Source organism: Phacochoerus africanus, chromosome 8 (assembly GCF_016906955.1).
Source record: "Phacochoerus africanus isolate WHEZ1 chromosome 8, ROS_Pafr_v1, whole genome shotgun sequence".
Lineage (NCBI taxonomy): Eukaryota > Metazoa > Chordata > Mammalia > Artiodactyla > Suidae > Phacochoerus > Phacochoerus africanus.
In genome coordinates, this window is record NC_062551.1 from 58,560,443 (window position 1) to 58,671,185 (window position 110,743).

A 110,743-nucleotide genomic window follows, 5' to 3' on the forward strand; every position below is an offset into this window, starting at 1 on the left:
TGTTCTCTTTTTTTTATTATGTGTGCACGTCCTTTGTCAGATATATTCATAGTGAAAATTATTTTTAGCTGTGGTTCACTCTCTTCTTACTGAAATATAGCTGATGCCCAATATCATGTTAGTTTCGGGTATGCCATATAACAAAAAAAAATCGTTTTTTTTTTCTTTTTATGATTGCACCTATGGCATATGGAAATTCCGGGCTAGGAGTCGAATCAGAGGTGCATCTGCAAACTACACTTTTATCTACAACACATCAATAAAAGTTGGCTGTCTTCAGGTTAATACCCAGCATTGAAGTTGCTGGATCATGAGGCATTTCTACTTGTAGTGTTTTGAGGACCTCCATACTGTTTTCCATGGTGGCTGCACCAATTTACATCCCCAGCAACAGGGCATGAGGGTTCTGTTCTCTTTACAACAACATTTGTTATTTGTTTTTAGATACTAGACATTCTTACAGGTCTGGGGTGAGATTGCGGTTTTGATTCGCATTTCCCTAACAATTCGTGATGCTGAGCTTCTTTTCATGTGTCTGGTGGCAACTGGTGTGTCGTCTTTGGGAATGTGTCTGTTTAGATCCTCTACCCATTTTTTAAATCAGACTGTTGGGTTTTTTTCATGTTGAGGGGTATGAATTCTTTGTCTACTTTGGATAGTCCTCCTTTATCTGATATGATATGCAAATATCTTCTCCGGTTCAGGATGTTGCCTTTCCATTGTGTTGGTGGTTCCTTTCACTGTGCAAAAGCTTTTTCATTTGATGTAGTCCCATTCGTCTTCTTCTGCCTCTATATTCCTCGCCTGAGGAGATGGATCTAGAAAGATATTCCTTGGAGTTCCCATCGTGGCACAGTGGTTAACGAATCCGACTGGGAACCATGAGGTTGCAGGTTCGATCCCTGCCCTTGCTCCGTGGGTTAACGATCTGGCGTTGCCATGAGCTGTGGTGTGGGTCGCAGACACTGCTCGGATCCCGCGTTGCTGTGCCTGTGGTGTAGGCTGGCAGCTACAGCTCCGATTCGACCCCTAGCCTGGGAAACTCCACATGCCGCGGGAGTGGCCCAAGAAATGGCAAAAAGACAAAAAGACAAAAAAAAAGTAGAAAGAGATTCTTAAGACAGACGTCCAAGGGCATTTACTGCCTGTGTTTTCTTCCATGAGTTTTATGAACTCAAGCTTTATATTTAAGCTTTTCATCCACTTTGAGTTTACTTTTGTATGTGATGCGAGAAAATAGTCCAGTTTGACTCTTTCACATGGAGCTGTCCAGTTTTCCCAAGTGCCATGTATGGAATAGTCTGTCATTTTCCAATTGTATAGTCTTGCCTCCTTTGTCGTAGATTAAATGACCATGTCAGCATGACCATGTAAGAGATTTCTGAAATCTCTATTCTGTTCCATTGATCTATGTGTCTCTTTTTGTGCCCCACCATACTGATTTGATTACCGGAGCTTTGTAGTATAATTTGAAATCAGGGTGTATAATTCCCACACTTTATTCGTCTATTTCAGTATTTTTTGGCCATTTGAGGTCTTTTATATTTCCATTAGAATGTTAGAATTCATTAATGCCATTGGCATTTTGATAGGGATTGCATTGAATCTGTAGATTGCCTTGTGTAGTATGATAATTTCAACAATATTAATTTTCCAATCCATAAGTATAGTATTTATTTTTATTTGTGTTGAAAGACATTACTTTCATCAGTGACTTACAATTTTCCAAGTATGTGTCTTATTTAAATTTATTCCTAGATGTTAGTTTCCTTTTAATGTAGTTGTAAATGGGTTTTTTTCCCTCTTTTTTCCATTTCTTTTTGCTCTTTTTTTTCCTGCTTTTTGGGGCCGTACATGCAGCATATGGAAGTTCCCAGGCTAGGGGTCAAATTGGAGCTGCAGCTGCCAGCCTGCACCACAGCCACAGCCACGCAGGATCTGAGCTGCATCTGTGACCTGCACTACAGCTCAGGGCCACACCAGATCCTTCACCCACTGAGGGAGGCCAGGGATCGAACCTGCATCCTCATGGATGGTAGTCAGGTTTGTTTCTGATGAGCCACAACGGGAACTCCTAGATTGTTTTTTCATTTTCTCTTTCTGAGAGTTCATTGTTAACTTCTCAACCTCCATAACCTGTGAGCCTGTTCATATAATAACATCTCCTCTTGCTCTTACATGTATCTACATAACCTGTTTACCAGGACCTGTCAGTTCCATTTATCTGGAGAACCCTGAATAATATAGAGGGAGGTGTGGGAGAGAGAGACACAGACAGAAATCAGCACACATTGTCACCTAGGAAAACTAAGATTAAGACCATTGAGTTAGCAGATGCAAATCTCTAGAGGAAACGAACTTGAGTACACATAGGAAGTGAGAGATCAGTACTAATTAAAACTGAGCTGGAAGGCAGGGGCACCCACCTGCTCTGAGCCAGGACGGAAACCTCCCAGCTGGTGAGATGCAGCAGGTCCTGAGGTGGGAGCAGCGGATCTGGTGCCCGCCCACGCGGGTCTGCGGCCCCCATCACTTCGAGCTGGCCGACCCTGGGCACATTAATCTCAGTCCCTTGTTTCTTCAAGAAAAATGGGGACACTCTGTGGAGGGTTCCATACAAGGATTCAACGTGCTAATGCTTACATAGAACTGAAATCTTAATCGCACCCTTGTAAGAGCTGCCTGGATCTGGGCTGAACTTTTAAGATATTCTTAAGATATATAATAACATTTTAAATACCAGACCTGTAACAGGCATGCAGGTTTCTTACGTTTCTATTTTTAAAGAACAATAAAAGATGGAAAAAATGAGAGCCGGACACTGGCGCCTCCTCGTGGACTTTCAGGGGAACTTTCCCTTTGTAATCAGAATGGAAACTGACTCCACAAGCTGGGAGGTGACCCCAAGAAGCAGGCTCGGGGCTCTCCTGGTGAGGGGGGTTCCCGCGACTCCATATGCTGGGAGGCACAGCTGGTCCCGCTCTAGGGAAATGGTCCTGCAGATCCCAAGAGTTTCTTTGTTGAGCCAGCATGGGGTGGCCTGTTTAGAAGCCCTGTATCATCAGCAACAATGCTAAATAATCAAGTGGGTAACTGTGAACTCACTTAACTCTGTGTGAACAGACTTTAGGAAATGACATAGGAACCTGGGAAGGGGAGGAGGGATATTTCGTATAACACAGCCACGGGGCCCGCCCACATGTCGGTGATCAGCGGTCAGGAGAGAGGCTTGATATCTTGCAGGCGTTGGATTCAGAGCGCGCTGGGTGGACTGACCTGAGGCACGTGGAAGATGGAGAGCAGACTCGGGCAGATTTGGGGCTCCGCTCTGCACACCCAAGTCAGGGGCACCGCGGCCACAGCCACTAAGGCAGCCACACCCCTCACCCGAGTCAAGGCTGTCCCGGTGTCGGAATGTGTTTCATCTGTGTAACAATTACAGCCAATAGACCCCAATGTGTAAAGACTCAGGTGACAGGAATTAGTTCCTCTCCCAGGTAAATGGCTGATTCCAGCTCAGCAGGGAGGTGATTTAAAATACCGTATATAATGAGAAAAAGAATGTGTATATATGTATGACTGGATCGCTATGCTGTACAGCTGACATTGACACAACACTGTAAATCAGCTATACTCTAATAAAAAGAATAAAATACCATGTATTAATTTTAAAATGGGAAGGAAAGTGAAGGAGCGGATGAGCCAATGGCTGTCAATGAAAAGATACATTGCTCCTCACAGTTCCCAGGAGGAAGGGGCATGCATGCCACCAACCAGGGCCTCATGGGGAAGCACTAGAGGCTGAAAGAAAGAGATGGAGTGAAGGGGAAAAGTGGGAAAGAAATTTTACTGTATCTTCCGTGAGAAATAACGGGTAGGGAAGGGTAAGCAGACTTGGGATTGGCTGGTTTAATGATTTCAGCACTTTCTGGGGCGGAGGGGGGTGTCCCTAGTTGGCCTGTCCCTGGCCCTGGGGTGACAGTGGGTAGGGGCCCAGACTATGGAGTCCCATAAAGCAGGTGCTGGGGGGTGAGGATTGGCTGGGTTTGGGGGGGGCTTACTGTTTTTGAAAAGTACACCCCAGGAAGAGGCCAGAGGCCAATGTAAGTGACTCAGGTATATTATCGGGTTATCTAGGAAAAGGCATGTCTGGTGCCAAACTTAAAATTAGCTATGTAGTTATTTTACCAGCAAGATGAGTTTATTTAGGAATGGCAGAGGAGTCAATGGCCATACCCCACTGAACCTGTGGAATCTCCTCTATCTCAGAGGCTAAGCAGGGTCTGGCCTGGCACTTGGAAGGGAGGAATGGCAGAGAAATTGCAATTCAGGAATTCAAGCTATGGCAAACTACAGGCAAGTCCAGAGAGCAAAGGATAGGAACAGTTTATAGAGAAAAAGGAGGAAGCTAGAAGGAGACAACATTGAATGAAAGTCCCTTGGAGGCAATCAAGAGTTTATAACACTGAATGATTTTCATTGACTCAGCTGTGGCTGATTCTCATTAGTGGAGCTGTTGTTGTTTTCTCATAGGCTGGGCTGTGGCTGTTTTTCATTGGCTGGGATGTGGCCATTTCTCATTGGCTGAGCTGTAGCTCTTTTTCATTGGCTGGGCTGTGGCTGTTTCTTATTGGGTGGGCTGTGGCTATTTCTTAGGGCTGTCGATGTTTTTCATTGGGTGGCCTGTGGTTGTTTCTTATTGGCTGGGCTGTGGCTGTGTACCATTGGCTGGGCTATTGCGGGGTGGGGAGAAAAACATCCTTTTTCTACTGGCTAAAAAAGTAAACTTCCTGCTCAGACCATAAACTAAGCTGGGATTGAGTGCGAGGGTGAGAGCTTTCCTCTTCAGGGCTTAGCAACTCCACTTAAAATGATTTATTTATTTATTAATTTTTACACCAGCATATGCATACAGGGCATATGTTAAGGCATCAACTTTACAGAAGCTTTAAACATGACTAAGACAAGGGGTACAGCAGGCTCCACACCATAGTCATCCCAGGACACAGGGGCCACATTCGGTGTTGCTCCAAGGTCATTCAGGGTATCCGTATCCATCAGCAGAAGGAAGAGCAATGAGGATCTTATGTGGGAAGTTTATGGGCCAGGCCTGGAAGCAGCTCCATCCATCCTGGTCACACAGTGCTGGCTAGACTTTGTCCCAGGACACACCTAACTTCGAAGCTGGAGAGACTTTTTCATCTCGCTGGGAGTACAGGAAGGGATGACACGGTGCAGGTGAGTAGCGATAGTCCTGTCAGACAGGAACCACCTGTCACTTTGGGCACCTGGGGTTCACAGAGGGCTGGGGCTGTTTCCCAGTCTCCATTGCTTCCTACATAACCTCCTCTTTGTAGAGGCACTGGGGGTGCAGAAATTTGACTCTCAAACATTCAGCATTTCACATACTAGTGGGAGAAGGAAACACTCCTACAAGGAGATACTTGGAATTCAGGGTAGCATTCAAGCACCAAGGAAGCCCATGAATAGAAGCAGTGCTGAGGACTGACACCCACTCAGACGGAATAACACCCACAAAGAGGTCCATGTCCTAAGCCCTTGAACCAGTGGGTGTGCTTCTTAGGTGACGAAAGGGTCTTCGCAGGTGTGATTGGTTAAGGCTCTCAAGCAGGGGAGGGGAGCCTGGTTATTCCAGGTGGACCCAATGTAATCACAAGGATCCCTGCAAACAGGAAGCAGGAGGGTCAGAGAGAGGGAAGGAGCGGAGACCACGCAAGCAGGAGTCCTGGTCAGAGGGAGTTTGGAGAAGCTCCAGGGCTTCTTGAAGATGGAGGAAGGGGACACAAGCAGAGGAATGCAGATGGCCTTTGGCGCTGCAAAAGGTAATGGAATGGATCCTGCCCTGGAGCCCCCAGAAGGAACACAGCCCTTGGTTTTAGCCCAGGTTAGCTGATTGCAGACTCCTGACACCCTGACGTGTAGAATATTAAGGTGTGTTGTTTGGTGCCCTTAGTGAGGAGGCATTTGTTCCAGCAGCAATTGCAAGCTTTTGGGAAAAAGCCTCCAATCCCAAGCCTGAAGGGCGTTAGCCAGATGAAGGAGTGAAGCTCAGATCAAGGACACTGTCCTTCAGCTTATGGGACCTCTGGTGTTTGGCGAGTGCATGGCGTCCAGTAGGAATGGAAAACGGAGAACTTTAGTTCCTCTGAGTGGAACCTAAAGCTTGTGCCCTGGGGTCTCATCACCGCCTTTGCCAGGCCACACGTGTCCGTGTGCGGGTGTGTGCATGTGTGCGTTCCTACAGTGTGTGTGTGTGTAGGGGTGTGTGTCTGGGCAAACGTGCGTGCCTTCGTGGGCATGTGCCTCACTCTGTGCCTCGACCCAGACCCAAGTCCCCTCAGACGTCTCCTCCCTTGTCCCAGAGTCACACACTCAGATCAGAAAACACTGACGCCCGATTCTCTGGTTCCCCTCACTAGGGACGGAGGGACTGTGGGTGGAGAGACTGGGACCCAGGACCTGTGAAGCCCAGCTCCACACACACAGGGCTGAGGCAGTTGGGCCTGTGGGAACATTTATTACTGAGGAACAAGGTGAAGCATGTTCCAGAAGACGTGGTCTGTGCTATTGGCTGCATAAGTACACCCCAGGGTCAAGGTCAACAGCTGAAGCCTGGGAATTTCATCAAGTCAGCTGAGAGGACAGTTAAAATGGATCTCCGGGGACAGGGGGGGATTCATAGGATACGTCTGGAATCAGCTGGGTGACTGTAGGACCACCGCTGGGTCTCCGGAAACAGCCAAGGGACCCCAGCTGGGTCTCTAGAAGCAGGTGCTACACATTCTCTCCAAGGAGCTAGTTGACTGTGGGAGGGACCACATGGCTGCTGAATCTTCTAGATGATGATCAGGGCTGTGGGGACTCCAGCTCTTGCCTCCAGGAGACCTGACAGGATGACTGTCCAGAAAGGGCAAAACCCTCCAAATATCCACCTCAGGCTTTTGTAAGAGTGACTCGCGGTGTCTTTGCTACAGAGGCCAGGGGGGCTTGGGGTCAGTGTCTGGAGATGGCTGCGTATGTGCTAGACTCGGCTGCGGGCTCTGTGGACGGCGGGGTCACAGCTCTGGCCTCCCTCTGTGTGAGGGTCCGGTGGTCCAGCTGGGCATATGTCACCTCCTGCGGGTCAGCAGGGGTCTGGGGAGAGAGACCGGGGTGAGTAGCAGTGGCCAAGGTTAGGGAGGGGCGCTGGGAAGGGAAGGCTGTGGTGGCCAGCCTCCAAGTCTCCCCCCCCCCCACCCAAGAGGCTGCCTTCTGAATCACCACTGTGTGGTCCCCTCCCCCGGAGAAGCAGGCTTGGTCTGTGTGGCCAGCAGAATATGGCAGTGAGGCCATGTCACCTCCACGGTGAGGCCACAGAAGACATTATGGCTTCTGCCCTTCCCTCCCCAGGGCCCCTCCCTCTGGGGGAGCCTGGCTGCCATGCAGTCACCCGTGTGCTGCAGCCCAGGGAGTGAGCCACCTTGGAAGCAGACCCTCCAGCCTGAGTCCAGCCTTGAGCCAAATGGAGCCCTGCTTGGCATCTTGACAGCAGCCTCATGACAGAGCATCAGCCAGCACCACCCACCCATCTGCTTCCACATCCCTGGCCCAGGAAACTGAGCTAATGCCGCCAAGCTGTTAGCTGTTCGGTGTTTTGGTCACAGCAACAGGCGACTAACACAAGAACTTACCGAAGCTTCCATCTCTCTGTCCTTCTCAGGAAGTCTGTGGACAGTGGCTGGGTCTGGAGAGGACAGGACAGGGGAGCTGTTCTCTGGGGCAAACTCACCTGAAACCTCACAGCTTCCTATTTGGTCTTGCCCCACCCCCACCCCCATCTAGAACAGAATGCCCCCAAACTTGCTCCCTGCACATGGCTTTCTGGATGGCAGTGAATGCCCCCTTCCCCTCCCAGACCTGTCCCACCCTTGTCTGTACCTGGTGTCCCATCTAGGACGTCAACAGCTGGGCTGAGCCTGCGGAGAAAGAACAGTGAGCCCTGAGAGCTGCCTGGAGGCGGAGGGCTAGGGGTCATTCCCAGAGTCCTCACCTCTCCTGGAGCTCTGGCTCCTTGCCTTTGCTTCTGGGGGGCCCTGAGGAGAGTCATGTGTGAGTTGAGATGAGATGGCTTCTTCCCAGAACCCCAAACAGCCTGCCCAGGTCACCCCACCCGGTCCCTGAGACCTACCCTCTTTCCTCTGATGCCAGCGCTGGAGGAGGAGGAGGACCAAGAGGAGGAGACAAAGGAGAAAGGCTGCAGAGACCCCGATGAGAATGTAAACATGCTCTGTCCATGGGCCTAGGGGAGCAGGGAAGACGGAACCGGATAAGCAGCAGCGTGCATTTATCCAGTACCTGCTGCATACCACCACACACTGGCTGCTTGTCATGTTCACACTTACCCACAAATCTCTCAGGTGCCCAACAGTCCCAAGGCCCAGGAGTCATTTCCCCACTTACAAAACTGGGGTTTGGGGGCTGAAGTCCTCTGTCCACAGGGCGTGGGCAGAGCTGGAATATGACCCATACCCAAGCCATTCCCCCTTTGCCCAGAAGGCACAGGCCAGGTCCTGCTTCTCTGTGCCCATCACTCACCGGGATTGTTTCCATCCTGTGAATGCGTCCGTGTGTCTCCTAGGAATGAGGCATCAGGAGGACATGGGTCAGAGGCCTGAGCTGGACAGCAGGCTCCTGAGTCCCCCCTCTCCCCACGGGTCTCCCTGGTCCCCGGACCCGGACCTGCTCCCTCTAGAACAGCCCCGTGGCACAGTCTGTGCGGTTGACATGCTCTACTTCTGGGCTGTCCGCTCTGGTAACCACACGTGACTGCTGCCCTTGAAATTTAAGTGAAAGAAACTGAAACGTCAGGTCGCCAGGGGCAGGAGCAGCGAGTCGCGGGGCAGCTCGGTGGTGCCACCAGGCTAATGCCACCCTCACTGGGTGATGAGCACCTGCAGCGTCCCCTTCCCGCGGGAGGTGGTGGGGGCAGCGCCGCTCTCCCCCGTCTTCCCCCCTCGCAGAGACGGACACCCGGTAGGAGGGCCCAGGCACAGGCATCCTCAGCTCTGCCTCCCGTTTTCACAGCTCCCCTTGATGCGGTGGAGCTGCTCTCCTGGGATTGAAGACGCCAAGACCCAATGTCCCGGAGCTGCCCGCCGAAGCCACGAGGTGAGCAGGTGAGACAGTTGCCCGCCAGCCCGGGGCTGGACTCCGCGCATGTGCTGTAGGGCCTGCTCCTTTACCGTACACCTTCTAAGGGCGCGGCACCACCCATTTCACAGGTGAGCCAGCAGAGGTCTTGGGGGCTCGTCCACCCACTCGGTCTGAGCCCCGCCTCCCCTCCCTCCTGCTGCTTCAGAGGCTAAGTTCTCAATATCCTACTTAAGGCAGAAAACTTCATTTCTTAGAGCATCCTGCCCTCAACACCGTGTCGCTGGCCCACCGTCCACGGGTCCACCCTGTGTTTTTACAACATCTCTGCCCTGCTTTCCCTTATGATATTGATCACAATTTAAAATAACGTATATTATATGCATACAAAAAAATATATGGTGGAATTCCCTTGTGCAATTGACTAGAGATCCCACATTGTCACTTCCACGGCTCAGGTCACTGCTGTGGCATAGATTTGATCCCTGGCTTGGGAGCTTCCATATGCCTGTGGGTGAAGTAAATTTAAAAAAAAGAAAAAACCCTAATAATTATAATAACATAAATCTAGGTATATATAACTTAAAATTGCTTATGTTTTAAAGTATATATTTCAGTGACACATTTTAGTATATCGTGTATTACTCATTTATATTAGCACTTATGTATATAAATATAGTAATACATAATACATTATAATACAGTATATAACATAACACTGTATATAATAAATGTAATAATATACTGTATTTTATTACTTCTATATTTAATATATAGTGTAAATATATTCTAATATACTTAAATTATAGATCTGAAATTTTGCATTGTGAGTACATTTACACTGTAAGTTATAGGTTTATGTGTATACACACCCATACACATTTGTATGCATTTCTAGTGTTCATTCTTTATATATAAGTATAGATACACACATGCATATACACTTGTTCTTTTTCAGATTCTTTTCCATTATAAGTTATTACAAAATATTCAGTATAGTTCCCTGTGCTATACCATAGGCCCTGGTTGTTTATCTATGTTATATGTAAAATATATGAAATCTGTGTATCTGTTAATCTCAAATTCCTAATTTATCTCCCCCATCCCCTTTGGTAACTCTAAGTTTGTTTTCTATGTGTGAGTCTATTTCTGTTCTATATAGAAGTTCATTTGTATCATTTATTAAGATTCCACACAAAAGTGATATATGGTATTTGCTTTTCTCTTTCTGACTTCACTTGGCATGATGCTCTCTCTCTGTCCATCTGTGTTGCTCTAAATGGCATTGTTTCATTTTTATGGCTGAGTAATATTCCATCTTGTATATGCACCACATCTTCTTTATCCATTTCTCTGTGGTTGGATAATAGACACTTAGGTTGCTTCCATATCTTGGCTACTGTAACAGTGCTGCTGTGAACATAAGGGTGTATGTATCTTTTCAAATTAAAATGTTCCAGTAAATAAAAATTTTTTCCAACAAACAAAAACTTAAAGAATACTGCAACACAAAACCCAGGTTAAAGGAAATATTGAAAGGACTTCTCTAAACCAAAAAGAAAGGAAGGAAAGGGAAGAAAAAATAAAAGAAAAAAAAAGAAGAGGAAGAACTAGGACTGAGGAAACCGCAATCAGAGAGCAGTCACTCAAATAAGCCAGCATACAGATTTAATCATGAACAGGCCTCAAACAAAATAAAATTAAAAAGAAAAAAATAAAAAAGTCATCAAAACCATAAAATGTGGGCAAGGGCTGTCAGGAAGTAAATAACCCTTTTTGTTTGTTTGTATGTTTCTCTTCTTAATTTTAATATAGTAATGAAGTGTTTGAATTTACAGGACCATCAGGCTAAAACACACAATTATGGGAAGGGGTTAGCATACTTAAAAAACAGGGCAACCACAAGCCAAAACCAAACACTGCATTTGCAAAAAATGAAAAAAAAATACACTCAAGCAGATAATAACAGGAGACCATCCAACAAAAAAAAAAAAAAAAAGGAAGAATGGAGAACCATAGAATCAACTGGAACACGAGGTTCAAATGGCAATAAATAATCATCTATCAATTATCACCTTAAATGTCAATGGACTGAACGCCCCAATCAAAAGACACAGAGTGGCTGAGTGGATAAAAAGGCAAAAACCTTCAATATGCTGCCTACAAGAAACTCACCTTAGGACAAAAGATACATATAGATTGAAAGTGAAAGGGTGGGGAAAAATATTTCACGCCAATAGACATGACAGAAAAGCAGGAGTCGCAACACTCATATCAGACAAAATAGACTTTAAAACAAAAGACATAAAGAAAGACAAAGAAGGACACTACTTAATGATTAAGTGATCCATCCAAGGAGAGGACGTTACTATTGTCAACATATATGCCCCAAATACAGGAGCACCCAGATACACACAACAAATATTAACAGATATAAAGGGAGATATTGATGAGAATACAATCATAGTAGGAGACCTTAATACCCCCCTCACATCAATGGACAAATCCTCTAGACAGAAAACCAATAAAGCAACAGAGATCCTAAAGGAAACAATAGAAAAGTTAGACTTAATTGATATCTTCAGGACACTACATCCAAAAAAATCAGAATACACATTCTTCTCAAACGCTCATGGAACATTCTCAAGAATCGACCACATATTGGGACACAAAGCTAATCTCAATAAATTTAGGAGCATAGAAATTATCTCAAGTATCTTCTCTGACCACAATGCCATGAAATTAGAAATCAACCATGGGAAAAGGAAAGAGAAAAAACCTACTGCATGGAGACTAAACAACATGCTACTAAAAAAACCAATGGGTCAATGAGGAAATCAAGAAGGAAATTAAAAACTACCTTGAGACAAATGATAATGAAGACACAACCGCTCAAAATCTATGGGATGCTGCGAAAGCAGTGCTCAGAGGGAAATTTATAGCGATACAGGCCTTTCTCAAAAAAGAAGAAAGATCCCAAATTGACAACTTAACCCTCCACCTAAATGAATTAGAAAAAGAAGAACAAAAAAGGCCTAAAGTCAGCAGAAGGAAGGAAATTATAAAGATCAAAGAAGAAATCAATAAAATAGAGACTCAAAAAACAATAGAGAAAATTAATAAAACCAAGAGCTGGTTCTTTGAAAAGGTGAACAAAATTGACAAACCCCTGGTCAGACTCACTAAAAAGAGGAGAGAAAGAACCCAAATGACCAAAATTATAAAGGAAAAAGAGAAATCACAACGGATACAGCAGAAATACAAAAAACCATAAGAGAATACTATGAACAACTATATGGCAACAAGTTTGACAATCTGGAAGAAATGGACAATTTTCTAGAATCTTACAGCCTGCCAAAACTGAATCAAGTAGAAACAGACCAACTGAACAGACCGATCACTAGAAATGAAATTGAAGAGGTCATAAAATCACTCCCTACAAATAAAAGTCCAGGACCAGATGGCTTCACAGGTGAGTTTTATCAAACATATAAAGAGGAATTGGTGCCCATCCTCCTTAAACTCTTTCAAAAGGTTGAAGAAGAAGGAATACTCCCAAAGACATTCTATGATGCCACCATCACCCTCATTCCAAAACCAGAAAGAGATACCACCAAAAAAGAAAACTATCGCCCAATATCATTGATGAATATAGATGCAAAAATTCTCAACAAAATCTTAGCCAACCGAATCCAACAACATATCAAAAAAATTATACACCACGACCAGGTTGGGTTCATCCCAGGTTCACAAGGATGGTTCAACATACGCAAAATCAATCAGCATCATAAGCCACATTAACAAACAAAAAGTCAAAAATCATATGATCATCTCAATAGATGCAGAAAAAGCACTTGACAAAGTCCAATATCCATTCATGATCAAGACCCTCGCCAAAGTGGGTATAGAGGGGACATTCCTGAATATAATCAAAGCCATTTATGCTAAACCCACAGCAAATATAATACTCAATGGGGAAAAACTGAAAGCCTTCTCACTCAAATCTGGAACAAGACAGGGATGCCCACTCTCACCACTGCTCTTCAACATCGTTTTGGAAGTCCTAGCCACAGCAATTAGACAAACAAAAGAAATAAAAGGCATCCATATAGGAAGAGAAGAGATCAAACTGTCACTGTATGCAGATGACATGATACTATACATAGAAAACCCTAAGGACTCAACCCCAAAACTACTTGAACTGATTCATAAATTCAGCAAAGTAGCAGGATATAAGATTAACATTCAGAAGTCAGTTGCATTTCTGTATACCAGCAATGAAACATTAGAGAAGGAATACAAAAATACGATACCTTTTAAAATTGCACCTCACAAAATCAAATACCTCGGAATACACCTGACCAAGGAGGTAAAGGACCTATATGCCGAGAACTATAAAACTTTAATCAAAGAAATCGAAGAAGATGTAAAGAAATGGAAAGATAGTCCATGTTCCTGGATTGGGAAAATCAATATTGTAAAAATGGCCATACTACCCAAAGCAATCTACAGATTCAATGCAATCCCTATCAAATTACCCAGGACATTTTTCACAGAACTAGAACAAACAATCCAAACATTTATATGGAACCACAAAAGACCCAGAATCGCCAAAGCAATCCTGAGAAACAAAAACCAAGCAGGAGGCATAACTCTCCCAGACTTCAAGAAATACTACAAAGCCACAGTCATCAAAACAGTGTGGTACTGGTATCAAAACAGACAGACAGACCAATGGAACAGAATAGAGAACCTGGAAATAAACCCTGACACCTATGGTCAATTAATCTTTGACCAGGGAGGCAAGAACATAAAATGGGAAAAAGAAAGTCTATTCAGCAAGCATTGCTGGGAAACCTGGACAGCTGCATGCAAAGCAATGAAACTAGAACACACCCTCACACCATGCACAAAAATAAACTCAAAATGGCTGAAAGACTTAAATATAAGACAAGACACCATCAAACTCCTAGAAGAAAACATAGGCAAAACACTCTCTGACATCAACATCATGAATATTTTCTCAGGTCAGTCTCCCAAAGCAATAGAAATTAGAGCAAAAATAAACCCATGGGACCTCATCAAACTGAAAAGCTTTTGCACAGCAAAGGAAACCCAAAAGAAAACAAAAAGACAACTTACAGAATGGGAGAAAATAGTTTCAAATGATGCAACCGACAAGGGCTTAATCTCTAGAATATATAAGCAACTTATACAACCCAACAGCAAAAAAGCCAATCAATCAATGGAAAAATGGGCAAAAGACCTGAATAGACATTTCTCCAAAGAAGATATACAGATGGCCAACAAACACATGAAAAAATGCTCAACATCGCTGGTTATAAGAGAAATGCAAATCAAAACTACCATGAGATATCACCTCACACCAGTCAGAATGGCCATCATTAATAAATCCACAAATAACAAGTGCTGGAGGGGCTGTGGAGAAAAGGGAACCCTCCTACACTGTTGGTGGGAATGTAAACTGGTACAGCCACTATGGAGAACAGTTTGGAGATACCTTAGAAATCTATACATAGAACTTCCGTATGACCCCACAATCCCACTCTTGGGCATCTATCCGGACAAAACTCTACTAAAAGAGACACGTGCACCCGCATGTTCATTGCAGCACTATTCACAATAGCCAAGACATGGAAACAACCCAAATGTCCATCGACAGATTCGAAAGATGGATTGGATTCGGAAGATGTGGTCTATATACACAATGGAATACTACTCAGCCATAAAAAAGAATGACATAATGCCATTTGCAGCAACATGGATGGAGCTAGAGACTCTCATCCTGAGTGAAATGAGCCAGAAAGACAAAGACAAATACCATATGATATCACTTATAACTGGAATCTAATATCCAGCACAAATGAACATCTCCTTAGAAAAGAAAATCATGGACTTGGAGAAGGGACTTGTGGCTGCCTGGTGGGAGAGGGAGGGAGTGGGAGGGATCGGGAGCTTGGGCTTATCAGACACAACTTAGAATAGATTTACAAGGAGATCCTGCTGAATAGCATTGAGAACTTTGTCTAGATACTCATGTTGCAACAGAAGAAAGGTTGGGGGAAAAATGTAATTGTAATGTATACATGTAAGGATAACCTGACCCCCTTGCTGTACAGTGGGAAAAAAATAATAATAAATAATTTAAAAAAATGTTCCAGTAGATGCCAGGAGGGGGAAGGCTGGATCATGTGGTACTGCTTCTCTTAATTTTTAAAGAAATCTCCATACTATTCTCTCATAGTGATTACACCAATTTACATTCCCTTTTCTCCACACCCTCTCCACCTTTTGATGATAGCCATTCTGACTGGTGTGAGGTGATATCTTGTTGTAGGTTTGATTGGCTTTTTTTTTTTGTCTTTTTGCTATTTCTAGGGCCACTCCCGTGTGGCATATGGAGGTTCCCAGGCTAGGGGTCCAATCGGAGCTGTAGCCGCCGGCCTACGCCAGAGCCACAGCAACGTGGCATCCGAGCCGCGTCTGCAACCTACACCACAGCTCACGGCAACGCCGGATCCTTAACCCAGGGAGCAAGGCCAGGGACCGAACCCGCAACCTCATGGTTCCTAGTCAAATTCGTTAACCACTGCGCCACGACGGGAACTCCGGCATTTCTTTTTTTAATGATTTTTTTTTCTGTTATAGCTGATTTACAGTGTTCTGTCAGTTTTCTACTGTACAGCAAGGTGACCCAGTCACACATACACGTACACATTCATTTTTATCACATTATCATGCTCCATCATAAGTGACTAGACATAGTTCCCAGTGCTACACAGCAGGATCTCATTGCTTATCTATTCCAAAGGCAATAGTTTGCATCTATTAACCCCAGATTCCCAGTCCATCACACTCCCTCCCCCTCCCCCTTGGCAACCACAAGTCTGTTCTCCATGGCCATGATTTTCTTTTCTGTGGAAAGGTTCATTTGTGCCATATATTAGATTCCAGATATAAGTGATATCATACGGTATTTGTCTTTCTCTTTCTGACTTACTTCACTTAGTATGAGAGTCTCTAGTTCCATCCATGTTGCTGCAAATGGCATTATTTTGTTCTTTTTATGGCTGAGTAGTATTCCATTGTGTATATATACCACATCTTCTTAATCCATTCATCTATCAATGGACATTTAGGTTGTTTCCGTGTCTTGGCTATTTTGAATAGAGTTGCACTGAACATACAGGTGTATGTGTCTTTTTCAAGAGAAGTTTTGTCCAGATATATGCCAAAGAGTGGGGTTGCTGGGTCATATATTAGTCTTAGGTATATTTTTCTAGGATTCCTCCATACTGTTGTCCACAGTGGTTGTACCAATTTACATTCCCACCAACAGAGAAGGAGGGTTCCCTTTTCTTCACACCCTCTCCACCATTTGTTATTTGTGGACTTATTCATGATGGCCATTCTGACTGGTATGACGTAGTCCTTTATAATAGTTTTGATTTGCATTTCTCTAATAATCAGCGATGTTGAGCATTTTTGTCATGTCTTTGTTGGCCATATGTACATCTTCTTTGGAGAAATGTCTGTTCAGGTCCTTTGCCCATTTTTCAATTGGGTGGTTGGCTTTTTTGCTGTTGAGTTGTATAAGTTGTTTGTATATTTTAGAGATAAATCCCTTGTCAGTTGCATCACTTGAAACTATTTTCTCCCATTCTGTAAGTTGTCCTTTTTTTATGGTTTCCTTTACTGTGCAAAAGCTTGTCAGTTTGATTGGGTCCCATTGGTTTATTTTTGCTTTTATTTCCGTTGCTTTGGGAGACTGACCTGAGAAAGTATCTGTAAGGTTGATATCAGAGAATGTTTTGCTTATGTTCTCTTCTAGGAGTTTGATGGTGTCTGGTTTTACATTTAAGTCTTTCAGCCATTTTGAATTTATTTTTGTGCATGGTGTGAGTGTGTGTTCAGTTTCATTGATTTACATGCAGCTGTCCAGGTTTCCCAGCGATGCTTGCTGAACAGACTGTCTTTTTCCCATTGTATATTCTTGTCTCCTTTGTCAAAGATGAATTGACGGTAGGTGTCTGGGTTTATTTCTGGGTTCTCTATTCTGTTTCCTTGGTCGGTCTGTCTGTTTTGGTACCAGCACCACACTGTCTTGATCACTGAGGCTTTGTAGCATTGCTTGAAGTCTGGGAGAGTTATGCCTCCTGCTTGGTTTTTGTTCTTCGGAATTGCTTGGCAATTCTGGGTCTTTTGTGGTTCCATATATGACTCTGGATTGATCTAGTTCTGTGAAAAATGTCCTGGGTCATTTGATAGGTATTGCATTGAATCTGTAGATTGCTTTGGATAGTATGGCCATTTTTATGATACTAATTTTTCCAATTCAGGAGCATGGAATATCTTTCCATTTCTTTGAATCCTCTTTAATTTCCTTGATTAATGTTTTATACTTCTCGGCATATAAATCTTTTACCTCCTTGGTCAGGTTTATTCCCAGGTATTTGATATTTTGGGGTGCAATTTTAAAAGGGATTGTATTTTTGTAGTCCTTTTCTAATATTTCATTGTTAGTATACAGAAATGTGACTGATTTCTGAATGTTAATCTAACATCCTGATCCTTTGCTGAATTTGTTGATCAATTCAAATAGTTTGGGTTGAGTCCTTAGGGTTTTCTATACATAGTATCATGTCATCTGCACAGAGTGACAATGTTACCTTTCTCTTCCAATTTGTATACCTTTTTTTTCCTTTTGTTAGTCTGACTTCTGTGGCTAGGACTCCCAATACTATGTTGAATAACAGTGGTGAGAGTGGGCATCCTTGTCTTCTTCCAGATTTGAGTGCGAAGGCTTTCAGCTTTTCTCCATTAAGAATTATATTTGCTCTGGGTTTGCCGTAAATGGCTTTGATTATGTTAAGATATGTTCCCTCTCTACCTACTTTGGTAAGAGTTTTGATCATGAATGCCTATTGGACTTTGTCAAATGCTTTTTCTGCATCTATTGAGATGATCATGTGATTTTTGACTTTTCATTTAATGTGGTGTATGACGTTGATTGATTTGCATATGTTGAACCATCCTTGTGAACCTGGGATGAATCCCACTTGGTCATGGTGTATGATCTTTTTTATATGTTGTTGGACTCGGCTGAAATTTTGTTGACAATTTTTGTGTCTATATAGTTTTCTTTTTTGGTGGTATCTTTGTCTGGTTTTGGTATTAGCATGATGGTGGCATCATAGAATGTCTTTGGAAGCATGTTTCTTTAATAATTAGCAATGTTGAGCATCTTTTCATGTGCTTGTTGGCCATCTGTGTGTCTTCTTTTGGAGAAATGTCTCTTTAGGTCTTCTGCCCATTTTTTGATTGAGTTGTTTGGGCTTTTTTGATAGTAAGTTGCATAAGCTGTTTGTATATTATGCAAATTAATTCCTTGTCAGTAGCATCGTTTGCAAATATTTTATCCTCATCCATGGGTTGTCAGTTCACTTGCTTCTGCTCTGAACTTAAGTTTTCACAGCGAGAAGGGAAGAAAGGGAGAGAGCTAGCCCCCCTTCCCATAGCAGGTTCAGGATCCTCCGGTGGGGGGTGTCTGTCTTCTTCTAGGTTGCTCAGGCAGAACCGTCAAGAAGCCTCTTCTCTCTCCTAGTGGAAGATGAGCTATCAATCCCTCTGTCCTCTCAGTGCAGAGGAGCCAGCAGTGGAACTTGCCCACTAGGGGGCGAGGTGGACCTGCGGTCAAACCCCAGGGCCTCCCTGGGCTGGGTTCGCCCCTTGTGCCTTTGCCCAAGACACTTTAACCTCCTTTCTGCCTCTTAAAAGGGGCGGTGGCTCTTAGAAAGCCTGGGACGTCCCTCCATGGTGGGCTCGGTGGCATTACTGCTGCCAGGTGCCCGGTGTGGGGTTATCTCTATTCTGTGAGCGTTGTTAAGAGCGTCCTTGTGAATATCAGGGACTAGGCAGTGCCCTGGGCAAGCCATGCCCTTCCCAGGGCCTCACCTGTCCCTGATCTAAGCCCAGGGTGGAGTGCTGGGCTCTGATACCCAGCACAGAGCCCCCCAGAAACCCCTCCAGGCTGAGGTCAGCTACTCACCAGCTGAGGAGGAGGGCTGGGTGTGGGGGGAGCTGAAATCCCAAGCAGGTCTTATGATCAAGGGCAGGAGAAGGACTGATGCCATGTAGGGGTTGCAGAGGATCTGTCCCACTAGGCCTGGCCCCTCTGCACCCTGAATGAGCATCTGTCCACAGGTCACATCTCCCAGACTCAATCCCCTAGATTCCTGAGAAAATGATGCAGGGACCAGACAAGGGAGAGACCCCTGCTCCATTCTGCTGGACAGATTCTTGCTGTCCTGAATTTACATGGAGCAGCTCTTCTGAGGTCCCAGGAGTGTACAGACAGGGGTTGGAGTGTCTCTTAGGGAACCATGACTCTAGGCATCCGGGGGACTGACCACACACAGGGGCAGGGACAGTCTCACTCCCAAAGGTCCCCCAAAGCACTGTCCAGCCATGGTCAGGGGCAGCCTGGCCAAGAGGGAGTGAACCATACTTCAGGGGACACATAGCCTGGAGGCCCCACAGACTCTGCCCAGTGAAGGCAGTTTACCACCATCCTGAGGGAAAAGGCACAGGGTCCCTTAAAGAGCTCTGTCCTTCCCTGTCTCTGGAAGCCCACTCCCCACAGCCCAGGGGTCCGGCTCAGTGTCCAGGAGTTCATGGAGCCTGTATGAGACCAGGGTCCAGGGACTGAGCCAGATGTGAAGGCAGAGCAGTGCGGAGGGCACCAGGGGGCTTGCGGGCCTGTGGGCAGAGGACACAACTGGGGACAGGGGCCTGGGACCAACCTGAGGGCAGACCAGAGACATCCTCACCTGTCAACACCAGCTTCAGGGTCTCACTGGGCTCAGACCGCCTGTCACTTTGATGATAGAGGCACTGATAACGCTGGGCAGTGTCTTCACTCACGGCAGTGATGGGGAACCTGGCCTCTGTCTGGTGTGGACCAATTTGAGACACAGTACTCTTACCCATGAAGTCTCTTCTTCTTCATTTTTGTTTTTATGGCTGCACCCACAGCATATGGAAGTTCCCAGGCTAGGAGTCAAATCAGAGCCATAGCCGCCAGCTTACTCTACAGTCACAGCAATGCAGGATCCAAGCCACATCTGTGACCTACACCACAGTTCATATCAACGCCAGGTCCTAACCCACTGAATGAGGCCAGGAATCCAGCCCGCATCCTCATGGATACTAGTCAGATTCATATCTGCTGCCCCACAATGGGCACTCCCCATGAACTCACTTCTATCCTCCTTCTCCGTCGGATTTTCTCCGCCCCAGCAGGGGACTGGCACACAATGGTCACAAGCCACCCCTGGGGATCACAGAGCCTGGTTCAGCTGAGGTGAAGGATCTGGGCAGGGCCCCTAAGAGGGGTGAGAGCAGAATCTCAGGGTCCATTAGGAAGAATTCACCACACAACACAAGTCACTCCTTTTACTGGCTCAGTTCATTTTTGTTTGTTTGTTTGTTTGTTTGTTTAGGAAACTTGCCAAGTTGTGCAGCCTTCACTGCAATCCAATTTCAGAGCATTTCCACCATCCTACCCAAAACCCCCACGCCCATTCTACCACTGTGCCAGTTCCTATCACTGCAGAGTTAATTTCCCCACTGGACTTAAGGACCCAAGGCTTGGTCCCAGCTTGCTCCATGTGACACAGGGGGACAGAGCAGCTGGGGCCCCCAGGGCATGTCTGCTTCAGGGGCAGCTCCTCCACTGCCCAGGCCACCCTGGGGGGACAGCAGGGGCTGGGAATGACTGGGTCACTCTGGGGAGAGCAGGAGAGCAGGGGCGTGTGAGGGCAGGACTGCTCCAGGCTGGTCTAAAGGCAGCTGCGAGACCCGCTGGGGTTGTGTGGGGTGAGGGGCACTCCTGCAGAGCTGCAGTAGAGGTGAGGGCTGAGGGGGAGCTGGGGCACAGAGCCCAGCGGGGGAGGGTCCCCGTGTCCAGGGCCAGTCCTGTGTGAAGCAGTCGTCCCTGGGTTTCTGTGTATTTCCACCTTCATCTCTGCTCATTTCCATTTCCTGGGGACGGAGGCTCTGGAAACCCGGTCTGTCTCATCTAGGCTGGGGGCAGGGGAGAGGGCTTGCTGCCCTGAAAGGGGAAGTTGGCCTCCCCTTCAGCAAGACGCCCCCTAGAAGCAAGGTGCTGTCAGGGCTCACTTGTTTGTTGTCATTTTCTTTATCTGGAGGTTAAATATGGTTTGAGGAGATGCATAGAGCCATCAAGCTGACAAGGTGGACTTGTGGTTAATTCTATGTGTCACCTTGGCTGGGCCATGGTCAGATATGTGGTCAAACATTCTGGATGTTGGTGCTAGGGTGTTTTTGAGTGATACTAACATTAAATTAGTGGATTTAAAAAGTTTTTTTCTTAATATATAGTTGATTTACAATGTCCTGCCAATATCTGCTGTATAGCAAAGTGACCCAGTTTTTATGTATATACACAGATATGTATGTGTGTATATATATATACATATATATGTATATTCTTTTTCTTATATTATCTTATGTTCCAAAAATCACTGGATTTTGAGTAAAGAAAAATGCCCTCTGTGATGTGGGTGGGCCTTATCCAATCAGCTGATGGCCTGAATTGAATGAAAGAATGACCTCTCCTGATCAAGAAGAGATTCTGCCAGTCAACTCCCTTGGATTTGAACTGCAGCATCAGCTCACCTCGTCAGCAGCCTGCAGCCCACCCTTCAGATTTTGGACTTGCAAGCCTCCATAAGTGTGTGAGGCCAATTCCATAAAAGAAATTTCTTTCCACATATGTATACACGTGCTGTTGGTTCTGTTTCTGTGACAAATCCTGAGCAACACAATGGGTACAGTGCTTCCTTTGGGGGTGATGAAAATATCTTGGGACTAGTTGATGGTGATGGCTGCACAGATCGTGAAGGCACCCATTCCTGCTGAATTATACACTTTCCAATGGCTAATGGTCAGTTTTATGTGAATTTTACTGCAATAGGAAAAAGAAGTAACATCTGTAAAGTGGGCAACATAGACCTGACATTTCATGAGTACCTAAAATATACCTATCTATAAAAGACAATATTCTGATCAAGCCAAGTCTAGGGTGTTTCCACTTTTTAAAAAAAGTTATTGAAGTACCTTTTTTTCCCCCTAACTACAGCAGTTTATTTAACTTTGTTTTTCAACCCTAAGATTTTCCTTTTTTCTTTCTTTTTTAATTTTTAAAAATTTTTATATATAATTTTTTTCCATTATGGCTGGTTTACAGTGTTCTGTCAGTTTTCTACTGTACAGCACATAATTGATCAACAATGCTGTGTTAATTTCTGCTGTATAGCAACGTGATTCATTTACACACACACACACACAAACACACACACATACTTTTCATATTCTTTTCCACATAGCTTATTACAGAATATGGAATATAGTTCCTGTGCTATACAGTTGAACCTTGCTGTTTATCCATTCTATGGATAATAGTTTACACCTGCTAGTCCCAAACTCCCAATCCATCCTCCTTCTTTGGCAACCACAAGTCTGTTCTTAATGTTTGTGTGTCTGTTTCTGTTTCATAAATAAGTCCATTTGTGTCATATTTTAGATTCCACATATAAGTGGTATCATGTGATATTTGTCTTTCTCTTTCTGACTTCACTTAGTATAAGAATCTCTAGATCCATCCATGTTGCTGCAAATGGCATTATTTCATTGATTTTTATGGCTGAGTAGTATTCCATTGTGTATATATATCACATCTTTTTAATCTATTCATCTGTCAAAGGATATTTAGGTTGTTTCCACGTCTTGGCTGTTGTGAATAGTGCTGCACTGAACATAGGGCATGTATCTTTTCAAATTACATGGTTTTTTTTTTTATGGTTATATGCCCTGGAGTAGGATTGCTGGATCATACAGTGGTTATATTTTTAGTCTATTGAGGAACCTCAAAGTGGCTGAATCAGCTTACATCCCAGGGGTGCTTCCATTTCTGCTGTCTCTCTGCTTCCCTCAGTGTAGAATAGAAAAGACATTGTCTTCTCCAAATGACAACTGGTCCGTCTGATCCTCATCTGCATATTGAGCTTCCCTGCCTCCTGAGCAATTGTGGCTCCTTCTCTGGGTGGCCTCAACACCCCCGGTCCTGTACCTAACACCCTCCCTGTTTCACTCATCAGGACCCACCCCCAGGAAGGTGGGTTCCAAGGTTGCTGTCCACGGTGCTGATTGTGACTTCACGGTTGGCTCTGGTTTCAGCACCATGGTCAGAGTCTATGGGGGCAACACAGCCTCCACCACTTTCTGATACCTTAGTTGCTAAGTTTGTGTCCGTCCAGCTCCCGTGTTTCGTCTTCCTAGTCAAATGAAAGATACTTAGAGCCTGAAGGTCGACAGGAAAATTACAGGGGATGGCAGTAGTTGACAGTGATTCAAACTCCCTTCACAAGCTGTGCATCGTGAATAGGAATAAAATTCAGAAGCTCAGCTGTGAGCTGTGGTGTAGGTCACAGACACAGCTTGGATCCCACATTGCTGTGGCTGTGGTGTAGGCTGGCAGCTGTGGCTCTGATTCGACCCCTAGCCTAGGAACTTCCATACGCCTTGGGTGCAGTCGTAAGAAGACAAAAGACAAAAAAATTCAGAAGCTCAGGATGTTGGCTCCACAGTCAGCATCACAACCACTGGAGCAACCCAGGGTGTCATGTAATGTTAGTTCTCCCCGTCTACCTCAGAACTCTGTCTCGCAAGACCAGCTTCAGGATGCCAGTTATGGGGTATGGCCAGTAAGACAAGAGACTGGGGTCGCCTCTTGCCAGATCTTCATCCTTGGGAATGTCATTTTGCCTTTCTGATTCTCACTTTGATTTTCTGCAGAATAGCAGGAATAGTGGTGTCTGCTTCATCGGAATGTTGGGGGGCAGATTGATCATCAGCAATGATCATACTCTGTGTATCATAGGAAGCAAGCAGTTTAGCTAAAAGGGCAGGATCTGGAGCCAGGAAGCCTGGGATTTGATCATTATTGGCCTTCCGTTAACTATATGCCTTAGGGAAAGTCATCCACATGCCTCTACTTTACTATCTATGAAATGAGGATAAGGCCAGGACCGGCTTCATAGGGTTTTGCTGAGTAACTAAATAGTCAAATGCCTGCCAGTTACTCAGGATTCACTCAAAAGTGTGAGCTTCTATTATTATCATTACCACTGTCATCATCCTCATGTGCCTGATAAGCTGCTCGTGTTTCATAACATAGCTGCTTTTATGAATTATTGTTCAGGTTGCTCTGAGGGTCCTTAGACATCTGCACAGATGAAGAAACTAAGTGAAGTGTTGAAAGTGATTTGCCAGAGGCCACACAGGCAAGAGTTGATGGGACTGGGGCTCAAAGCCAAGGCTGTCTGACCCCAGTGCCCTGGCTTTTACCATAGTAAAAGGCAGGAAGAACCCGAGAAATCCCCCACTCCCACCCCAATATAGAAGATTGGGGTGGGAGTGGGTGCAAACTCGAGGTATTTTGGCCAGGAGTTTGCAGCAAGAATCTCTTGGCCCTTTCCTATTTCCTCACCTGTGCCAACTGTGCCAAGATACCCCTTTCCTTCACAGAACCTGAAATGGACCCAGGAACGTTTCCTGGTGGGGCTGCTGTATGTGTAAGAGCATAGTTTGTAAGAGCCCAGCCCAGTTGGAAAGTGTGCACCCCAAAACAAATGTCCTGGGGATTGGATTGAAAGCGGGCATCAAAACCTTATTAGTTTAGAAAATTCCCCCTGTTATGGTAGCTGGTTATGGATCCAGCGTCGCCGCAGCTGTGGTGCAGGTTGCACCTGACTGCTCTCTTTACAGGGAGGAAATCCTGGTTCAGGTATCATTTGGGTAACTAAAAATTAGCTTTTCTCAAAAAGGAAACAAAATAGCAGCAAATGTATCCAACAGTCTTTGAATGTAACCAAGCAACGAAAGGAACCTCCTTTCCAGCTGTGGGGTTGTGGGCTCTGGGAGTCCGCTCAGCTGGAAGAAGGAAGGAGCTAAGACTCAGGATGAGGGTGGGAGGAGGTGGAGCTCAGAGTCGGAGCTCAGAGAGCGGCTGCAGCCCCAGGGCTCCCTCTGTTCACACTGATCCTGTCTCCCTCTCCCACTTCCTGCCACCCCTTTCTGTCTGTCTCTCTCTCTTTCTCTCTCTCTCCCTCCCTAGTTCTCACTCTGTCTGTCTCCACCATCCCTGGTTTTCTCCCCCTCCCTCTAAATCTAGACAGGACCACTTCAAAGTCTTTTTTTTTTTTTTTTGTCTTTTTAGGGCCTCACCCATAGCATATGGAGGGTCCCAGGCTAGGGGGTCAAATCGGTGCTGTAGCCACTGGCCTACACCACAGCCACAGCAATGACAGATCCAAGCCGTATCTTCAAACTACACCACAGCTCACAGCAACACTGGATCCTTTACCCACTGAGTGAGGTCAGGGACTGAACCTGCATCCTCGTGGATACTAGTCAGATTTGTTTCCCCTGAGCCACAAATCCTCTTGGTTGTTGGAAATTCTTCCTGATGGCAAAGCCCGAACCCTGGGTCCCTGCCACTCCCCACCTCCATCAGCATCCTCTGCTTGTACCCCTGAGCTCCTCGGAAAATTCCCACAGCTCAGTGCACAGGGTACCCCGCTTAGGACCACTGACTTGCTGTGGCCTTGGGCTCTGCCATTGTGGACTCATCTGCTCATGGGGCAGAATAACAGCACCTACCTCAGTGGTTGACACAAGGGCTAAATGAGATAATATGTGAGAAGTGCCCTGAACAAGGTCTGCACATGGCAAGTGCTCAGTAGCCCTTGTCCTGCAGTCCATCTGGGGCTCAGATCTGAACCAGCTTCCCCTTCCTTCCCAGCATGGCTGAGCCAGGGCTTCACCTCCTCCACCCCCGCCTCTACCTTCCCCAGATCCAGGCCGGGGGGTGAGCCTCACAGCCCCCACCCTCTTGTATGCCAGCTCAAGCTGCGGTCACCCCTCCACCAGCTCTCCGGATCCTTCAGGAGGCAGCACCCCGCCACCTGGGCCAAACCCTCCTCCACTGCTCTAAACCTCAACTTCCCAACACCTGGACCACTAGCCCCCAGTGACTATTTCCACATCGAATGGATTAACATTAAGTTCAATTTAAAAATTTAGTTTCTCCACAGTTTGGGGGGTGGGGGGATGCGCTGGAGGTGTGGGATGGAAATCCTATAAAATTGGATTGTGGTGATCATTGTACATCTATAAATGCAATAAATTCATTGAGTAATTTAAAAAATTCTAAAAAAAAATTTAGTTTCTCCAAAAAAAAAAGGGGAGTTCCTGTTGTGGTACAGCGGAAATGAATCCGACTAGGAATCATGAGGTTGCGGGTTTGATCCCTGGTCTCGCTCAGTGAGTTAGGGATCCGGCATTGCTGTGAGCTGTGTAGGTTGCAGATGCGGCTCAGGTCGGGCATTGCTGTGGCTGTGGTGTAGGTCGGTAGCTGTAGCTTCAATTAGACCCCTAGCCTGGGAACTTCCATATACCGCAGGTGCAGCCCTAGAATTTAAAAAAAAAAAAAATTAGATTCTCAGCCCCACCCACTAGTTACATGTCAGGTGCTGCTGGACAGTCACAGCCACATGTGATTACTGTACTAGACATTTCCATCTTTCCAGAAAATTCTGTTGGATGAATCTTTGTCTTCCCTGCCCCTGGGGGATCCTTTCCACCATAGAACATACCCCGGTATTTTCCATCTCTCCTCTGTCAGGGTCGGCCTGCTTGAGTTCACATCCCACCTGCACAACTTTATAGCTGCATTAGCTAAGTTACCAAAAAATTTTAAATCGACCCCCCCAAAAAAAACCCCACCCCCTCTGTGCCTCAGTTTCTCCATCTGCAACATGGGACTGATAATACCAACTCCCCCATCCATAGATTTATTACAAGTATTAAATGAGGTTACATATGGAATGAGCTTAGAGCAGGTCCCAGAGGATTCTAAGCACTGGATAAATATGAGATGCTATTACTATTTTTTTCTTTTCTTGTTTTTCCTTTTTATGGTCTCACCTACAACATAAGAAAGTTCCCAGGCTAGGGGTTGAATTGGAGCTACAGCTGTGGGCCTACACAACAGCCACAGGAATTCTAGATCCAAACTGCATCTGCAACCTGCAGCCTACACTGCAGCTTGTGGCAACACTGAATCCTTAACCCACTGAGCAAGGTCATGGATCGAACCCGCATCCTCATGGAGACTATGTCAGGTTCCTAAACCCACTGAGCCACCTTGGGAACTCCCACAAGCCTCCTTTTTTCTTTTCTTTCTTTTTTTCTTTTTTTCTTTTTTTTCTTTTGGCTTTTTGTCTTTTTAGGGCCATACCCGCAGCACATGGAAGTTCCCAGGCTAGGGGTCGAATCAGAGCTACAGCTACCAGCCTACACCACAGCCACAGCCACACAGGATCCGAGCCACATCTGCAAAATACAGCACAGCTCAGGGCAACGTGGAATCCTTAACCCACTGAGCGAGGCCAGGGATCAAACCTGCATCCTCATGGATACTAGTCAGATCTGCTTCAACTGAGCCACGATGGGACCTCCCAAGCCTCCTTTCTAAATCTGTGCATAGTAACAATGAATGATCCTTGAAAGAAACTAAGTGGGGAAAAGTGGTAGCCCAAAATCATCCAGTAAAAATTCATTTGTATGTTTGAAATATGTTTTCTTAGAGTACTGCCTAGATCAGCTCTTAACCAGGGGCAACATCCCCCCTACAGGGGACATCTGGAAATATTGTTGCTTGTCTAAACCCCAGGTGGGGGAGGTATGCTCCTGGCATCGAGCGGGTGGAGCCTTGGGGCACAGGACAGCCCCCCACCACCATGATCTAGCCTCAAAAGGCAATAGCTCTGAGGTGCAGCAACGCTGGTCTCTGCATTTGGAAGAGCCCAGCCCGGTTGGAAGGTGTGCACCCCAGACCAACTTCCCGGGGACTGAATTGGCCAAGGTCATCAAAACCTTTTTAGGTAGAATTTTCCCTGCTGTCTTCACTAGCAGGATGGGTTTAGGTATCCCCGATGTAACTAAAAACTACTTCCTCAAAAAAGAAACAAATAGCAGTGAATGTATCCAAACCAACCAAAGAAACAAAACTCCTTCTCTGACCACCGCCCCAATCTCTCCCTCCAGGTAACCTGTCTTTCCTTCCCTTCCCAGTTGACTCCTGAGTTCTCTGCACTTTCTCACCTCCTCACTTTCTCCCTGGCCGCCTCCCACTGCAATCTGGCTCTGCCCAGCCAGGAGGCAGTTCTCTCTCAGGACTTCCATGGTGCTTGGCTTGTTTTAAATCTGGTGGATTTGGGGAATGAAAATTAGTACATGGAGTTCCCATCATGGTGCAGTGGTTAACGAATCCGACTAGGAACCATGAGGTTGCGGGTTCGATCCCTGCCCTTGCTCAGTGGGTTAACGCTCTGGCGTTGCCGTGCGCTGTGGTGTAGGTTGCAGACACGGCTCAGATCCTCCATTGCTGTGGCTCTGGCATAGGCTGGCAGCTATAGCTCCGATTGGACCCCTAGCCCGGGAACCTCCATATGCCACGAGAGCAGCCCACGAAATAGCAAAAAGACCAAAAAAAAAAAAAAAAGAAAAAGAATGTGTGTATACATATATACAGGACAGGGTCACTTTGCTGCACAGCAGAAACTGACAACTTTGTAAGTCAACTATAATACAAAAATTTTTTACAATCCAGTAGATTTTTTTTTAAAAATCAGACTTGGCCTGCTTCTGAGACTTCAGGGAGGGGACCAAGCATCCTCCCAGGGCCTCTGCACCCCATCTCTCTTCTCCTCCTCCTCCTCTTTCTCTGGCTGCTGCCAGGACCTGGTCCAAGTTCCTTCCGCTCTTCTCATCTCTCAATGTCACCCTTCCCAGGCATCTGCTCTTTCCACACTTCGATCCAGAACCAGCTCCATAATGTTGGGGGTGCATTACAAGTGAAAATGGGGGGTTCCTTTTTCAAAATCATCAATCATTTCAAGATAGAGCAAATCGTTACACCAAGCGCAGGGCCCTTCTGAGCACAGGTACCTGAGCAACTGCTGAGGTCACTCGCCCATGAAGCTGGCCCTGCGGTGCTCTCCTCTGGGCTTAGTCTGCAGCATCTCTCACTTGCTGCTCCTCCTCTCAGGCTCTACAGCTTGGTGGTGTCCCCCCTGCCCCCGCTCCACAGGTAGACAGAATGCACCTCTAAGGATGCCCAGGCATGAGTCCCTAAAACCTATGAATATATATCATGTAGCAAAGGGACTTTGCACGTGAGATTAAAGTTAGGCTTAAAGAGTTTCCTTGTGGTGGTGCAGGTCAAGGACCTGGTGGTGTCACGGCAGCAGCTCAGGTCACTGATGTGATGCAGCTTCGACCCCTGGCCTGGGAACTTCTGCCTGCCATGGGCATGGCCAAAAATAATTTTGGGGTTTTTTTTTCATAATAAAGTTAGGGGAGTTCCCACTGCAGTGCAGCAGGATCAGTGACATCTCTGCAGTGCCAGGCCACAGGTTCGATCCCTGGCCCAGTGTGTTAAAGGATCCAGCGTTGCCACAGCTGCAGTGTAGATCACAACTGTGGCTCGTATCTGATCCTTGGCCCAGGAGCCCCATATGCCACAGGGTGGCCAAAAAAAAAAAAAAAAGGAAAAAATAAGTAAATAATACACTTAGGAATCTTAAGACAGAGAGGTCGTCCTGGCGTGATGGTTCATTTTACATGTCCGCTTGGCCGGGGTGTAGTACCTGGTTCTTCCACCAAACATGACTCCAGGTGTTGCCAGGGAGGTGTTATGGAGGTGTGGTTGACATCTATAACCAGCCGACTCTAACTAAAGGAGATGACGCTGGGAATGGGGGTGGGCCTCACCTAATCCGCTGAAAGGCCTTAACTGCAAAACAGAGGTTGCCATGAGGAAGAAGAAATTCTCTCTTAAAGACCACCAGCATCAGCTCCTGCCTGATGGAGAGTTTCCAGTATGCTCTGCAGAATTCAGGCTTGTCAGCCCTTGGCACTGTAAAGTCCAATTCCTTGACATAAATTAGATACATACATTTCACTTGTACTTATAATACAATATATAACATATTAGGATACTGTATACACTATTCATATGTAATAATATGTTAATATATTTTATTGCATTCTGCATTTAATATATAGTGTAAATTGGAGTTCCAGTCGTGGCTCAGTGATTAACGAATCTGACTAGGAACCATGAGGTTGCAGGTTTGATCCCTGGCCTTACTCCGTGGGTTAACGATCTGGCATTGCCGTGAGCTGTGGTGTAGGTTGCAGACACGGCTCGGATCCTGCGTTGCTGTGGCTGTGGTGTAGGCCGGTGGCTACAGCTTCTATTAGACTCCTAGCACCTGGGAACCTCCATGTGCTGTGGGAGTGGCCAGAAAAGACAAAAAGACAAAAATATATATATATATATATAGTGTAAATATATTCTAATATACTTAAATTATAGATTTGAAATCTTACGTTGTAGGTAAACTTTACATTCTAAGTTATATGTTTCTATTTATATCTGCCCATATCTTTATATGCATTTCTATTGTTCATTATACATACACACACGTGTTCTTTTTCAGATTCTTTTCCCTTATAAGTTATTACACAATATTCACTATAGTTCCCTGTTCTCTGCATAGGTTCTTATCATTTATCTGCTTTATCTGCAGCAGTGTGCAACTGTTGATCCCAAGCTATTAATGTGTTATCAAGGAAGGCATTAACCCATATCTATTATCAATGTATGTACAGATATATCATCTCTATTATCCAGATGGGGCCTGATCTAATCCCACGAGCCCTAAAAGCAGCGGACCTTCTCTGGCTGGAGGCAGGAGGAAGTGCCACAGGCCTACAAACCGGGGAGATGTGCAGCATGAAGAGGGGCTCAGCCCACCGCTGCCAGAGGAGAGACACATGGAAAGTAGTAGGAGGATGCAGGCGGCATCTCGGAGCCAGTTAGCCCCCACCTGGCAGCTTAATGGGCACAAGATTTCCTTTTGAGGTAATGAAAGTGGTTTGGAATTAGATAGAGGCTGTGGGTACACAATGTTGTGGCTGTACTAAATGCCACTTTAAAATGATTAATTTTATGTTATGTGACTCTACCATCAGTAGAAAATAATGAATACAACTCTGTTATTATACATTTGTCTTGGGGAGTTCCCTGTGGAGTAGCAGGTTCAGGAGCTGGTGGTGGCACTGCAGCGGTTTGGTTGGTTGCTGCTGCGGGGTGGGTTGGACCACTGGCCTATGAACTTTCGCCTGCCGTGGGTGTGGTAAAAACAAAAAATTACCTTGGTTACCAAGTTTAGGGTGATTACTGCCCCGCCTTCCCTTTTGCCTTGTATGTGAGTCCCAGGCTTAGTCCAGTCTGGCTCCTGCCTGGATCCTGGAAGGAACCCTTTACCACCCAGACCTGACTCTGTTATTCCTGCTCAGTACCCTGCCCTCGCCAAAGAACAAACCCCAAGCTCCCCGTGGCTTTCCGGCTGAACTCTACAGGCACACCAAGCCCCATGCCATGCCTTAGTGCCCTCCGCTCCACCCTGCAGCCCAGCCTGCTCTGGATAGACTTCCTCACCTCCTCAGCCCCGGGAACTCCCACTCCTCCTTGGGGATTCAGTTCAGGGTTTAAGACACACTTCCTGGTTATCAGTTAAACTCTCTCACTGTCCCAGCCGCAGCTCACAGCCGAGCCAGCCTCCTTCTGGGGACCCAGCTCTCCAAGGTCAGGACCCCCTCACCCTGGCCCCCAAGAGATCTTCCTAACACTCTAGTCTGACTCTGCTTGTCACTGCCAGACACACTCGGTGATGGAATGACCTTTCTAGGGATGAGGCGCTCCAGGCAAGGACTTCCATCTTGGGAGCTCTGCAAAGCAGTGGGGAGGCGGCCCCTCCTAGTTCACCTCCGTCCTCTGGCTGGTCTCACTGCCCGACCTCAGGCTCTCTCTGTCTCCTGCTGGCTCTCTATCCGCCCCCACACTCCCCCAACAGCTGCAATCTGGAAGAAATTACTCTTCAAAACAGCCAGACTTCCCCAGTTTCAGGAAATTCCAAGCTGGCAGGGGGAGGGGCTGGGCTGGGGGGCCCGCCCTGCCCGTCCATCCCCCACCCCCTCGGCCTGATCTCCCAGTCCCAGCCTCTTCCGGCCCCCACACTCAGCCAGGAGGGGCCTCAGTGCTTCCACAGCTGCTTTCTGGCCCTTTAAATCCTAGAGGCAAACTTTTGGGGGAAAAGGACGGCTGGGAGGGGCCTGCACCTTAACCCTCCCTACCCAGGACTGACGGAGCTGGACGGAGCGGTGACTCTGCTCCGGTTTGGGCTCCTACCATGGCCCCCGAGAGGGGCTGACACTTCAGTTCCTGGTGCAGGTAGAGAAGGGACTCGATGCCAGGGTCTGCCGGGGGTGGGTCTCAGACCTCTGGGTCTGTGGGCGGAGGGACGGGGACCTGGACTCCTAGGTCCGGCGAGGGAGGGGCTAGGACCCCTGACTTCTGGAGCTGGGACTCCAGCAAGCTCAGAGGGGGGAGGCCTGAGGAGGTGGCACTGTGGTCCCGGACGCCTGGGTCCTGGATCCCCCGCCCGGTTCCGCATGGCACTTCCTTTGCCAGGTGAGATCCCCGCCCGAGGAAGAAGGAGGGCGCGGACCTGGGACCAGGAGGCGGAGGCAGGCTCCGAACCAAGGAGAGGTGGCCGGGGTGGGGGGGTGGTCTCGGCTTGAGCCTGAGCCTGAGCGCACGCCTGCCCGCTTCAGCAAGGACTGCGAGGTAAGGGGCAGTGGTGGCTCAGGGTCCCTGGTCAGGTCCGGAGGGAAACGGGACAGACGGGCCAAAGGGACTGCGGCCGCTGAAATCCAGGCCGCAGCCACGTGGCCTCAGGAAGCACGCACTGGAGCCCCACAGGGGTCCGGGAGTCTCCCAGTCCCGGGTCCCCCCGCCCCGTCGGGGCCCCAGTCGCCTCTTCCAAAGGGCTAAGAACCAGTCCGGCTGGATCTGGAGGGGTGGTTCTGTCTAGGCGGGGCAGCGGTGGGCCAGCTGTGCCCCCTACCTCTGCAGCTGGAGCCTGGGCAGGAAAGGGGCGGGGGGCGGATGGAGGCGGGAGGAGGGCAGCTTGGGGGGGGGCGGTGCGCGCGCAATCGCCGGGTCCGGTCCCATCCTCGCGCCTGCTCTCTGCTTCCTTTACGTTTGTCACAAACAACAGCCCCTCTGTACGGAGCTTGGCCCCGTTATGGACTTTTTCCAAGCATGACCTCATTGCATGGAGCACACGCAAGGGAGATTAGAAGCGTCTATTTAAGAGGTCACAGAGGCTCGCAGGAGGGGAGTGACGGGCCCCGAGTCGCCCGAGCGGACTGATTTCCAAACCGTGTCTAACTTATTGTTCTCATCTGGCATGGAAAAAAAAAATGCAAAGCAAACACACACAGTCAAGGATGTAGGAAATCCCTGGCCTTGATGTCAAAACATGATTTTTTTTTCCCCAGGGGCCTGCCCACCTTGTCCTCTGGGGGCTGTGAGCAATATAATAGCATCCCTTGACTGGAGTTGGTCCGCCTGGGTTCCAAATTTGGCCGCCAACATTTGCTGCTGTGTGACCCAGGGCAAGTTCCTTCACCTCTCTGTGCCTCAGGCGCCACCTATGTGTATCAGACAGACATCGTAATGACGGTCTTGTGTCACTGGGTCGTTTCAAGGAGGAGATGAGTGTGTTCATTTGTGTGAAGAAGCACTGGGGTCCCTGCCTAGCCCAGAACAAGTGCTTAAAAAAAATGTCAGCCTCATGAGTGTATTCTAAAGACCCCCCCCCCCTTTATTGTCTTTTGAGGGCTGCACCCGCGGCATATGGAGGTTCCCAGGCTAGGGGTCGAATCGGAGCTATAGCTGCTGGCCTGCACCACAGCCACGCAGGGTCCGAGCTGCATCTGCGACCTACACCACAGCTCACAGCAGCGCCAGATCCTTAACCCACGGAGCAAGACCAAGAGTCGAACCCGTGTCCTCATGGATCCTAGTCGGGTTCATTAACTGCTGAGCCACGATGGGACCCCTGCAAAGAGGCATCCCAATTCGTGTTTTTTGGAGGAGTGGACTGAGGGTTAAGGTTGAGGAAGTTCGGGGTCCCACAGAAAGGAAATGGCAGCCCTGGTGTGTTCGATGTAGGAAACCAGCATCTTAAGGTGCTGCTAAGCGCTGGAAGTTGGCAGTGATGTCATCGTGGGCAGGATGTGGGACAAGGACGGGGGCAGGCGGGCAGGGAGGAGAGGCAGGATCCGAGAGCTGTCCAGGTAGGCGCCAGATCAATGGCAGCAGGCAATGGAAATGATAACTCTGGGCTCTGGAGTCTGCAGAGCTTGCTTTGTGACCTTGGGCAAGTCACACACCCTCTCTGAGGGTCCATTTCCTTCTCTGGAATGTGGGAGAATGACCCACGGTGGGACTCCACTGAGCATTTATTGAGCATCTGCTGTGTGCCTGGTACTGTGCTAAGACTTTGCCTGGGCAACATCTCGCCAGTTGTTGCCAAGAGACGATGAATTATTAGATGGGCATCATTTCAGTGTCGAGATGAGGAAGTGAGGTCAGAAAGTTTAAGGCATTTGTCCAAAGCCACACAGCAGTGGGCACAGCCAGATCCAAATCTGGGCAGTGGCTTTCTGAGTTCTGCGTGTTTCACCTATAATTCACTGCTGAGGGAGATGAGATTTTTTTTTTTTTTAAATCATGGATTGAGATTGACTAATGAGCAGAGGTCACAGCATTTAAAAAGTAATAAGAATAAAATAATGTTGAAACTGTTCAAGGGTCTAGCATGTGATTAGAGTAGGTCTAAATTCCTAAGGTGTCTTGTTTCCTTCATGCAGGGTGTGAGGGCAGGGGTGGGGAAGGCATGGTGGTTGGGTGCCAGATTGCAATGAAATATGATTTATTCATCTAGGTTGCGGTCAGAGACGTTTGAGAAACACTAAAGGTGGTAAATCAAGACTAGTTTCATTTTCCTGGAGAAATAAATGTAGAGAGAGAGAGAGAGTGTGTGTGTGTGTTTGTGTGTGTGTGTGTGTGTGTGTAGGGGAGGGGACAGCCCCCAGAATACATCCGGCATTGGTAATTATTTCAAGAGTTTGTGGCTTTAATTTTTCTCCACATTATCACTGATGCTTCCCAGGGTGCCAGTTACTCAAAAGACAATACTGGCTGCTTTGCCTGCCCCATGGCATTTTTATCAAATCTAAATTTTATTCCACAGCTTTCTTTGGGGACACATTCCCACCCCTGCCACCCCCCCCCCAAAAGTAGCACTATCAACTGGCTGGCACTGTTTCAGAGCTTTCTTTGAGTGTTTCTCTGTGCCCTGCAAGGAAGGTAGTGTTATTTTATCCATTTCCCAAAGAGAAAACAGAGAGATCACATAATTTCTCCAGTTCAGAGAGTGGGGCTTCAATTCTAATAGAAATGTGTTTTTTCCATTATAATAACAGTGACTGTTCAAACAAAAAATATGAGGTTATCAAAGTCCCTCCCAGAACTTCCGTGGAAACAGCCAGGTTACAGGATATGGGCAAAGGTTGGCAGGCATATCTATTTACCATAGAGTCTGGTGCAGTCGTGTGACTGAAGGGTGCCTAGGTTACAGTTTATGAACCATCAGCTTGGAATTTATGCCATTCTTGCCATGTTTTAACATAGGGAAAGTTGCGTTCTTCTTCTTATTATCATCATTATTTTTCAAGAAGTGATACCTGATGTTGTTTCTTTCAAAATCAGATAATTCAAATTGTATAGTTTTAAATTTTTTAATTCGTTGGCCATGTCTGTGGCACGCGGAGGTTCCCAGGCCAGGGATCAAACCTGTGCCAGGACGGTGGCAATGCTAGGTCCTTAACTGCTAGGCTACCAGGGAACTCCTTTTTAAAATTTTTAAATTTTAAAAAATGTTTCATCAAAATATAAAATGGGAGTTCCCGTCGTGGCGCAGTGGTTAACGAATCCGACTACGAACCATGAGGTTGCGGGTTCGGTCCCTGCCCTTGCTCAGTGGGTTAACGATCCGGCGTTGCTGTGAGCTGTGGTGTAGGTTGCAGACACAGCTCGGATCCTGCGTTGCTGTGGCTCTGGCGTAGGCCGGTGGCTACAGCTCCGATTGGACCCCTAGCCTGGGAACCTCCATATGCCGCGGGAGCAGCCCAAGAAATAGCAAAAAAAAAAAAAAAAAAAAAAATATATATATATAAAATGCTGTGCACGTGTACAGATTTCCCAGGCCTGCCCCAAACCTCTTGAATTAGAATCTTCTGGCCAGCCTACATTATGGTCTGTGTGTGTCCTAGGCAAAGCTTTCATGGAGATAATTTTGTATATAATTATATTTTGTGGCTGCTTTGGTATAAGGACAAACATAACCCAGACATTTTAAATTCAAGCATGCGAACGTGTGAGGGCCTCTCAAAGTATGATGGGCCCCGGGCACTGTGTCCGGTGCCTCTAAAGGGACAGGCTGGACAGGCTGAAGTTTCTGTCCCCTCTGGGAAGCAGTCTGAAGTCTGGGTGAAGCATGCTGGCTCTTAGTGGAATCAGCCTAGTGTGATGTTCAAGGGCAGACCTAAACTTGAGTCCGAGATTGCAGTCAAGCAGCTGGGACCTTGGGCCTCTGGGAGCCTGTTTCCTCACCTGCAAAGTGAGAAGAATCCCACCACCATCATCCTGTCCTTAGGGAGAGCATCCTTTGAAGGGCGGGCTCGGCCCAGGGCTGGGAACTCCGCCTGCCTGGGGAGCGTCCTCCCGGGAGAGGGCGCTCTAATCTGCCCCCTTCTGCCCCTAAGATGCCGGTGCTGAAGCAGCTGGGCCCCGCGCAGCCCAAGAAGCGGCCAGAGCGCGGCGCCCTGTCCATCTCCGCGCCCCTCGGCGACTTCCGACACACTCTGCACGTGGGACGCGGTGGCGACGCCTTCGGGGACACGTCGTTCCTGAGCCGCCACGGCGGCGGGCCGCCCCCTGAGCCCCGGGCACCGCCTGCGGGGGCCCCGCGCTCCGCTCCGCCGCCCGCCGTGCCGCAGCCCCTGCCACCCGCCCTCCGCGCGCCTGCTCCTGCCGACCCGCTGCTGTCCTTCCACCTGGATTTGGGCCCCTCCATGCTGGACGCGGTGCTGGGCGTCATGGACGCAGAACGCCCGGGCGCCGCTGCCGCCAAACCCGACGTGGACCCCGGCTCAGGGGCGCAGCACCCCAGGGCCAGCTGCCTCCCCAATGCGGACCTAGAGCTGGACGACGTCATCGGCCTGTAGGCTCCCCCATTCCCTGCGCCTTTACTGTCCAGCGCCCCACGTCTTTATACATAAACCGACAAGGTCTGTGCCGTTTTGTCTCTTTACTTTGCACATGGGAAGGGGGTGCAGGCTGGGGCGATGAGCCGGGTGTGTCACGTGGAGTTCTGGTCTCAGCCAGGTGGAGGGCAAAGGATTGGCCCGGTGTAGTGGAATGCGGCACCTTTAAGAGAGCCGGGGGCGGAGTCCCGACCCGCGCCGGCTCCCACAGCCTAGTTAGTTTCGGCAAGGCTGGCAGCGCGGCGCTGCCTGCCTGACCCAGTCCCCGGCCTGGACTGACTCACTCCGCATCCCCAGTGGGCCCGCCCAGGCGGGCTGCCCTTTACCCTGGGAGCGGCCTAGGGGAAGTGGCCGGGAAGAGGTGTGGTCCCCGTAGAGAAGGGACGCCCCCAAGATGTAACAGCCCGAGGGCTAAGGCGGCGTCCCAAGTCCGGGTTACGAAGTTCAGTCTGAGCCTGCAGGCGTCCGGTTGTCCAGCGGAGGTCGCAGCCCAGCCAGGGTCCGGAGGGGCGTGGCGGCACTTGCAAATCATTAGGCGGGGGCGGAGCCAAGCTCGTCTGGGGCCCGGAGAGGGCGGGGCGGCACCTTAAAAGATTTTAACGAGGGGCCGCGCCGGGTTCTCTAAGGCGCTAGAGTGGCGGGGCCGCACGTGTAAGTTTTTAGGGAGCGGAGCGGGGCTCGCGAAGGGCCCGGAAGAGGCGGGGCCGCACGTGTACGGTGTTTCGGCTGGGGGCGGGGCCGTGCCGGTAAGTTGTTTGGGCTGGGGGCGGGGACACAGGTATAAGTCTAAGACTGCGGGACCGCGTCGTGGAGGGGTTTTCCTACTCGGGGTGTGTTTTCCAGGTCCGGGGGTAGCCCGAGCTCGCCAGGGACGTCACAGCGGGGCCTGGCCCCTGTCCCTCCAGGGCTGACCCCGGTCGGAACGGCCTGAGCCGGGCGAGCGCGACAGCAGCACCCCACTCCCATGGCGGCGACCAGAGAGTCGGAGCTGCCCGCGGGGGCCGCAGTCGCGGAGCCCGCGCCGCCGCCGGCCTGCCGCTTTTTCTTGGAAGGTCGCTGCCGCTTCGGTGCCCGCTGCCGCCAGCCCCACCCCGGGGCGCCGGCGCCACTGCAGCCTAGAGGCGAGGCTGAAGCCGAGGGCAGGGCCAAGAAGCCGCCGCTGCGCACGGCTGCGGCCGTCATCCAGCGCATCCGCTGGGACCCGCTCCTCGACCCGGCCGACTTCTCCGTGGGCTACGTCGACCGCTTCCTGGGTGTGCGCGAGGAGCCCTTCCTTTCCTTCTGCTGGGACGAACCTCTGGCGGCGCTCGGGCCAGGCGTCCTGGCGGTACCACAGCACCGGGTGCGCTACTTCCGCTTCCGCGGCAGTCTGGTGTGGGACCGCGCATCGCGTACCGACCTCGTCTTTGGCTCCGGCTTGGCGGCGGGCCGCGGGCCCACCATCCTGGACGCGCTTGACGGCGGGGACGCGCACGAGGCTGAGTGTGCGAACAGCGGCGAGGACGCGCACGAGGCCGGAGGCGAGAGCGGTGGCGAGGACGCACACGGGACCGAGGACGCGCACGAGGCCGGAGGTGAGAGCGACGGCGGGGGCGCGCACGACGACAGAGACAGGGCCAGGGACGCAAATGACGGCAAGAATGCACATGGAATCTTAGATGCGCTCCGCGATGGGGACATGGACTGGGAGGGAGATAAGCTGGACGGCGCTGCCGTGACCCATCTTGGCACTGGTACAGGAAAGCGCGTACAGTCAGTCTGCACGGGACTCCAGGACGGCGGAAGCCCTGAAGCTGGGCGCCTGGCGCTGGAGGGGGAATTAGCAGCGAGGGCCCAGGAGCAGGAGTTGGGTGAGGAACTGCCCTTTGTGGCAGCCCCCGGAAGGCCTTCGGAGGAAGGCCTCGTTCAGACGCAAGTGGAGTGGGGTCTCGGGGTCTGGCCCGCAGACAGCGGATTGGCCAGGGCCCTGGGCCCTCGCCAGCCCCGCCCCACGCACTTTGTGGCCCTCATGGTGTCAGAGCCTGAGCTGCAGGCCGGCGTGGCCGAGGCCCAGGAGGAACTGGTACGAGCTGCACCGAATTGCGCGGCATTCGCAGTGCCTGCTCAGGCCCTGCACCTGACGCTGGCCCTCCTGAGGCTGGCGGGCCCCGGGGAGGAAGCGGCAGCCGTCGACACCCTCAGACGCGCCCTCGCGGCCCCCGGGCTTCAGGTCCCTCCGACGTTGAGGTTTAGGCACCTGGTGCTCTTCGGCCCCCACGTGCTCTGTGCCCCCCCCACCCCCTCCTTGGATAGCATGGTCCAAGAGCTGAGCCAGAGGCTGGAGGACGAGGGGCTGAGGCTGGTGCAGCCCCTCGGGGGCCTACACCCGCACCTCACGCTGCTCAAGGTGCCCCAGGGTTCCCAGGTCTGCCTCCCCAAGCTCGGGTTCAGCCCAAGGCAGGAGCTGGGGAGCCAGCCCCTGAAGCACCTCTGCCTGTGCCGCGTGGGGAGGGCAGGGGCCGCCTACCAGACTGTGGCTGAGATCCCTCTGGGATTTCAACCCTGTAAGAAAAAGGGGCCAGGACCTGATCCGCCCAAGGAGATCTAGTCCAAGCGGGAAGAACCAAGCGTGCACGCCCATGCTCGCTCTCTCTCTTTAATTTTGGGTCTCAAGCTTCCAAATGGCGCTCAGTGCTCCAAGGAAAGAGTGAAGGAAGGAAAGGGGAGGGGAGAGGAGGGGAGGGGAGGCAGAGGAGGAACATCTGGAAAAAAAGCAGCCTGACAGTCCAGCTGTTCGCAAACTCATTGCACATCCTCCAGTTACATGGCAGAAGAGGGAGGGAGGACGGAAAAGAAAAGGGGAGGAAGAAAAAAAATAACTTAAATAAACACACACAAAAAGAAAAGAAGAGGAAACATGACGTGAGCTGGTGATCCATGAGGCAGGGCGGGAGGGTAACCGTTTTACCTGTGCTGAACCAAGGGAGGAGCGGGGGAGGAGGGGGAGGGAGGGAAAAAAAAACCAGAGAAACATTGGGGGTAGAGGGAGGAGGGGACACGGAGACAACTCAATACAACTGCAGACGAGGCGGCCCGGCCGTCAGGTCCCGCGATGGCCTCCAGGAGTCCTCAGTGCAGCATGGTGGCGTGGATCTGGTGGTGGAGAGGTGTTGGCATTTCTGGGGTCGGGGGCCGAGGGCAGGGCACAGTCTCTACGCGGCTCCCCTCGCCCCAAACACTGAGGCCCCGGAGGGCTGGGCAACAAGAGTCTGTGGTGAGGCGGATGGGGCAGCGGGCGGCGGGCTGGTGTGTTGGTGCCCCCGCCGCAGGCGGGCACGGGCGGAGCAGCCTGTCCTCTTCCACTGGCCCCCCCGGCATGGGACGGGCCAGGGTGCCGGGTCGGTACCGGAGTACAAGCTCGAGAGAGAGAGAGAAAAAACACTGAGACAGCATTAGTGGAGGTGCAAGGCGGACACAGAGCAGCCTACAGACCCTGCCCCCAGCCCTCCGCTGCCCCCCCCCAAATCCCATCCCATCCCATCCCATCCCTCTGAGGCAAAAAATAAAAACGTAGAAAACATCTCTGTACAGACTCCCCGGTGGGAAAACGGGGGCAGGGGTGGTGGCTCGTCCTGGAGCCCAATCCCCACAAATTAATTTACAACCCAAGTCCATGGCTCAAAAACAAAATGTGCCAAGGCGGTGCTGGGGGGCTGCAGCCCTGCCCCCCGCCCCCGTCGGCGCTGGTGCTCAGAAGGCTGACAGCTGCGCCAGGCTGAGGCGGCAGTCGATGCTGGAGTTGTCCGGGCCCGTGTAGGCCAGGCCTAGGGGCTCTAGGAAGGCCCGGCAGGCGGCCTCGCCCTCGAAGGCCAGCTCGGCCTGCAGGTAGGAGACTGGCAGCGCAGGGCGGAAGCTACGGAGACAAGAGGAGAACGCGATGAGGCGGGCGGCGGACTGGGGAGCGCCCCACGAGCAGGGAGTGGGTGCCCCCCATTCAGGTACCCAAGAGGTTTCCTCAGCACGTTACCTGCTGACCCCACCACCAGCCCACAGCCTCCCCACCGCGGGCTCGGGGGGGGCCTGGGGTGGGGTTGGGAGCCCCAGCCCCGGCTGCGCCCCCCCTCGCCCTCACTTACCTGTGCAGGGGTGGGGGGACCGGGAGGAAGGGCTAGGAGGGAAGGGCCCCGCCAGCTCTTCTGCTGGCTGGGGCCTGGGCAGACCCTCAGAAGAGGGCCCACTGTGACCAAGGGGCAAGGGACAGGCACGGGGCGGCAGGGCTGACGGCTACCCTGGGGGACCTGGCTGGTCAGAGGCCCAGCCGGCGCTGGGAATGAACTCTTCCAGGTGCCGCAGCATGAACTCCCTCCCCGCCTCCCTAAGCTGTGCGGTCCTACCTTTACAAACCCGAGGACAAAGCCACTTGGCCAGTGTCGCCTGGGCAGTAACTGGCAGAAAGTATTTGAACCAGTCTTGCCTCAAGCCTAAAAACACTGTTGCCACCCTGGATGTCCCTCCCGGGGGGCATAAGAGAGGCTGCAGCCCACCCTGCACCCCCAACTCCGAAGCTGGCCCAGGCCCAACCGGCTCTGCCCAGGAGAAGCGACACCACCTTCAGTGGCGGGAGGAAGAGGAACACAAGGCCAAGGGTGTGAAAAACAAGGAGAAATGGTAACCTGCCCGCTATGGCCCCGGGAACAGCACTCAGGGCAGCCAGGGTCCCCTCCTGGGTCCTGGGCTGGAAAGCAGGTCCTGTGCACCCTGTCCCGTTTGTGCCCCACTCCTTCCTCTCCACTACCTGGGCCCCACTCTCCCTTCAACATTCAAGGCCCCTGGGGGAGAACAGGCGCACCAGGGCTGTGACGCGGGACGCTGTGTGCTGCCATCACCTTACCCCGGGGCACCTCCCTCCCGCCCTAACAGTGAGCCCACCCCTTGTGGTGAACAGAGGGCACCCCGCTGAGTGCTGTCCAGGCCTAGCTTGCCCCACATCACGCCTGCTCTCGGAGGAGCTCAAGGGGACCGGGTCCTTGACCCCCTGACCACAGCTGCCGAGGGCAGGGCCAGCTCTGCTGGTTGTCCCCAGAGAGCAGAGCCCAGTGACCGGAGAGGAAAGCGGGAGGGGAGGCCGGAGCAAGGAGACAGCTGGGGTCCAGGTGATGCGAGCAGGGGGACCCACGAGCCCTGAGCGAGAGAGTGACGGAGGGAGGGGCACAGAGGAGGGCGGTGTGCAGAGGAGCAAGCCTGGCGAGGACGGCCGAGTGTGGGAAGGTGACCCGGGGAGTGAGACCGGGGAGGGGAGCTGGAGGCCTGGTGGCCCCTGAAGGCAGAGCAGGGGAGAGAGGAAGGGGGGACGAGGGCGGCGGCAGCCGCAGAACAGAGGGACAGCGGGGAAGCTCGGCTTCACATACGTTTTGATCATAGCCTTGAGGGCAGCCTTGCGCTCCCGGTCTGCAAACTTGTCCACGAGGTAGCCAGACATACAGGGCGCGTGGGAGTAGAGCCGGAAGAAGCGGTGGTAGTTGCCCAGAGCCCAGGCGGCCCGGAGTGCCAAGGCGTGGGCCACGCAAGGGTCCGCTTTCAGTTCCCGTGTCAGGTAAGCCAGCTCCGTGGTGATGTCTGCGGCCACAACAAGGGGGGGGTCAGCTGGGCCGGACTCGGGGGGCCTGTGGCCGCCTGACCTGCCGGACCGTGCCTCTCACCTCCTGAGTTCTTGGTGAAGATGTAGTAGAGGATGCGGTAGGCGGTGAACTCGCCCACGTTGCCCGGCAAGTTCTCGGCGTACAGGGACTTGAGCTGCGTCTGGCACTGGTTGAACTCTTCGTGGTCTCCCTGTGGGCGGGGGGAGGGGGGGAGCAGTGGGGTGAGGGGGGGAGCAGCGTGGTGGTGGGGTGGGGGGTGAGGAGGGGAGCAGCGGGGTGGGGGGGGGGGCAGGGCGAGGGGGGGAGCAGAGCAGCACGAGGCCAGCAGGGCGGGGGAGCCGGGCCGCGCCAGCCCACTCACCTTCTCCAAGGCGATGCGGGCGTGTGTCTCGTACACCTCCACCGTGAACTCAGTTCGCACACCTTGCACCTGAGGGCAGGCCAGCGGCCGTCACAACCCAGCAAGGGGGAACCACCGATCGGCCTCCGGCCCCTCCCGGCACCCGCCTCACCGTCAGGTCCTGCCGGATGGACTTCATCTGCTCGCAGGCAAAGGCGTAGTCCTGCTTCTCCTTCCAGTGGGACTTGACCATGCACAGCGACTTCTTCAAAACCTGGAAGCAGGTGAACACAAGCTCCGTGTGACTTTGCCACAAGGACAAGGGCCTGCTCCAGTTCCTTCTGTGCACTCGTTCTAAGAGGAGGGCTGCGACATCAAACCTGACGCTCACAAGAACCCAGGACAGACACATCAACAGCCCCAGGCCTTGGTCTCCACGTCAACTCGTGACCGTGTGTGGGCCTGGGGACACTGGGCGTGCACGTTCCAGGGTCTCACAGGCCCTGGCCTGGGGAAGTGACATCGCCCTCCCCACCTTGTTCGCAGGAGGAAGGCTCAGAGGCCAGCCAAGCCTCCCAGAGAGGGCCATACGCCCTCGCTGTGGCTCCAAAGCCTGAGTCCTGGGTCCAGTTCCCCTCGAGTCCCTGTCAGCCTCAGCCCCCCACACCCCGCACAGAGCTCGGGGTCTCCCCCAGGCCGGCCTGCCTGCACCTCCTCTGCCTCTGCTGACCTCGCTGGGCCCCTGCCTGCCTGCCAGGGGGCACTTACGGACACGGGGCGCACGGTGGACGGGTCTGGGGCGCAGGTGAGACGCAGGTAGTGCTTGGTGATGTCGGGGCAGGTGCCCACGATCTGCAGCTCCTGCCAGTCGGGGTCGGCCCCGCTGCTCTCCAGGCTGCCCATCTGCAGCACCAGGGGCTCCAGGCGCAGGCGGCGGGAATGGCCGTGCTGGAAGCGCGCCGCCCGCTTCTGCTTCTTCAGCTCGCGCTCGGGGTCCTCGCACTCCAGGGCCGCCATCTTCTTGCGGCTGCGCTTGGTGGGCGCTATATCGTGCCTGGGGAGGGATGAGGGGTCCTGGGCTGGGGGAGGCGGCACAGCGCCCGCCAGCCTCAGCCCCCGGCCGCGCCAGTGCTCCCGCGAGATGCAGCCTCCTCCCTGGTCCCCCAGGCTCACCTCTTCCCACGCTGCGCCCTGCCTCGGCCCCGGTCCATGTGGGCCCCCCGGCCTCCCCGGCCCTTAGGGGGAGGGTTTCTGCGCCCCACGGGGTGACACTCGTTCCCTGAGTAGGAACTGTCAGAATCTGAGTGGGAGTCACTGCAGGGAGGAGCAGAAAGGTGAGGCCTGAACTGGCACCCCTGATGCCCAGACCCTGCCCCCCCAGCCCCGGGAGCCTTGGCACCTGCGGCGGAAGTGGCGGGTCGGGGACCGGGAGGAGGAGCGGGAACGCGAGTCCGTGCTGGAGGAGGAGCTGTGGTCCTTCATGAAGACATTGCGGTTGCCGAACTTGGCGAAGCTGCTGCCCCGGGCTCGGCCAGCACCCCCAGCCCCGGGCGTCCCTCGCTGGGACTGGGCACCCCCGCCCCTGGTTGCTGAGCCTGCCCCCCTCGGAGAGTGGAGGCTGCTAGGGGCCTCCCACCGCTTCTTCTTGGGGCTCTCAGCCACAGGCTCCCGAGTCAGCCTGAGGATATAGCAGGGCAGGACATCACCAACCCGGGGCCCCCCACGTCCACAACACCTGCCCCCTGCCCTGGGGACGCATGAGCTCAGAAAGGAGGCACTTACCCCGGCAACTCAGCTAATGTGCTGACGAAATGGGAGGCAACCCAAGGTTTTCTGGGCCTAGAGCGCACTCTCAGCTGCGGCGTGACTCGCCTTCCAGCCTCCACAGCTCTCATCCCCCCCGGATCCCATCCCTGGGCAACCCTGGGACCTCGGCTCCAGCCTCCCAGCCTCCAGCACCCAGGCCGGCTGCGGCTCCCTGCTCCCCGCGCCTGCCTCTGGCCCCCGCCCTGACTCACCCTGGCAGGGGCTCCCGGCTCCAGTCGATGGTATAGGCCGAGCCGTCCTGGAGCCGGGCCTGCAGCACCTCCTTGAGCAGCTTCTCGGTCCGGTCCTTGTCCTCCTCCGACTCGCAGGCCGTGAAGCAGCGCTCCACGTACTCCTTCATGTCCTGCGGCCAGTCGTCGGGCTTCCCAGACAGGTGCCCCCTGGAGGAGACCGGGTGTGCACATGGGTGGGGGAGCACCCGACAGCGCGCGGAGCCGGCCCCCACCACCCCTCCTGTGCCCTTGGGATGAACGCCGAGCCGCAGCATAGTCCCGTGGGAAGAACCACTGTCCCCTTCCCCAGGGGCTGGGGCGGGACAGGGGGTGGCCCTCACCTGTGGTTCTGGGCTTTCTCGGGGTTGGGCTGGGGGCCGAAGCCGCCGTGCTGGCCCTCCGCGGTGGAGCTGAAGGTCTGGCTTGTGACAGCAAAAGGCCGTTTCTGAATGTTGAACTTGAGACCACCAGTCCCAGGGGCTGCTGTGAGGGCAGCAACGGCTGGGGTTAGGCCCCTCGCCCGGAACAGGAGCGTGAGCTCCAGAGAAGGGCTCTGGCCCCGGAACAGCCAACACGGCCGCGTGAGGTCCCAAGCCCCAGCGCCAGGCTGCCCACCCGCCGCCCGCGCTGCCCCAGGCCACTCACGTTTCATGCGGTTCCACAGCTGCTGGCCCTTTTTGGGCTTGGCGGGCTCCGTGTAGGTGTGCTGCCCATAGGCCTGGCCCGACGCGGGCCCTGCCTGGCTGTGCTGAGTGGCGGGGGCCGTGCCCGGCTGGGGCCCGCTGCTCAGAGAATGGGCCCCATGCGGCGGGTTGGAGGGCTGAGGGGGCTGGGCCGTCGGCAGCTGCTGGGGGGGGGCCTGGTAGGACAGGCCTTCATCCATGCCCGGGACCGGGGGCTGCGGGAGGAAGCGGGTGCTGAGGGCAGGAGCAGGGCGCTCCAGCAGGCCCTCGGGGTTCTCCTGAGCAGGCCGCTCAGTGCCGAGACCTTCACATGTCTTAGCATCTCGAACCCGTAGTGACCTGAGCTGGGGACGCACCCTAACCACAGCCCCCCTTTCACAGCGGAGGAGACACTGGGCTGCTTGGCCGTGGCTCCCCGCTGCTGAGTGGCAGCTGCCGGCCTTTAAACCATGGACATTTGTCTCCAGTGAGAGCTGCCTGGGTAGCACAGCCACCCCAGCCTCCCCCTCGGGTCATGGTCTGAGCCCGTATCACATGCCTGTCAGGACACGGGTGGCACGCGCACTCCCGGAAGCCCTGTAATAAAGTGACAACACCAGCTGACGTCCCAAAGAGCATATGACCTGTAATTCTGCCACCTCCTAGGGTGGCTGGGATTCAAACTGCACCTCCCTAGCTCTACCCCTCCTCCTCCAAGCTGCACATGAAACGCGAGCTGAGGCTGTGTGTGCGCACACAAGCACATACGCATGCTGAGGGCAGACACCGAAAAGGCTGCCACACCACCAAGAGCTCCCACCATCACCCCCCTCAGACCCTGGCCTGCCCAAGCCCTGACCCTACCCTGTTTTCAAAGACCACGCTTGGCCCTCTCATTCCCAGACCAAGAAATGCTTGGCAGGAGCAGTTCAAACAGGGCAGGTGCCCCCACCGCCAGCCCACCAGAGCCCCTGCTCGGACACGACAGGGCGCTGCCTGGGGCATTACCTGGTTCAGGGTCCCTTGGTGCTGGGGTGCAGATGGCTGCTGGGGCGTGGCTGAGCCATAGGAGCCGGCCATCCCGTACTGGGAGGGGGAGCCATAGCTCTGGTACATGCTCTGCTGAGGACACGGGAGGAAACAGGTCAGCAGCAGGCCCAGACCCTCCGCTGCGGTCTAGACGCGTCCCTCTCCCAGCTTCCCACACTCTGGGAGCCGCCTCTCATCTTTCGCCCCTCCTGCCACCACAGAACTCCCCCCATTCACTTACACTAAAAACCACAGAACAAAACGAAACCTCCATCTCCTCCACACTCCAGTCAACAGCTCTTCACTGACTGCCGCCCCGTTCAACACTCAGCAACCAACGTGAAAACCCCACCCCCAACCGCTCAGGAACACGCGGCTGCAGACACGCGGCACAACCAGCAGAGGGCACAGGCGGCAGAGCAGGGAAGCTGGGGGTCGGGTGAGTGGTGGGGACGCCACCGCCACTTTCCTGTCGGCGGAAAGGGTTCCTGGGAGGTACCACTGGGGCGGGGAGGAGGCAGTGTGGGAGCTCAGGAAGGAGGGGCGCAGAGCAAGGCAGGAGCAGCCCAAGCGGGAGGCATCCCTGCAGTGTGGTCGGGGAGGGTGGCCACACAGGGCCCTTGCGCGGGTCTCTCAGCAGGGGTTGCTGCCCGGGCACTCACCATGGGATAGTAGTAGCTGTATGGGTAGGCGTAGTTGTACTGCTGGTACCACTGGTAGTACTGCTGCTGCTGCAGAGCTGAGGCTTCTGCCTGGGACACGTACTGTGGAGACAGAAGGCCACGTGCGTCAGTGCTGGCAGCAGGAGCCCACGGGCTCAGGTCTCTCTAGCAAGCCACCACCTCTCCCTCCTCAGGCTGGACTGCCAAGTGCCCTAGACTCCTCCAGCCCCGGCCCTGAGTCTTCAGAGAGAGCACCCTGCCCAGGTGACCCCAGAGGACACCATGGGTGGGCGTTCCCAACCACACTCAGGGTACCCAGGTCCCCTGTGGACTCTCACCTGTGCACTGGCCACAGGCCCGTTGCTGCTGGCCTTGGCGGAGCTGCCGGCGGCTCCCGCTTTGCTGATGCTGGCCAAGGCCTGGCGGGCCTTCTCCCACTCCGGGTTCTCGTGCATGGGGGTCTCCATGCCGTTCTCTCTGCCTGTCCCAGCCACCATACTGTACTGAGAGGACCTGCAGAAAGGGGACAGACAACACTGTCCAGTCTGTTCTCCCACCACACACGCAGGGTCAGCGGCAGGGTGGACGCAGGCAAACACCAGGGCCCGACTCTCAGATCTCCCCCTCACTGCCTCTTGGAGCCTCAGTGTTCTCATCTGTGACCGGTGACACTTCTTAATGCTGAGAGCCTGTTTCTGCTTCTTGGTTTTCTAGAAGCCATAAACGCGCTGACCTACCTAAAGTACTTTTCCAGGTGCCTGGTACACACGGTTGTTAAAAATCCACAAAAATACCAGTGCTCACAAAACTTAATGTAGGATCTGGTGCCCAGCAGATCTAAATGTTTTATGAAGCTGCAAATTCTGCCTAATATCAGAAAGTGATTCTCATGCTGTTTTGGGCAAAACCATGAAACAACAAAAACCTCATGACTCAGGCGTAAGTACTGGAGCCTGCCCCTTAATCACAGTTCACTTAATGAATCATCACAATTTCATAAAACGAGGACTGCACTGTGACAAAAGCCCAGAAAAGCCCCCCCCAACTCCTCCCCCATCCAGGACCCCCTGGATCTTGCTCCCTCCTGCCCTCCCCTCCAGCCTGTCCCTTGAGCCCCACTAACCAATCTGTGCTACGCTGGTCACCCACGTTGGCCGCCATCTGGACCCTGGGGTGTAAGGGGTGGACTTCGGGAGCCAGACTGCTTTTTACTGTCTGCAAGAAAGAGAATGAAAGAAGACAACTCAAGAAAGAGCAAGAAACATGTCACCAAGTACGAAAGAGAAGAAGATGGGCTCACAATAAGCCGGGGAAAAAAGGAGAGTCTGAGAAAGAAAGAGCTGCTGGAGTAAAACAATCTGGAAAGAATTCTGGGTGTGGAATAAAAGGTACAGCACCAGGGAAAACCCTGGACTCCCTGCAGTGCTCTAGGTGGAACACGAAGGATCTGAAAACAGGGAAGCCTAAAGGAATTTCCCAAAGAGAAAGAGAAGGATCTGAAACCCAAATGAAAAGGGGAAAAGGTTCAACGGAAATCCTGAGACGGTGTAGGGGGTGGGGGACCCTCAGTCAAGAAGTAAGAAGACAGCTTCAGAGAAGAAGCACACTAATGAGCAAGATCTAAGTGAACCTGAAAGCTGGGAGCCTTGGAAAGACTTCTGACAAGTCTGTAAAGTGGGAAGCATTTGAGGGAGCCTTGAGAGAAGAAAACATAGGAGAACAGAGAAAGAAATCTGGGTGGGAAGGGAGATTTCTGGAAATTATTCCTAGAAGCAGAGAGAAGTTGAGGGTGCCAGAGAGGAACCCTGGAAGCAACACAATTAAGTTCTTAGAACGCTCTTAAGAGACTAATTTCCAGAAGTTCCACTAAAGACAGACACCCACATGTGAGGTTCCTAGAAGCAGGGCTAGGCCTGGGAGAGACGAGGCAAGCCCCTCCATTGGAGGTCTGGGGAGATCCGAAAATACCTTTAGGAACTCAAGAGTGAGGATGGTGAGGACCGCAGGAAAGTGAAGGCAAGTTTTGGGAGCAAGGAATTGGGGGAGCCTAGACTCGAGGGAATAAGTGGGAAGTACGCAGGAGCTCAAAAGCGAGTCCTGCTGGACAACCCGAAAGCCCTACAAGAAGTGGGGGGATAGAAACAGGTGTCTGGAGCTGGCCAAAGACCTAGAAAAGAAAAACCTTAAAGAAAAGACAGAAGAGAGTTCACCGGGGGTGGGGGGGTTCGGAGGGAGGTCACGAGTGGGGATAGTGGGGGGAGGGCCGAAAAAGGAAGGAGATTGAAGGTACGGTCTGGGGAAGCCTGGTGGGACGTTCCCCGGGCGGGTCTGAAGGGCGAAGAATGGAACAAGTCGCGAGGGGCACCTAGGCGTCCCCTAGACCCAGGGAAGGCACAGGAGGGCGCCGAGTGGAGGAAAAAGCCCGCCCGGACCCTCGCCGCCCGACCCGGAGCCACCGCCCCGGCCACGTCGCGCGTGCGCACCACATCTCTGGGGGGTAAGAAGACGGCGCAAGGGCCGCCCGTCACCCGGGGCAACGTCGACCTCCCAGTGGAACCTCCGCGTCAATGAGGACTGAAGAAGAGGGTCGCCTGGAATTCCGAGGGGGGAGCGGAAGCCGACGGCGCAGGCGCGAGGGTTCGAAGCCGCGCTCTTCACCCCTCGTGCGCAGGCGCAATGCCCCGTGCCCGGCCACACCCGTCCGTCGCTCGCGGTCGGCGTCCGTTGGTGCGACGGCCGCCAAGGCCTCGGGCCCGCACGTACGGCCAAAAGGAAATGTCTCCACCCGCCCGCCCACCCCGCCGCCGCTCTCAACACCCACCTCGGCCGTACACCCCCGGGACTCGCCAGCAGTGGCTCTAAACGACGGCAGCACGGCTGCGGGCAACGGAACTTCTCGCGACCCGGCTGGCTCTTTTCTTCCTTGGGCTTCGACGTCCCGACGGCGGCGTCTTGACGTCACGCTGCGGCCTCGCCACACCTCCCTCCGCCCCGGGCAGCCAATAGACGCCGCGAGCTTGACTTGGGCCTGCCCTCCCGCCCACGCAATGACGCAACGGACACTTTAACACAAGCCGGAAGACTAGGTGGGGACGGTGGCCCCGAGGGGACACACACAGCAGAGCGCGCTTCCCCTGCGCAGGTGCGCGCAACCTTGTTTTGGTCCGGTTGGTGGCAGCCATTACTATTTATAGGCATAAATTAGCGTCCTGAAAATTCTAAGACTCCCCACCGTGCGGTGATGCGGAGGCCTAAGGATGAACTCGAAGAAGGGGTGAGAAAAGCGTGCAGCCGGAAAGGGGAGCTTCCGTAGTAAATAGACTGGAAGAGCGCACCTGGCAGAGGGAACAGCGTGCGCAGACAGAGGCAGGAAACGAGATTGCGGGGTGCAGGTGGCTGTGGCAGAAGTGTGCGAGGTCCTAGGAAGAGATAGGTCAGTGGAGGTAATCAAGTAACCGATCCGGAAAGGCCATTGATGTCCGGCTGAGGAATTGGGATCATCTCAGTAAATAGGCTTTTCTTTCAATCCTTGCATGTAACCTGTTGAGTACGCCAGCTCTTTCCACGACTCTGATAAAATTATCCAGTCCAGTTCAGGGACCTGTCACTGTAAGTGATGCTTGAGAAGCTGCGATTTCCTTCCCATAGTCTATTGTAAACTTTTCTGTTGATAACCCCATGTCATTCTGTTACTTTCAGCAGTTAATCTTTTTTTAATTAAACATTTTGTTTTAGAGTAATTTTAGGTTTACAGAAATATTGCAAAGATATTTCAGAGTCCTACCAATCCTGTACCAAAGCCCCTAACAACATCGCCTCACATTACTGTAGTGTGTTTCTTAAAACTGAGGCACCAAAATTGGCACATTACTATTAACTGCAGACTTTATTTGAATTTCACCGCGGTAAGGTCTCCTTTATGTGCCACAGTCCAATTGCGGGTACCCCACTGTGTTGAGCATTCTTTACTTTCAAAGGGATGGGTTTCTTGCAGATAGCATATAGTTAGAGCTTTTCTTTTTACCCCAGCATACAATCTCTCTGCCTTTTAAAAGAGCTGTTTATAACTGTTAATACTAATGTGGTTATAATTTAAATCTATCATCTTGCTATTTAGACTTTATTGTATAGAGCACTTGTTAGGAGGCCCTCTGCCTCAGTTCCCCTCCCCCACCCTGTGGTCTGAAACTCAAGACAATGGGCTGTAGGGATTTCAGGGTCACCTTGTAACCCAGCTAGTGCCCCCTGGGGCTCCTAGGCACTAAAAGACTTTCTCTGCCCTCCACTTCTTGTTATTAGGGGATAAGCTTCAGCCTCCATGGTGTTTGCTGAGTTCCAAAGGGCAGTAGCTAATCAGGGAAGGGAGGGGATGCAGAGACCAGGGAGTAGCCGACCAGAGACCCTAGTGCAGCCTTGGAGCCGAGTCCTGGTTCCTCCTCAAGGGATACACATAACAATAGCTTAGAGCCTTTCTGCAGAACTAAAACCCCCTACAAATGGAAGAACTGTTGAAGCATTCTTCATTCCTGGAAGAAGGAGGACCACCAGAACCAGTCCTGGGTCCACTAAACACCAACTTTGAGAAACAATGCACGCTTGCTTCTCTTCTGATCCTTATCTCCGGCCCTATTTTCCACTCCCCAAACTAGAAAACCACCTCCTAATCTCTCCCAAGGTGGGGACAGTCTTTAACGCATGAGCCTGCTGTGCCCCCCTTTGCCTGGCAAAACCACAAAGCTATCTTTTTCTCCTTCACCCCAAACTCCGTCTCTGTGTTTCTATTCCGCAGCGTCAGGCAGAGGCTGAGTTTTGGCAACAACCTCGATGTTTTCCATCTTAGGGAATCACCCTTCCCCCTCCTTCCCTGCTGTCAAGCCTGGAGCACCATTTCACATATTTTGCCCAGCGGCGTTTGGGTTGTTTCAGCAGGGCGAGCAAATCCCGTCCGTTACACCATCATGTTTCACAAGTGGAGGTCCTCGTATGCAACATTTTAAAATAAAAGTACCTTTCGTGAAGGTTAGGCAAAATGTTCGTTCTTCTTGATTAGGGCTTCCTGAGTGAAGATCACTCCCAGGCCCCTCGGCAGGAAATCAGGCGGCCTGAATTTCAGGCTGCTTTGTGAATTTCCCACACCTCCGGGAGCGCCAGTTTCTGGACTTGGACCCTAGAGGGCAGCATCGAGCCAGAGCGCTCACCACCAGAACTTAGGCAGTGCAGGTGGGCCCTGGTGCCCCTCACGGGAGACCGTGGTCCATTTCTTTTCCCCAGCTTCCGGCCCACCCACTGAAGGGCTCCTCGAACATTCCTTGCTGTGCACAAGATGGAAACGATTAGCAAGCATGGAGCAGATCCCCCCGAGGCAGGTCCTACATCCCACACCTGACATCTGGCCTCCTGGGCCAGCAAGCCCTGACCTGAAACCCTTGGGGCCATTTGTTGATGTGTTTTGGGATCCAGGATTTTTCCGACTTTCATGGTTTGGATTCCACAGAGGACACCGCGCCCTCAGTACCCTGTCCAGCACACAATAACCCCATCGGTGTTTCTGCAGAGAAGCAGGTGGACTTTCAACGAGGCAGGGAAATTCTAAGTAACCTCATGCCAGGGCAGTGTGTTGGGGCAAGACTTTGAGGCTAACAGAACTTTCTGCATTTCGGACTCACAGAGGAGCGTCTGGGGAGCTGTCCTTGACCAGGTGATGGATGAGGCAGCCAAGGTCCAGCAATTCCAGTAATTGCCCACATCCATGTGGTTGTCGGGAGCAGACCAGGGGCTGAGCCCCGGCCTCATCTGCCTGTGTCCACTCTGGTGCCTCTATCACACCCACCTCAAATCTCACCTCTCTCAGGCTTTCTCCTAAAGTTCCAAACCCAGCCAAGCACTGTGTCATCGTCTGGAGAGCCCTGCTATTAACTTATTGAACTTGTCCTCTTTCTGTGGACTTTAGTTTCCAGAGTTTAGCCAGTTGAAGTGCTGTTGCAGCAAACAGCCCCTGATATACATCCTTCGCGGCCCCTGCTTTATTGCCATAAATTGATGCCCCAAAGAAGGACTGTCAGATCAAAGGGTCTGTATGCCTTTGATTTTATCCCATGCGAGCAGATTCTTTTTTTCACTGGATTGCAGCTCCTGCCTAAGGAGCAGTGCCTGAGAGGTTCCTCCACATCCTTTCCAGCCCAGAATATAAAGCACGCCTTTAGTTTTTTTTTTTTTTTTTTTTTGCTTTTTCTAGGGCCACTCCCATGGCATATGGAGGTTCCCAGGCTAGGGGTCCAATCGGAGCTGTAGCCGCCGGCCTACGCCAGAGCCACAGCAACGCGGGACCTGAGCCGTGTCTGTGACCTACACCAGAGCTCATGGCAACGCCGGATCCTTAACCTACAGAACTAGGCCAGGGACCGAACCCGCAACCTCATGGTTCCTAGTCGGATTCGTTAACCACCGTGCCACGATGGGAACTCCATGCACGCCTTTAAGTTAATGATACCCGGGAGGTGAAGAAAAATGTTTCTGGTTGTTTCAACGTGGACTTCCTAATTATTAGGCTTTGCCTTTTGGTCTGTTGACTGGCGTGGGGATTTTCACTCCATCAAATGTTCACCTTAGTTGCTTAAGTTGGGTCGTCTTTTTCTTAGTTTGTGGAAGCTTTGTAGATTACACAAATGTATAATCTGGAGTTCCTGTTGTGGCTCAGCGGGTTAACAACCCAACATAGCGTCTGTGAGGATGCAGGTTCAATTCATGGCCTCGCTCAGTGGGTTAAGGATCTGGATTTGCTGCAAGCTTTGGTGTAGGTCAGAGATACAGGCTCAGATCCAGTGTTGCAGGCAGCTGCAGCTCCAATGCAACCCCAGGCTTGGGAACTTCCATATGCCACAGGCACAGCTGAAAAAAAAAAATTACCTACTTCTTTGCAATATGTGTTTTTAAAAGGTTTTCCCCAGACTTTTTTTTTTTTTTTTTGTCTTTTTAGGGCTGTACCCATGGCATATGGAAATTCCCAGGCTAGAGGTCAAATTGGAACTACAGCTGTCAGCCTACACCACAGCAAACAGTAACACCGGATCTGACCCTGGACCTCTGCCACAGCTCATGGCAACACCGAGCCTTAACCCAATGAGTGAGGCCAGGGATTGAACCCGTGTCCTCATGGATACTAGTCCGGTTTGTTACCGCTGAGCCATGACAGGAACTCCCTTTGCCAGACTCTCCATTTGCTTTTTTTGTGGTATTATTTTTTCATTCCACAATTTGTCAGAAGTTATCTTTTCAGGATACCGTGCTTAAAATTCTCTGCCCCCAACTGAGATGACACTTCCTCTTGAAATACTTGCGTCCCTTTGTCTATGTGTAGGTTTTTTTTCCCACCCATGTAGACTGCTTCTTCTAGATGGAGAGCGAGTCACGTCAGCCTTGCTTCGAAACCAGTCCTTTTCACCCCGACTTGAAATCTGCCTTGCGTCACATGTACACACACAGTGAGCTCTATTTCTAGGCTGTCTCTTCTGTGCCAGGGGTATCCGACTCTTCCTGCGTTAGGACATGTGTGCTGCTTTTAGAGCAGGTGGGGGAAGGGTGTTTTTTTTTTTCTTTTTTTTTTCTTTTTTAAAAGAACAGTCCCTTTGGAGCCACAGAGGAGCCTGGATGGGAGCAGAAACACCTGGCAGCCAGGAGGCTGGCGAGGAGGAGGGGAAGGGCTCTCTGTCCCCCAACCACAAGGCCAGATGGGGGGGTGGGGGGTAATAAGGACCCCGCTGCTGGTAAAATAAAGTCTTCCCTTTTATTTCAAATCAACCCATTCCCAAGGTGGTGCAGTGAGCAGAGATCAGGGCCCTGCGCCCACTGGGGGCCACTCATGTCCCTGCGGGGATGGGCCCTGCACAGGGGAGAAGGGTGCGGGGCTGGCTGGCTGCCCCCTCCCTCCCCGGCTGGACCCGGGCCCTGGCCTGCGGCCCCAGCTTCCTTCCTGGGCTAAGGACGCGGAGAGGGCAGGGCAGGGGGCCAGTGCTGTTGTTTAAGGTGTCCATGGCCAGGGCAGTGTTAGTGGGGGGGCCCAGCAGCTGGGTTAGCGGGGTCTTCTCTGGCAGCCAGGGAAGACACTGTGGAGAGAGGCAAAGGCAAGACCAGGGCTGGCGGAGGGTGGGGGCAGCCACAGAGCCCGCGGGGCAGGGGGGGAGGAGGAGGGGGAGGAGGGATGGCTTTGGGAGCTGGGGTGTCACTCTAGATGCTCACCGGAGATGGGGAACTGACGCCCGTCTGGCCTGGAGGAGGGGCTCAGATAGATGACTGCCACTGCACGAAGCGCTTGGATTCCTGCCAGAAGATAGGGGACAAGAGGAGGGCGTGACTAGGGAACCTGGCTTCGGAGTGTGGGCCCTCAGACCAGGAGTCCAGCGGCCAACCCCTCCTCCCTCGGACCCAGGGGTCCAGGCCCTCAGCCCCTCCTCCCTCAGACCCAGGGGTCCAGCCCCCCAGACCCTCCTGCTTCAGACCCAGGATCCAGCCCCCAGCCCCTCCTCCCTCAGGCCCCAGAGTCCAGCCGCCACCCCCTCCTCCCTCAGACCCAGGGGTCCAGTCCCCAGCCCCTCCTCCCTGAGACCCAGGGGTCCTGCCCCCAGCCCCTCCTGCCTCAGACTCAAAGGTCCAGGCCCCTCCCCCCTCACACCCAGGGGTCCAGACCCCCAGCCCCTCTTCCCTCACACCCAGGGGTCCAGCCCCCAGCCCCTCCTCCCTGAGACCCAGGGGTCCTGCCCCCAGCCCCTCCTGCCTCAGACCCAGGGGTCCAGCCCCCAGCCCCTCCTCCCTCAGACCCCAGAGTCCAGCCCTCAGCCCCTCCTCCCTCGGACCCGGGGTCCGGTACCTGAGGGCTGAAAGGGTCGTCATCATCTGTGTCGTCATAGTCATCACTGGGGTGCAGTGTGGGGAGTGGTAGAGAAGCAGGATGGAGGATCCGTCAGGAGGCTGCCCCCTAGCAGTGGCTCCAGGTACGCCCCCATCCCCTCCCCCAGGGCTCTGCCCCCTCTCCCCTCCTGACCTGGGTGGGAAGAGGGCCCAGGCACGGGGCAGGCTGCAGAGGGCAGTGGCCAGGGCCCCTGCAGACAGGAGAGAGAAGAGCAGCAGGAAGAGCAGCCCTTCCAGAGCATCTTCGCACAGGCCCCGCAGGGCTGTGCCATAGTCCTGGGGTGGGAGGGAGGGGCGGGCGTCAGTGCGTCATGCCCAGGGCTCGGACCATCCGCCTGGCTGTGCAGTGCTGAACAAGTCACTCTGCCTCTCTGTGCTCAGCTTCCTCCCGTCATACATTCAGCACCGGGCCTGACACACAGGAAGCACTCAGCGCACAGGAGGTGCTATGGCTGCCGTCACTGTCACACCCACACGCCTAAACCCAAGTCGTGGCTTACTCTCCATCACCGAGAACCCTCTATCCCAGGCCTCCAGGCACCGCAGCAGCTTGACCTCGATCCAGTGCAAGGCTTCTCAACCTGGACGCTACTGACACTGGGGCTAGATCACTCTGCGCGTGTGAAGCGGGGGCAGCCCATGCACCGTAGGACATGGAGCGGCACCCCTGGCCTCCACCTACTAGATGCCAGGAGTGCCCTCCCCCTAGCTGGGACACCCAAACACGTCTTCATATTACCAAATGTCCTCTGGGGTAAGATCCCTAGCTCAGAACAGCACCGAGAAAGCGGCTTAGAAGCACCACAGGCTTCGAACTGCAACCTGCCCGTGAGGCAGACTCAGCGAACACTGGCTGACATCACGACATCCCTGGAAATCCGCAGACGCGCCATTTCCTAGATGCCCAGCTCTAACTCATTCAACAGGGGTTGGCGGAGGGCCTGCTCTGTGCCAGGCATTGCTCCAAGTACTGGGGAAACTTCAGTAACCCAGCCCCAGAAGGTCACTTCAGACCACAATGAGCTGATGAGAAAAGAGATCCAGAAAGCAGACCTGGGCCCCGATCGGCAGAGATGACACCAGCAGGAAGGCACCTGGCCGGTGGGAGGCTGGGGTACACCTTCTGAGAGAGGCCCCTGGGCTGCTGTGGCCAGGGGATGCGGGGGGTGGGGGAGGGTGTGCAAAGGCCTGAGGCTGGAAACCAGCCAGGGCCAACCACATGGGTCCCCAGGGGTCAGGCGAGAGGCCAGGACTTTAATCCCCAGGAGGGTTTTAAGCAGAGGAAGAAGTTGATCAGATTGTGTTTAAAAGGCTCACTGGGCTGCTGGCAGCTGGAAAGAGGACAGATGGCGGCAGGCAAGCAGCAGACAGGGAAAAGGCTCTGTGGCCACTGGACAGAGGGCAAGGGCCAGGGTGGCCGTGGTGACAGCATGAGCTGTGCGCTTGGGGTCTAGATGGGCTTCAGAAGAAGGGCCAGCAGCACTCGCTGGTGGAATGGTTGTGGAGGGTAAAGGCGGGAAGCAAAAAGGATATTCCTAGGCTTCTGTAAAATACGCCAGAAGTCAGGTGCCCGCGAGGGATCATGAGGGGAAGTCTGTGCTTTTCTTTTCAACCCTCACAACCGTCTGGGGACGCAGGCAGCATCTTCCTGCTGGGCAGTGCCATGCAGACACTGCACGTGAGCTCACCCTTGGAACCCTGGTTGTGCGAGTGAGGAGACTGAGGCACAGACAAGTCAGGGGACTTGCCTAAGCTAGGCCTGGAACCCAGGCGGCCTTGCTCCGCAATTCACTAAACTGCACAGCCTCTGGGACGGAAGGCGGAAGGAGGAGGGCGGGAGGAAAGGACAGATGATAGATGGGGAGCTAGGTAGCGAAGAGATGCTGAATGATGCAGGGGCGGTAGAGAGAGAGATTTCTCAGGGGCAAATGGAAAAAGACTGAGGGTCTGAGGAGAAGGTCGAGGCAGAGGTTCCCTGGGGAGAGGAATTTAGGGAGGGGGACAGGGGTCACCTTGTGCAGGCCGCGACAGTGCAGGAGCGCCACCAACTGATGGAGGTTTCCTTCTGTCGTATTCAGCGTCTCCTCCAAGGACAGCAGAGGCTTCTGTGGGGGGAAGGGGGTCGTTATCCCACGTAGGCTTCAGGCTCCGCCCGTTCTCCTCCGGGACACGCCCACATCCGCTGGCCCGCCCCCTTCAGCAGGCCACGCCCACACCCGCAGGCCCTGCCCTTTCAGTGGGCCCCGCCCGCTCCCAATGACCCGCCCCTTTCCCAGGCTCCGCCCACAAACCACCCCGCTCTCCTTCCCCTGAGAGCGCTCGGCCCACCGACCTGCGCAGACTGGAACTGGGGGACAGCTTCCCGCTCCAGGCCCTGCAGCTGGGAGTGGATGTTGGCCAGAGCTCGCTGGGACAGAGTCAGCCTCTGAGGGAAGAGAAGGAGGGACGAGGCCCCAGTGGTTGATGCTCTCAGCGCACTCTCCTCTCCGGGGTCACAGGACTGGGGCCCCCGGCGCCTTCATCCTCCCCCAGGACCCCTACGTCTAGGCCCCAGCCCAGCCCCCCACCCGGTTCCCTTGCCCGCAGCCCTAACCTGTTGAAAGGGGTTGGAGACCTCCTGGTTGCAGAGGAAATAATAGTTCAGGATGTCTGAAGCGGGAGGGGAAGAGGGGAAGAGGGGGGAGGCTGTGAGCCCGAGCCCCCGGGGGCCTCTCTGGGGAAGGGTGGGAGGGGGCAAGGCCACACTTTCCACCCCTCCCAGCTCAGGACCCTCCAGCGGTCCCAGGGGCCTCGCATCCTGAGACGGGTCCCTAATCCCTTCTGCTCCAGCCTCACAGCCCAAAGCGGGCTCAACTACACTCTCCGGAGGAGCCCCTGCTTCTGCCTTCCTCCCCTTGACCGACTGCGCGCCCGCATTTTCTCCAAGCAGCCAGATCCTCCCTCCCTTCTGGGACAGCTCACCCTTCTCCCTGACCCCACTCCAACATTTGCGTCCCTCTCTTCTCCAGCCCTCCCCGGGGTGCTGAAAACTTCTGCAGAACTGGGCAGGGCCTGGCTTTGGGCCCGGCCCCCCTGCCCCACCCAGGGCAGGACTAGGCAGAGAGGCCTGAGGACCCAGGGAATGTGGCCCGAGATGGAGATGCAGTCACCTGAGCCAAGCCCCGTCTCCTCCTGGGTCAAGTTCAGGATATATGTGTCTGGACTGGAGCAGAAATCACTGAGGCCCTGAGAGGGGCAGCAAGAAGGGGGCTTAGAATCTGCCCCAATTCCATACTCCTACAGAATTCAGTGCCGCCCCAGTCCAACCCCCTCAGACCCAGGGGTCCAGCCTTCAGCCCCTCCTGCCTCAGACCCAGGGGTCCAGGCCCCCAGCCCCTCCTCCCTCAGACCCAGGGGTCCAGGCCCCCAGCCCCTCCTCCCTCCGACCCAGGGGCCCAGGGCTCCATCTTCCAACCCTCAGGACCTAGGAAACCGGCTCCAAACTTCAGAACCTGTGCTCCTGGCCCCCAAGTCTTTGCTCTCAGTATTTAAGGCACTGGATGCCATCCTGGCCCAGGATCCAGGAGTTAGGGGCCTCAAGGGCCTGTCCCCGGCACTCACCACGGCTGTGGCTGCCTCCAGGCCCATGGAGCCCCAGCTCAGGACAAGAACCAGGAGACCCATCACTGTCATCCTACAGTGGGGGAGGAGGGACTAGACTCAGGGTTCTGGGGGTTCTTGATCTTGCCTCTTCCCTCCTCACCCAATCCCATGATAGCCCATCCCCCATCCTCCACAAACCTCTGGAACCAAAGAATGACAATCAGGGGCAGAGGAGTTTCCAGGAGGTGTGAATGGACCTGTGCTTGTTGACTTTGAAATGAACACCTGGCCCTGCTGGGTGCTGAGGGGTGGGGTGGGGGCCAGTGCTGTGAAGGGGGATGGCGGGGCAATGAGAGGGCTTGGGCTGGCTGGGTCTGGCCCAGGTATGCCCCCCTCTTGCGGTGGGAGGGTAACTCTCCACCTCCGGGCCCCACTTCCCTGCTTTGGGTTCCGCAGGAGGTTCCCCCATAGCTTGGACAGCCTCCAGCCCAGCCCGGGCTCCTCCTCCCAGGAGCAAAGACAGCTCCAGGGCCCAAACTGCCTCCCAGTTTTTCTCTGGGGATGGGGGAGTCAGCATTGGAGGGCAGGCAGCCAGGAAGAAGGGTACCTGGGATGGGAGTGGGGCACATGGAAGGCCTGGCCTCAAGTCCCAGACCTGGCCTGCTGGCCATGGTTTACCGTCTCCAAGCTGCAGGGGGGCTGGACGGCAGGGCAGGACCTCTCACCTCCGGGGCAGTTTGCAGGTGGGGGTGGGCACCAGCATGCCTCCCCCTCCCCCCAGGGCCAGGGAGGATTCAAGGGGCTCTTCTAAGTGGGATCAGCCAGCCTGGTTGGAATCCCAGCTCTAGTGCTTCCTGGCTGTGCAGCCCTGGGCTAGTGGCCTAACCTCTCTGAGCACTAGTCTCCCTTTCTGTTAAATGGGGAGACCTCGTTGGGTCGGTGTGAAGGTTCCAGGAGAGCACCGGGCATAAGAATGAGCCTTTATGAAGGAGCGTGGCCCTGGATTCCACCACAGAATAGCCGTGGCCACGCAATGGCTAAGTGGCCTCCAACGTGTCACCTTCTGTCTCAGAGTCTTCCAAAGCTGCCAGTTAGGCCTCTGACAGGCACCTCGTCACAGGGTTGTCATGGCAACTGAAGGGGTCAGCATCAGACCAGCCCCACCCTCAGTGCAAGCATCACTATTACTGCTTTTTCTTTTTCTTTTCCTTTTTTTTTTTTGTCTTTTTAGGGCCACACCCGTGGCATACGGAGGTTCCCAGGCTAGGGGTCCAACTGAAGCTGTAGCCGCCGGCCTACACCACAGCCGTAGCAACGTCAGATCCGAGCCACGTCTGCGACCTACACCACAGCTCCTGGCAACACCGGATCCTTAACCCACTGAGTGAGGCCAGGGATCAAACCGGCATCCTTATGGATGCTAGTCAGATTCATTTCCACTGAGCCACGATAGAGACCCCACTCTTACTGCTTTTCTAGGAGTTGGGAGCACTTTCCACTATGAAGACAGCCTGTTTCCTGCCCCTGCCACGAAGGCCACCCAGACTTACACAATCACCAGCCACTTGCTCTGCTTTGCCAGGCCCAGGAGGGTGAAGAGGCAGACCAGGAGCTCCAGGAGCAGCAGGAGAACATAGGCCAACCACCTGGGAGGAGGCAACAGGGGTGAGGCTCAAGCAGCAAATCCAGCCTTCGGGCACGGGGGCTCCCAGACCGGGACTCAGCAGAGGGTGACAGCACCTGCACGTTCAGCTGGCACTGCTTGGCCATGTGACCACCCTGATGCCCAGTCCTCTGGCTCATCTGTGAAATGGATGCTTTGGGAGGCGAGACCACCAGGGCCATTGAGAGAGAGCACAGGTCCTGGCGTGCAGCACCTGGGACCATGCCTGTGACCGGACCGTGCATGAGCCCTGTGGCTGCGCCTCTCAGAGCCTCCTGGAGATGGAGGGATCCATTCCCAGGAGGGTGCCCAGGGTCACAGTGCACCACCTCAGGGCACAGTGTCTGGAGCCGACTGCCTGGGTCGCAATGCCAGCCCCTCCGCTTCCTGCCTGCTAGGCCACTGTCTCAGTAACCTTGCCTTCCGTGCCTCGGTTTCCCCACCAGTAACTCGGGAGAACAGCACTGCCTACTTCCTAAGGAGGCGAGGGAGTGAGGACCCAGAAAACACCTAGAAGAGTGCCGAGCACACAGACCCACGTGGATGTGAGTTTGAACACGATTCGGGGTCTGTACGTGTTATTTAAGAATTCAGTATTCGTGGAGTTCCCATCGTGGCTTAGCAGTAACGAACCCGATTAGTATTGACGAGGACACAGGTTTGATCCCTGGCCTCGCTCGGTGGGTTAAGGACCCCGCGTTGCTGTAAGCTGTGGTGTAGGTTGCAGATGCAGGTTAGATCTGGTGTGGCTGTGACACAGGCCAGCAGCTATAGCTCTGATTCAAGCCCTAACCTGGAAACCTCCATATGCCACAGGTGTGGCCCTAAAAAGATGAAAAAAAAAAGTTTTTTGTTTTTTTTTTTTTTTTTTTTTTGTCTTTTTAGGGCCTCACCCACGGCATATGGAGGTTCCCAGGCTAGGGGTCTAATCAGAGCTGTAGCCGCCGGCCTATGCCAAAGCCACAGCAACGGCAGATCTGAGCCGCATCTGCGACCTATACCACAGCTCAGAGCAACGCCAGATCCTTAACCCACTGAGTGAGGCCAGGGATCAAACCCGCAACCTCATGGTTCCGAGTCAGATTCGTTAACCACTGAGCCATGACGGGAACTCTGAATTCAGTATTTGTTAATGATCAGTTCACTCTGATTGGAGAGGAGGAGAAACGTAAGGCCAGGTCCTGGCATGTAGTAAACACACAAAAAACAGCATTGGTCTCAGTGGTCCCCGTGTCGCCTGAGTGGCAAGGGAACTGCCACACCCCTTGGATCCTTGTGGGAACTGGTGGTGCCCTCATTTCCCAGCCTGTTGCAGGGCCAGGCTCTACCTGGGAAGGAGAAGCTGGGCTCAGTGGCTCCAGTTGACCTCTGGACCTCTGCTCCCCAAATCCCCACGGCCACCTCACGTGCCCCAGTTGCACCCCCTTGCATCAGGAGCCAGTGGCACTTCTTCCTGAGCCTCCATGAACTCCTCCCAGCAGAGCTGTCCCCCTGGGAGGTCCCCTGATTTCCTTCCACGAAACTGGCCACATGCCTTAAAGGACTCCCAAGAGCCAGGCACTCTTGCACTAGTGCATCCAGAAGAGCTTTCCTGTTGATGGCAGGTCTCCCTCCCCCAGCTGCAGTCTTCCTGGGAAGGGAGCTGAGGCCTTGAACTTGGCCACAACCCCCAGAACCTGGACTGAGACCTAGGCTGGCTTGATACCCTGCAGGGGCGCCCTCATTGCCCTGGTCTGCCTCCTCCTGGAAGCACAGAATCCAGAGCCAAGGCTTCCCTGTCCCTGCCCTCGTGCCTGGTGGGGGCCCTCAGGTGTCAGACCAGCAAAATAAATACTTTTGGATTTTTGTATTGACAAAGCAATGAGGACTCCTACATGTGGGCTGCTGGCGCGGCTGGCTGTCCCAGGTGTCCAAATAACTTGTTCCTTCCCTTACTTCAGATGTCACTTCCTCGGTGTGGCCTTCCTGGATTATGCCCCCCCCACACACACACCCATGCCCCAAACTGCCAGCCTCTGTCCCCAGCCCATACCCTCCCCGTTCCCCTCTCCTGCCTCATTGTCTCTGGAGCTCTTATGACCACTCACCACCTTACAGACAACACTTTACTCATGCATTTCTTTCCTTTTTTCCTGTTTAGGGCCACTTCTGCAGCACATGGAAGTTCCCAGGCTCGGGGTGGGGGGAATCAGAGCTGCAACTGCTGGCCTATACCACAGCCACAGCATCGTGGGAACCAAGCCAGGTCTGTGACCTACACCGCAGCTCATGGCATTGCCGGATCCTTAACCCACTGAGCGAGGCCAGGGATCAAACCCGCAACCTCATGGTTCCGAGTCAGATTCATTAACCACTATGCCACGACGGGAACTCCCCTGCACTTCTTTCTCATTGGTCCTTCTGCTACATGATAGACAGGAATCGCCATCCGTCTGTCCACTGCTCTAGCTTATAAAGTCCACATCCCGCAGACACCTGCATGACGTGTGTTAGTCACTATTGCAAGCCCTTAACAGAACTGACTCAACAGATCCTTCAAAATCCAACAGGCTTTGGGATAATCACTTCCCATTATTCCCATAGGCATCGGCTGGGGACACCGACGCTCCAAGCTGGCTTATAACTCCTTTAAGCTTACGTGGTTAGGGAATGGCCCGCTGGCTTTAGAGCTCACCCCTGAGCCCTGAGCCCTGAGCCCTAGAGCCCTAGAGCATGCCTCTCTCACCAAAAAGTGTAAATACATATCTGCTGAATGCATACACCTGTCAGATGGACTGCCGAGGCAGTGAACTAGTTAGTCGGGGGGAGGGGGGGGATGAATGAAGTGCAAGAGTGAATTAATGGCTGAGTCAAGGATGAGTGAGTGGATGAGTGAGTGAATGAATTGAGGGAGTGAGTGGATGGCTGAGTACGGGGGGTGGGGAGCGGTGGTGCAAGATCGCTCGGTCCATCTCTCTAGGGCAGGATTACTGCACTTGTGACTTACTGACGTTTAGAACAAATAATCTTCTGCTGTGGGGGCTGTGCTGTGCATCACAGGATGTTCAGTAACCTCTCTGGTCTCTACTCACCGGGTGTCAGTAGCCCTCCCTTCTCCAGATGTGACATCCACCAGTGTCCCCTGGGGGCACGATCCCCAAGCAGGGAGAGCGGTCACCCACCTGTACTCCTCCACATAGGACACATCTTCGGCCACTTGCACGGGGCTCAGGGGCACTCCCCGCCAGAAAGCCAGGCCCTGGAGCTGCTGGGCTACGGCTTCTGCCTGCCGCCGGGCCCCCCGGGCGGCCGCCACCAGCTCCGTGCGCTGTGTGAGCACCTCCTCCAGAGTGGTCAGCTCAGTCCTCACAGCCTCGCCCAGCCTCTCCACCATCTCCAGCACCTGGGCACAGCGGTGGGTCTGGAGTCAGGGCAGGGCGTTCTCCAGGGTTGCAGGGGTGAAATAGGAGTGAGCAGGGGCAGGTGTCGGAGATCCGGGCGCTAGGGCATCTGAGAGTTGAGGGAGGGGGCTCTGAGGTCCAGATCATGAAGTTCTGTGGCTTCGATCAGGAGCTTGGGGGGGGGGGGGGTCAGTAGCTTGAGCCGCAGGATGGAGATCCTAGGTCGGCTGTTTGCATCTGCCTTCCTGAGTCTGGGGTCTAGGTTCAGGGTCTGCAACTGGACAGGAAATCTAAGGTCTGAGGTCAGGCTGGGTCTCAGCCTCAGGTCTGGAACCCTGGGGCTGGGGATCAGAGTGAGGCCCGTTGTCTCAGTCCTGGGTCTCTGGCCCTGGATCTTACCCGTGGGAGGGGTTTGGGTTTTGGTGTTTGGTCTCTGAATGGTTTGGTCTGTAAGTTGAAGTCCAGGGCTGGGGCCTTGTGTGAGGGTGGGGTCTGGGTTTGAGCCCTGAATCCCAGATCTGGACTAAGGTTCCAAGGGTGCCATGTATGAGGCCCTGATTTGCAGTCAGGGTTGAGGGTTGGGTGCATAGATGGAGGTCTGCATGTTTGAACCTGAACCTTGAGTCTGGGATCTTAAGATCTGAATTTAGATCCCATTTCCCAAGGAGCAGGCCCTCTGCCTTGTGTGGGGTGGGGGGAACCTGTCTGGATGTGGGTCTGGGGTCTGGCCAGTTCCTGGCCCCTCACCAGGTGGTCAATGGCCGTGAGTGTGTGGTTGGCATGCAGCAGTGCAGAGCTGAGCTGGGACACCCCATCACTGGTCTCGCTGTTGCCATAGAAACCGATGCCAATGCCAGCGCTGAGAGGAGGAGGAGGGAAGGGAAATCACGACCAGTCCTGGGACCCTGGGGGCCACCCCCCATCTCCTCACATACCCAATCCCATCTCCAACCCCCATCCCATTGGTCCAGCCCCATCGTGGGAAAGGAACCGCTCCAGCCTGGCCCCCACCAGTTGCCAAGGTAACGGGAAGGTCTCACTCCCCCGGCCCAGGGACGTCATTGTGATGCTAATGGTGGGTGGAGTGGCGAAGGGGAGGGGGGCCCGAGATTTAACTCGCACCTCCCCAGAATGAACCCCAGTCGTGCCCAGCCCCAGGATGGGAAGTCATCCTCACCCCCCCCCCACCCCACGGCCTGTGACTACCAGCCCACACCTCCCCCCTCCATCCTTTCCCCAGGCATCCAGGGCTCCCTGCACCTGTCCCTTCGGGATCCAGCCGTCCCCTCCACCACCTCCTGGCGGTTCCTAGGAGCGGAGGCCTTCAGCCACCTCCCGGGGTGGGGGGGACCCCGAGCCTGGAGCTCCCAGCCTTCCCCTACCCCGGGACCCAAGCGTCTGGACAGCTGGGAGGGAAGCACGGGGAATGTGGGCTGATGGGCCAGAAGCCGGGCGCCCCCGCCCCTCAGTCGCCAGCAGACAGAGCTCCATTGTGGGGCCTGAATACGGGCCCTATCCCCGCCCCCCCCCCCCCCCCCGACTCCAACACACTGTGTCCCTCCGCGGAGGGGGCCAGGCCTGAACTGGGGTGGAGGACGCCCCGGACGCCCTAGCAGTTCCCAGCCTCGGCTACTGGGGGCCCCCACCCAGCCCTGGGATCGACGCTGGCTCCAGCGCCCCTACCCATTGTTCCCAGTCCCACAAAGCTGCTCTTGTTCCCAGGCCCCGGGGGCCGGCCGTGTCTCTCCCCCACGGGGCCTTTGTCCGCCTCCCCCGTCTACCCCCACTCAGGAGAGCCGGGAGGGGGAGCGTCTTGGATGCAGGACTCCCAGCCTCCCTCCGCCACAGACAAGCGGTCCGACGCACACACTGGTGGGGGCTAGGGGCGGGGAGGGGGGATGACAATGGCTTCCCCGCCACTCTCTCCCCCTCCTACCCCCGCGTCACCCCGACTCTGGTCTGCCCTGAGTGGTGGGTGCTGCCTGGCCAGGGAGGGGGCCGCCCTGAGTGGCTCTGAGTCAACTGCGTGTCCTCACGTGCCCTGCGCCTCGCCCCGTCGGGGCTCCTGGGGCGGGGGTTCAGATCTGAAGCTCCACTCTGCCGCTTGGCTCATACGGCCTTGAAAAGTCACCTCTCCCCAAAAGCCTTCCTCTGACAAAACTGGGCGGGACAACTCTGATCAAGCCAGGTTCCAGCGGGAAGGAGTTGAGACCAGCTCAGGTCTGCTCCTGGATTGTCAGTTTCCCCTTATTGTTTCTCTTCCCGATCCAGATCAGCTCCCTGGGGACAGGGAGCTTGCTGGCTTGGTCAGTATCTCCTGGCACATAGTAGGTGCTCAGGAAAGGGGTTGAGTTCATGGGTGACATCACTCAACATTTTACGGAGCAGAACTGTGAACCAGGCGCTGTAGGTTGCATTTAATCTCACCACAACTAGGAGGCAGGTGTGGCTATGCTGTCCATTTCAGAGATGTGGAAACTGAGACCCAGAGAAACTAAACCGTAGGTCCCACAACTATTCCATGACAGAGCCACCAAACCCAGGCAGGGTGACTGCCCAGCCCTTAACCCCTTCTCCACCCTGCCAGGCCAGGCTGGCCTTCAGAAGCCACTCCTCCCCTGGAACCTCAGTTTTTCCATCCGTCAAGTGGGAGCAATTCTCCCTGCCGTGAAGCTGAAGGGGATTCTGGGGTACCACCAGGAAGGCTGACAGAGAGCTTGGGGAGCCCTGTCCTCACGCCCCACCCACCCTGGGGCCCCATTACCAGCCGACGAGAAGGGCAGCAATGCAGCTCCAGGTGACACAGCCTCCGCCGGGTGGGGGACTCTTGGCCCCAGGGGGCTCTGGGGGGCGGCAGCAGCAGAAGCGGATGAGGTAGACAGCAATGAAAATGAGGCTCAGGCCCAAGCCCAGGCCTGCCAAGGCCACCACCAGCAACAGGGCCTGGGGAAGGGGGTGACATCAGGTCTCAGAGGGGCTCTGTGCTCCCCCTTCCTGCGTGGTTGGAGTCTCTGGGTCCCAGATCTCAGAGGTGGGTGGCATCCCTCGTTAGCTGGGGGGCCAAGCCCAACCTGTGGTTTGTGAGGCAAGCTGAAGTCCCCAGTCCCTCCCAGGCTGGCAGCTGGGGTGCTTGGATTTGGTGCTGGGGGTGGGGGCTTCCAACTGAGACCCAAGTCTTGGGTCTGCTCTGCCCTCCCAAGGCTGTGTGACTCTGGCAGGGGCCTTGCCCTCTCTGAGCCTCGGTTTCCTCCTCGCTGAAACCAGGTAGTCGGAACAAAGCACCTGCAAGGACATGCCAAGACCTGGACCCCAGGACTGTGCGGGGTCCAGGGGTGGCTGGGGGCACCTGTTCTGGGCAACATGTGCGAGGTTGGGGGTGGCAGGCTTCTTCGTCCCTCCTCCACGCTGGTCCTCCCCTCTCACTGCTTGATCACTCTCCACTGATGCTGAGCTCCACACACCCACTGCAGGGTGAGTCTGTCCCCCGGGGACTCACGGGGAGGGGGCGTGACAGCCTCTATGACAGTGTGTGTGTGTGTGTGTGTGAGAGAGAGAGAGACTCAGAGATGGGAACTGGGAGGTTGAGAGTGAAGAGGGGAAAAAGGGAGGGGGTTGGGGCGGGAGAGGGGACTCACAGAGAGAGAAAAGTAGCGACTCAGAGAAAAGAGAGAGACAAGATGGAACCAAAGGCCGGGAGGACAGAGGCAGGGAAAGAAAACGTGTCTGTAGCTGGAAATGCCTCACAGGATAATGGGGCTCCCCATACGGCAGGATTTTACAGCGGACACTGCGCGATCCTGGCCATTTCACAGATGCCCAGAGTGGGGCAGGGGTTTACCCTCAGCCACACAGCACGTTAGGGACGACGGCGAGAGCAGAATCCGACCTCTGGACTCACCAGAGCCAAGTCCCCTGAACCACAGGGTCTGCGCTTTGTCCTCGCACCGAGGTGTGTGTGCAGGTGTGTCTCTGAGAGCACCTGCATCTGCAGGTGTGAGAGTGAGCTGTGCCTATTTGTGTGGTTCTTTGATTCCTTCAGTCTGTAAATGGTTTCCGGTTGGTTGATGTGTGAGAAATAGTGTGTGAGTGTATACGTTAATATGAACACATGAGTGTGTGAGTGACATGTGTGAGCATGTGTGCAAGAGTGGGTGTAAAGGTGTGGGTGTGTCTACGTGTGAGTATATATGGGAGTGAGTGTGTGCGTGTGTGTGTGTAGATGTGTCTGTGTGAGCACATATGTGTGAGAGTGTGTGCAAGTGTGTGTGTACGTGTGGACGAATTTGAGTGTGAGCACATAGGGGTGTGTGTGTGCGTGCGTGTGTGCAAGCGTGATTATGTGTGACCATCTATGTCTGATTGTGTATGAGTGTGTAACCCCAAGCACAGGGGTGGCACCCAGTCCCTGATTATTTTCCTAGCTATCCCCAGAGGGGTGACCTCCCTAGGGGACAATGTCCCCTCTTGAGGCATGTGTCTCTGTGCCTGTGTGCCAGCGCTATCACCCTGTCCATGATGGGGGCAGAGCGAGTCTTCCCGAGTGCCCCTGGTGGTGGCTGGGGCTGGGAACCCTGCATGTGGCATCCGTGTGGGAAGGTCGCCTTGGCCGTGAGCAGGTGTCCAGGGACGGTGCTGGAGGCTGGGATTGTGTAACAGGGAGGCTGTAGGCGACGGGATGGCAGGGCAGTCCCCGTTTGGTGGGGAGAGGGCGGCGTGGAGTAGGCAGGGAGGAGCTGCTTACGGCTGGCACAGCCCAGCCATGACCCAAATAGCTCAGGATACAGCACACGTCCCCCCTCCGCTTTCCTGGGACCCCCTCCCCCAAGCTTGCCAATCCCTAGCCCCTGGTCCCAAGGGTTCCCCAGGACAGATCCCAGGGGTTTAGACATTACAGGCAGGGCCCAGGACCCATCGCAGGGCTCCACATCCTCCCCACCCCCCACTCGGTCCCCGGCTCAGCCAAGCCGTGCTCATTAATCTCAAAGTCAAGGACTTGAATTAACTGGGTCAGGGGACAGTTCTTTTGCCCCTCTTGGAGCTGACCCAGGCCGGGCCCCCTTCCCCAGGGGCCTCGGCTTCCCGAAAGGTTCCCACCCAGCCCCACCCTCTGGCCCCATTTCGGTCGTCCTAACCTCCCCAAAACAAACCTTGTCTCCTCCCCACCCCCACCCCTGCCCCCTCCTGCGCGGCCAGCCCCTCGGTCCTGGGACAGGCTGGTAGGTAGCATCCTTCGCCCGCACCTCCACCTGGTTTTCCCAGCTCCCGCCCCCAAACCCCTCACCCCCTTTCCCGTGTCAGGTCTCAATCCCCTCCCAGAAGCGGGGCATCCCCCAGCCTTCTTCCTCCCCACCGCGTCTGACCCACGTCTGCCCCTCAGTCTCCTGGGTCCCACCTTAACTGGGACGCGTTTAACTGGGCTATCCTGAGCCTAGAGGGGAGGGAAGGGTCATCTTTTCGGATATGGATGGACCTTTCCCTCTGGCGACCCTGGAGGCCAGCTTCCCAGGCAGCTCTCGAAGACCTGGGAATCCGAGGGCCCCCAGTGCCCTCCCTCCTCTGGGACTCTGGGCTCCAGGCTCCAGCGCTCCCCTATTTAAGAAGCTAAGGGTCGCCAGCACCCGTCCCAGGGGAACCTCTGGTAAGGGAACTGCAAGCGCCTGCTCCCTCAAGACGCCAAAGTCCAGCCGGGCTCCCACCCCCAGCGAACACGGGAATCTGTCACCCAGCCCCTTCTCCCGTGGGAGAAGCTCTGGCCCCCGGCCCCCACCCCCAAGCCCCCGTGCCCCCTCCTACCTGCTGGTATTCTTGTTCTTGGGGCGCGAAACCGCTGGGCACCGGGCGAAGCTGGAAGTCAGCACGGGGCAGCTGGTGGAGCAGATGCACCCAAGCCGAGGGTCGGTAGCCCGGGGGCGCCCCCATGGCCCCTGGGGGCAGGCGCAGCGGGGCCGACACTGGGGCTGCGGGAGCCTGGGAGCCGAGCGGGGCGCGGGTGGAGCGGGGTCTGGCGGGGCTCAGGGGAGCGAGCAAGGGGGAGGGAGAGGATGGGGGGCGGAGATTGGGGGAGGAGGGGGGAGGCGCAGGCCGGGCGGGGACGGTGCTGCCCCTGGCGGCTGTGGGGGGAACTGCGGCACCACCGCAAGTCGGCCGCCCGCACTCCGCCAGCGCCTCAGGGTGGCTCCCACCTGCGGCCCGCACAGGTATCGCGCTGCTCCCATTGGTGGCACCGACAGAGTTGGGATTGTATCTCCCTAGAGCATAAGGACTCCTTTCTCTTTAGGAAGAATCTTCATGTCTGTGCAGAGGCCGCTAGTATTTGCACAGTGTTGTACAATAATGGTCACTTAAAATAATGGTCAGTTGCATCAATAAAAAACCCCTCACTTCTGTGTGCAAGCTACTCTCACTTATAAAGGACACCTCCCTGGGTTAAAAGCCTTCTCCTAGGTTAAAAAAAATCTGTATAAGGACACAGCTTCTCTACACAAACCTCCCCATTGTGCATAGGCCACCCAGAATGCATACCCGTTTATCCGTGTTAAGGACCCCTTGCATGTGCATAGGGATGCTTCCAAGGCAAAAAACCTCGCTCATCTATTTGAGGACCCCTCCCATCGTTATAAGGATGCCGCCCATGTGTTAAAGAACCTCTCTGAACTGATGTATACAAAGACCCCCTACCCTTTGTCCCTAACTTTAGAGTTTACAAAGTATTTTTCCAGCCGCTACCTCTTTGAGTCTCTCAGGAACCCACTGATGCCACCTGATAAGAGGAGGAAGTAGAGGGGACCCGGCCACCCAGCCACCACCCAACCATTCACTGCTGGGGTTAAAACTAAAGTTCCCAGAAATCTGCCCCAGGGGTTCCCCTACCCCTGTGGAGCTGGGCTAGACTTTGCCACCCAGGGTCCCCACACATGGCCTCCCTTGATGGGGAATGAGATGGGGAGGGGGAAGAAAGGGGAGGGAGAGCTCAACCTATTTCGTCCTAATATTTTGCACCAGATTGCTGAAAAAGGTCTGGGGGGGGTAGTTGCCCCTCTCATAACTAGGGATAAAAATAAGGGTGGTGGTCAGAGTGGTGGTCCTGAGGATTATGATGGTACTGCTGATGGTGATGGTGATGTGATGATGGTGATGGTGGTGACAAAGATGCTGGTGATGGTGACAATAGTGATTATGTTGATGAAGGTGATGGTGAGGATGGTGATGGTGAAGATGATGAAGAAGATGAGAATGGTGAGGATGATGATGAGGAGGAGGATGATCAGGATGGTGATGGTGAAGATGAGGATGGTGAGGACGGTGATGGTGAAGATGGTGAGGATGAGGATGGTGAGGATGGTGAGGATGGTGATGAGGAGGAGGATGATCAGGATGGTGATGGTGAAGATGATGAAGATGGTGAGGATGGTGAGGATGGTGATGAGGAGGAGGATGATCAGGATGGTGATGGTGAAGATGATGAGGATGGTGAGGATGGTGATGAGGAGGAGGATGATCAGGATAGTGAGGATGGTGATGGTGAAGATGATGAAGATGGTGAGGATGGTGAGGATGGTGATGGTGAAGATGATGAAGATGGTGAGGATGGTGAGGATGGTGAGGGTGAAGATGATGAAGATGGTGAGGATGGTGAGGATGGTGATGGTGAAGAAGATGATGAAGATGGTGAGGATGGTGCGGCTGGTGCGCTGGTGCCTGTGCCGCTGCTGCCGCTGGTGCGCCGTGCGGATGATGAGGATGGTGATGGTGAAGGTGGTGATAGTAGTAGTGGGGGTGCTGATGATACAGGGGAGAGTGAGCTAGTTGGTGTGCACACACACACACACAGAGTCATCATCCCTACCTTATGTCTTCTCTGGCCTAGATCCCGTTCTGGCTGAGTCGTATCTTCCACCATCCTCAACCAGATGGACATGGGACATCAGGAGATAAGGAAGATCCTGAGATGAGCAGCCATGAGTCTTGCTAGGCAACCCCAGGTAAGTGGCTTCCCATCTTGAAGTCTGTTTCCCAATCTGTAAAGTGAGGGGAAAGGCAGTGGGATTAGTCTGTCCTAAAAGCCCCGGGTTGGATAATCTCCTGCATCATGTCCACAGTCAGTGGTTGTTGAACCACACAACTTGCCAAGAAGGAAAATTCCAAATGCCATGTGTGTGGTTGGATGCGTGTATATGTGGGTGGGGGACGGTCTGAGGTCCTCTCGGTGACTCTACCACTCAAGAGTACTCAATGGCTCCTTATAGCCTATGGTTTCAAGTCAAACCCTCTCAGTCCTGGCTTTATGCCTTCCACCATCCATCCTCAGGACAACTCTCGCCACATAGATCACATTTGCGGGTGATGGGTTTCCAACTGTAGGACCACGACCCTCAGTGAGAAGTGCATTTTACATGATCTGGCACAAACACACCCAAAGTAAAAAGTTTCGTGAGACAAAAGCTGACCTTCCCTGAGTGCAATGTTGTCTGATGTTTTCCATTGTGCATTTCTTCTAGCTAATAAATCAAAATCTGATCAGAACCCCATACATTTTTCATGATTGGGCTCATGGATCTGGACTTGCCATCTGAAAAACACTGATTTTTGAATTCTGGAGAATACCTGTATGGGTGTTAGAAAAGGGCAACTCCTACTAAGTAGGAGGAGATTATACTGCTTCCAGGGGGAGCTCAACGGTCTGCTTCTGAGCTGCCTCCAGTGCGCCGGCGCATGCACACACACATACTCCCTTCCATTCCACTCAGAAAAAGGTTCAAATTGACCAGATCTCCCCCCATCCATCCCTCCTCCCCCTCCCTCTCCTCCCCCCCACCTCCATTCCTGTCTCTCTCACCCTATGGTTTGGGTCTCAGAAAGCTTGCAAGCTACCTCTTTAGAGAAGGGCTTTAGCTGCTGCAGATGGAGCCCAAGGCATCCCTCCTGGTAACAGGAGACCCGAGATGCTGTCGGGCAGAGCACTGCTTTCCGTGACCTTTTCCTGCCATTGTTCTAGGGCTCTGCTTCTCCTGGGGAAGAAACATGGCTATTCCAAGGTGGTCCTGGAGCCCTTCTTGGATTCTTGGCTGAACACCATTCTGGTACCATCTCAGGCACTATAGGGGTTAATTAAGTGCTTGGGTGTAAGAGAATGACCCCCGGGGGGTGGGCGTGGGGCTCTGGGCACAGGTGGCTGCACCTCTGTTTCAGCCAATTCTGGTCCTGGTGGAGAGGGACACACCATGGCCAGATGTTCCAAGTTTCCAAGCGATGACAAATATGGATATTTTTAAAAGCAAAACTCTTCGGCGTTTAAATGTTAAAGCTAATTCAAATACAAAGAGAAAAATTCCATGTGGGCCAAATAAAACCCGTCTGTGGGTTGAAGCTGGCTCGTTTGGAAGCTCTGGTCTAGCCAGACGCTGAGCAGCCCTGGCAGAGAAGGGGCAAGTTGTGGGGGGGGGGGAAATGGGCCCACAAAGAGGCTGAGAAGGAGCAGCCCGGAGAGGCGGGAAGGAAGCCAGAGAGAGGCAGCAATGCTGCCTCCTCCAGGAAGGCCTCCTGACCTGACCAGCCTCCCTGAACAAAAGACAAGGGTAGGTTGTGGCTCTGGAGCTCTGCATGTATGCCCTGAGGACTTAAACTAGGGGAGACTCACCAGTTGCACAAAGTGGTTGTGAGTCCACTCAGATGAGGTTCAAAAAACCAACAAAACTCATCAACGAGGGTGACAGTCAGAACAGTGACTCCGTGTGGGAGGGTGGGGATGGGGCTTACCGGGAAGGGCTGAGGGGACCTTCTGGCGTGATAGATTGTTCAGTACCTTGAAATGGGCTTGGGTTGCACCTGCATTTGTGACATAGTTCAGACCTGAGCATCTTGTTCTTTCTTTTTGCTTTTTAGGGCCACACCTGTGGCCTGTGGAAGTTCCCAGACTCAGGGGAGAATCAAAGCTATAGCTGCCAGCCAAAGTCACAGCCACAGCAACGCAGAATCCGAACCTCGTCTGCGACCTACACTACAGCTCGTGGCAGTGCTGGATCCTTGGCCCACTCATTGAGGCCACAGACTGGACCTGCGTCCTCGTGGATACTAGTCGGGTTCTTAACCTGCTGGGCCATGAGGCGACCTTCTAAGAATTACGCATCTCAATGCACGTTTTTCCTCAGAAAATAAAAGTACTCCATTTGATGATATGCATGCTTAAGTATGGGGCAAGTGTCAAGGAGCTGGCAGTTTCCTTTGAAATGGATCAAAAAACAAACAATGTAGGTTGGCCAGGGATAGAGTAGGCTAGTTACACAGGTAGTGGTCAATGTGCCAGCAGGGGACCCCAGATAGAAAGGGAGAGCTAGGGAACTTCAGGAGATCACAGCAAGTCAATGATTGCAGGCATGCTTAACCATAAACCCAGGGTATGGTTTACCTCAGGTCACTGATGAAAGATAAACTGAGGGAGTTCCTGTCGTGGCGCAGCAGAGATGAATCTGACTAGGAACCATGAGGTGGCAGGTTCGATCCCTGGCCTCGCTCAGTGGGTTAAGGATCTGGCGTTGCCGTGAGCTGTGGTGGAGGTCGCAGACACAGCTTGGATCCTGCATTGCCGTGCCTGTGGCAAAGGCTGGCGGCTACGGCTCCGATTGGACCCCTAGCCTGGGAACCTCCATATGCCATGGGTGTGGTCCTGCAAAAAAACAAACAAACAAACAAACAAAAAAAATGGAGAGATCTGCATTTGAGTTCAGTAAGATAATCATCCTTAGGATCCAGGGCAGGTGTTTAAGGGAAAGAGGACATTCCAAAGTAAGAGCCCCTCATCATACAGAAACCTGAGATGACTCAACATAACTTAGCACATGTTACCGCCCTTCCACTGATTGGAATAAGCACCGTGACTGTCCTCATTGGACCTCACAGGTCAAGTATTCTCTTACCCAATATGAAGAAGGAGCTGGTGATGTAAGCCTGACCTCTACCTTCTACCTGAAGAGTGAAGAAGGTGGACTCCCACCCGCACCACTTTCCTTAGATTATAAAACTGTAGCCCACTTGATCCTCGGGCCAGAACCCCCTTGCCTGCCCGCCTGTATCCCTCGCAAGCATCCTCTCTTATTAAATCGATTTCCTGCCTATCACTTTGTCTCTCCCTGAATTCCTTCTGTGCTGAGACACAAAGAACCCGAGCCTCATTACGTCCAGACACCAGGCGAGTGTTCTAAATAAGAAATTGTGCATTCAAGTTCCCATCTGGGTTTGGGCTGGGTTCAAGTCAGGAGGTGTTTCCGCTTCAGACCGACAGGGGGAGGAGGTCCCGTCGTGGCGCAGCGGAAAATGAATCCAACTAGGAACCATGAGGTTGCAGGTTCAATCCCTGGCCTCGCTCAGGGGGTTAAGGATCTGGTGTTGCTGTGAGTTGTGGTGTAGGTTGTAGACGCAGCTCAGATCTGCCCTTGCTGTGGCTGTGGTGCAGGCTGGCGACTACAGCTCCAATTAGACCCTTAGCCTGGGAACCTCCACATGCCATGGGTGTGACCTTGAAAAGACAAAAGACAAATAAATAAGTAAATAAATAAGATTGACAGGGGGATAAACACAGAATAAGGCCAAATATTAATGGTAGTATCCAGGTGGTGGGTATCTAAGTACTCACTGTAATATTCTTTATTTTCCCATCTTTATTGAGATATAATTGATATCTAACATTGTAAATTTAAGGTGTACAGTGTAATGCATGAATATATATGTGTATATTTATGTATTTAAAATCATCCATAAGTACTCTTTCAGGTATATGTTTGCCATCTAAATGTCTTCTTTGGAAATGTCTACTTAGGTCCTTTGCCTGTTTTATAATTAGATTTTTTTGTCACTGTCACATTCTTTCATTTTCTTTGTCTGCCTGAAATTCTTCATAATAAAATATCAAGAAAAAAAGGGCAAGCTATAATTGGAGGAACACTCCCAAAAAAGCAGTATTGGATTATAACAGCAAATAAGAAATGAAAAGCCGTGAGTCCAAACTGATATAAATAATTGAATAAAGTAACACATGGGAAAGATGTGACACATTTCGCATGCAGAAGAATTCCAAATCATTTATGTTGATACTCGGCCCTCGAGGGAGTATCAACTCCCCACTCCTTAAGTGCGGGCTGGGCACAACGACCTCCTCCTAGAAGGGGTGGCATAAAAAAGAGGGAAAAAGAGTAACTTTGTAGTTGAGACTCCTCACAGGCGTTCAAGGTCAACAACAGAAGTCACGGTGATGGGAGGTACCCTGGATGTGATATGAGGAAAGCGCTATTTTACTTCTGTGGTTTTCCTCCCCCAAACCCGCGACTCCAGTCTAATCATGAGAAAAACAGCCATCGCACCCTGCTGGAGGCACATTTACAAAATACCTGACCAGTCCTCTTCCACATTGTCAAGTTCATCCAGAACAAGCCAAGTCTGGAGTTCCCATCGTGGTGCAGTGGGAATGAATCTGACCAGGAACCATGAAGTTGCGGGTTCGATCGCTGGCCTCGCTTAGTGGGTTAAGGATCCGGTGTTGCCAGAGGCTGTGGTGTAGGTTGTAGCATGGCTCAGTCCTACATCGCTGTGGCTGTGGCATAGGCTGATTCAACCCCTAGCCTGGGAACCTCCATGTACGTGGGTGCGGCCCCAAAAAGAAAAAAAAAAATACAAAACAAGCCAAGTCTGAAGAACTGTCAGAGCCAAGGCAAGCTTCAGGAGACACATTGACTTAAATGCCAGGGTGGGCATTAAATTCCTGGCCAGTGTCCTGGAACAGAAGGAAGACACGAGGTAAAACCAAGGCGCTCTGGGAGTTGCCGTGTGGCTCTGCAGAAATGCATCCGACTAGGGTCCATGAGGATACAGGTTCCACCCCCGGGCTTGCTCAGTGGGTTAAGGATCCTGAGTTGCCGTGAGCTGTGGTGTAGGTCGCAGACACGGCTTAGATACCTCCTCGTGGTGGCTGTGACATAGGCTGGTGGCTGCCTCTTCCATTCGACTCCTAGCCTGGGAACTTCCATTTGCTGTGGGTACAGCACTAAGACGCAAAAAACAAACAAACAAAAAGCAAATAAACAAACAAAACAAGGAACTCCGAAGAACACGGGGGCTTCGGTTAACCACAGCGCAGCCACCTAGGTTCATTAGTTGTGACCGCTGCGCCTCAGCAAGGTAAGCTGCTAGCAGCAGGGGAAACGGGAGCAGGGTGTATAAGAACTCCCTGTACCATCCTTGCAATTTTGCTCTAAATGTAAAACCATTCCAACATAAAGATTTTACTTAAAAAAATCCAAAAATTAAAAAAAAAATGATAGAGTAAAAAAAAAAAAAAAAGTCTAGGCTCCCCGGTGGGAACAGAAAACAGCTTCCTTCCTTCTCGCCCTGCCTTCACACTCCATCTGTCTGAGCCCCGTTTCCATCCTCCACAGCTATATCAGGAGCAGAGCTTCGAGATGTTCTTACTGTTTGGGGGTTTTTCCAACTGTCCCCATTGCAGAAGGTCAAGAGTCCAGCCTAACTTGCTATCCAGACGTCCCTCTGGCATCCAGCTCAGTGGCCCCCTGTTCCATGGCATCTTGAGTAAGATGCCATAGACCACGGGACAGGGTGTAGACATGCCTCGTCTTCTTCAGCTTCCCATGTGGTGCCAGACACTCAGCGGGTATCTCTTCATCTCATGGGAATCCTTAGGGAGTCCCCTTCCTCCTTCTCCTCTCTGTCCACCAACAATCCCTGCATCCCTTCTTCAGCCTCAAATGATGGCCAAGGCTGATGCTCGTCAGTCCAAGACCCACCAGGAACAAACCTGCGTGGAACAAGTTGGGTTTCTTACTGAGCACACGGGAGGGAACACACATCACAGGGCAAGAGGAAACCCACGTCCCATAACAGGTGCTCCGGCTGCCTTGGGTCCCCCAAATGCATATGTTGAAGTCATCACCCCCAGCCCCTCAGATGTGACTATATTTGGAGAGGGGGGCCTTTAATAAGGTAATGACGTTCACATGAGGTCACAAGGGGGCGTCCTAATCGAATATGACTCCTGCCCTTATAAGAAGAGGCAATCAGGACACAGACATGACAGAAGGTCAACCACGTGAGGTCCTGGCAAGAACGCGGCATCTACCCATCGAGGAGAGAGGCTTCCGAAGAAACCAATCCCACCAACACCTTCGTTGTGAACTTGGAGCCTCCAGGGCTCTTTGAAAATACAGTTCTGTGGTTAAAGCCCCCCAGTCTGTAGTGCTTTGCCATGGCAGCCAGAGAAAAGGATAAAGAGGATATTAGAAAGAAGCTATCATTGGCTTTGGATATATGGGGTCATTTCGAGCAGAATCAAATGAAAGCTTGCGCTAGACTTGAGTGCTGTCAGGAAGCAGGGGTGATTCTGTGATTGGGTGTCTATGAAATCTTACCTACAAACAGCCCATACAAATACATACATACATACGCCTATAACCAATCGAAATGGGCAAAAAACCTAAATAGACATTTTCTCCAAAGAGGATATACAGATGGCCAACAGCACATGAAAATATGCTCAATGTCACCAATTATTAGTGAAATACAAATCAAAACCCCAACGAGGGGAGTTCCCATTGTGGCTCAGCAGAAATGAACCTGACTAGTATCCATGAGGATATGGATTCGATCCCTGGCCTTGCTCAGTGTGCTAAGGATCCAGCATTGCTGTGAGCTGTGGTGTAGGTCACAGATGCAGCTCAGATCCTGCATTGCTGTGGCTGTGGCAAAGGCTGGCAGCTACAGCTCTGATTTCACCCCAGCCTGGGCACTTCCATATGCTGCAGGTGTGGCCCTAAAAGGCAAGCACAAAAACAAAAACAAACAATCAGACAAAAAACAACAAAAAACCCAGTGAGGTATCATCTCACAACAGTTAGAATGGTTATTATCAAAAAGTCTATGAATGATAAATAAATGCTGGAGAGGGTATGGAGAAAAGGGAGCGCTGTTGGGGGGAATGTAAATTGGTACAGCCACTAAGGAGAGCAGTATGGAGGTTCCTTAAAAACTTAAGTAGAGGGAGTCCCTGTTGTGGCTCGGGGGTAACGAACCCAACTAGTATCCATGAGGATTTGGGTTTGATCCCTGGCCTCGCTCAGTGGGTTAAGGATCTGGCACTGCTATGAGCTGTGGTGTAGGTCAGCAGCTACAGCTCCGATTTGATCCCTAGCTTGGGAACTTCCCTATGTGGGTTCGGCCCTAAAAAGACCAACAAACAAACAACCCTCCCCAACCCCCCCCCAAAACTTAAGTAGAGCTACCATATGCTCCTGTCATCCCACTCCTGGGATGGAAACTCTAATTTGAAAAGATACATGCACACCAGTGTTCATGGCAGCACTATTTACAAGAGCCAAGACATGGAAGAAAGCTACATGTCCTTAGATGAACAGATAAAGAAGGGCATGGGTGTGTGTGTGTACATATACATACATATTACACACACACACACACACACACACACACACACACACACATGAATATTACTCAGCCACGAAAAGGATGACATGTTCCTATTAGCAGCAACATGGGTGGACCTAGAGATTTTCAAACTAAATGATGACAAAGAGAAAAATTATATATCACTTATATCTGGAATCTAAAAAGTAATACAAATGAATCTATGTACAAAACAGAAACAGACTCACAGACATAGAAAACAAACTTACAGTTACCAAAGGGGACAGCTGGGGAAGGACTAAATTGGGAGATAAGACACACTCCTGTACATAAAATAGATAACAGGGACCTACTGTAGAGCACAGAGAACTATATTCAATATCTTACAGTAACAAGATGGAAAATAATCTGAAAAAAAAATAACCGACTTACCTGGCTGTACACCTGAAACACAATTTTGTAAATCAATTTTATTTCAATTTTTAAAAATCAACGTACAAAAAAAAAAGAGAGAGAGAGAGAGAACAAAAATAAACTCAAAATGGCTGAAAGACTTAAATATAAGACAGGACACCATCAAACTCCTAGAAGAAAACATAGGCAAAACACTCTCTGACATCAACATCATGAATATTTTCTCAGGTCAGTCTCCCAAAGCAATAGAAATTAGAGCAAAAATAAACCCATGGGACCTCATCAAACTGAAAAGCTTTTGCACAGCAAAGGAAACCCAAAAGAAAACAAAAAGACAACTTACAGAATGGGAGAAAATAGTTTCAAATGATGCAACCGACAAGGGCTTCATCTCTAGAATATATAAACAACTTATACAACCCAACAGCAAAAAAGCCAATCAATCAATGGAAAAATGGGCAAAAGACCTGAATAGACATTTCTCCAAAGAAGATATACAGATGGCCAACAAACACATGAAAAAATGCTCAACATCGCTGGTTATAAGAGAAATGCAAATCAAAACTACCATGAGATATCACCTCACACCAGTCAGAATGGCCATCATTAATAAATCCACAAATAACAAGTGCAGGAGGGGCTGTGGAGAAAAGGGAACCCTCCTACACTGTTGGTGGGAATGTAAACTGGTACAGCCACTATGGAGAACAGTTTGGAGATACCTTAGAAATCTATACATAGAACTTCCATATGACCCCACAATCCCACTCTTGGGCATCTATCCGGACAAAACTCTACTTAAAAGAGACACGTGCACCCGCATGTTCATTGCAGCACTATTCACAACAGCCAAGACATGGAAACAACCCAAATGTCCATTGACAGAGGATTGGATTCGGAAGATGTGGTCTATATACACAATGGAATACTACTCAGCCATAAAAAAGAATGACATAATGCCATTTGCAGCAACATGGATGGAGCTAGAGAACCTCATACTGAGTGAAACGAGCCAGAAAGACAAAGACAAATACCATATGATATCACTTATAACTGGAATCTAATATCCAGCACAAATGAACATCTCCTTAGAAAAGAAAATCATGGACTTGGAGAAGAGACTTGTGGCTGCCTGGTGGGAGAGGGAGGGAGTGGGAGGGATCGGGAGCTTGGGCTTATCAGACACAACTTAGAATAGATTTACAAGGAGATCCTGCTGAATAGCATTGAGAACTTTGTCTAGATACTCATGTTGCAACAGAAGAAAGGTTGGGGGAAAAATGTAATTGTAATGTATACATGTAAGGATAACCTGACCCCCTTGCTGTACAGTGGGAAAATTAAAAAAAAAAAAAAAAAAAAAGGGAGAGAGAGAAATGGGAGTTACCCGTTGTGGCTTAGTGGTTAACAAAGCCGAGTAATATCTGTGAGGACGAGGGTTCGATCCCTCCCTGACCTTGCTCAGTGGGTTAAGGATCTGGCATTGCCATGAGCTGTGGTGTAGGTTTTAGATGCGGCTCGGATCTGGAGTTGCTGTGGCTGTGGTGTAGGCGGCAGCTGTAGCTCTGATTCCACCTGTAGCCTGGGAACCTCCATATGCCGTGGATGTGGCCCTAAAAAGACAAAAGACAAGGGAGTCAGAGGCGGCGGGGTATGGGGGGTGGGGAGAACCTGGATCGTGCCGAATCTGAAGCGGGAGTTTACCCATCAGGCTCCATGCTGCACCTGTCACTCACACGGCTGCCCCCTTGTCTTGCCCTGACCCTCCCTCCTGGCTCCCGCTCTCCTCCATGATACACCCCCCGGGGCCCTCTCCCCTCTTGCAGTCTTCTGGGGTGTTCTCACAGCCAGGCAGCCCCTGAAGCGACAAACCTAATTCTGCTGTAGGCGCTGGCTATGCCCCTGGGGGTGGGATGGGGGAGGGCAGTGGGGGTGGGGCGAGGTGGGATGTGTGGGGAGGTGAGAGGAGGTGGGTGGGTGGGGTGGGATCGATGGGGTGTAGGGAGGTGGGAAGGGGGGTGGGAATGGGGAGGTAGGAGGTGGAAGGTGGGGGAGGGGGGAGCTGAGAGGTGAGGGGTCTCCCACTAGCTGCTCAGTTTTACATCCCCTCCATCCCAGCCTGGTACCCCGAACTTCAGGGGTCCCGTCCTTGTCTACCATGTTCCCATCCAACTCAGTCCCATGGAGGCCCCGAGATGTCTTAAAATACAGGTTTATTGTTATTCTTCAGGCGGACAGACCCACAGATCAGGAGGCTATTGTCTCTGAAAAGATGGCTTGTGATACTCACAGGTTCCAAGACCGAGGGCAGGGGGGCACCGTCTCCTCCTGGCTTGTGGCTGACTGCCCTTCTTGGGGTGTCCTAACACAAATGGCAGAGGGGGGAGGGCAATCTGGTGTATCTCTCCTTATAAAGGTACTAATCCCATCAGCCCCCCATGATCTAATCACCTCCCAAAGCCCCACCTCCGATACCCCGACACTGGGGGTAAGGGCTTCAAGATGGGAACTGGAGGGGGGCCCATATCCAGTCCAAAACACCCTACAAGAAGGAAAGGCATACTCTGTTCTGCAAAGTACAATTCCAAGAACCCCACCCTCTTATGAGGGTCTTGCCTCAAGATGGGCAATGGGGTACATGTGCCACTTTGGGCCACTGAAGTGTGTCTGTCTGTCCGTCTGTCTTTTTTTTCTCCCTTTTTATGGCTGCACCTGTGACATATGGGAGTTCCCAGGCTAGGGGGCAAATTGCAGCTGAAGCTGTGGCCTACACCACAGCCACATCTGTGACCTACCCTGAGGCTGATGGCAGCCAGATCCTTAACCCACTGAGCGAAGCCAGGGATGGAACCCGCGTCCTCGTGGAGATTATTTTGGGTCCTTAGGCTGCTGAGCCACAGTGGGAACTCCCTAAAGCATCTCTTTAGCACAGGCAGACATAATCACCCATGGACCTTCATACTGGATCTCAACAAAGTGCAGAGATAGGGGGAAATTCCCTTTACGTGTATTTTTTTTAATTTTTAATTTTTTTCTTTTCTTGCCGAGCCCGCAGCCTATGGAAGTTCCCAGGCCAGTGACCTGAGCTGTTGCAGTGAAAATGCCAGCTCCTTAACCTGCTCGGCCACAAGGGAACTCTGAAAATTCTCTTTTAAAAAAAAAAGCAAGCTTGGAGTTCCTGAAAAGGAACCTGACTAGTATCCATGAGGATGTGGGTTCAATTCCTGGCCTCACTCACTGGGTCAAGGATCCGCCATTGCCCAGACCTGTGATGTAAGTCGCAGACACGGCTGGAATTCTGTGCTGCTGGGGCTGTGGTGAAGGCTGGCAGCGACAGCTTCAATTCGACCCCTAGCCTGGGCACCTCCAGATGCCACGGGGTGCGGCCCTAAAAGGAAGAAAAAAAAAAAAAGCAACCTTTTCTGAGGCATAGTTGATATACACATATTTCATGTATACTATTCAATGACTTGGTGACAAATGCCGACAGCATGATACCATCACCACCATCAAGGAGAGGGTGTTTCCAACACCTCCCCCGGTTTTCTTCCTTCTTTTACGGTCTCCTTCCAGAAGGTTTTGCACCTTCCCCAAAAAACAACTCTCTCGCTCTCTGTAACTTTACCAATAGGCTGGGTTTTTTGGTTTTTTTTGTGTTTTTTTTTGCTTTTTAAAACATTTTAATTAGAAAATTAAAAATTACCCCGGAGGAGGAATAACTTAGCAGGTTGGGATTAACATAAACACACTGCCATATACAAAACTGGTAACTAACAAGGACCTACTGTCTAGCCCAGGGAAACCGACTCAATATTCTGTGATAACCTATAGGGGAAAAGAATCTGAAAAAGAATGGATATGGGTTTATGTATCATCGATTCACTTTGCTGTCCACCTGAAACTAATGCAATATTGTAAGTCAGCTGTGCTCCAATGACATTTTACAAAGCTGGTAAAAGACTCAGCATAGACTGTTCCATCTTAGCGGTTATTAAGTGGCTGGTTCAGCAGTGTTAGGACACGTGCAATGCTGTGACACCATCACCAACATCCAGCTCCAGGACTTTTTCATCCTCTAAAACTATATACCCATTAAGTGATAACTCGGTAACTCTGCATGCCCCCCCCAGCCCCCGCCAACCCCCGCCCCTAGTAAAGCACCACTCTGCTTCCTGTCTCTGTGCATTTGGCTACTCCAGATACCAAATATAAGTGAAACCATACATATGCCTTTTCTGACTCACTTATTGCACCATGCAAAAGACCCTCAAGGTTCATCCATGTTGCAGCATGGGTTAGAATTTTCTTGATTTTTTCAAAAAATTTTTTTCTTTTTAGGGTTGTACCTGTAGCATAGGGAAGTTCCCAGGCTAGGGGATGAATCGGAGCTGTAGCTGCCAGCCTGCCACACAGCCCCAGCAACACAGGACCCAAACCACATCTACAGCCTACACTGCGGCTTGCAGCAATGCCAGACCCTTAACCCACGGAGTGAGGCCAGGGATTGCACACACATTTTCATGGACAGTGTCGGATTCTTAACCCTCTGAGCCACAATGGAAACTCCCTCCTTACTTTTTAAGGGTGAAGAGTATTCCATTTTATATAAATATACCATGTTTTGCTTATCTGTTCATCCTTTGATGGACATTTATTGTGCTGGCAGCTCTTGGCTATTGCGAACAATGCTCCTATCAACATGGGAGATGGATTCTGTTTGAACCTCCACTTTCAATTCTTCAGGGTTGTTGAAATTCAACTGAGTAACATGGGAAGTTCTTACTGGCTTTACTCAACAGTTTGTGACTCTGGCAGCATCCACAGCAGCAGACAGAAAGCAGCTCTGAGAAGCTGTACAAAATGAAAGATATTTACAGGCAAAAAGAAGCAGGAATGAGGAAGTTATTCCAGGCAAAAGTAAGTGGGCTGGTTATCCGGCTGTCACAAGGTCACTTTCCTGTAGGGGATGGCAGAGGCAAGTTACCTAACTACAGCTGCTAAGGAGACTCCTGGTTGGTTTAGGATTCCCTTCGGGGAGAGCAGAAACTGTACTTGGTGCCATGGGGCTTGGTGACATCGTTTTGAGCCAGTTGTCTTGTTTGTACCAGAGGATACACCCAGACGTGAAATGCCTGCTTTTCCGGGTGTTTTTCTCTACTTTTGAATTTTACACTGTTTCTTTTGAAATAACTTTAGGCTGACAGAAGAGTTACAAAGACGGTACAAAGAGTTCCCATGTACCCTGCCTTAGGTGCTCCCGAATGTTATTATCCTACACCACCAGGGTGGAGGGCTCAAAATAAGACCACCATTCACACGCTAGAATTAAATAAACTCCAAGCTGTATCTGAATTTCCCATTTTATCTCTAATATTGTGTCTCCAATCCTGGATCCCACAGGACCTGTGACAGCTCCTCACTCCTTTTTATGACCTTGGCAGGTCTTTTTTTTTTTTTTTTTTGGTCTTTTTATGGCCATACCTGCAGCATATGTATGTCTCCAGGTTAGGAGTTGAATTGCAGCTGTAGCTGCTAGCCTACACCACAGCCATGGCAACACTAGATCCAAACCACATCTGGGACCTACATTGTACCTTGCAGCAATGCCAGATCCTAGCTCACTGAGCGAGGCCAGGGATCAAACCCAAATCCTCATGGATATGAGTCAGGTTCTTAACCCACTAAGCCACAGTGGGAACTCCTGATCTTGACAGTTTTGAGGAGCCCTGGTTCAGGATCTGGTATGAGGGGGAAGTATTTTGGAGGATGTGATAGAAGATGGTACCTGAAGGATGAGAAGAAACTGCGGGGAGAGAGTTTCAGGCAGAAGTAACAGCCTGTGCAAAGGCCCTGGGGCAGAGACAAGCTTGGGATTGAGAGGAGCTGAGAGAAAACCAATACATGGGGGGAGGATGGTGGCTGGTGTGAGCCAGGGAGGCTGAGTGTGCCAGAAGGTGAGGCTGGGAGGTGGGCAGGGTAGGCTTGTGCTGGGACTGATGTCTAAGAGGAATTTTAAGGTTATTTTCCGGCAACAGAAGCCTCTGGGTTGGGGGGGTGGGGAGCAAACCTGAGCATGGCAGTGAGGCTGGGAATGGAACTTGGCAGGAAATGGTACATGGGCCCAGATGCTACCCATGTATTTGGCTCTGGCAGGTGCGACAAAATTAAACCATTTTATTTATAGCGTGACAGCCCCCCAGCAATTGGCCACCAACTAAGAAAAAGGCAGCATAACCCACAAGCTCCCAGAATCCCCCGAGAGCCATGCTGGACAGGGGCGTCTCACCTGGACCGGTAGGAAGAGGAGCTTCAGGGATTCTTCAAGTTTATTTTATTTTATTTTTTTGTCTTTTTGCCTTTTCTAGGGCCGCTTCCCATGGCATATGGAGGTTCCCAGGCTGGGGTCAAATCAGAGCTATAGCTACCGGCCTACGCCAGAACCACAGCAACACAGGATCCGAGCTGCATCTGCAACCTACGCCACAGCTCACGGCAATGCCGAATCCTTAACCCACTGAGCAAGGGCAGGGATTGAACCCGCAACCTCATGGTTCCTAGTCAGATTCGTTAACCACTGCACCATGACGGGAACTCCTTCAAGTTTATTTTTTCTCTCTTTCCTCTTTTTTATTTCATCGGCTCTCACCTGGACACTCACTACCTTCTGAGGCATGGAGAGGGGGAGTGGGACTCAGTGTCTGCTGGACAGGAAACCTCACTCAGAGTCAAGGCAGAGAGACGTGAGAGCAGAGCTGACACGTGGAGGGAGAGAGGGGACTGAGTCTCACCACGCACTCCTCCCCTTTGCCCAGAAGGATAATTTCTTTTTTTTCCTTTTTTTTTTTTTTTTTTGCTTTTAGGGCTGACCTGAGGCACATGGAAGTTCCCAGGCTAGGGGTAGAATTGGAACTACAGCCACAGCCACAGCCACACAGGATCCAAGCCGCATCTGTGACCTACACCACAGCTCACGGCTCAAGGCAACGCCGGAGTCTTAACCCGCTGAGTGAGGCCAGGGATCGAACCCGCAACCTCATCGTTCCTAGTCGGATTTGTTTCCACTGCACCAAGACAGGACCTCCCCGGAAGGATAATTTTTAAAGGGAAGAGCTCTGGTGCCAGACAGACAGATCTCAGACCTGTCCTTTGCTGGCTTTGGGATCCTGCCTCAAGGGACACCCAACTCTAAAGATGGAGAAAACCGCCCTTGCCCCACATGGTGCTACAGATTAATCAGTTATTACCTGTCCACGGGCCTGCGTGGTGTGCAGCACACGGTAATGCTCAACAGCTGTCATTTAAAATTTTTTAAATTTATTTTTATTATTTTTATTTTTTTGATTTTTAGGGCCACACCCGTGGCAAATGGAGGTTCCCAGGCTAGCCATCTAATCGGAGCTATAGCTGCAAACTACACCACAGCTCAGGGCAATGCCGAATCCTTAACCCACTGAGCAAGGCTAGGGATCAAACCTGCAACCTCATGGTTCCTAGTCAGATTCGTTTCCACTGTGCCACGATGGGAACTCCAACAGGTGTCATTTTTTAACAAGAGGAAATTCGCACAACGTCAAGTAAACCGTTTCAAAACGCTGGAGAGGGTGTAGGGAGACGTTGGTGGGAATGTGAATGGTGCAGCTACTTTGGAGGACAGTATGGACGTTGCTTAAAAAAACAAAAATAGAGCTACCACATGATCCAGCAACCCCAGTCTCGGGCATTGATCCAGAAAAGATGAAAATTCTAATTCGAAAAGATGCATGTACCCTCACGTTCACAGCAGCATTATTCACAAGAGCCAAGACATGGAAACCACCTAAGTGTCAATCAAGAGAGGGATGGATAAAGAAGATGTGGTACGTTGATACAATGGAGTATTACGCAACCATAAAAAAGAGTGAAATAATGCCCTTTGTAGCAACATAGATGGACCTAGGGATTCTCATACTAAGTGAACGAAGCCAGACAGAGAAAGAAAATAGAGTATCATATCACTTGTACCTAGAATCTAAAAAAAACAAGAAAAAAAAAGATAGACAGGAACGGATTTCCAAAACAGAAACAGACTCACAGACATAGAAAATGAAGTGATGGTTATCGAAGGGGAGCTGAGGGGGGGGGGAGGGATAACTTAGGAGAATGGGGTGAACATATCCACACTACCAGATGTAAAATGGACAAGCAACATGGACCGACTGCATAGCCGGGGGAGCTCTACTCAATATCTGGTGACAACCTATAAGAGAAAAGACTCTATATAAAAGAATATGCAGAGTTCCCATCATGGCTCAGCCGTAACCAACCCGACTAGTATCCATGAGGATGTGGGTTCGATCCCTGGCCTCACTCAGTGGGTTAAGGACTGGGCATTACCGTGAGCTGTGGTGTAGGCCGCAGACACGGCTTGGATCCCGAGTTGCTATGGCTGTGGTGTAGGCCAGTGGCTGCAGCTCCGATTCCACCTCCAGCTTGGGAACGTGCATATGCCATGGGTGCAGCCCTAAAAAAAATAATAAAAAAAAGAAAAGAATACGGATAAAACGGAATCACGTCGCTGTACACCAGAAACTAACACAACACTATAAATCAGCTATACTCCAATAAAAAGTTTTGAAGAAAAACAAATGAAAAATTACCCATTTTAAAGTGTACAATTCGATGGCATTTAGCACATTCACAATGCAATGTAACCATCCCTCTTCCTAGCTCCCAAATATTTTCAGGGCCCCAAAGGAAGCCACCAACCTGTTAGCAGACACACCCCTCCCCCCCTCCCCTAGCCCCAGGGATCCGCTAATCTGCTTTCTGTCTCTATGGATTTGCCCGTTCTGGACCTTTCATAGAAATCCAACAGGCACATGAGAAAATGCTCAACATCACTAATTATTAGACAAATGCGAATCAAAACTACAATGAGGTACCACCTCCCACCAGTCAGAACGGCTATCACTAATAAGCCTACAAAACACAAATGCTGGAGAGGGTGTGGAGTAAGGGGAACCCTCGTACGTGTTGGTAGGAATGTAAGTTGGTACAACCATTATGGAAAACAGTATGGAAGTTCCTCAGAAAACTAACTATAGAACTACCATATGACCCCACAATCCCGCTCCTGGGCATCTATCCAGAGAAAACCATGACTCAAAAAGACACATGTACTCCAATGTTCAATGCAGCACTATATACAATAGCCAAGACATGGAAACAACCTAAACGTCCATCAACAGATGACTGGATTAAAAAGATGCAGTATATATACACAGTGGAATATTACTCAACCATAAAAAATGAAATAATGCCACTTGTAGCAACATGGATGGAACTACAGATGCTCATACTAAGTGAAGTAAGTCCGAAAGAGAAAGACAAATACCATATGATATCACTTATATCTGGAATCTAACACATGGCACAAATGAACCTATCATGAAACAAACTCATGGACATGGAGAACAGACTTGTGGTTGCCCAGGGGGAGGAGGAGGGGGAAGGAGTGGAAGGGACGGGGAGTTTGGGGTTCGTAGATACGAACTATTACATTCAAATGGATAAGCAATGAGGTCCTGCTCTACACCACAGGGAGCTATAGTCAATCGTTTGTGATAGAACATGATAGAAGATACTGTGAGAAAAAGAATGTGTATCTATCTATCTATCTATCATATATAGGACTGGGTCACTTTGCTGTGTAGCAGAAATTGACGGAACATTGTAAATCAACTATCATAATTAAAAAAATGGACTCATACAGGAGGTGACCTTTGAAGCTTGGCCCTTTGACGCAGAATCGCATTTCAAGGTTTCTCCACAGAGTGGAACACATCAGACATCAGCTCTTCTTTGCTTCCTGACTGCATACGAATCCACTGTCTGGACATGATTCATCCTGGTTAGCATTTTTACTTTTCCTACTACGACAACGACCACTTCTGCTATTTTTTTCTTTTCTTTTTGGGGGCCACCCTACGGCATATGGAGTTCCTGGGTGAGTGACTGGATCCCAGCCACCGTGGCGACCTGCGCCACAGCTGCAGCACCGCTGGGTCCTTTCGCCCACTGTGCTGGGCTGGGGAATCGAACCTGCGTCCTGGAGCTGCAGAGATGCTGCGGATCCCCTTCCACCACAGCTGGAACTCCCACGTCTGCAATGCTCATTACAACTGCTGGGGAAGTTTGCAGAAAACGATGGAGAAGTGCCTGGAGAAGGAAGAGGGATGAGCTCAGGGACACACGTGAGTTCAAATCCCACAGCCCTCACTGTGTAGGTCTGCAGTCCCTGAAATTCATACTCATGATCTGGCCTCACTTTCTTTCTTTCTTTCTTTTTTTTTTCCTTTGTCTTTTTGCCATTTCTTGGTCCGCTCCAGCGGCATATGGAGGTTCCCAGGCTAGGGGTCGAATCGGAGCTGTAGCCGCCGGCCTACACCAGAGCCACAGTAACTCGGGATCCGAGCCACGTCTGCAACCTACATCATAGCTCACGGCAACGCCGGATGGTTAACCCACTGAGCAAGGCTAGGGATTGAGCCCACAACCTCATGGTTCCCAGTCGGATTCGTTAACTACCGCGCCATGACAGGAACACCTGGCCTCAGTTTTCTTAGCTACAAAATGAGGATAACGCGCCCCACTTTTTTATGGCCATGCCCTTGGCACGCAGAAGTTCCAGGGCCATGATCAAAACAAGCGCCACAGCAGTGACAATGCCAGACCCTTAACCCACTGGGCCACCAGGGAACTCCCTGGTCTCCACTTCTTCTTCTTTTTGTTTTTTTGTCTTCTTATGGTTGCACCCTTGGCACATGGAGGTTCCCAGGCTAGGGGTTGAATCAGAGCTGTAGCTGCCAGCCTACACCACAGCCCCAGCAACATGGGATTGGAGCCTCATCTGCGACCTACACCACAGCTCATAGCAATGCTGGATCCCAACCTACTGATCAAAGGACCAAACCCACATTCTCATGGATACTGGTTGGATTTGTTTCCTCTGAACCACATCAGAAACTCCCTATTCTTTTTTTTAAATTAAGGTATAGTTGACTTACAGTGTTTGTTCAATTTCTGTTGTACAGCAAAGTGACCCAATCACACACATTTCCCTGTGCTGCACAGTACGACCTCATTGCCCATCCATTCCAAATATAACAGTTTGCATCCAAAAAACCCCCCCAAATGCCCATCCATCCCACTCCTGGGAACCCCAAGTCTGCTCTCCTTGACCACGATCTCTTTCTGTTGTTTTTTTTTTAATTTTTAATTTTGCTATTATTATTATTAGTTTTTTTGGCTTTTAGGGCCTCACACGTGGCACATGGAGGTTCTCAGGCTAGGGGTCGAATCAGAGCTGCAGCTGCCAGCTTACACCACAGCCCCAGCAACACAGGATTCAAGCCGCGTCTGTGACCTATACTACAGGTCACGGCAACACTGGATCCTTAACCCATTGAGCAAGGCCAAGGATCGAATCCTCATCCTCATGGATCCTAGTCGGATTTGTTAACCGCTGAGTCACGAAGGGAACTCCCTGCTTCTGGTTTTTTGTTGTTGTTTTTTTTTTTTTTAAAGAGAGGATCATCTGTTCTATGTATATATTTTTTCATATTTCTTTCTCATTCTTTTTCTCATTCTATCTTCCATCATGTTCTATCCCAAGAGATTGGATACAGTTCCCTGTGCTGTACCCAAAGGCACCCAAGACACCCTGAATGGGTTGATGGATAGATGCTTGATAAAATGAGTAGAATGTCAATCACTGAAGCCAGCTTGTGTGTATGTGGGTAGTGACTGTAAAATCCTGTCAGTTTCTCTGTAGGTTTGAAACATTTTATTATAAAACGTTGGAGGAAAATCTCTCATCTCATCCTCAGGCTTGTTAGTCTCTTCAGATATTTAAAAAAAAAAAAAAAAAACAAAACCTCTGGGCACCTGGCAAAACATGTGTGGGAAGAGAGGTTTTATTTCAGGAGGCACCTGCATCCGTGGGCAGGGCTGCAGAACACGTGTCATGGTTGGGTCTCCAAGGTGGGACCATTTTCATCTTTGCAAAGAAGCTCTTGCCAGCCCAGTCTCAGTGGGAAGCCGGTTCGTCTTCCCTGCCTGGAAGCTGTCACCCAGTCCCACATGCATTTTTTCTCCCCACACCGTCAACAACCCTCCGACACCAGCTAAGCATCCCACAGGTCAACTCAGTGGAAGAGAGAGATGCACGGGGCAAAGTCCACAGGGAGGGGGCTCAGCTTTCATGCTCTCTTCACTGAGGGCACCCCACCCGCCCACATCTGCACATGCTCACCAACCCCGAAGCTTTCCACACCCCATCCATCTGGGTTTGCATGGAGGCTTCCACACAGAGGCAAGATGGATCACATTGCTGGCCACGGATGAGGGGTTCAACCCCCAGCCCCCATCCTGGAGGCTGGGGGTGGGGGGTGTTTGAGACAGAAAGTTCCAACCCTCCAATCACGTGGCCGGTTCCCCTGGCAACCAGCCCCCAGCCTCAGGTGCTTCCAAAAGTCAGCTTATGAGCATAAACTCAGGGGGTGATTCAAAGGGGTTCCTTAGAAACACCAAGACGCCCTCATTGCTCCTATCACTTAGGCAATACCAAGGGTTTTCGGAGCTCTGTGACAGAAACGGGGGAGATGGCCAAATACGTTTTCTCTAAATCTCAACATCACAGGCAGAGCGGGCGGGGGTCCTGGGCTCCGCCGGACACACAGTGCCACGTGGTGGCAGTTGTCCTCTTGAGCTAAGGCAAGGTGCATTGCTGCCTTTGCTTCCCGCCCATTCTCACGGCGTGGTTTCTCTAGCCCTGCCTTGGACTCTCTAAGCTGCCCACTACCTTGGTAATAAATTCCTCCTTTGCCCAAACAGCTGGGCATTTTCTGTGGCTTTGCACACTGAGACTCTGAACTGATACCCTCCGAGGAAAGTGACCATCGCCGCTCCTCTTATGACTGAACCTTGCTTAAGGGCTCAGCGCACAGAAAATGTTCTCGGGCCTTGGTCAGTATCTTTGTCTTCCCCCGGCTGCTAGGACAAAGTACCACAGGGACCAGGTGGCTTATGAAGGACAGCTATTTATTTCTCACAGTTCTGGAGGTTGAGTTCAAGGTGCTGCCAGACCCCCTGTCTGGTGAGGGGCCCTCCTCTCTCTCTTCCCCCTCCCTTCCCCTCTCTCTCTCCCCCTCTCTCCTTCCCCGTCTCTCTCCCTCCCTCTCCCCCTCTCCCCCAAGAAAGGAAGCCAACAACAGCATCCCTGTCAGGACTCAGCCACGCTGTCACCCAGATCTCAGGCTTCCCAGCCTCCAAAACTGTGAGAAAGAAATGCTTGTTTTTGATGCCGCCCAGTCTATAGGATTGTTACAGCTGCCTGAACAGATCAAGACGGGCCAGGCTGGCTCCTTGCTGTGGGGGCTGCCGGGCACACCGCAGGAGGCCCAGCCCTGGCCCTGGCCTCCACTCCCTAGATGCCACAGCATCCGTCTGTTCCCCAAGCTGTGGCAGTCAAAAGTGTGTCCAGACGTTTCCTGCCGTCTGCATGGGGGATCTTCTATTATTGCTGTTGGTTCCATGATGCTATGATGGTTATCCAGCAGATCCCAGGGATGCTACTATAATTATCCAGCTGGTTCCAGGAGCTCCTGGCGCAATTATCCAGCTGGTTCCTAAGACTATACCAAGATTCCCTAGCTGATTCTAGTGACTTTACTTCAGTGGCTCTACCTAATCACGGACCAGTTCCTAGAACCCTGCCATAATCATCAGGGCTTTTATAGAAGTCCAATCATAGTTAATGTGACAATTTATTTATCTTATGTATTAAGTGGAGTACTATTGAGGCTTCCAGTATTTCAGCCCCTCTTCTGGGTACCTAGGACATAGATGGTACTCTGATTTATTGTCCTCAAAGCACCTTTAGGCTGTTCGGAGGAGAGAAGTTAAGATATTTTATCACCCAGACAAATGATATAGCCAGCACAGAACTTGGTGGGAGCAGAGAGGAAGAACATCTGGACCTCTGTGTACAGCTGTGTAGGTTGTGCACTGCAAAATTCTGGGGTCACCATCCTGCAGACTCCATTTCCAGCTGAGCCCCCTGGAAACTTGCAGAGTGTAGAGCCGTGTGAGACTTCAGGAGAGGCCCCCAGGGCTTGTTATTTATCCAGTCACTGATATAAAAACAATGGACTCTGGAGTCAGAGGGACCCAGGTGTGAATCCTGATACTGATATTTTTTGATAGGTTTTAAAAATTTTTTTGATTAAAGCAGAGTTGATTTACAATATTGTGCCAATTTCTAAACTGACCCAGTCATATATATTTATATACACACACACATTCCCTTTCTTATATTATTTTCATCATGGTCTATCCCAGCAGACTGGATATAGCTCCCTGTGCTATCCAGTAGGACCTCATTGCTTATCCATTCTTTTTTTTTTTTTTTTTAATTTTCCCACTGTACAGCAAGGGGATCAAGTTATCCTTACAAGTATACATTACAATTACATTTTTCTCCCCACCCTTTGTTCTGTTTTAACATGAGTATCTAGACAAAGTTCTCAATGCTACTCAGCAGGATCTCCTTGTAAATCTATTCTAAGTTGTGTCTGGCTTATCCATTCTAAATGTAATAGTTTGCCTAACTCCTGTGCCATATTTTAGACTCAGTGAATAATTCTCTTTTTCTTTTTTTGGCTTTTTAGAGCTGCACCCATGACATACAGAAGTTCCCAGGCTAGGGGTGGAATCCGAGCTGTAGCTGCTGGCCTACACCCCAGCCACAGCCACACAGCATCCTAGCTGCTGTTGCAACATGCACCATAGCTCACGGCAATGCCTGATTCCTGAGTGAGGCCAGGGATCGAACCTGCATCCTCACGGATGCTAGTCAGAGTCCTTTCTGCTGTGCCACAATGGGAACTCCTACAGCAAATCATTCTTGAAGGAAGACACGCATTTGTCCGATCAGAAAACCTTTTTCCTTCAACCTGAAAGGGAACTTCTCCACTCTGGCCACAAGAGGGAGCCCAAGATGCAAGTTAATTCTTGGTATCCCCAGTTTGGCGTAGGGGGTGGGGGGTCGGTGATGTCTCAGCCCCTGAGCCTCGGGGACAAGGGCCACGTGAACCATGACCACATCCATTCTTTCTGCTTTGGGAGCCCCCACCTTCCCGTCCTTACTGGGGGATAAAAATGCCTGGAATGAGCTGCTCTGAAGAGCCAAAGAGACAAAATGCATGACCTTGAAGGAGACTTAAGGTGATTGCCTGTGTTCACACTCATCAAATGACAGATATTTTAAAAACCTGCACATGTTTAATGTGCATCAATTATACCTCAATAAGCTGTTAATAAAGAAATTTAATATTACCTTGAACAATGTCGGGGAGGGGGAAAATTTCCCCTGTACCCCCCGGACTAATAATAAAATAGATGAACAGGAGGAACCTAAGTTTTAATTAGTTTGTACCGAGGTCTCATATAAATAGGACCTAAGAAGTGGTCAAAGCAGACAGGTTTTGTACTTTTTAGACAAAGAATAACTTGGTGAGGAATTGATGGAGCAAAGAAAGGTAGGCTTTAGGATGTTTCATCAGTGGAGAATCTAGCGTGTTTGGGCTTAGGTAGTAAATTAAAGAAATAGTGAGGCTTGGTTATAGAAGTGATGATACAGGCTTCTTGTCTCTGAATTCCCAGTCTCTGGGCATAAGGGTGTCCTACCTCCAGGTCTTTTTATTTTGTATTTTTAGGGCCTCACCTGCTGCACATGGACGCTCCCAGGCTAGGGGTTGAATTGGAGCTGCACCTGCCGGCCTCCACCACAGCCACAGCAATTCGGGACCTGGGCCACATCTGTGACCTACACCACAGCTCACAGCAACATGGGAACCTTAACCCACCGAACAGGGCCGGGGATTGCACCTGCATCCTCATGGATACTAGTGGGGTTCATTACCGCTGAGCCACAACGGGAACTCCCTACCTCCAGATTCTATGAGAGATTTCTTTCTCAGTTTCAGGGGGCCAAAGGAAGGTCAGCGTTTCCTTCTCAATCAACGTCAACTCAAAATATTCCATATGTCCCCCTGTGGCATATTTTGAGGCAGCCGTCCTGAGCCCCACAACCACAGTACAAATCCAGCAACAACACAAATCCATGTGGCTCGCACAGGAACCATGAACATCCAAACAGAATCCAAAAAAAAAAATAATAATAATAATAATGAACTAAAAGGGACAATAATTCCATCTCATGAGGCAGCGACGTGCACATCCCAATATAGCAAGATAAAAAGAGATGTTAGCCAAAGGGACAGATGATGATGCCGTCTCACAAGGCAGCAACATGCTTTAGAAAAAGCTCACCGACTGTCTATTGTTGGCAGAGAAGGAAGCTTGCTCATAAGTGTCATCAGGCAGCAGTCGTGACAGCGTCTGCGTATCAGTGAGTAGGAATAATCCATCAAGAACAAGAACAGAGGAGAAACAGGAGATGACTAAGGTTATCTGCAGTCATAAGGGTGGGGCCCCGAGCAACAGGACTGGGGCCCTGCCCAGAAGGGGAAGCGACACCACACACCTGTCTCTGTGTGCTCAGAGCGAAGACCGCGGAAGGACGCAGGGAGAAGGTGGCGTTTCCTGCAAGCCAAGGAGAGGGGCTCAGGAGAAGCTCGCCATGCTCACCCCTTGATCTCGGACGCCAGGACCACACAGCAGTGTCTGTGGTTTAAGCCACCCAGCCGTGGCAGCCCCAGCGGATGGATACCGCGTGGACAGGTCAGGGATCAAAACCTACCATCTCCACTTTCAGCCCCTCTCTAGGGCTATAATCAACATTTCCTATGGTTTTTGTAACAAATGACCACAGCCATAGGGGCTTAAAACATCACAAGCGTATTACCTTACAGCGTTAAGAGGCCAGGAGTCTAACACAGGTCTCAGGGCTAAAGTCAGGGGCTGCGTTTGTCCTGGAGGCTCCCGGGGAGACTTTTCCCTTGTCTTTTTCAGCTTCCGGAGGCGCCTGTATTCCCGGGATGCCGGCCCCATCCTCCATCTTCCAATCTCTCTCTGATGCTCCTGCCTCCTTCTTTAATTATAAGGACCCTCCCGATTCCACGGAGCTCACCTGGTTAATCTAGGCTCATCCCGCCCGCTCAGGCTCACCTGAGTCGCAACCCTGCGTCTACCTGCAACTTCAGTTACCGCTTGCAATGTAACAGTCACAAGCTTTGGGACTTAGGAAGTGGCCAACTTGGGGGTGGGGTTTATTCTACTTACCACAGCCGGCAAGGGGGTCTCCTCACTGCAAGAGCTGCTATGTGGTTTTGCAAAGGCGGTGTTTCCCCGCTGGGCTCTAATTTCGTCCTCCAATCTGGATAAGAACCCTCTTCCATCCTTTCAGGCAATTTTGAGCAATTGGTGGAATAAAAATAGGTCATGGGGAGTTCCCACTGTGGCGTGGTGGGTTAAGAACCTGACTGCAGCAGCTCGGGTCCCTGAAGAGGAGTAGGTTGGGTTTGAGGGCTGGTGCCATTGTTTAAAGAAGGATCTGGAATTGCCACAGCTGTGGCGTAGGTCAAAACTGTGGCTCAGATTCAATCCCTGGCCTGGGCATTTCCATAAGCCGAGAGCGCAGCCATAAAAGAAAAGAAAATGGGAGTTCCCTTCGTGACTCAGTGGTTAACGAACATGACTAGGAACCATGAGGACACGGGTTGGACCCCCGGCCTTGCTTTGTGGGCTAGGGATCTGGTGTTGCCGTGAGCTGCAGTGTGGGTGGCCGAGGTGGCTCAGATCCTGCGTTGCTGTGGTATAGGCCAGCAGTTGTGGATCTGATTCGACCCCTAGCCTGTGAACTTCAGATGCCACAGGTGCGGCCCTAAAAAGCAAAAAAAAAAAAAAAGGAAAGAAAGAAAGAAAATGTCTCGGACCTCGCACAAACCTCAAAATTGCTTAACAAATGCTAGCTTCACAGTTGTTGTTCATGTATTTTTCTGACCCTCTGGATTACATTTCCGGCACCCCACCTGCGAGTCCTCCCCACCCGCACTCCCAGCGCAGCATCCACCAAGCCAGAGCCTCCACACCCAGCTGCCCTCATTCCTCATCCACTTGGGCTGTGAAAGACCCAGCGGGTCCGAGTCCGCACAGAATTCAACGGGTCCCACTCCGCCTTTCCCACCCGAATCGGAATGGGATCTTGGAAAAGAGTCTAAGTGGAATGAGATGAGGATAAGGGTGTTTACAAAAGGAACCTGGTCCCTCTCCCGGATTCGAGCCTCTCTTCCCAACATGGGAGGCGCAAACTTCCACTGTGCCCGGACTTCCTGTGTTTGGGGGTCTGGGGAGCAGCCTGGAGGAGGAGCAGAAATCAATCCCTGACCCATTCCCACACCACCCCTCCACCTGGAGCCCGTCCAAAGGCTGCAGGATGCGTTCACAAGGGGAGGACACGCATCCAGCATTTCGCTATTTTATTTATTTATTTTCTGCCTTTTAGGGCCACACCTGTGGCATAGGGAAGTTCCCAGGCTAGGGGTTGAATCCGACCTATAGCTGCTGGCCTACACCACAGACACAAAAATGTGGGATCTGAGCCGGGTCTGCAAACACAGCTCATGGCAATGCCGGATCCTTAACCCACGAAGCAAGGCCCGGTATCAAACCTGCAACCTCATGGATCTTGGTTGGGTTTGTTAACCACTGAGCCATGAAGGGAACTCCCATTTCGATATTTTAAAACCCCATTTAAGAGTGGATAAAACCAACTCATGCACAATAGGATGGCTGCTATTACAAACGACAGAAAATAAGGGCTGGATGATTCCCCTTACAGGAGGTTCCTAAAAGAGGAAAATTCACAGAAGCAGAAGGTAGGATGAATGGCGGTGCCAGGGGCTGCAGAGGGCGGGCTGGGGTGTTGGGGGCTGGTGGTTTAATGTACAGAGGTTCAGTTCTGTATGATGATGCGGTCTGGAGATGGGGTTGATGGCTGCATCACAGTGTGAACACGCTTAATGCTCCTGAACTGCACACTTACACATGGTTTTGATGGTGACTTTTGTTACGTGTATTTTACAATAAAAAAAGTTGGAGGCATTCCTGTCTTGGCTCAGCGGTTAATGAACCTGACGTGGCTGTGGCTATGGTGTAGGCTGGCAGCTATAGCTCCGATTCAACCCCTAGCCTGGCAACCTCCACGTGCCGCAGGTGCGGCCCTAAAAAGAAAAAAGAAAAAAAATTGGGAAAAAAGGGGTAAAGAGGAAGGCAAGTTCGGTGGTTTTCTGTGGAGGGTAACTGATGGGTAACTCTCATTTCCTTCTGTGAACTACTTTCTATTTTACAAATATTTCACAACAGTCATGTGTTGATTTGGAAATTTTTTTTTTCCAACAAGAAAAACCACACAGGCTGGCTGATGTATTCACTTAGACACTTAGCAATCACCTTCCTCTGCTGAGTTCTGGGGACAGAGATGACCGAGGCCTGGGGCTGCATATGAATTAGAGTAGAGGACCAACGTGGGGAAAATGTCACATCCAGGGGTTCTGTGGTGTGAGGTCCGACTGAGGCAGCAGAGGGCGCTGTGCGGGCACCAAAAGGGAATGTCGTGAGGGAAAAGTTTGGGGTTGTGTTAGTCTTAGGAAAAAGGGATCTTGATACCTTACCTGTTCTCATAAGTCTGTACCCTGAGCTCCTAGCAGGAGCCTTTAAGAAGTACTATTAAAGCCTCACACAGCAGTGTGGACAAGAAACACGTCAACGAATGGAACCCAAACCATTCATTGCCCGTGTGGACACAAAACAATTAGACTCCCAATTTACGCAATGTGCAAAAAATAATTCCACTTGGATTGAAAAACTGAGTGTGAAAAAGAATCTAGGAAACTCGTTCTTGGTCCTGGATGTTATAAACTGATTTTTCTACAGTATGTTCTCAGTATTTCACTGCATTGCTGTCTACCTAGAATTTTCATTTGTTTGCATATCTTCTAGTTTTTTGCTGGAGTTCCCCAAAGTACCATTTATTTCCTTATACATAGTATTTATAGTTATTCAAAAGTCCAATGAGTTCTATTTCTATTACACTTTTTTCCACTTTGGTTTCTTTGGGCTTATCTTTTTTTAATGTTCTTTATTATTACTATTTTTTTTGTTAAAGTAGAATTGATTTCCAGTGTCGTGCCAATTTCTGCTGTACAGCAAAGCGATTCAGTCATACATATATATATATACACACATTATTTTTCTCATATTGTTTTCCAGCATGTTCTATACAAAGAGACTCGATACAGTTCCCTGTGCTGTGTAGCAGGACCTCATTGCTTATCCACTCTAAATGCAATAGTTTGCATCTACTAACCCCAAACTCTCTGTCCATCCTACTGCCTCCCCTTCCCCCTTGGAAACCGGAAGTCTGCTCTCCATGTCTCTGAGTCTGCTTCTGTTTTGTAGACAGGATCATTTGTGCCATATTTTAGAATCCACACATGTGATATCATATGGTATTTGTCATTCTCTTTCTGACTTAATTCACTTAATATGAAAGTCTCTAGTTGCATCCATGTTGTTACAAATGTCATGATTTCATTCTTTTTTTATGGCTGAGTAGTATTCCATTGTATATATGTACCACATTTTCTTAATCCACTCACCTGTCAATTGACAATCAGGTTCTTTCCATGTCTTGGCTATGGTGACTAGTGCTGCAATGAACACAGGGCTGAATGTATCTTTTTGAAAGCTTTTGTACAGCAAAGGAAACCAGAAAAAAAAAAAAAAGACAACCCACAGAATGGGAGAAAATTTTTGCAAATGATGCAACTGACAAGGGCTTAATTTCCAAAACATAGCAAATAACTCATACAGCTTAACAACCAAAAACCAAACAACCCAACTGAAAGATGGCCAGAAGACCTAAATAGACATTTCTCTAAAGAAGACACAGATGGTCAATGGGGACATGAAGAGATACTCAACAACATTAATTATTAAAGAAAAACGAATCAAAACTACTGTGTTGTAACACTTCACACTCAGAAGGGCCATCATTAGCAAGTCCACAAATAACAAACAAATGCTGAGAGGGTGTGGAGAAAAGAGAACCCTCCTATGCTGTTGGTGGGGATGTAACTTGGTGCAGTCACTATGGACAGTAGGGAGGTTCCCTGCCGAGACCAGCTCAGCAGGATGGGGCTGAAGAACGGGTGCTATGAAACTTCAGGGAAAAAAAGTTAACATAAAACAAGACACAGAGACATTTATCTTAAGTAAAGGTGGGAACCAGGGGACTCAAGGTCTCAGGGACCAAGAGCCCCGCCTCAAGAAACCACACTGCTTTGGTTGTGCTCTTGAGGGTGACGTCAAGTGAGGAGGGGGCTGTAGGTGCAGAATACAGGTTTTTTTAAGTCATTTTAAAAGTCACATAGCCGGTTGCTGATTAAGCTTTTATGCTGATCTTGAGGCCATTTAACAATCATTAGCATTTGAGGAAGCTTGGTGTCAGCTATCTATGCACAGCATCTAGAGAATCACCATTGTGCTTCTGCAGACAACTTGCCTATCTGCAGCAACCCTTCGTGCCTAGGTTTGCACCTCGCTAATGCATATCCTGCTAACGACCCCTCATAAACCCCTTGGGGCCATGAGGCTCCTCTTTTATTCTTAAGAGGACGCATCATACTGTGCAAAGGCGAGCCAATCTGCACAGGTCCGGTGTGCCCAGACCAACGCATTAAGTCCTCATTCAACTGATCCTGTGAATAACTTATGACTTTAGGTCTTTGTTCTTAAGCTGAAGCCATTCACCGTCACTGTGACTGTTTTCCAAGCAGGAAGAGGGGGTCAAGTAAAGCAGGAGAAGATGGAGTTTTTAGCAGAGGCTCAAAAAATAGTGTAGAGACATATCTCACGACAGTTCCCCAGAGCACTAAAAGTAGAACTATTCTATGATCCAGCCAGCCCATTCCTGGGTGTGTATATATATATATATATATATATATATATATATATATATATATATGCACATATCTGGACAAATCTTGGGGCTCGTCTTGACGACAGGATGTCTCATTGTTTCTGATTATGTGCCAACCACTGCTATTGTTGGGGTATTTGTCACTCTATGGTTGTGCTTCTCCAGAGCGAATATATTTTTGCCTCTGGCAGCAGATTGGCCAAGGACCTGGATTTCTGTCCTTTCGAGGTCTTGCTCACACCCAGTTCACCATCACCCCAGCATGTGGCCCTTCGGGGTCCCAACCCAAAGCCTGGGAGGTTTGTGGGGTCCTTTGCCCAGGATAGACCCATCTGCTGGATGTCTCAGTTTGAAAAGTTTGCTACCTGAGACGGCCAAAAGGGCCATCCAGCTTTCCAGTCTCGTCTCTGCTGCTTTTGCTCTCAGAATTAGCCAAGCATCAAAATAAAGCTACTCCCAGCTGATGAATTCCCCTCTCTCGGTTTCCTTCCCCTTTTCGCATTTTGGAACCATAAATTCTGTCGGCCTTGGACACTCTCCAGGGCTTCCAAACAGATGTTCTTCCTAGTTTGTTCATTTTCCCCTGTGTTTGTTGCGTTTTATTTTTTGCAGTGGGAAGTTAAATCTAAAACAACCTAGTCGACATTTCTGGGAGCCGAACGTGTCATCAGCGTTTCTTTCCAGCCTAGTACCCAGCCTTGACTCCATGCATTTATTTAAATCCTTCGGAGTTCCCGGTATGGTGCAGAGGAGGCAAATCCGGCTAGGAACCATGAGGTTGTGGGTTCGGTCCCTGGCCTTGCTCAGTGGGTTAAGGATCCGGCGTTGCCGTGAGCTGTGGTGTAGGTCGGTCGCAGACTCGGCTCGGATCTGGCGTTGCTGTGGCTCTGGCGTAGGCTGGTGACTACGGCTCGGATTGGACCCCTACCCTGGGAACCTCCATATGCCGCAGGTGCAGCCCTAAAAAGGACAAAAGACAAAAAATTTAAAAAAATAAAAAATAAATCCTTAATGTCCCCATCCTACCCCCACACAACTCACCTCTGTCCTAGAGGGCAAGAGCTCCTGCATGGGTCTAGGCACAGAATTTTGGTTTAATAAATGAAAGACATATCTTTATATTATATATTATTGCTAAATATAACACAGCAGAGATCAGCAAGAACATAGGGGCTTCCCTGGTTGAGACCCACCCCCACCATTTACTTGATGCCCAGGGCTAATTAGTTAACCTGCCTCAGTGTCCTCATCTGTAAAATGGACCTAATAAAGGAAACCCCTTGACAGAGTCTTGAATGAACTAAGCAAACTCTCCTGATGGAGGACTCGGAGCAGTGACTGACATTTAACAGGTGCTCAGCAAGTATTACCTGTTATGCTTTTATTTTTTATTTTTGCTCTTTAGGGCCACACCTGTGGCATATGGAGCTCCCCAGGCTAGGGGTTGAATTGGGGCTGTAGCCACTGTGACCTACACCACAGCTCACAGCAATGCCGGATCATCAACCCTCTGAGAGAGGCCAGGGATCGAACCCGCAACCTCATGGTTCCTAGTCGGATTCAGTTTGCTGTGCCAGGATGGGAACTCCTAGCTATTATTTTTAGGCCTCCTCTGATTCCGTCTGGAGGAAGTGGTCATATAGATACAATGTAGACAAAAAAAAAAAATCTGATTTTGCCAGGCTTATGTGCAAAACCTTTCCCGTTCTCCTAAAGATAAAATCCCAAATCTTTACAGAGCCTTTTACAAAGCCCTACACATTCAGTCCCTATTGAAGCATCTCCTCAATGCTTTCCCGTCTCCACGCTGTCGGGATCATCTCAACTCCTTAGAGTGGGCAAAATTATTTCCTGACTCGAGGTTTTCTTGAAAGCTGTCTCCTCTGCCCAGAGGCTCCCAACTCTTTCCTCTGCTTTCCCATGTGGACACTTCATCAATCCTCACCCTCCCACGGAGCCTCAGCATCATCAGGCGAGCCTGCCCTGAGGTCTGGACTCAAGGTCATGTCTCCTTTTACCCGGAATCACGGCCCTCTTTTCCCCTAGCGCATCTCCCATGGGAGCAGCCGTGGCCTACTGTGCACCCAACTTTCATGGCTTCTTTTATATGATGTGGTGTCCTCATGGGAGGATGCTGCCCCACTGGGCGCTAGACCCAGTCTATCTTGCACCCAGCTGTGGACCCATGGCTAATCCTCTGGCTAAACCAGAGCAGACAGGATAGATGCCACGTCGGAATTCTTCTCTAAAAGAAGTGAGTGTGCCATTTTCACTCTTTCTCCTTCCCCGCTTTGGTAGCAGAGTAAGTCCGCCAAGGTCTTAGGCGATGCCGAAGCCAAAAAGGTGGAAGAATCCTGGGAACATGAGTCACCCCGCGGAGGAGCTCCAACTGCCGGTGTGCGAGCGCCCATTCCGAAATGTTACCTGAATGAGAAATAGACTTTCCCTTGAGATGAACTACGGATCTTTCGAGGCTGAGGTGTAAAAAAAAAAAAGAGAATCCAGCGTCACCAGAAGTTATGGATCACGCCCGGCAATCACGTAATTTTGGGAACACCTGGAGGTGTGTCTTCCTCATTAGTGTGGGCCCTCTATTAATTTGCCTATCTCGAATATTTGGCACAGACCCAGGCCCTTAATAGACATCCGATACATATGCAGAGATTGAACAAAGCAAAAGAGAAAAAAAAGGAAATTCACAGAGTCACATCCATCCAAGTTCCAATTTCTTTAAAGGAAGTGACTTGCTTAAGGTCCCACCGACCACATGAGCCACCATTAAGTCATCACTGATGTCCAGTTCCTACCAGTGCTCAGAGTCCCTCTCCACCCGCCAGGGCGGGTGGTGCCGAGCTGGGTTTGGTCTTTGGGTCTGAGCTCATGTTCAAGGGGGCATGTGTGTGGGAGGAAGAGTCCTCTCTGGTAACCACCCCTCAAGGAAGGAGGAACTAAAGCCATGTGGATGAACTTTCTGGAAAACATTTGGTCAGAAAACCACGGGATGGTCAGGGCTGGGTCTCTGACTGCCGTATCCTGTCCATCGGTCTGTCTGCACGGCGGAGGCTGGAGGGGCAGCATCCTGCTGGCCATGTTTGCTTTTCAGCTTTCCCTGGGTGAATATGAACATGGCAGGAGGGGACCTCTGGGCTGGGGACTGGGATGCTGGGACTCCAGGTCCTTCCCTGGACCCACCTCCTGGTTGGATGGCTGCCACGGGACCTTAGTGACGCAGGGGGGAACAGAGACAACGAGAGGAAGGCTTTGTCTCCCCACCCACCCCCGAGTTTCAGGATTCCTTGCCCCCTCCCTGAATCAGAAGCTTAGGGCCTTAATCAGGTTCAGTTTCTGAGTGAAGAATGCAGCTTTTTTTTTTTTTTTTTTTGCTTTTTAGGGCTGAACCCTAGGCACACGGAAGTTCCTAGGCTAGGGGTCGAATCCGAGCTTCAGCTGCTGGCCTACACCACAGCCATAGCAACACAGGATCTGAGCCGTGGCTATGACTCACACCACAGTTCACGGCAACACCAGATCCTTAATGCACTGTGCGAGGCCAGGGATCGAATCCACAACCTCATGGTTACTAGACAGATTCATTTCCCTTGAGCCACAAGGGGAACTCCGAATGCAGCAAACCTGGATTGTTCTTCTGGGGGCTGAGTCTGGACCACAAGATTTGGATAAAAGAGAGTCAGTCTGTCTGCTCAAGTTCTCTCTTCTTGGATCAATGCAATTGACTCCCACCAGCAGAGCTAGAATTTGGATAATAAAAGGCTGGGCGGATGTGCTTGTGTGGGGAGTGCTCTTGGAGTCTAATCTCTAAAGTGCCCAGACACCAGGAGACTCTAGATTCGATCCCTTTCAAGAGACCTACTCCAGAGCCATCATCCTGGCTGATCCAGATTCAGCATTCCAGCGGTACTCTGGGGCTGGGCGCTGTCTGGGCTGATGAGTGCCGTCTGCAAGAGACGGAAATCCTGGGCTTTGGGATGAAGATTCCACGGGGCCCCATTATCCATCACGTCCACGGCAGCTGACCTTTCAGGGCTTTGCCACGGTCAGGATGGCAGCCAAAGCCACCACTGGCAATTTCAGCTCGGGCGCACAGGCTGGACACCAGGGGTTGACGAGGTTTGGGTCCTGCCCCCTGTAGTCACAGAAAGGAGGAAACACACGGGCCACGTGGAGCCTGGCACAGAGGTAAGAACAGAAGGCATGAGATGGGGAACCCCCTCTCACAAGTCCACTTCCCTTTCTTCCAGTCCTTTGCAACGATTACTCCCAGGACTTGCGCTGGCTTCTGGAGGGAATGCAGAGGTGCATGTCTTTACTGCTCCTGGAAACTCCAATTCGCCAAGTCCCTTCTAGTTCCAGGGGCACCCATCAGCCCAGATGGGGCACAGCCTGGTGGGGTTATAACGACATGCAACTTCACTGTCCAAACCACTGCATATTTTCTTCTTTAGCTCAATTTCCGCACAAGGCAGAGCGGTCAGGAGGCTCCCTTTCTCCCTTCGCAGTGGAGAAGTCTCTCTGAGAGGCGGTTTTACCCACAGGGGACTTGACTATCCATTCTCCTTGGCATCCACCTGTGAGCCTAAGAAGTATACAGTCGGAGTTCCTGTCATGGCGCAACAGAAACCTATCCGACTAGGAACCGTGAAGTTGCGGGTTCGATCCCTGGCCTCGCTCAGTGGGTTAAGGATCTGGCGTTGCTATGGCTGTGGTGTGGGCTGGCAACAATGGCTCCAACTAGACCCCTAGCCTGGGAACCTCCAGATGCAGCCCTAAAAAGACAAAAGACAAATAAAATAAAATAAAGTATACAGCCAAGAAATTCAGGCAGAAATAATGTGTGTCAGTTCCAGGTCAGCAGCTTACAGGTGGCCATCCCTCTTCTGCTTTCTCTTTCTCTTTCCTTTGGTTAGAAGCAGAGGACAACATTGCCCAAGAGATTGGAGGGGTTGCGAGTGGAAAAAGCTGACGTTCCTGAATCCCCTAAACAGGGAAGATCAAATTCTTCCCAGGGAAGCCCATACTGGCCATTTACAGGAGTGAACAAACTCCCTTTGTGTTCAGACATTGGTCTTTAAGGGTTGACTTGTTATAGTGGCGAGTGTTCCTCTCTCTTGTATCAATCACAATGGGAGTTGAATAATTGATGAGCTGTTTGATTCCATCCCCTTATCAGATGGGAGCTCTGTTGCCGTGTAGGGCGGTATCTGCTTGTTCACGCCTGTATCCCAAACACCAGGCATGTGATGCTTAATGAATAAATGTCGGTCAAGTGGCTTCTGAAGAAAAGGAATTCACAAACTGACACTTGTGAAAGTTTACGTCAGAAGGGACTTGTCAAGGCCACTGAGACTGTAGGAGACACGACCAGAGGAAGACCTCGTTCTGTCTGACCTCCCAGCCCAATTTCCTCTTCAGAGAGGCCAAAATCCAAAACGCTGGCCACACCAATGTGGGCGAGGATGTGGAGCAACAGAAACTCACGTATGGCTGGTGGGAATGCAAGGGGCTACAGCCGCTTTGGAAGACCCTCTGGCAGTGTCTTCTAACACATGCTTCCCATACAATCCAGCAACGATGCTTCTTGGTATTTATCCAAATGAACTGAACACTTACATCCACACAAAACCTGCCACATCGATGTTTATAGGAGACTTTGCCATAACTGCCTAAATGTGGAAGCAACACGCTGCTGTTCAGTAGGCGAATAGATAAACGGTGGTCCTTCCAGGCACTGAATTAGTATTCAGTGCTCAAAAAACAAACAAACAAACAAACAAACCCCCAAAGCCCCCCAGCTATCCTATCGTATGATTTCAACTCTATGATATTCTGGAAAAGGAAAAACTAGGGATACAGTGAAAAGACCAGTGATCACCTGCAGTTAGGGAGGATGAGAGAATGAGCAGGTGGGGCAGAGAGGAATTTTAGGGCAGTGAAAACACCTGTATGGCACTAGAGTGGTGGACACATGGCATTAAACATTTGTCTAAACCCATACAATGTACACACATAAACCCATACATCCTGTAAACTCTGGGCTTCGGGTAGTTACAATCTATCCATATGAGTTTATAATTTGCAACCCATGTACCATCCTGGTGCCCGCATGTCAACCATGGGGGAGGCTGTGCCTGTTGGGGGGGCGGTTAGAGGGTATAGGAGAAATCTTTATATCCCCTGCTCACTTTTGCTGTGGACCAAAAACTGGTCCAAGAGACACAATCAATTTATGCAAAGAACCAAGGTACGCATCTGAACCTGGCACTGGGTCGTGGGTGGTTTTCCGGAGAAGGGAGCTGCAGTGTGCGAAGGAGCTGAAACACGTTAACCTAGGAAACATCCTCATTGCTGCTGGGGTTGGTGGTGAGAAGAACACCACTCATAGAAATGAGTCACTGTCCTTTTCGTGAGAAAGTCAACAAGGAAACCGAAACGTACTTGGGGTTAAGCTGGACACACACCCTCCATGTCTGTCTGTCCAGCTGGGCTGTGTCAGCTCCTCTGTTTGCATGGGTTGGCCCCTGACAGCCTGTCTCGGTCCCTCCCCTGCCCTTCCTTGGAGAGCCTCCCTTGGTAATGAGCATCCTAGGGTGATTCCTCCCTGGGCTCTGTGAACCTGCCCTTGCAAGGACTTTCAGATGCTTCTGCTTGAGGGTGAAGAGTCAATTCGCTTCTGAACAACCGGCTTCCGGTGGTACCCCAGGCATGCGATCCTGTGTGAGCATGCCTGCCAGCCCTAGTCCTCACTAGGGCTCAGACAGGCTGTTTGGTTTTTTGTTTTATTTTATTTTTTTGGTCTTCTTAGGGCTGCACCTGCGGCATATGAAGGTTCCCAGGCTAGGGGTCCAACCAGAGCTATAGCCGTCAGCCTACGCCAGAACCATATCAATGCCAGATCCAAGCTGCGTCTGTGACCTACACCACAGCCCATGGCAATGCCAGACCCTCAACCCACTGAGCGAGGCCAGGGATTGAACCTGCAACCTCGTGGTTCCTAGTCAGATTCGTTTCCACTGTGCCATGATGGGAACTCCCAGGCTGTTTTTTTGTGTTTTGTTTCTTAAAATAAATTTATTATCTATTTGTCTTTTTTTTTTTTTGCCTTTTCTAGGGTTGCTCCTGTGACATACGGAGGTTCCCAGGCTAGGGGTCTAATCGGAGCCGTAGCCTCCAGCCTACGCCAGAGCAAGAGCAGCGCGGGATCCAAGCTGCGTCTGCAACCTACACCACAGCTCATGGCAACACTGAGCAGTTAACCACTCAGTTAACCCACTGAGCAAGGCCAGCGATCATACCCACAACCTCATGGTTCCTAGTCGGATTCATTCACCACGGCGCCATGATGGGAACTCCAGTTTTGTTTTGTTTTTTAATTAAAGTATAGTTGGTTCACAGTGTTGTGCCAAATTCTCCTGTACAGCAAAGTGACTCAATCTTACACACACACACACACATATATATCCTTTCTTA

General features: G+C 51.5%; 5 protein-coding genes across 14 annotated transcripts; 2 read left to right on the plus strand and 3 right to left on the minus strand.

Moving 5' to 3' along the window:
* Positions 1-6,522: 6,522 nt before the first annotated feature.
* On the minus strand, positions 6,523-20,160 carry LOC125133268 (leukocyte-associated immunoglobulin-like receptor 1). Its single transcript, XM_047791379.1, has 7 exons — positions 20,001-20,160; positions 8,596-8,634; positions 8,189-8,299; positions 8,051-8,093; positions 7,939-7,976; positions 7,692-7,744; positions 6,523-7,155 (listed from the first exon to the last, which is right to left on the minus strand). The coding sequence occupies exons 1-7, from the start codon at positions 20,158-20,160 to the stop codon at positions 7,015-7,017; spliced, it is 585 nt and encodes a 194-aa protein (XP_047647335.1). The 3' UTR covers positions 6,523-7,014.
* An 11,767-nt stretch (positions 20,161-31,927) lies between these two features.
* On the plus strand, positions 31,928-37,595 carry CDC42EP5 (CDC42 effector protein 5). Of its 2 annotated transcripts, XM_047790447.1 has the most exons (3): positions 31,933-32,617; positions 32,858-33,013; positions 37,063-37,595. In XM_047790447.1, exon 3 carries the CDS (start codon positions 37,063-37,065, stop codon positions 37,522-37,524), a length of 462 nt encoding a protein of 153 aa, XP_047646403.1. In that variant the 5' UTR covers positions 31,933-32,617; positions 32,858-33,013; the 3' UTR covers positions 37,525-37,595. The 2 variants fall into 2 exon arrangements, with proteins under 2 accessions (XP_047646404.1, XP_047646403.1); XM_047790448.1 differs by lacking the exon at positions 32,858-33,013 and having other exon boundaries at positions 31,928-32,617.
* A 121-nt stretch (positions 37,596-37,716) lies between these two features.
* LENG9 (leukocyte receptor cluster member 9) lies at positions 37,717-40,432 on the plus strand. Of its 2 annotated transcripts, none has more exons than XM_047790445.1 (2): positions 37,717-38,309; positions 38,407-40,432. In XM_047790445.1, the coding sequence occupies exon 2, from the start codon at positions 38,528-38,530 to the stop codon at positions 40,148-40,150; it is 1,623 nt and encodes a 540-aa protein (XP_047646401.1). In that variant the 5' UTR covers positions 37,717-38,309; positions 38,407-38,527; the 3' UTR covers positions 40,151-40,432. The 2 variants fall into 2 exon arrangements, with proteins under 2 accessions (XP_047646401.1, XP_047646402.1); XM_047790446.1 differs by having other exon boundaries at positions 38,469-40,432.
* A 23-nt stretch (positions 40,433-40,455) lies between these two features.
* On the minus strand, positions 40,456-50,875 carry LENG8 (leukocyte receptor cluster member 8). Of its 7 annotated transcripts, none has more exons than XM_047790444.1 (16): positions 50,735-50,850; positions 49,037-49,128; positions 48,252-48,426; positions 47,914-48,015; positions 47,231-47,341; positions 46,206-46,458; positions 45,902-46,043; positions 45,540-45,728; positions 44,921-45,199; positions 44,695-44,835; positions 44,290-44,575; positions 43,694-43,795; positions 43,543-43,611; positions 43,242-43,371; positions 42,951-43,158; positions 40,456-41,455 (listed from the first exon to the last, which is right to left on the minus strand). In XM_047790444.1, the coding sequence occupies exons 2-16, from the start codon at positions 49,072-49,074 to the stop codon at positions 41,293-41,295; spliced, it is 2,388 nt and encodes a 795-aa protein (XP_047646400.1). In that variant the 5' UTR covers positions 49,075-49,128; positions 50,735-50,850; the 3' UTR covers positions 40,456-41,292. The 7 variants fall into 7 exon arrangements, with proteins under 7 accessions (XP_047646400.1, XP_047646399.1, XP_047646398.1 ...); XM_047790443.1 differs by having other exon boundaries at positions 47,231-47,344; XM_047790442.1 differs by having other exon boundaries at positions 41,328-43,158; positions 47,231-47,344; positions 50,735-50,875.
* A 4,807-nt stretch (positions 50,876-55,682) lies between these two features.
* TTYH1 (tweety family member 1) lies at positions 55,683-71,448 on the minus strand. Of its 2 annotated transcripts, XM_047792524.1 has the most exons (14): positions 71,236-71,448; positions 68,207-68,385; positions 66,190-66,301; positions 65,224-65,444; positions 61,950-62,045; positions 60,418-60,490; positions 59,967-60,042; positions 59,411-59,466; positions 59,150-59,242; positions 58,830-58,922; positions 56,951-57,093; positions 56,777-56,822; positions 56,149-56,229; positions 55,683-56,015 (listed from the first exon to the last, which is right to left on the minus strand). In XM_047792524.1, exons 1-13 carry the CDS (start codon positions 71,359-71,361, stop codon positions 56,191-56,193), a joined length of 1,353 nt encoding a protein of 450 aa, XP_047648480.1. In that variant the 5' UTR covers positions 71,362-71,448; the 3' UTR covers positions 55,683-56,015; positions 56,149-56,190. The 2 variants fall into 2 exon arrangements, with proteins under 2 accessions (XP_047648480.1, XP_047648481.1); XM_047792525.1 differs by lacking the exons at positions 55,683-56,015; positions 59,411-59,466 and having other exon boundaries at positions 71,236-71,444.
* Between the last annotated feature and the right edge of the window lie 39,295 nt (positions 71,449-110,743).

Bases quoted from the DNA above. Each gene is read 5' to 3' on its own strand.
- TTYH1 (XM_047792524.1), bottom strand. From the start codon at position 71,361: ATGGGGGCGCCCCCGGGCTACCGACCCTCGGCTTGGGTGCATCTGCTC. The intron at 65,445-66,189 runs GTGAGGGGCCAG...CGCTGTGCCCAG, and splicing joins TCACGGCCATTGACCACCTG to GTGCTGGAGATGGTGGAGAG. The intron at 56,230-56,776 runs GTACCGGACCCC...ATCTTCTGGCAG, and splicing joins ACGACCCTTTCAGCCCTCAG to GAATCCAAGCGCTTCGTGCA.
- LENG9 (XM_047790445.1), top strand. From the start codon at position 38,528: ATGGCGGCGACCAGAGAGTCGGAGCTGCCCGCGGGGGCCGCAGTCGCG.
- LENG8 (XM_047790442.1), bottom strand. From the start codon at position 49,074: ATGGCGGCCAACGTGGGTGACCAGCGTAGCACAGATTG. The intron at 46,044-46,205 runs GTGAGTGGCCTG...CTGCCCTCACAG, and splicing joins GCTGTGGAACCGCATGAAAC to CAGCCCCTGGGACTGGTGGT. The intron at 43,612-43,693 runs GTGAGGCGGGTG...GCCTGCCCTCAG, and splicing joins CCATCCGGCAGGACCTGACG to GTGCAAGGTGTGCGAACTGA.
- CDC42EP5 (XM_047790448.1), top strand. From the start codon at position 37,063: ATGCCGGTGCTGAAGCAGCTGGGCCCCGCGCAGCCCAAGAAGCGGCCA.
- LOC125133268 (XM_047791379.1), bottom strand. From the start codon at position 20,160: ATGGGTAAGAGTACTGTGTCTCAAATTGGTCCACACCAGACAGAGGCC. The intron at 8,635-20,000 runs GTGAGGATGTCT...CCTCATTCCTAG, and splicing joins CCTGAAGCTGGTGTTGACAG to GAGACACACGGACGCATTCA. The intron at 7,745-7,938 runs GTACAGACAAGG...TGTCCTCTCCAG, and splicing joins CGTCCTAGATGGGACACCAG to ACCCAGCCACTGTCCACAGA.